At 42.7% G+C, this 144,179-nt stretch overlaps 1 protein-coding gene across 1 annotated transcript; it reads left to right on the forward strand.

Annotated features, from left to right (window-relative positions):
- Positions 1 to 15,298: 15,298 nt before the first annotated feature.
- LOC126418935 (cuticle protein 19-like) lies at positions 15,299 to 53,980 on the forward strand. The gene is made up of 4 exons (XM_050085970.1): positions 15,299 to 15,363; positions 23,812 to 23,892; positions 36,227 to 36,548; positions 53,054 to 53,980. Exons 1-4 carry the CDS (start codon positions 15,349 to 15,351, stop codon positions 53,161 to 53,163), a joined length of 528 nt encoding a protein of 175 aa, XP_049941927.1. The 5' UTR covers positions 15,299 to 15,348; the 3' UTR covers positions 53,164 to 53,980.
- Positions 53,981 to 144,179: the final 90,199 nt, after the last annotated feature.

Consider the following 144,179-nt stretch of genomic DNA (forward strand, 5'->3'; position numbering starts at 1 on the left):
CTTCCTTTGTACATATTTGCTCATTTTCTTTAATATCTAGTTTCTAGCTGCACTGAAGCATTGGTTATTATAAAATTTAATAGATGTACTAATATCACTATTTTCTGTCTACAGACCCAGTAAAGAATACGTCTATGATATACTTTCTTAGAAAAGAGAGCACAAATAGACATTTACCTTCACAGGAATTGCATAAATTATTTTTTAATGACTTGGTAACTTTCTTGCAGAGTAAGTTTTTGTGATGCATCACTCTAGTGTTAAGATGTGACATAGGTATTAAAAATGGCCATTTTTACTGTAATATTCTTTCTGCTTGAGCTTTGTCATGTTTAGATATAAGTTATTGCATTTGCTGCTGCTGTTTGCCAGGCATAGTGCTACTAAATGTCACTTTGTATTACTCTGTTAAGCCAGTTTTACTACTGATTTGTTTTTCTTGTTGCTGCTCATTGGCTCATATTAGTTGTAATGTTGCATTTGCTTGGTAATTTAGATTTACTGTAGCTTGCTTTGACAATTTCCATTTTTTCATTGTTTGTATTAATTGTTTTGTGCTGCTGCATTGCCTCGTCCCTTAGTTTAGCATCTGAGCTCAGTAGATTTAAGTTAGCTTAAGAGGGGGTAGAATATATAAGAGAATGAGTTGCGATGAATTGGAAGAAATGCATTGAGAATTTATACAAAAAAAGTACAGAAAGCAGGTATAGGTAGGATTTTCTTGGAAATAAATGATGAGGTAAGATAATGGAAAATAAATAACGAGGTAAGAAATGTGTGAACATATAAATACAGAAAGCATGCTTGGATAGGATTTTTTTTTGGTGGAAACAAGTGTTGAAATAAGACGAAAGATCTACGGAATGAAGCTTTGGGTTGGACTGCAGTACCAAATGTTTCACTGAGAACAAACCCTGTCCTTTCCTTTTGAGTTATCCCACTATGTGTTTGTGTACCCTTGTGTATTTGTTTTCTTCCTGTCTCTGTGTACTGTTTCATAGAATTTTTTCTCTTCTAATACTAAGCTACATTCACTATGATGAGGGATACTGTTATCCTCAAATATAATTTGCACTAATAATATGTTATTTACTTCATAAAGATGTTTAGACACTATTTATTCTGTTTTGTTTTAATGCTCATGTGTGAAGTTGATGTTCCAAAAGTTATTCTGATCTTTTATGTATTTACTTATGTCATAATTCTTGTAACACTGATGTATATGTTATTTCGGTTCTTTTGTAAAGCCCGTATTACTACAAATGTTATCTGTATTGTTATGCTCTTTAATGATGTATTTTGTACCTTTCTTATTGTATTCTTATGTTATAAAATTGTAATTGACACCAGTTCATCAAATTAAGTAACTTGTAAGTTACATTTCACTGCACACGTTTCTGTTGGTCATAGTATATGGACAATATGTGAGAAGTTGGGACTGTTTGTGCTTGCACGTGTGTTAATAAGTCAGCAAGGGACTGGTTAACAGCATTGCTGGTTCTAAGGACAATTCAAAAACTTTGTGAGTGCACAAGTGGTGGTTTATGGACTTGCTATATTCTCCGCAAGACTCTTTGATGGTGATTGTGCACCTGCACAGTCGCAACAGATGGCTGTTGGCCGTCTCTATAACGTCTACAGTGGGTCTGCACCTTTGATGACGGTCTGCACCTTTGATGACCCACCAATACCATTATTTCTACAAGGACTGCAGTGGGTCTGCACCTCTGGTTGCCCACCAATATCATAATCTCTACCAGGACTACAGTTGGTCTGCTCTGTGATGACCTACCTACCAGTATTCTTCAAAACTTCGAATGACTCTACTGTGGGTTTGCTCTGTTGTGGCCCATTACCTGTCTGCATGTCAAGAGTCAGCACTGTCTTTCCGTTAGAAGGAAAACACTAATTCTTCAAGACTGCATGGAAATCCACTACTTCCGTGTGTATTTTCTTTTACTGCTCAGACATTGAGAAAAACACTGCTATTTTACTGTGATGAACGATCAGGACTGTCTTTATGGACTGTGAGAAAATTTTACCTTTGACCAACATTGTATCAATAAGTGTGTACATTTGATATCTTTGTTATTGTAATTACGAAAAATTTCTTCAAATCTGTATTGGCCACTGCCCAAAACCATTTGTAAAACTTTTTGTGGGGAGCATGGGGGCTATGTAAGTAGGCTGTCTAGGTTTTTATATTGGTAACGTCACATAGCGCTCTGTATGAAAATCACTGGCTCTGCTGTGTGCAGTCTGTGGCTGGGTGGCATTGTTGTAATACTCGCTATTGTAGTGTTGGACTGTTGGCTGTTAACAGCGCATAGCGCTGCGCAGTTGGAGGTGAGCCGCCAGCAGTGGTGGATGTGGGGAGAGAAATGGCGAAGTTTTGAAATTTGTAAGACTGGATGGCATGAACTGCTATATATATTATGACTATTAAGTTAAATACATTGTTTGTTCTCTATCAAAATCTTTCATTTGCTAACTATGCCTATCAGTAGTTAGTGCCTTCAGTAGTTTGAATCTTTTATTTAGCTGGCAGTAGTGGCGCTCGCTGTATTGCAGTAGCTTGAGTAACGAAGATTTTTGTGAGGTAAGTGATTTGTGAAACGTATAGGTTAATGTTAGTCAGGGCCATTCTTTTGTAGGGTTTTGTGAAAGTCATATTGCGTTGCGCTAAAAATATTGTGTGTCAGTTTAAGCACAGTCATGTATAATTGTTCTAAGGGGACGTTTCAGGTGTTTTTTGATTCTGAAAGGAAAAGTTTTACATACCTGGTTAATTATAACATTTATGCTTAATTATTTCTCATAATTCTTTTGCGGTAGTATGCATCACATGTAAGGATGTTTATGGTGTAAAGTGTTTAAAAGGTAGGAAAATATTTTGTGATACGGTACGCATCGTAGCGGCTACCATGTTTGAGTGTGCGTTGATAGTAATCAGATTTCATTGCATTTAAGTTGTTTTGATAAAAAGTTTTGTGATCAATATTTTATTGCCTTTAGAGATCACAGGTGATATCTACGAGGTCGGCCAGTGTGGCCGAGCGGTTTTAGGCGATTCAGTCTGGAACCGCACCAACGCTACGGTCGCAGGTTCGAATCCTGCCTCAGACACGGATTTGTGTGATGTCCTTAGGTTAGTTAGGTTTAAGTAGTTCTAATTTCAAGGGGACTGATGACCTCAGATGTTAAGTCCCATAGTCCTCAGAGCCGTTTGAACGATATCTACGAAAATTTTGGTATTGCCATGTGGCATTAGAATCTTTTATTTAACCTTGCATTATGCAATTTGTATTTTTTTCTGTTGCTTAAACAGGTATTCTGAGTTTAAAGCGTTGTAAATTGATTCTGAGAGCTGTTCTTTGATCTGTTAAAATACTTCAGGAACTTCATTAACAAACTATATTGAGGATCTTGTTGTTCATGATAACGAATGTTCACTTACTATTTTGAAATTAAGTGAACAAAGTTGTAAAATTTTAAAGGTTAAACAAAGGCTTTTATTAGAGAAGCAGTGCCTGTCCGTACGCCCCACAACTTCCACATATTCAAAACATTGGCCTTCGGGCGTTGTCTGATGTTTTCCCCGGTATGTAGCCCAGCTAATGCCTGCGAGGCCCATCGTTCGAAACTGCGTGGTCACCAAGATCACCAGATTTGAACACGTGTGAGTCTGGCAATGTGTTACCTGAAGGACAGTGTTTATCAGTGGGACACTAACACGTTAGAGGCTGGAGGTGAGCATAGCAAGGGAGGTAGACAACATCCCATCTGAGACGTTTCGAGCAAGAGTAGAGCAAGCTCTAGTGCAGTTCCAGTCTGTCGTGGATGGAGATGGTTGTCATATTGAGCAGTTTTTGTAACCTGGAACGTAAGGAAGGTATTCAACTAACTAATGTTACCCTTTCATGTGGAAATTAAAATGTGTTCCCTTCAGTGGTTCATTAGTTATTCCTCTTCTGCATGTCCTTACAAATGTTTCCAAGAATTTTCATTGTCCTGTTACTATTACTCTTTCACAAAACGACACTTACTCACGCACTTCAACCTTATTCGTGTTCAGCCACACAACCACTCTCTCTCTCACGATTGAAGACAACGGACAAAGGGAGGGATTAAAGCACAAATAAAACGACAGAGGAGCTTAAACAACGTCACAGAGAAATGTGACTGGCTGACCACTTCCAAAGAAACATTGGTATGCCAGTCATCCTGCTAACACGTTAAGACTTTCTCCCTAGAAACAAACATTTTGGACAATTCACAAAACTTTAAAAATCTACCAACATTCGTTTAAAAATCATTTAAAAGGCATGCAGTTCCTCTCAAGAAGCGAAAGTTTAATTAAAAAAAACTCCTTCCGAATAGGCGATGAAGGCCCAACGGCACTGACCGGCCGCCGTGTCATCCTCAGATCATAGGCGTCACTGGATGCGGATATGGAGGCGCATGTGGTCAGCACACCATTCTCCCAGCCGTATGTCAGTTTCCGAGACCGGAGCCGCTACTTCTCTATCAAGTAGCTCCTCAGTTTGCCTCACAAGGGCTGAGTGCACCCCACTTGCCAACAGCGCTCGGCAGACCGGATGGTCACTCATCCAAGTGCTAGCCCAGCCCTACAGCGCCTAACTTCGTTGATCTGACTGGAACCGGTGTTACCCCTGCGGCAAGGCCGTCGGCCAAAAGTTTAATTATAACCAGTTTAATTATAACCACCTTATGGAACTCGCTTGAACGTAGAACTAGTGGACTTCGATGTGGAATACACCTCAGTCTTTCTCCAAGTGGGGAGTTCTTACACGCACTAACGAGGTACTACCATGGATGCTCTGTAGATTTCCCTGATTATCAGATGACGGCTCTGAGCACTATGGGACTTAACACCTGTGGTCATCAGTCCCCTAGAGCTTAGAACTACTGAAACCTAACTAACCTAAGGACAACACACACATCCATGCCTGAGGCAGGATTCGAACCTGCGACCGTAGCGGTCGCGCGTTCCAGACTGAAGCGCCTAGAACCGCTCAGCCACTCCGGCCGGCCCCTGATTATCGCCTCCTGATTCGTTTACCAGACGAATTGTCAATCACGATAAGATACACACGGCACTGAGAACACTGGAGTAGGTGAGAATTTTCTATCTACGGAATTTCTTACGTCCTTCGAGACCTTCGCTCCAGTAACAAAGTTGGCGTTTATTTACGCCAACCACTGCGTGTACATAGAAGAGAAAGCAGCCAAGACCTTTGTGCACATAAGCCGGGGAAGTAAGTTTCATTCTGCTTGGTACAAGGAAACATCGAAGTTCGGGGCAACGAAGCGGTGGGTGCTACAGGCAAGAAGGCCTGCACCATACTTACTGTGACACAAAGTTACGGGCCCTACACACTGTCTTTCATTCGTACATTCGTTCATCGTTTTCGTGGATTCCATCGAAATGAACAAACTTCAAGGACGTGGAAGCCAGGGCATACATTAACATAAGACAAAGATAGAAAATTAATCTGAATATTGCACCTATGCAAATTATAGAAATGGATGTAAGCATGTTTGTATGTAAGTTTCACATCTCCTATTAAACCACTGTACCGATTCCAACCAAACTTGGTTAACGTATCGTATACTGTCTGGAAGGAATCACTTTCGAGGTGAGAACCGCCCACCTATCGAAGGGGTGGGGGTGGGGGTGGGGGTGAGAAAGCAGTATAGCCCATGACGCGGAATTACCCATAGTTTAATTACCCAGTATTTGAGAACGAGAGAACAAAGAGACTTGCAACAAACTTTACACTCAATTTCAAACCTTTACGAAACTTTTTCTGGCTGACGACCACCACAAAATGATGAAAGAATAAATGTTTGTCGCTTACTACATTTTCGCTGTTCATGCAATAAATGTGCAGCATGAAGCATGACGTTTTAATTTATTACTTCTTTACTGCTAACCGCATTCGTGATTCATTTTTCAGACAGTATTCACATACTTCACTGAATGTACGAGAAAAAGTACATCATTGTACGGCACCTAGTTCAAGACATGCGTCAAATACTGAGATACGCGAAAAATTGCGATTTATTGTTGACTGTTAGATGGTTAGAAGGGATAACTAATGAAATGATACTGAATTGATTGGGAGAGAAAAGGTATGTCTGGTACAACTTGACTAAAAGAGGGGACCATTCATAGCCCTTCTGCTGATGGTTCAAGGAATCGTCGAACTGATGATGAATGGAAATACGGGAGTAAACAATTGTAAAAATGGTTGCTGACCAGCGTCGCTTGGAACCGGAGTAGTTGACTACTCGAGTTTACTGATCTGACCGTTGCCGAAAGGACCAAAAACATTGCTTACTGCAGGCTTCATTCGGCTTAGCATCACGCTTGATCACAGCAGTGGTGACCGAGTGTGATTAAAATTAAGGACAGCTCCACTTAAATGGGAGTGGAAAAAAATTATTCAAATGGCTCTAAGCACTATGGGACTTAACATCTGAGATCATCAGTCCCCTAGAACTTAGAACTACTTAAACCTAACTAATCTAAGGACATCACACACATCCATGCCCGAGGCAGGATTCGAACCTACGACCGTAGCGGTCGCGCGGTTCCAGACTGAAGCGCCTAGAACCACTCATCCACACCGACCGACATGGTCCCCAATTATAGGTGCATACTTGTGTTGATTCACTATGCCTTTCAGAATGACGAGATCACAGAGGGAATTCCCTTCGGTCTGGACCATTCCGACGATTGTTGCAGGGTGTTTGCTTTTAGGCATTTCACACCGTATATGCCAAAGTCCATGTCCAATGGGCCATGGATTCATACGAAAAGGATACGTGGCGCCACTCAGTGGACATCCAGTTGCGACATTGGTTTACAAATCCCGGCAGTTATCCCCGATGAACAGCAGTCAGCATGGGTACATCGAATAGGCACCTGCCGCTCAAAAACTGTACCTCCGTTCGGCCGTTCGCATACCCGCAGCCGTCCTCCACTCCTGTCCTCCATGGCCCCTGATGCACTACCGATTCTGGGTAGCGCAGCTTTGCGTTTCGGAAATGCTTCCACCCATGAGCCTAAAGGCAATGATAACGCCCTTTTGGACGTTATATAAGTCGCTCCGTTTCTGCATTACGACAACGCCTACACTGTTTCCCGCGTCCCTCTCCCCACTCCCCCCCCCCCCACCCCCACACGACTCGATTCATATATCCTTCACTGATAGTGCTGCCAACTGTCGTCTGTGAACGGTTATTGCCACGTTGACGTCGAACATAGGCGGTGGTAACATTGATGTGACAGGACTGTGTATTTCTCACAGCGACCCATGAGTTCATTCCAGCAGGCTCACGTATCTAACTATTCAGAAAACACTGAAATGAGTGGTAGAAGTGGTGTTATTAAAGATAACTGACGGTTAAGAGGCCGGCAGACAACACTCGGTGAATAAGAAAAAGACAACATACAGTGAATCATAGAATAATGAGAATGTGGAAACTGGGCCCTAAAATCTGATAGCAAGTTAGAGGAATTATGTTTAGTGATGAACGTCATTGGTCCGGAAGTTAACCTAAGTGTGAGTTGCTCTCGTAACTTCGACTTAGCAATGATCGTGGCTTGCGTACTACGAGACTGTATGCCGTTTTACTCTACAAAACCGACAGCTTCCCCTAAACTTTTGAACTTTAAATGGCTGGTTCAAATGGCTCTGAGCACTATGGGACTCAACTGCTGAGGTCATTAGTCCCCTAGAACTTAGAACTAGTTAAACCTAACTAACCTAAGGACATCACACACATCCGTGCCCGAGGTAGGATTCGAACCTGCGACCGTAGCGGTCTTGCGGTTCCAGACTGAAGCGCCTTTAACCGCACGGCCACTTCGGCCGGCTTTTGAACTTTAGGCATTCAGCTAAAGTAATGCTGTGGGTCCATGCCGAATGTAAGACGACAGTAGTAATCGTACAAAATTCGTGTTGCCTGTAGATCATCCACCACAGTAGAGTTGGATGCTTTTTAAAACCTCCGCACTTGCAGAAAACAGTTGATCGTCTAGAAGGGGACTATATTTTACAGCAATCCTAACTGAGCCTTTTTCAATGGTTGCGGAGACTGATTAGACTATCAGGCGTTAACGTCTTGTAAGTATTAAGCCACTTCACTGCCATTTCTACGCGAGAGGCACTGCTCAAGATTCTGCAAAGGGGTTCCCTTTAACGGGAAGCTTCATCATGCCGAAAACTGAAACACAATAACGATTAGCAGTTCCACATGCGTGTATCGGCAATACACTACAGAATACTACGTAGCTCTGAAGATGAAGCAGGGAGATCGAATAAAAAATAAAAGGAACTGAAAAATAAACGGTATGTTAAGATTGTTTTAAATATCAGTACAGTTGTCGGCTATAGAAAAGCTGGCAATTTTTACTAAGATGATATCGCCCGTTGAAAGTACAGGTTGACAGTTATTGAAATATATGAAAATAAATGTACAGGGTAATAAAAAAGTCAGTATAAATTTGAAAACTTAATAAACCACGGAATAATGTAGATAGAGAGGTAAAAATTGACACACATGCTTGGAATGACATGGGGTTTTATTAGAACCAAAAAAAAAAAAAACAAAGTTCACTAAATGTCCGACAGATGGCGCTGGACAGCAAAACTGCTACCGTGACGGGTGAGAGGTACGCCGATATGTTACAGAATCGTATCATCCCCAGCCTGGAAGATAAACACCTGCTGGAACGTACGATGTTTATGCAGGATGGCGCTCCACCCCATATTGCTAGACGCGTGAAAGATCTCTTGCGCGCGTCGTTTGGTGATGATCGTGTGCTCAGCCGCCACTTTCGTCATGCTTGGGCTCCCAGGTCCCCAGACCTCAGTCCGTGGGATTATCGGCTTTGGGGTTACCTAAAGTCGCAAGTGTATCGTGATCGACCGACATCTCTAGGGATGCTTAAAGACAACATCCGATGCCAATGCCTCACCATAACTACGGACATACTTTACAGTGCTGTTCACAACATTGTTCCTCGACTACAGCTATTGTTGACGAATGATGGTGGACATATTGAGCACTTCCTGTAAAGAACATCATCCTTGCTTTGTCTTACTTTGTTATGCTAATTATTGCTATTCTGATCAGATGAAGCGCCATCTGTCGGACATTTATTGAACTTTTGTATTTTTTTTTTTTTTTTTTTTGTTCTAGTAAAACCCCATATCATTCCAAGCATGTGTGTCAATTTGTACCTCTCTATCTACATTATTCCGTGATTTATACAGTTTTCAAATTTATACTGACTTTTTGATCAGCCGGTAGATTAGTTACAAACTACGGCGTGCACACACTTTACTCAACGTGTGAACGTCACTACACATAACCAGATTTAGCTTGTGACATGTTCGATATGTCTGCAATCATTGGGGATGATGTGGCGCAGACGAATAGCGAAATTCTCGAAATTCTGCATGACCCGCTCAAGTGTCGGAACATCGATGCTGTCGATGACCTCCTTAATGGCTGTTTTCAAGCAGCAATGGTTCTGAGGTTATTGTTGTACAAACCCACAAAAAGGAGTCGTATGTGTTCAGATACGGAGAATATGGCGGCCAATCGAAGACGTGACAGTGGCCTCTGGGTACCCCAGAGCCAGAATGCGGCCCCCAAAGTGTTCCTCCAGAACATCAACCTCCTACTTCGATGGGGTCGATCTCCGTCTTGTATGAACCAGATCTTGTCGAAATCAAGGTCACTTTGGATAATGGGGATCAAATCATCTTCGGAAACCTTCAAGCATCGTTCGGTAGTCACCGTGCCATCAAGAAATATCACAGCGACTGGACACTGCATGCCACACAGTCACCCGTTAAAGGTTAAGAGATTTCTCGATCGTGAAATGCGGATTCTCAGTTTCACAAATGCGACAATTTTGCTTATTGAAGAACGCCTCCAAATGAAATTTACCGACAGCAAGACGCGTGCTTATGCGCATATTATTACCCATCATGCCCTGCCGCCAACCCTGCAGTTTAAACTTCCTCATGTAAATGGTTCAGAAGTTATGACGATTTTATTTCATATAGCTCAATAACTGTCACCTTGTAAATCCATTATGGGAACGATGTCTCTCGCGTAGGTATGTCAGAAAATCAGCTTGGCAACTAGAGGATGTCTGTAGCTGGCAACCTAATCGCTCCCCACAATCTTCCCAAAAGACTCATTTAGGAGGGCTGCAAAATACAGTTCCTTTCTAGACGATCCTTTACGTGCAGAAGTTTTAAATAGTACCCAACGCTGGAGCTCACTATAAGTTCAGCGGATGATCTACAGGGATGGTCTAAAGACAACACGGGATTTTCGCGCTTAGTACAAACATCTTACACGCCACATGCACCTACAACTTGGGTGCCATGCTGTAGTACATTCCTTGAGTACCTAAGACCTCAGAAGTTTTGGGGAAGCTACTGGTTTTGTCGAATAAAATGGCTTACAGTCTCGTTGTTCGCAAGTCATGCCAATTACTGCATCGAAATTACGATCACTTCAGGACTACCGACAGCCAACACTAAACGCAATGTCTCTTGCTTGCCACTAATTTTTGACTGATTGAAGCCCGCACCTCGTGGTCGTGCGGTAGCGTTCTCGCTTCCCACGCCCGGGTTCCCGGGTTCGATTCCCGGCGGGGTCAGCGATTTTCTCTGCCTCGTGATGGCTGGGTGTTGTGTGATGTCCTTAGGTTAGTTAGGTTTAAGTAGTTCTAAGTTCTAGGGGACTGCTGACCTAAGATGTTAAGTCCCATAGTGCTCAGAGCCATTTGAACACTAATTTTTTGACATTCAGTTTCCACATTCGCATTATTCCATGATTCCTCATGTGTGGTCTTATTCTTATTGACCGAGTGTTGTCTGTCGGTTATCTTTAATAATACCATTTTTGCCACTCACGTCAGCCTCCTGGGAAATGTACTCACGGATCTCTGTATGTTATATAAATGAGTCTGTAGTCCATTCTCAGTTAAGTGGGGTTGTGCTATCACTTCCTGTTCTTAATATTAATCACTCTATACGCGACGCCAAGGTGAATTAAGCTTGCAATAAGAGGAGAGTTTGATGCTTTCGGTAACCGCCGTATCAGTGAGCTGGAATAGTCGACTACTGCGGTTCCAAACCATGCAGCAGCATGCCGTCCAGCAGATATTTTTATAAAATTTACCGCCATATTTCCGTTCACTACCAGTTCGATGATTCCTTGATCCCTCGTTGTGTGTCCTGTAAAATATACCTTCTTTTAGCCTTTCGAAAAATATCTTTTTTCCCCCAGTCAGTTCAGTATCATTTCATCAGCCACCCATTCTATTCATCTAGTCCTCAACATTCTAAGCCAGTCTGGTATCTCTTGCTAGCACCCTCTTGGTAACACCTTCCCAGGCGACCTGCTAGATAGTGGCGAAGACCTACGATGAGACTTTAAAGCGCTGTACGTGCATCGTGCGTGGTCTTGTCACCTCCAGTGATTGCAAGAGCGAGTGAGCCTTGTGGAAAAGTGGGGGAGCCGCTAGCTTATGGAGTTGCTGTCGCAGGGTTGACACTAGTGATACCTAGCATTTACTGTAGTTGTTTTCGACGTCTTCTGTGTCTGAAGTGCATTAGCAGTAGTTAAAATCACTAATATTAACCTATGGCCTATTCGTAAAATAAGATAGTTCTACTGACGAATAAATCCTTACGATTAAGATTTTTTATGTATAAATATTAACTTATTTATTGTTTAAGGGATAAGCTTTAAAGTTATTAACCTATAATTTGCTTTCGAGCTATATTTGGCGTTTAAACTGAGCAGTGACAGTGAGGTCTTAAAATTGCCGGCACGGCTAGTGCTCCGTCGAGATAACCAGTGTGTGCGTTTCAGTCGGCTACCTGTTTTAGTTGAAGGATACAAGGCGCAATTATTACGGCTTTTGTCATCTGATAATTTGGCCGAATGATACAGCTGATCAATTTTACTAATACCTTGTGTCGTATCATAGATGACACAAAAAAATTCTTGCACCCAGAAATTATTGAATGATTGTGTTTTCCTTCTCTTGCTGCCAAAGAAACTATTTAATTCTGAATTAGGAGACTTACCTATTTTACAGAATCTTATGGATACTGCAGTAATCATTTCAGTATTGTATCATAATTGTTTAGGAATTTAATGACGGAAATAGAATCATTTAGTACAAATATTTCCAGTCTCTTACTGCCTCAATCGTAATTGCTCTCTCATATCCTGCAGCACCCTTTTTTAGGAAACAGTGGGCAAACCTGAAACTTAACGTGCTCAAGTTTACTTGAATATTCAAACCAATTTCTGTTTAGTTCAATTATCCTTTCCTTACGTGAAGTGGCTTTTTTTATTTTCTCTTGGGGCTGTATGCTGACGAAATCAAGCGGGCTTCATATACACTATCCGGACAGTCACACGTAATGCCGAACTGACTGCAAGACGTCACAGGAGGCAGACCTCCAAGTATAAAAGAAGGCAGAGAGTATTGTGTTATCAATAGAGAAGCAATAATAGCAGAATGGATCGGTCAGGACAGCTCAGTGTGGGGTAGTCACTGGATGTACCCCGGTAGCAGATCGATCAGGGATATTTCAACCGTTTGAAAGCTGTGATTGTAAAGCGGAAACATGAAGGAACAACGACAGCTAAACCACTACGTAGCGGACCTCCTGTAAGTGACAGGGGCCGTCGAGTATTTAGTAGTGTGGTTGTAGAAAATGACATGAAATCAGCGGAAGGAATCACTCGTGAGTTCCACAACACTAACAGTCCAGCTACCACAACGACGGTGCGTATGGCGTTAAAACGAATAATGTACAGTGGTCGACCAGCTCCTAAAAATCCACATAATTATGTGGTCAGTGCTCAGCGACGCCTAAGGTGATGTAAAGTGCAGTAGATGGCTGGAAACGAGTGATTTGGAATGATGTGATGGAAGCGATTGGGTTTGACGAATTCCTGGTGAATGTTACCTGCCGTCATGTGTAGTGTCAATAGTGAAGTGGCAGGAGATGGCGTTACAATACGTGTGGTGGGGTGGGGGTGGGGGGAGGTTGCTCATGGATCAGTGCGGAAGGATGTATGTATTTGTGTGTGTGTGTGTGTGTGTGTCTGGTGTGTGTGTGTGTGTGTGTGTGTGTTCCACATCTCCTCCTAAACCACTGGACAGATTTCAGCTGAACTAAATACACCTCTACCTTACTGTCAGGCAACTATGTCTATGGGGGTAAGAACCAACTACCTATGAAAGAGGTGGGTACGCATATGACAAAGCAGCGTAGCTCACGATGTGTGAATTCTCAGATTTTATTCGCCCAGTTTTTGAGAATGACGGCACTTAGCGACTTGCATCAAATTTCACATGTAATTTCACACCTTTACAAATATTTTTATGCTAACAATTCCTTCAGCATGATGAAAGGAAAACAGTGCATCACTTACTAATTTCCCACTGTTCATGCAGTACAGGTACCGCTTGAGGCAAGACGCTATAATTTGTTACTTCTGTACTACTAGCTGTATTCGTGACATGTTTTGCAGACAGATGCACATGTAGCACCAAATGTAAATGCAAAATTATATCACTGTACGACACGTAGCTCAGCGGACATAAAGTTATAAACAGTGAGATGCGTGAAGAACTGCTGCATCGTGCATGAAGTTTAAATTTATTACTTCGTTGCTAATACTTCCATTCATACATATTTTGCAGACGGTATTTACATACGCCGCTAAATGTAACTGCAAAATTATATTATTGTACGACATGTAGCTCAGGAGATACTATGTCATGAACATTAAAGCCGACGCTGTGTGCTACGGGCTTGGACGCACAGCTGTAAATAAAAACCTGAAGATCGCCGAGTTTCTCTGCTAGTACGTCAAAAATCATTCTGTAGTCGAACGGTTCGGAGGCAATGATCGTTTGTGTCGGCATGACAGTACATCCTGATATAAAGCAGCATCTTTGAGGCTATGGTCTGTGGTTACTAACATTCTTAAAATTGACTAGCTGGTCCATAGTTCAGATCTGAACCCAGTGCAACAGCTTAAGGATGAGATAGTATTCGACTTCAAACGTAAGGTGCTAAATCTGTTGCTTCTCCGAGTGCTTGTGAAGAAACTTCAATGTGCTTTTGTATTCATAAAAGGCAAGTTATAATACGAAAATAACCAAAAATATGAATTTCAAAACAAAACAGTCTCTGTTGCGAAACCGACACAATTTTACTCTGAAACAGTTTCAAATCGGTATCTGTAACAGCCTGCCACGATCGAATGGCAAAATTTTTACAACAATACGAAAATTCTCTAACCGCCAATATGATGTTTGTAAAGTAATCGAGCCGGCCTTTGTGGCCGAGCGGTTCTAGGCGCTTCAGTCCGGAACGGCCATGCTGCTACGGTCGCAGGTTCGAATCCCGCCTCGGGCATGGATGTATGTGATATCCTTAGGTTAGTTAGGTATAAGTAGTTCTAAGTCTAGGGGACTCATGACCTCAGATGTTAAGTTCAAATCAAATGGCTCTGAGCACTATGCGACTTCACTTCTGAGGTCATCAGTCGCCTAGAACGTAGAACTAATTGAACCTAACTAACCTAAGGACAGCACACACATCCATGCCCGAGGCAGGATTTGAACCTGCATCCGTACCGTTCGCCCGGTTCCAGTCATAACTTCTAATATAAAACCCGATAAATATGGCCTTTTACTGGAAACTATGAAATTCAGTATGGCATCTACCAAGTTCTGCTTGCGACGTAAAGAGCATTTGTACCTCTTGTTAGTTAAACGTTTTGTTGCATGTTACCGAATTATCGTAGAACTTATTTCATGTTTCACGTGCGTCAATTTTTCCTCAGTGTGAAATAGCAGGAACTGACGTCACAGAACTCGAGCAGCCACGTCCACATCAGCTTTAATATCCCGCGTGATGACGGCTTCACGCAGTAGCGGACGTAGATGCAGCCCTTCGATGGCTCTCTCTTTACAAATATGATCCACCTCACACGGCTACATTCCAGTGACGGAGTAAACGGCGAGAGAAGTGGGCGGACGTCGGACGGCGAGCGCCGGCACCCGCCGGTGGCTGCGCCCCTGCAGCCGAGGTTAGGCCGGCGGAGGAAGCGGTGACCCCATCTCCGGCGTCTGGAGGGGGCAGCCGCATTGCACACACCGCGTCGCCCTCCCTCGCCTTGGCGCTGCCCGGCACACGCACCGGCCGCCCATATAAAAGTGCGGCCGCGCCGCCGCTGCGCAGGACCTCCTCCACCATGGGACCGATGCAGGTGAGTGCTCCGGTACAGTGGCGCGCGGCGCGGCGCAGCCGAGCGTCACCGGTCTCATACTTCTAGTGTATCTGCCAACACGATGTCCTTAATGATAGGCAGCAAAGTGTCTCAAATATAATCTCACTCGACTAAAAAATTAGTAACCCCTAGAGAAATCATTACATGCATCTTTAGAGACAGTGTAATTCCACCCATGGACTTGATAATCGCCTAGATTCAGTTAGGATGTGAGTCCACACGATTCTGCACATACAGGTTAATCCACTCGCTGAGAATTTGATCACGCAGTTTCGCCAACTTGCGGGGATGCTGAAGTCACCATTCTATTCGTTGTTTTGAATTCTCCCTCAGACTTTCTATGAAGTTCAATTCAGCTGATTTTGCAGCTCAGTCGAGGTGTAATATGGCGGGGGTTGTTCAGAAAACCAGACATATGTTCTTCCAGTCTGATGAACGTTGTTGTCTTTATGTGCGTACGTGAGCAATGGCCTCTTGCGTGGTGACGCACTCCAAATGCCCACCGCATGCTGTTCCCGCCACGGCGTTCCATTGCTGACAGGCTGTCGGGCTTGAAAGCGATGTTGGTTCGCCGGCCGTGGTGGCCGAGCAGTTCTAGGCGCTACAGTCCGGAACCGCGCGACTGCTACGGTCGCAGGTTCGAATCCTGCCTCGGGCATGGATGTGTGTGATGTCCTTAGGTTAGTTAGGTTTAAGTAATTCTAAGTTCTAGGGGACTGATGACCTCAGATGTTAAGTCCCATAGTGCTCAGAGCCATTTGAACCATTTTTTTTATGTTGATTCACAAGCCGTCAAACGCGTCTCTGGTATCTCTCAGTCAGAATCTTTTTACGACCGCAATTCTGACGTCTTGTTTCGTGGTCACGTGTGTTACACCACTGCTTGTAGACACGCTGAACAGTCGGCCGCGGAACGCCAACGAATGCAGCAGCTTCATAACACCGTATGGCCATGGTCACGGCTAAACATGTTTGTCCCTTTTGGCCACTCCGTCGCGACACTAAATTTACCCATGTTTACGTACAGTGTTTGCTTGAAGCATAAATGTGTCATGATCGCTGCTGCCTTGTGGCCACGCAGAGGCAGTGTGCGTGCGGTTGCGCACGTGATTCGATCGCTGCGCCTTTCTGTAAACGGTTAACGATTCGTCTGTGTGTGCGCACTGGAGTGACTAATGTACTCGTCTGCCCGGTATTTAAGTTTTATGATAGTTTTGTGTTTCACGGACGTACCTGTTTTTCTATGCCTACCATTTACAGGTACATAACGCGGAGGTAATCTCATAATGGTTATTTCCTATGGACTCCTTTTTTTTTTTTTTTTTTAGTTAATTCTCCTCTCCTTTTCCTGTCTTTCGCTCTGGAGCTCTATAGTAAACAATATGCTAATCGCTTTAAATGTTATCCGGAGCTACTACTTTTTTCGTCTAACATGCTTGAGCTTGACAATCGTTTGCTCCCAATAGGAGCCTACACTTACACTATTATATGTTGATTGTCATAAGATATGAGTTATTGCTTTGCTTCCCGTTGAAGACTATTGAACAAATGAGAAAAATTATAAGTCCCTTCATCATTAAAATCTCTCAGCGTAGCACTTAACACTAGTTCTGTGTGCACTGCATGATGCCCTTCTGTTGACTCTCAACTGGAAACAGTTCAAATGGTTCAAATGGCCCTGCGCACTATGGGACTTAACATCTGTGTTCATCAGTCCCCTAGAACTTAGAACTACTTAAACCTAACTAACCTAAGGACATCACACACATCCATTCCCGAGGCAGGATTCGAACCTGCGACCGTAGCAGTCGTGCGGTTCCGGACTGAGCGTCTAGAACCGCTAGACCACCGCGGCCGGCTGGAAACAGTTTCCACACTGGACAAGTCCTACATAATTCGGTCCTATTGTTACACCAGTCTTGTTAGAATTTGAATTCTACGGCAGACACGGACTACTGATTAATACGAAAGCTCCTGTCACTATTGTAGCATTATTTTAATGACGGGCAAGGAGCCCACGCACCATCAGTTCTATCGTGAAAGGCATACTGGCCGTTGATGATGGGACAGAATCAGATAGTGGAGTGGTTAAGACAGTGGATTTCAATTCTGGAGTAACGGTCTCGCGTCCCCATTCAACCATCATGACTATAGGTTATCGTGCTTTGGAACAATCGTTACCGTGGTACTCTCTGATGTTTCCCTTCACAATATCGTGTACGCAGTGACTTCAGAAAGTAAGTTACTTATGTCGTTCCACGATAAGACCATTTCAGAACAAGAGTGACGGATTATCAGAAGGGAATACACGAACGGTGATGCCTGCAGACACAGTTCTGCTACTAACAGATACATAGGAGTGTGGGAGTTAAATCACGCTGCAACCGGAGACGTACTCCAAAGTACACGGTACTGCAGAATTCTTATAGGCGAAACGTCTAAACCGCAAACGAATTGACAGTGAAATTCTAGCGCTTTATGTATCAATTAGTGCAATGTCACGTCCAGCAGTAGTGAAACTGTGTCGACAGTGTGATCAAGACAGCGCAGACGTGGCTGACCGGGAAGGATAGCGTCGACGTCGATCGCATACGACAATAATCAGGCAGTATTTCAGGGAAGCGGAAATAAGGTATGTAGCGAAAAAGATCTTCCAACGGTCAGTGAGTATCTTCGCACAGTGGTTCTCGAATGACTGCATGGCCCTGGAACTGAGTTCTGTCGTCGAGGATATGAACGATTGGTAGAACAAATAATCCTGCTGGAGGAACACTCGCAACTGAGCATTATAGCAGAGGTTGAAAATACTACTTCAGTTGTAAGTTTCTTTTTATTTTTGAGTAGTAAAACACGATCGGTTGCGGGATGTCTGCGCTCGCTGGTGATACATCGCGTCTTGTACTCGTCCATCGTGGCGCTCGGGTTCACAGTACAAAGTTAAAATACCTTATGATGGGCATGCAAGAACCAGAAACCGGTCGTGTTTTAACTGCTGAACAATAAAAAGAACCTTACAACTGAAGCAGTATTTTCAACCTCCGCGATTGCTAGAACGTTCCGACCTTCGTATACAGAAACATGGCGACTATGTTGGAAAATAGCATCCACTATCTGTCTTCGAAGTGCATTGCAGTAATCAGTAAAAGTTATTTGGCCTGCCATAGTAACGTGTAATGTACTTTTTGAAGGCTTTCAATTACCTCGACGTTGACTGGACTCCCTTCCTTGAACCCGTATACGTGAATAGGGAAGAGTAACGACGTGGAATAAAAACGTCCTTGAAGACTAAAGACACGATTCTTTCATCTTATTATGTGTACTCTCGGAGTTTTTGACTACTTCTAGCGCCGAATATGTGTCGGAACTCTGCATTAAGGTGGGCTCTTGCGCATTTCGTGTGGCTAGCCTTAAAGAAACAACTAGTAGGGGTACGCCCTTACAAGTTTCATATCACCTTCCTTCTGTGCGCAGAGTTTCAAATCTCCACCTGCTTCTCTAACTTTCAAGCGATTGTACGGTTTGCGCCCAGAGATAGTGAGCTAGTACCATTTTCCCGCCTTCCTTATCCAGTTCGTTTATGATATATTGGAGGAATGGCTATTGAAACGCTTCCAAGTGTCTTTTAAATTCTCTGATTTTATCGCCATGGTCATCACCCAACGTGTATGTGTGAGAAAGCAATACATTTCTTGGCTCGTTTGAGAACAGAATTTTAAGAGTAAGGATGTTTAAGGTAAGTCGCTTTGCTGCATCTTCTCCCACTGGAGAATGTTGATCATCTCTGTCACAATTTTCCACTGACGAAATTAGACCATGACGAATTGCGTAGATCCTCACCGATTTTTTTTTCCCTTCCTTTTTTTTTTTTTTTTTTTTTTACTTCGTAATCATTCCAGACTGACGAGCAGTGGCTTCCTTGATGATTTGGTGGAAATTTCTCTTTTAAAAAAATTTAACGCTTCACGTTTGAGCCCAATCAATGATTATTTACGATGCTGTCCGACTTTGTTACATTGCATTCAGAGTCGGATTCACAGACCTGCACCCCCAGCCACCTTTACAACTCTCGTGATACTCTTCGCCACTTTGCATGTCACCGGCACCGCCCTCCATTTCCTTGTATGCAAACTATGGAAGCTACATTCACCCTCACAAGCCTCCATCACTAATGCCTCCTCAGCATCACCGACAATAATATCATTATCATGCCTAACTGTACCACCACCCAAGCCACACATTTTTTCACTGTCAACTTCTTCTTTCTTGATTTCCCCAGCGTTTACTCCGTCATGTACCGAGTCTGCTGTTTCAGGACGTCGCAAATTTTGTTTTTTATCTTACTTTGAAGCCGGCTGGCCACCCTGACGCCACAGTTATCAAGGTAGCCTATGGGAAGGAAGTCGTTGTCGGGTTCGATTCCCGGTCGGTGTGCGGCGAGACTGGACAGTGGCAAGATTGGGAATTCGTATGTGTACTGATAACCGTGCAGATGAGCGCCCCACAAACCAAATATCATCATCATCATCATCATGATCATTATCATCAGAGAAGTCGTGTGCACCGTCTGTCAGTGAATCGTGTAAAGTGTATACTGTGTGTTATGGTATGTCAGCTGTTTGTCTATCGGATTTCCTGAAACGAAAGTTGGGGAGCAATCCAACGTTTTCCTTTACGAACGTGGCAAACCGCCTAAAAACCACACTCAGGCTGTCCGGTGTACCAGACCACCATCGTTAATTCACCGCGCAGATTCGATCCGGGCCTGGTCCAACTCCTCCTCCTCCCGCAACTTAGGGAGCTGCGCTTTAAACTATACGACCAGATATTTCATCATCGTCAGTGTTTTCATTAAATTGTGTTAAAAGTTCACGTTGACTGTTATTGTCACTACAACCACACGGACGGTCCTGCCTTCTCCTGTAAATGGGTCGTTTCCTGTTTTGTTTTCTATCCCACTCGGCTTAGGTAGAACACAGTCGGTGACGAAGAGAGTGGCTGAACAAACAGGTAGTCGATGACGTCGGAGAGCACGGCCAGTCAGAAGGAAAGTCCAGAGCGTAGCGAAAGTCCTCGTAAGGCTACGCAATCGAAAAACATAAACAGGGCAAGGAGCAGCGAGAAGGACGTGTGCCATCCGGGGAGTCAAAACATCGAACTGTCCTCACATCGATACTCGGGCTGGATGGGAAATCCGAATAACTGTCGGATACTAAAATTTGTGTGCCACCTAGCTTCATCATATTGCTCGTCGTGTTGCGTGATTGACTGGTTACTTAAAAAACGTAGCTGGTACTCGCAGTGATGACAACTGACAACCCAACCTAAGTCTATTAGTGCACGAACCGATGCGAGATACGACTATACAGCAGTTGTGACCATCGACATTAACAATCGCACTCCAACTGAACTTAACAATGATCCCAAACTCTACGATACAGACGGGCTGTAGGCTGCTGACTTGCCTTCCACGTCATCCAATTACACACAGTTCCTTTTTTATGTGAACACCTGTACAGAAAATACAAGTGCCGCTTGAAGTCTCTCTGCGCCTCCTTTTCTCTCGGCGCCCCATGCCCCAACAAAGAGTAAGACATTGGACTTGTGTTCCGGAGGATGACGGTTCAGATTCGACTTTTCATCTGGATTTAGGCTATTCTACACTTCTTGAGTCATCAGTCTTCTGGTTTTATGCGGCGTGCGCTAACCTCTTCATCTCAGAGTAGTACTTTTATTCTAAGTCCTCAATTATTTCTTGGATCACTGCGGCTGACATAAACGTCTTGAGAGATTCAGAAAATGTATTGATATTTAAGAGAATTCTCATTTATTGTTCCGTCTTAGTTGCACATTTTTGGTTATATTTCATGTTTCATGTTCCGGTCACTCTGGGTTATCTTCAGATATAAGTAGTTGCGTCAGCAACACGTCTACTCAAGGGCCTGTGCACTGCAGTGGAGTAGTACTCTGAGTAGAGTAGCACTCTGAGTAGAGTAGCATTCTGAGTAGAGGAGTCCTCTGATATATGATTCGGAGTAGAGAAGACATGTTGCTGACGCAACTACTTAGATCTCAAGAGGATTCAAAGTGATCGAAACATGTAATATAAAAGTGTGCAACTGAGGCGAAACAATAAACGAGAACTATCTTAAATATTTGTTGGAATTATTCAAATCCCCTGCAGCTTTTACGCTTTGCAGCTCCATTACCGTGGAGATTATTCCCTAGTGTCACAACACGTATCCTGTCATCTTGCCCCTTCTTCTAGACGGTGTTTCTACATATCCTTCTCCTCACCAATTCTCCGGAGAATCTCCTCATTCCTTAGTTTATCAGTCCACTCAATTTTCAACATTCGTCTGTAGCACCACATTTCAAACCGCTTCGATTTTCACCTGCTCTGATTTTTTCATTGTCTTTGATTCACCACCACAGAATGCTGCACTCCACGCGTACATCCTCAGAAATTTCTTCCTCAAATTAAGGCCTATGTTTGATAACTATAGACTTCTCTTGTCCAGGAAAGTCCTCTTTGCCTGTGCTAGTCCTTCATTACTTGCTTAGAAATGAAGGATGACACAGAGAAGGCCGAAATACTAAACGCATTTTTCCAAAACTGTTTCACAAGCCTCAAAACAACATATCGAAATAAGTGATCATGGGATCGAGAAGCAACTGAAATGGCTCAACGGGGAAGGCCATTGGACCTGACGAGACGCCAGCTCGATTCGCCACAGAATGTACAAAAGAACTAGCTCCTCTTTTTGCAACAGTCTGCCGTAGATATCTAGAGGAGCGAAGAGTTCCTACTGATTGGAAACAATCACAGTTCATTCGCGTTTTCAAGAAGGGTCGTCAATCAAATCCACAAAACTGCAGGCTTATATCGCTGACGACGGTCTGTTATAGAATTTCGGAAGAACTTTTATTCTCGTGTGTTATGACATTTCTAGAGAAGGAAATCTCCTCCTAAGATATGAATATTTGTTTCGAAAATAACGACTATGTGAAAGCCAGGTCGGATAGTGAAGTGGAAACGACAAGGGACACGTAAAGCACAAAAGCGTACAGGCCGACCTCATCTGTTGACTGACCGTCGACAGTTAAAGAGGGTTGTAATGTGTATTAGGCAGACATCTATCCAGACCATCACACAGGAATTCGAAACTGCATCATGATCCACTGCAAGTACTATGACAGTTAGGTGGGAGGTGCGAAAACTTGGGTTTCCTGGCCGAGCGGCTGCTTATAAGCCACACATCACGCCGGCAAATGCCAAAAGACTCCTCGCTTGGTGTAAGGAGCGTAAACGTTGGACGATTGAACAATGGAAAAACGTTGTGTGGATTGACGAATCATGGTACACAATGTGGCGATCCGATGGCAGGGTGTGGTTACAGAGAATGCCCGGTGAACGTCATCTGCCGGCGTGTGTAGTGCCAACAGTAAAATTCGGAGGTGGTGGTGTTATGGTGTGGTCATGTTTTTCATGGAGGGGCTTGCACCCGTTCTTGTTTTGCGTGGCACTATCACAGCACAGGCCTACAACGATGTTTTAAGCACCTTCTTTCTTGCCAATGTTGAAGAGCAATTCAGGGATGGTGATTGCATCTTTCAACACGATCGAGCATCTGTTCATATTGCATGGCCTATGGCGGAGTGGTTACACGACAATAACATCCCTGTAATGGACTGGCGTGCAGAGTGTCCTGACCTGAATCCTATAGAACACCTTTGGGATGTTTGGGATTGCCGACTTCGTGCCAGACCTCGCCAACTGACATCGATACCTCCCCTCAGTGCAACACTAAGTGAAGAATGGGCTGCCATTCCCCAAGAAACCCTCCAGCACCTGATTGAACGTATGCCTAAGAGAATGGAAGCTGTCATCAAGGCTAGGGGTGGGCCAACACCATACTGAATTCCAGCATTACCGATGGAGAGCGCCACGAAGTTCTAAGTCATTTTCAAAAAAAATCAAATGGCTCTGAGCACTATGGGGCTTAACTTCTGAGGTCATCAGTCCCCTAGATCTTAGAACTACTTAAACCTAACTAACCTAAGGACATCACACACATCGATGCCCCAGGCAGGATTCGAACCTGCGACCATAGCGGTCCCGCGGTTCCAGACTGAAGCGCCTATAAGTCATTTTCAGTTAGGTGTCCGGATACTTTTGATCACATAGTGTATCTGTCGTGCCATTTATGTCCCCGTATAGTGTTGACAGCTTTCCAGCGGTACGTCACATGTTATGGATGTTCAGTTGATACTAGCTTTTGCCCCAAGTGGATTTATGTTCCACCCGTTAAAGCCGGCTCTTTATAGTCCATCGTTTACTATTTGAGGTGACGACGTACCCAGCGGGCACACACCGCTTTCACACTTTCGTACTACTTGTCGCGTGTAGTAACGCCGTTGTTTGTGCAGGCGCTGCTGGCGGCGTTTGCTGTGTGGCGAGTCACGTCTGCGCTGCCGGGTTTCGTCAGGCCCGTCGCAATCGACTACTACGTAAGTAATGTCGTCTCAACGTAACACCTGCCTCAAGTTCCATTTCCAAGTGTGCATGCAAACACAGTCTAATAACTGAAGAGTGGACGTGTCAAACGTTCTAAGTGCCACATTTTCACCAGACATGTTTTCGACGCTGTTATGTTGTCGGTACTCTGTTGCATGCCCTTAATGTTCTTCCTGGTACCTAATCTTGAAGAACATGTTTTAGTCACTATTGGATGGTACATGGTGGAAGAAAGGTAAGCGCGGCTTTTGTTCAGCCAGATTTATGCAAGATTGTAAGATGCCCTGTAATTCCAATCCACATGAATGACTTCATTGATTTTAAAAACGCTACTGAAACATTATTTTCCATGCAAAATTGTAAAAGATCCAAACTCAGTATGATTAAGGTTTCTTAAACGCATTTATCTCAAGGAGATATTATATTTTTTCGCTCTAAAATCTCAGAATAGAAAAACGTTAGTGTCTTGAAAGAACATGATGTATGGAATGCCGTACTTCTTCTGAAATATCAGTCATGTTTATCAGTTGCAAAACAGAAAGACCTGTTGTCGATGTTACTATTTCTTTCTCTACAGCTCAGAGAGTTCTGCTGTAAACACTGCGACATCTGAGCCCGATAACGGAGTTGTGTAAGAAATAGAAGTTAGTACTGCAAGATTACATTTTCTTGAATTCAGTTTTGTTATTCTCCTGTAAACAGTTTAAAAGCATGTGAAATGATTTTTGTTGATTGCAGTTCTGTTAGTTGCAACATTACTGCTGTACATCTGTACATAAATTCTGAAAGAAAAACTTTGTTATTAGCGCTTGGAACCAGTCAGTTACCTAGTATGGCACTTAGAACGTTCTCAATAAACTACTTATTTTCTAATTTCTTTCTTTATTTTTTGCGGTGATGTGAGTAGCATAATTCTGTGGTGTCAGAATGCCTCCTCTGTTTTTTGGATACAAAAAAAGTTATGTACAAAAAATTGACTGTTTTTTTAGTCTCCTAACAAAAATGTTACTTTCAGCGTTTGAAGTTTCCACAGTGCTTTAATTATTCTATAGAGTTTAACGTTTAGCTGCTCATTTCAAATAGGAGTACGTTTCACGTAAACACGCTACGACTGATAAAGCCAATTACGATAGGCTATCAGTGCAGGAATGGTCAGTATTCAGAGATATGACAGGAATAATCATTCGAAGCAAAAAAACTATTAAACATGGGCTCTAAAATGCATACCTCAAAGGGCTATGAGCACCTTCCAAGCATAAAAAATGTGTCTCACCTCAGCAAGGATGAACAAGTACCCACAGCTCTTCAGGTATTCGCTTTAGAGCCCTTGTTTACCGGACTTTTTTTCTTGTTTCGACCATACCATCACCACTCAGTAAACGGAAAGCAAAGAGTACGCGTATGCAATAGAGTAGGTTTGTTTCACAGTATCGGAGATGAAGGTATCCATGGAAGGGCCCATGTTTACTATAATTTTATTGCTTCGAATGATCGTTCCTTTTATATCCCTAAATATTGATATTCTTGCTGGGACACCCTTCATAAAGAGATCACAATAAACAGCAAGTAAATTTGCAAATAACAAATTTCAGGAACTGAATATAAGATAAAATGGACAAATTATTTGTCAGCCCATGTATTAACGCGGATTGTGCAACATGTCTTCAAGGAATATTTTGCCGCAGTGGATACACCGGTTCCCGTGAGATCACCGAAGTTAAGCGCTGTCGGGTGTGGTCGGCACTTGGATGGGTGACCATCCAGGGCGCCATGCGCTGTTGACATTTTTCGGGGTGCACTCAGCCTCGTGATGCCAATTGAGGAGCTACTCGACCGAATAGTAGCGGCTTCGGTCAAGAATACCATCATAACGACTGGGAGAGCAGTGTGCTGACCCCACGCCCCTCCTATCCGCATCCTCCACTGGGGATGACACGGCGGTCGGATGGTCCCGGTAGGCCACTCGTGGCCTGAGGACGGAGTGCACAGACATGTGACAAGGTCTAAGAACAGTGGTCGTACAGAGATCCTAACCGACAGGAGACAACCGTAATCGGCTTCAAACCTGACAAGAATTGAAGGACCATCACAACCAGTTCCCAAGTGAACGTTGTGAATGGACGTTTGGTGTCGCGTTTCACGAGAAACGCCATTGCTCACAGACTCTGCTGGTACGTAGTTGTATAAAGGCGTTCATCGCGTGTTAATGTAGTTCGTTTCGTTGTTCTACATCTACATCTCGCTCTCATTCCAACCAACTTTGGATATCGACAGAATGAACGAGTATGAGAAAGTACTTTCTTTACTAGCCTTGGTGTCAAGTGATCGTCGACTGCATAACAATCGTTTACAGTTTACTCTGCTAGTTGAAATCATTGTATCAAACACTCTTCTCTTCTTGCGTGGAAAAGGCACAGAGCCGATTTACGGGTTCTCCAGTTTACCTCTGTAATCAAGAATCGGTCTAGAGCTACAAACGTGACTAGTTTACTATACCCTACTCTTAACAACGTTCCTCGTGTGAACATATGAAACTCGATAGTCTCATTTCAATTTTTTTAAACAATTTTGTCGTTTAAGAAAATAGGCTTACACGGTCGTTGCCGATAAGTTCAAAGTTTTTGGATCTTTATAATGTTTCATTCTTGCCAGAATCTTCCGATTTGCTGAGATCTTCTTTCGGGGACTGGAGGCACGCTATCCATTGCAAAAGTGAGATGATGCTGCCATAATACTAATAGTGTGTTTAAATAACATGATGGTCAACAGGCCATCCTCTCACTGGATCAAATTTTCACGTAATAGCCCTGTGTGGAAGTAGTTTGCACAGAGATATTTTTTGCCAAAAAGATAAGTGTGAATGTAAACATTACGAAGTTGATGCTATTTGCTACAAGTGAAGGTGGAAATACTGTAGGTTACCGAGAAATATGTCCGTCATTATCTGGTGACAGTAATGAGTAATAACAGTACACGTAAATTGTGTACACAACAGCGAAAGATCTCCTTATGCAAGAATCGTAGTTATTATCTCTTTCTGCAATTATTTCAACAGAAACAGGATCATTACCGGCACTTAGAATAACTTTTCCGCTTCTTTATTGACTCTTCCTTCCCGCAGGGATGATTACGTCGTTTGCAACTGAGGAACGACGTTATCCTAGTCTTCGCGCAAGGCTCCTCGTTTTTTCGCAGGTCACGTAGCTCATAACTTGCCAACAAACTGTTTCTATAGCGAGTGAAACGTCTACGTTCTTGAGTACTGTCTGAACATGAACTTATCTTTCCAGCGAGTGGGACAGTAACGAAATTTCTTTTAGATCCTTATTTGGAGTCTTCAAGAAAACTCTTGATTTTTTAAAAATATTATTTTGTCGTAGTTCTCTGTGGCAAAATAAGAAGAAAACGACAACATCGTAAATTACGGAGGTGTAGCAGAAATTACCGTCCATTGTGTCAGAGAGACCTATTCCAACTAAGGCGAATTACTGATTGCTCCAAGGCTAATTTCGTACTAATTTTTAGTTAAAATAGTAGATTTGTGAATAAAAAGGTAATTTGAAGATATGAAGGGTTTGTAATGAACATAACTATGTTCAGGGAATAACTGTGATCTTTATTGAATGGATACAGAATTCGAGATGAAGATATATATACAACCACAAATTCTGAAAAACATTTTGACGATATAGACTGGAAACCCATATTTGAAATCTCTTTCTAAAAAGCAGATTTTCGTCAAAGAAACATCTTAACATACTCAAAAACTCCAGGAAGACAATTACGTCGATGAGAAGGGTCTTGTACAGATGCGAAAGTAATAGTCACTGTATTTAATGAATAAGTAAAATAAACATGTACTTAATCATTGAAAAGAAAATAAATTTTAATTTCTCTTAACTAAGATGCGTTGCTAAGATGCGTTGCTTTAAACAGTATAAACGCAGATGAAAATTTTCGAAAAGTAATGATTAGCAGAAAAACTATTGGACTCGTTATACGACCTATAATATCTTTCCTCGCCAAATTAAGGACGCATTTCGAGTATACATCAACCTCTCACTCAATTCCCATGTTACGAGTATATCACGGTTCATATTGGAAACTTATGTGATGGTGTTAATTTGTTTTTATACTCAACTGCTTCCTCGGTAGATTAAAACATTCTCATGAATGATGTTCCTTATGCTTATGAACCATTTACAACTTCCAAATAAAGTTTAGAAAGACCCCTGTTTCTGTATTCGCATAAAAATTGGTAAAAGTTACACTCATCTTCAATCACGTTCTTTTTATTCAGATCTTAGTAATACTTAAGTAGAGAAATGTGGTCTTAGGTTTCGGAGCTGTGCCTCAAACTATTCATAAAATCAGGAAAAAGCATTATTAATCTACTGTGGATCTAGTAACAATAATTGGAAACCCGGTCAGCAGGAGATTTTACGTTGTGTTTTATACGTAAAAACAGCGACAAATAAATTTAAAGAAATTAATTCTTCTCCGAATGGGCTCTGTTTCACGATTACAAAGGTTGTGCACCCTATGGAGCGTTTTATGTAAAACCATCATTTCATTCGTATTAAAATACTCTTTCTAGTATTAGATTCAGATTTCAGGGAATTATTACATATCTTTCCTTTCTCTTCTTCTTTCCAAGTAATAGTACTTGTTTTGGGGTCTTCTAATGTCATTCGTGTCGGTGCTGAGAGAATGCGCAAAATCCTAGTATTAAGCAGCGCTCTATAAATTTCATATATTTTCCATCATCTACTGAAAGAAACAAGCAAAAAACAACTCCACCTCGTTAGTGTTACTCCACTTTATTGTTCCAGTATGCTCCGAACATTTCAGACGTCACACCTATTTCCAGTCACACTACCGGAAAAAGAACGCAAATTTATCTCAATGGTCAATCGAAGTTCTAGTATTCTTAATGCTTGTCATAATCAAAAATACAATCACGTAGGCAGGAATCATTCCTTTTTCAAAAACAGTATGCTGTTCGATATGTCAGGCAAATATTCGAAAGTTATGCATTGAATTAACGTTTCAAAATTTGTATATACGCTCTGGTTGCACATTTTGCTTGGTAGAGCTACGGTTTCATTACATTTTTTGTATGGTGCCACAGTAATATGGTTATAAACAACAACGGAATAATTCTGCCTCCCTCTATTATTCCAACATGCACCTCTGGTGTCACGCCCCAAGTAATACGCCGTATTTCCCATGATAATAAAATCATTACTCCTGGAAATTTTCTACGTTCAGTACTCAGTGACTGACTGCTTGTGTCGATTATTTGTAACAATGTCGTACGAAACCCATTCGTTTCGACAGTTGCAGTCTAATTCGCCATGTGTGTCACCTTTTTCTAGAATCTTCTGATACAGCAAGCACATCAGAGTAAACACTTACGTCACATTTCACATTCGTATCCAGAAAGTTTTTGTCAGCAGCGTTGCACTTCAGTTCTTTCTCATTCTTTCTCATAAAACAAAAGTGTTCAACGACCACAGATCCTTTGCTTCTGAATCGATGGGCATACTTATTTCATCATTCTTATTTCTTGTCTCCTCCCCCCCCCCCTCTCTCTCTCTCTCTCTCTCTCTCTCTGCCGCTTTCATATCACAATGGGTACTCAAAGATAATTCATTCAACCCGAACTACGGTTTTCGGACTGCTACGTATAGGGAATATGCGTATTACTCGCTAGTCTACAGTCTACAATTTTTCTAGCCTACAATTTTACCCCTCTATCAATCTCGAGTGGCATACACACTTGCCATATATTCGACACCTAGCATTATGAGTAGTCTATTCCTTGTATTTCAGTATCTGTCTTTCGTATTTCATTTTTTTCATTTCTTCTTCTACGGACTTAGTTAACACTGCACGATGTTCCTTTCGGTAAGCACGCCCTCCTCCAGATAGCCCATCAAATTATCTACTGAAGGAATGCAACCTCATGTCGCAACGTCCTAATTAACAGAGCCTCCTATAGACTCCTTTCACTACATGGCCCATCCAACAGCTCTTTTCTCTGCCTCCAATAGTAATTTACTTCTTTGGAAACTTTCCACTCTCAAAGTTTCAACTTCATGAAGAAGTGTGAAATCAAACGCACTATGCGATGAACATTTTTTATAATTTTAGGTCAACATTTGAAATCAGTATATTTCTGTTAAGTAAGAACGTAATTTTCACAGATTTCTTTTTTCAATATTTTCGTCCCAATTTTTGCGTGTTTTGTTTATTGTATTTAAAATAAAGTAGCAATTTTAGTACTTATTGGTCTTCCTTTCAGCTTCGATATCATTATATTCTTTGATCAACAATATGGCTATTCTTTGCTCTTAAGTAGTTATACCTGTTCTGATATTTTTTCAGGACCTTAATACCTTTTCAACGTATACTTCTAAGGCTGTTGTCATTTCAAACCAATATTCGTAGATGTAACGAATTTTCATTACCACATTAGTCACATCCAGCTATATAACTGCTGACGTCTTATTTCACTCAGAGCAGTACATTACAGTAATACTAGGAAAGTTACATTCAATTTTTTCCTAACGTTTGCTTTATTTTCAGAACTGGTTGTCTGTAGCTTTATATTGCTGTCTGTACTTTGCAATTCTTGCTTCTGTTTTCCCATGTAGTATTTTAGTCAGTTATTTGAAGCCGGAGATATCAGCCAAATTTCTTCTTTAGCAAAATGCGGTTAATGTTTTTCCGAGCATCTGATGAAATATCTCTTGTTTCTTAGATGCTAAAAACAAATTTAACTAATCTTCTTTGCACTAAATTCACCATTAATTTTAGTTACTTTGACGTGTTGTTACCGGTACCACATTAACAAGACAGCATTTATTCTCTTAGAGCATCCTCGTGAATAGTTTCGTTCTCTTACATCACATCACTGTATTTACGTTATGTTAATGTATTTCAGTGCACAGTTTCGACTCTTTGCTGCTCTCTCCGGATGTAATAACTCCCCCCACCCTCTTCCCCCAAACCACGTCTGCAAAGTTATATTTAATCTTTCTATTTCACTTATTAATTCTTTCAACGGTCTTTTTAGTTTCTAATATTTCCTTTTATATTTGAACTTTCTCATATTTTTTCAACTATCTGTTCTGCTACAGCTGCTATCAGTAATGGAAATAGAAGATATAAAATTCACAGATACCTTGAGGTATTTGTTAAACTAACCACGGTTTTTAAGGCAAGCATTTCATTGACCTATTGTTCCTTTTCTGACGTTAATTATTTTCCTCAGTTCCAACATGAATCATTCCTCATCTATTGAGGCTCTTTGAATCCTTTTACTTATTTCCGTAATCATATCATCTGAATGTTTCGAATTCATGGTGTAACATGTTGATTTCTTAGCGTGTAGCTCATCTTTTGGACGTTAGCCCATTCTCATTTCCGACTGGTCGTAGAATCTTTTTCTTACACCTCTGCAATACTTTGCGTACTTAAAAAACTACTAAGCTCGTGGTTCATATTTCCGTTTGAATACTACTTTATGTCAACCCTCACCCGTCTTCCCCATCGCTGTCCACATAACTGACTGGTTTAGTCAGTTCATGAGTCGTAGGTAGGCTGGAGTAAGTAGCCTCCAACATGATAAAGCACTCTTGTGTCCGATCTAAACATTACCCTTTGACTCCTTCGTAAGAGACTACAATGCAAGTAGTCTGAAATTTTGATTACATTTCTTCGGTGGTCTGTTTCAGAGTGACGTTTTCTTTTCTTACAATACGATATATAAAAAATCTTTTTTTTCTATCCTGCATCAGGCCTTGCGTGGCCTATTACAGTTACATTAGGTTCTTCCATCTTCTTGCTACTTATCCAACGCGTCTTTTATGTTACGGACTGTCTTGCCAAAAATGTAGTGGTAATCTTGACTTTTCAATTTGCAACAGATGGGATATCTGTTTTACATATTTCTTTAAATCTTATTTATATAAAATATTTTCAATTCATTGCTGTTATCTTTATGTCTATTATACTCTAACTTACTGTATCCTGCTATGCCCCTGAAGAATTTAATCTCGTTGGCCTGCAATCTTATTTTATCTTTTTCTTTGTCATTACCCATGATTCAATCACATGCAGCATTAACTTTACAAAAAAATTAACTTACGTTTCTGTTCTTACATTATTTAGGAAAGATCTTCTAGTTGTACCGTTTGTCTTATTGATCTAGGTGTCCTCTGTATCTTAGCATGTCCCCAAACATTGAGAATCTACTAGTTCTATAAACTTATTTCGTATTACTGTTTTTTTCGTCACTGGGTTTGTCCCATGGAACGCTACGGTTTTTGTTTTTATTGTTAACGACATGTTGTTCGTCTAACATATTTTGTGTAGTTCATAGGCAGCTCTGATAGTCCAACTTCAGTGTTCGAGGTTAAAACTTGATCTCTGAGAATTCTCACAAAACCTGTGACATCTATCAAGCGGTTCTTTTTTTTTTAGTCAGTGCTATGACTGATTTGATGCGGCCCGTCACGAATTCTTCTCCACTGTCAACCTCTTCATCTCAGAGCAGCACTTGCAACCTACGTCCTCAATTATTTGCTGGATGTAATCCAATCTCTGTCTTCCTCTACAGTTTTTGCCCTCTATAGCCCCCTCTAGTACCATGAAAGTCATTCCTTGATGTCTTAACAGATGTCCTGTCATCCTGTCATTTCCTTTTCCACATATTCCTTTCCTCTCTGATCTACCTTCAACATTCGTATGTAGCACCACATCTCAAACGCTCTTCTGTCCCTGTTTTCCCACAGTCCGTGTTTCACTGCCATACAATGTTCTGCTCCCAGCGTACATTCCGAGAAATTTCTTTCTCAAATTAAGGCCTGTGATTGATGCTAGTAGACTTCTCTTGGCCAGAAATGCCCTTTTTTGCCAGTGCTAGTCTGCTTTTGATGTCCTCTTTGTTCCGTCTGTCATTGGTTATTTTACTGCCCAGGTAGCAGAATTCCATAACTTCATTTACTTCGTGACCATAAATCCTGATATTAAGTCTCTCGCTCTTCTCATTTCTGCTGCTTCTCATTACTTTCGTCTTTCTTAGATTTATTCTGAATCCATATTCTGTATCCGTTAGATTGTTCATTCCGTTCAGCAGATCCTGTAATTGTTCTTCCCCTTCACTCAGGATAGCAATGTCATCAGCAAATCGTAACCGACATCGTTTCACCTTGAATTTTAGTCCTATTTCGGAACCTTTCGTTTACTTCAATCATTGCTTCTTCGATGTACAGATAGAATAGTAGTGGCGAAAGACTACATTCCTGTCATACACCCTTTTTAATCAGCGCAATTCGTTCTTGGTCGTCCACTCTTATTATTCCCTCTTGGCTCTTGTAGGTATCGTACATTACCCATCTCTCCCTATAGCTTACCCTTGTTTATCTGAAAATTCCGCACATCTTGAACCATTTTACGTTGACGAACGCTTTTTCCAGATCGACAAACCCTATGAACGTGTCTTGATTTTCCATAATTTCCAAGAAAGATTGCCTATCGAAGTCGCGTGGTCCAAACGATACATATCGAACGTGCGATCGTAAATCGATCATGCCACACTAGTGGCTGGCGTTGTGATCAGTTATTTGTGATCGTCATTTTAAACTGTTCCCCGTCGTTCACTTAATTGCTCTGAACTACATACTTCCGCGAATTATTTGTGAATTGCTAGCGTACCTCAGACGATTTATTTGTTTAGTGAGTGGGATGTCTGGTGTTCTTGACGTTTCTTCGGCGGATCTCTCACATGGAAAATCTAATTCCAAGTTTATCGAGCTTAGAAAATTGTTCGACTTGTTGTCCCAAGTATGGAGTACTACTGGACGGGGAAAGAAGGGACTGTGTAGACTGTGGCGGTGCAAAGTGTGTAAAACTTCGTAAGAACAGTTTAGATGTTGAAATACCGTTTACAATTTCATTGTGGACAGTTCGGAAAACGAACGAGTATCAGGAAGAATACATGGTTCGACTCTTCCAAATTATCCATCCAGACCACCGTAATGGACTTTAATATGACAACACCGACGACGAGTAAGGTAAGTCGTCTCCTTTGCAATTAAATGCATTTTTGTAACACTCTTCTTTTGTTGTTGCTGTAGCGACCACCGTAAAGATACTCGTAACGCCCACTACCAGAGTCGCATGATCGATTTACGATGTTGGTGTTTTGGTCTTCAGTCCAGAGACTGGTTTGATGCAGCTCTCCATGCTACTCTATCCTGTGCAAGTTTCTTCATCTCCCAGTACCTGCTGCAACCAACATCCTTCTGAATCTGTTTAGTGTATTCATCTCTTGGTCTCCCTCTACGATTTTTATCCTCCACGCTGCCCTCCAATACTAAATTGGTGATCCCTTGATGCCTCAGAACATGTCCTACCAACCGGTCCCTTCTTCTAGTCAAGTTGTGCCACAAACTCCTCTTCTCCCCAGTCCTATTCAATACCTCCTCATTTGTTACGTGACCTACCCATCTGATCTTCAGCATTCTTCTGTAGCTTCTATTCTCTTCTTGTCTAAACCATTTATCGTCCACGTTTCACTTCCATACATGGCTACACTCCATACAAATACTTTCAGAAACGACTTGCTGGGACTTAAATCTATACTCGATGTTAAAAAATTTCTTTTCTTCAGAAATGTTTTCCTTGCCATTGCCAGTCTACATTTTATATCTTCTCTAGCTCGACCATCGTGAGTTATTTTGCTCCCCAAATAGCAAAACCCATTTACTACTTTAAGCGTCTCATTTCCTAATCTAATTCCCGCAGCATCACCCGATTTAATTCGACTACATTCCATTATCCTCGTTTTACTTTTGTTGATGTTCATCTTATATCCTCCTTTCAGGACTCTTCTTATATCCTCCTTTCAAGACACTGTCCATTCCGTTCAGCTGCTCTTCCAAGTCCTTTGCTGTCTCTGACAGAATTACAATGTCATCGGCGAACCTGAAAGTTTTTATTTCTTCCCCATGGATTTTAATTCCTACTCCGAATTTTTCTTTTGTTTTCTTTACTGCTTGCTCAATATACAGATTGAATAACATCGGGGAGAGGCTACAACCCTGTCTCACTCCCTTCCCAACCACTGCTTCCCTTTCATGCCCCTCAACTCTTATAACTGCCATTTGGTTTCTATACAAATTGTAAATAGCCTTTCTCTCCCTATATTTTACCCCTGCCACCTTCAGAATTTGAAAGAGAGTATTGCAGTCAACATTGTCAGAAGCTTTCTCTAAGTCTACAAATGTTAGAAACCTAGGTTTGCCTTTCCTTAATCTAGCTTCTAAAATAAGTCGTAGGGTCAGTATTGCCTCACGTGTTCCAATATTTCTACGGAATCCAAACTGATCTTACCCTAGGTCGGCTTCTATCAGTTTTTCCAATCGTCTGTAAAGAATTCGCGTTAGTATTTTGCAGCTGTGACTTATTAAACTGATAGTTCGGTAATTTTCACATCTGTCAACACCTGCTTTCTTTGGGATTGGAATTATTATATTCTTCTTGAATTCTGAGGGTATTTTGGCTGTCTCATATATCTTGCTCACCAGATGGTAGAGTTTTGTCAGGACTGGCTCTTCTAAGGCTGTCAGTAGTTCTAATGGAATGTTGTCTACTCCCGGGGCCTTGTTTCGACTTAGGTCTTTCAGTGCTCTGTCAAACTCTTCACGCAGTATCATATCTCCCACTTCATCTTTTTCTATCTCCTCTTCCATTTCCATAATACTGTCCTTAAGAACATCGCCCTTGTATAGACCGTCTATATACTCCTTCCACCCATCGGCTGTCCCTTCTTTGCTTAGAACTGGGTTTCCATCTGAGCTATTTACGATAGCACGTTCGATATGTATAGTTTGGACCCCGCCACTTCGATAGGCAATCATTCTTGAAAATTACCTAATTTTCCATTATCAACTGCAAAATCAGAATTGCCTCTGATCCCTTCACTTTTCCTAAACCCAAACAGATAGTTAACTAACATATTCTCAATATTCTCGGGAGGTTATGCAGAGCTTAATACGGTGGACTTGTATTTGGGAGGAAATAGGTTCAAATTGTCACTTGTCCACCCAGTTTTAGATTTTCCGTCGTTTCTTTCGGGTGGGTGCCAGGATTGGTTTCAGTGACTGTAGTCCTCACTCGTTAAGCTCTCTCTCCTTCGTCCATGTAAGCATGTGGTCTACCTCCAATGACCGCTTAGCTGTCGAGTGTTGAAGTCTAGCTTGGGGTCTTTCCCGCATTACGGTACAGTAGCAACTAACGCTGTGCGCTGTCCTGCAGGCTCCCGCGCGTTACGCCTTCAAGTACGGCGTGACGGACCCCAACACGGGCGACATCAAGCAGCAGTCGGAGTCGCGCCACGGGGACGTGGTGAAGGGCCAGTACTCGCTGGTCGAGCCGGACGGCTCGGTGCGCACCGTCGACTACACGGCGGACCCGGTGAACGGCTTCAACGCGGTCGTCAGCAAGAGCGGGCCCGCCGTGCACCCGCCGCCCGCGCCCAAGCCCGTGGTCGTGGCCAAGCCCGTGGTCGTGGCCGCCCCGCCGGTCGTGCACCAGCCCGCCGCGCACGTCGTCGCCGTGCCGCAGGTCATCACGGCAGGTGTGTACTCTACCTGTGTTCACGATGGACGGTGTGAAGTTGTAAAAATATCAGGATAGCCTTTACACGTTCTTCTTTCACCTTCAGGAACTCTTCTCCACTTTCTCCCGTCAGGATGGTATCATCTGCATATCTAAGATTATCTATATTTATCCCAGCAATTTTAATTCTAATTTCTTCTCCATCTAACCCTGCATCCCTCGCAATGTGCTTTGCATTGACATTGAAGAAATAAGGTTGTGATATACAGCTTTACCGTAATCCTTTCTGAATTACGTCACTAGAGGAAGTGACAGAACTGCGTTGAGCTCTGAGCGGTTCTTGCTCCTTGCCAAAATAATTTTGTTTCCTTTAAACAAGTTCTGAATATTTATTTTCTCCTAATAATTAGCAAAATTTAAAAGACACTTTTTCCAAACTAAAATGTGAAAAATGGAAATGAGCGTTTTGTGTCATTGGCCGGGAGGCCCCTTGCGGGACAGGTCCGGCCGCCTTGGAGCAGGTCTTATTACATTCGACGCCACATTGGGCGACCTGCGTGCCGGATGGGGATGAAATGATCATGAAGACAACACAACACCCAATCCCTGATCGCAGAAAATCTCCGACTCAGCCGGGAATCGAACCCGGACCCTTAGGACGGCAATCCGTCACGCTGACCATTTTTTTCTTTCTTTTCTTTTATTGATCGTTGCGGACTTCACATGACATCCTTTCAAGTTCGTTGTTGATACCTTTCACTCAGTTTTTTATTACAGAGGCCAGCCAGCTCTCTGACCGAACACTCTGAGCTACCGTGCAGGCTCCATTCAGCTATCGGGGTGGACAACCAAAATATTACAATATCGGTAAACAAATCCACTTTGTAGCTACTCAACAAGAAGAATTTACTCAACACCAAAATGCTCACGTAGCAGTATGAAATTCCCCTACAGTGAAAACACATGAAGTATCAATACTGCTTCATAACAAGAAATTGATTTTAAATAAGTACATATTAAAGATTACACACAAAATCATTACCCAAGGGGCATATTCTACTTCCAATCAGTAAGAGAATTTTTTTACTAAAAATAAAATCCAAACACTCATCACCAGGCAACATGACGATTAAATGGGGAGAAAGTTACTTGCATACAACATAACGAAAAATCAAGTGAAATCAAATCCAGTGGCCAAAAGAGTACGCTTCAGAAAGAGTTAGAGAATCTAGAATTGGCAGATACCAAGCACAGGTAGAAGGCAAGTACTGGTTTCATAATTTGAGCTTTTCAGACTGACTTCACTCAGTACACGCAACAGCGCATACCACATAGCAACATCCGCTGACCTCCAACACAAGAGATGAGCCCTGTCTTGTGACGGCACAAGTTGCTCTTTATAGGATAATCACCCTTGCTTCCTGGTCGTAGTATAAATTCCTTATGGGCGAATAAGATGATCTTGTTCCCTCATGTTTCTGAGTACGTCCCATAATCCACTGCGGTCTAGGGAGTCGAAGAGTTTAGCGTAATCAATAAGCTAGAGATACACATCTCTCCATATTCTATGGGGTGTTGGCAGTTTGATGCCTGGTCCCTCCTCGTTTATGAAAATTGCTTCTTATTCAGGCACTCTGACTCCTTATATTGGCGGTCTATTTTGTAAGTTTTCAGCAGGATATTACGAATAAGAGCAGAAAACGGTATAACGGTAGTTGGATTAGTTATGAATAAGAATGTAGGACAGAGAGTGAGTTACTGTGAACTGTTCAGTGATAGGGTTGTTCTTTCTAATCAGAACCAACAGCAAGAAAACGCCGACAAGAATAGTTCAGGTATTTATACAGTAGTATAAGCATAAGATGAAGGCGAGGAGATATAGGAAGATTTCAGATTACATAATCGTCAGACAAAGATTCCGAAATCAGATAATGGGTTGCAATGCTTACCCACGGTCAGATATAGATTCAGATCACAATTTGGTAATGATGAAGAGTAGGCAATTAAAAGGGATACGAAAGTACTAAGGAAAGAAGGGATACGCTTGAAGTTCTCTTAGACTATATATACTTCGATAATGAATACTTCTGCAGGCAGTGCAGTTGAAGATGAACGGACATCTCTAACATGCGCAATCACAGAAGCTGGAGTGAAAAAACATAGGTACAAGAAAGGAACCTGCGAAGAAACCATGGATAACACAACCACTTCAGTTGATCAATAAAGGAAGGAAACACAAAAATGTTCGTGGAAATTCAGGAATACAGAAATACAAGCCACTCAGGAATGAAATAAACAGGAAGTGCAGGGAAGCAAAGGCGAAATGGCTATATGAAAAATGTGAAGAAATTGAAAGAGAAATGATGGTCGGAAGGACTGCCTCAGCATACAGAAAAGTCAAAACGACCATCGGTGACTTTTGCGAACATGTCTCTGTGTTGTATAGGTTTATTTATTATTTAAAATTCAATATAAACAGTCACAACCGCAACAATTTTTTTTTGTATACAAGGTCATCAGTTTTGATCTGTTTTAGACCATCTTAACGAGCAGGTGCTGCACCTCTACGAACGCCCCATTCACTGTCACCATCTACCACCATGGTATGGGTCTGAAGATGGTCTAAAACAGAGAGAAACCGGAAACCTATTATAAAAAAGAAATGTTTATTGCGGCTGTGACTGTTTATATTCAGTTTTAAACGTTCAGTCAAATTAAAAGCATGGGTGGTAACTTTAAGAGTGCAGTGGGAATTCACTGTTAACGCAGAGCGGATAGGTGGAAAGAGTACATTGGAGGGCTCTGTGAGGGGGACGACTTATCTGATGACATGACAGAACATGAAACAGAAGTCGATGGGGAAGAGATAGGGGATCGAGTTTTAAAATCAGTTAAAAGAGCAGAAGGGGTAATTTAGCATTCCATTGGAATTACTAAAATAGTTGGCATAGGTGGCAGCGAGACGAGTATTCATGTTGCTGTGTAGAATTTGTGAGGCTGGCGATATATCATCAGACATTCGGAAAAACATCATCCACACCATCCACACAATTTCCAAAATTGTAAGAGCCGACAAGTGCGAGAATTATTGCTCAATCAACTTAACACCTCGTTCATCCAAGTTATTGACAAGAATAATATACATACGAATGGAAAATAAAATTGAGGATCTCTTAGATGACGACCAGTTTGCCTTCAGGAAACGTAAAGGCACCAGACAGTCAGTTCTGAAGTTGTGGCTTATAATGGATGCAAGGCTGAAGAAAAGTCAAGACACGTTCTTGAATTTGTCAACCTGGAAAAAGAGTTTGACAGCATCAAATGGAGCAAAATTTTTGAAATCTTGAGAAAAATAGGGGTAAGTTATGGGGAAAGACGGGTAATATACAATATGTAGAACAACTAAGAGAGAATTATAATAGTCAAAGAACGAGGTGCACGGATTAAACAGGTTTTAAGTTAGAGATGTAGTCTTTCTCCCCTGCTGTTCAATCTATACGTCGAAATAATACGCGGAAATAAAAGAAATGTTCAAGAATGGGATAAAACTGTTAAGATTCGGTGATGAAGAAAAATCACAGGGCTTTTTGAAAGGAATGAACAGTTTAATGAGCACAGAATAGTGACTGAGAATAAGTATAAGTAAGACGACATTAACGAGAAATAGCAGAAATGAAGACAGCGAGAAACTTAACATCATAATTGGCGATCACGAAGTAGATGAAGTTAAGTAATTCAGCTACCTAGCTTCAGAATAACCAATTACGGTGCAAGGAGGAGATAAAAAGCAGACTAGTACTGGCAAAAAGATCCCTGGCCAAGAGAAGTCTACTAGTATCAAACGTCGGTCTTAATTTGAGGAAGAAATTTCTGAGAATGTACTTACGGAGCACAGCATTGTATAGTAGTGAAATATGGACTAGAAGAAAATAGAAGTATTTGAGATGTGGCGCTACAAAAGAATGTTGAAAATTATGTGGACTGATAAAGTAAGGAATGAAGAGGTTCTCCGCAGAATCGCTGAGGAAAGGAATATATTGAAAACACTGACAAGAGAAAGGAATGGAATGATAGGACATCTGTTAAGATATCAGGAAATAACTTCTATGGCACTAGAGGAAGCCGGAGAGGATTAAAAGTTTAGAAAAAGACAATGATTAGAATACATGCAGCAAATAATTGAGGACGTAGGTTGTAAGTGCTACTCTGAGATGGAAAGATTGGCACAGGAGAGGCATTTGTGGAGAGCCGCACCAGTCAAAACACTGGTGACTGGAATTGTTTGGTAATTCTAAAACTCTTAGGGAGTACCCTTCTTTGGAATCGGGACGAATGCTGAACTTTTCTATTCTTTTGACCACTGTTTGAGTCTCCATAATTGCTGACATACTGAATGCAACAGTTTCACCGGTTTCTCCAATGACTGACAACAATTCTGCTGGAATTCGATTATGCCCACTAGCCTTGTTTTCGCAATATTTTCTAGGGATCATTTCATTTGACTTTACTCTCCGAAATAACCTTTTTCTGGTTCTAAAACCTCATTAACTCTATTTTCGCCAGTACGCAGTTCTTTCATATATAGGTATCCTACACATTCTGTCCATTTTCCGTTAAAGTTGTGTTACATCTTTACTATTTCTATCCTTTTTCATACCAGTCTTCGCTGTGAATTTTCCTTTTATGTAACTAACTAATGAGGAAACTTTCTACCTCAAAACCGCCTGGTAGTGATACTACCAGGAAGGAAATCACTGGGTGTGTGTCAGGAGCATACGGGGAGGGCAGGGGCTGGGACGGAGGGTTGAACTTCAGGAAAATTTTGCCAGTCCGAACAATCAGAAAGTATAACACTTGATTTTTGAAAGCTTCCTTCCTCCTCTTTCCTCATAATACTACACTATATTTTACTTGGAAGCAATATTTTCAAAAGAAACAGTTTACAAAAGGATTACACCCGGAAAAGCGATGAAACCGTGTGCCTACTGCCCGTCACGTGCTTGTAATTAACTGCTACAGAAAATTAATAACTAGTAACGATTAGGAGCCTTTGCAGTAAAAGATAATGTCCACTGACTTAGTTTATTAATCTTCAAACGTTACAATACGGCTAACTACGTCCTCATTCACACTACTATAACACACAAATCAAAGTCCATATATTTCGAAAAAGACACAGATCGTCTATGTTGGTTTAGCACGAATCTGATCATATCGTCAGATCGGCTGTAAGTTAGAGGCATTCATACGAAGTATAGGGAAGGGTCCTACAGTACCGACCACCTTAACCTTTTCACTTGAAAAATATGAAGTATTTAAAACTTTAGGAATTTAATACGGTATTATAGTACTTAAACTAGTGCCTTAGGATGTACATGTATGACTTCCCTGAAATTTTACAAAAATTGACAGCTCAAATAGAAGTAAAAACATGTGGCTTTTCAGTCCATACAGTAATTGTCTTCCAATTCGGACCATTGCCCCTATAGGAATATTTTCAGCTTTTATTTATGAATAACATTACACAAGCAATGAAAACCAATAAACACTTTCTTATATAAACAAAAGTCCATAATTTCAAGAAGAATTCTTCAGTTATTGCAATAATCACAAACAAAATGCAAGATACATTCTGGTCTACACAACCAATGCGTGCCCACTCTTTACATTTAGTGCATTGTACCCATGCTTCTTCAAAAGGTTCACGGTATATTACAAATATTGTGCTCTCGTCTGTTATTTCAGAATCTCCACCAGATTACACCTTATACTGACGCTTACTGTTTGTTGCATTACTATTTCAACTATTTACTTGTTTGGTTCTGTTGTATCCATCTGACGTTTCTCTCTATTGAGTGCTTGTCCTGAATTCCAGTCTCTGTCTGACTTTCTTTTCTCTACACTTTGTCTTTTCTTCTATCACCTAAGTACTCCTCAGGATATGAAAAGACTCAGCTGCCTGCGTTACTATCATTTTCCCTTCTATTACTTCACTTATTGCCATCCTCATGTTCTCTTCAGTCTTTTTCCTTTCGTTTCCTCCTCATTCTCAGCCATTTCACTCTGAAAAATGAAGGGAAAGAGGAGCTATTATTATTTTACCCTTAACATTCTGACTGGTCAGTAGTGAAAAGCCGGTGCTGTACGACGATCATGCAATAAAATCGGTACCGATTACATAGTGTTAATACACGATGTCTTGAAAATTTTACGGCTACAGTATCCTTAAACAACGTAGTTAAAATAAATGTAAAAATAAATTCAGTTACTTACCTCACAATCCCCCCCATGAACCATAGACCTTGCCGTTGGTGGGGGGGCTTTCGTGCCTCAGCGATACAGATAGCCGTACCGTAGGTGCAACCACAACGGAGGGGTATCTGTTGAGAGGCCAGACAAACGTGTGGTTCTTGAAGAGGGGCAGCAGCCTTTTTAGTAGTTGCAGGGACAACAGTCTGGATGATTGACTGATCTGGCCTTGTAACACTAACCAAAACGGCCCTGCTGTGCTGGTACTGCGAACGGCTGAAAGCAAGGGGAAACTACAGCCGTAATTTTTCCCGAGGGCATGCAGCTTTACTGTATGAATAAATAATGATGTCGTCCTCTTGGGTAAAATATTCCGGAGGTAAAATAGTCCCCCATTCGGATCTCCAGGCGGGGACTACTCAGGAGGACGTCATTATCAGGAGAAAGAAAACTAGAGTTCTATGGATCGGAGCGTGGAATGTCAGATTCCTTAATCGGGCAGGTAGGTTAGAAAATTTAAAAAGGGAAATGGATTGGTTAAAGTTGGATATAGTGGGAATTAGTGAAGTTCGGTGGCAGGAGAAACTTTTATCAGGTGAATACAGGGTTATAAATACAAAATCAAATAGGGGTAATGCAGGAATAGGTTTCATAATGAATAAAAAAAATAGGAATGCGGGTAAGCTACTACAAACAGCACAGCAAACGCATTGTTGTGGCCAAGATAGACATGAAGCCCACGCCTACGACAGTAGTACAAGTCTATATGCCAACTAGCTCTGCAGATGACGAAGAAATTGAAGAAATGTATGATGAAATAAAAGAAATTATTCAGATAGTGAAGGGAGACGAAAATTTAATAGCCATGGGTGACTGGAATTTGAGAGTAGGAAAAGGGAAAGAAGGAAATATAGTAGGTGAATATGGATTGGGGGTAAGAAATGAAACAGGAAGCCGTCTGGTAGATTTTTGCACAGAGCATAACTTATTCATAGCTAACACTTGGTTCAAGAATCATAAAAGAAGTCTGTGTACATAGAAGAACCCTGGAGATACTAGAAGGTATTAGATAGATTATATAAAGATAAGACAGAGATTTAGGAACCAGGTTTTAAATTGTAAGATATTTCCAGGGGCAGATGTAGACATTGACCTCAATCTATTGGTTATGAACTGTAACTTAAACTGAAGAAACTGCAAGAAGGTGGGAATTTAAGGAGATGGGACCTCGATAAACTGACTAAACCAGCAGTTGTGCAGAATTTCAAGGAGAGAATAAGGCAACAATTGACAGGAATGGGGGAAAGAAATACAGTAGAAGAAGAATGGGTAGCTCTGAGGGATGAAGTAGTGAAGGCAGCAGAGGATCAAGTAGATAAAAAGGCGAGGGCTAGGAGAAATCCTTGGGTAACAGAAGAAATATTGAATTGACGAAAGGAGAAAATATAATAATGCAGCAAATGAAGCAGGCAAAAAGGAATACAAACGTCTCAAAAATGAGATCGACAGGAAGTGCAAAATTGCTAAGCAGAAATGGCTAGAGGACAAATGTAAGGATATAGAGGCTTATCTCAACACAGGTAAGATAGATACAGCTTACAGGAAAATTAAAGAGACTGTTGGAGAAAAGAGAACCACTTGTATGAATATCAAGAGCTCAGATGGAAACCCAGTTCTAAGCAAAGAAGGGAAAGCAGAAAGGTGTAAAGAGTATATAGAGGGTCTATACAAGGGCGATGTACTTGAGGACAATATTATGGAAATGGAACAGGATGTAGATGAAGATGAAATGGGAAATATGACACTGCGTGAAGAGTTTGACAGAGCACTGAAAGACCTGAGTCGAAACAAGGCCCCGGGAGTAGACAACATTTCATTAGAACTACTGACGGCCTTGGGAGAGCCAGTCCTGACAAAACTCTACCGTCCGGTGAGCAAAATGTATGAGACAGGCGAAATACCCTCAGACTTCAAGAACAATATAATAATTCCAATCCCAAAGAAAGCAGGCGTTGACAGATGTGAAAATTACCGAACAATCAGTTTAGTAAGTCACGGCTGCAAAATACTAACGCGAATTCTTTACAGACGAATGGAAAAACTAGTAGAAGCCAACCTTGGAGAAGATCAGTTTGGATTCCGTAGAAATATGGCGACACGTGAGGCGATACTGACCCTACGACTTATTTTAGAAGCTGGATTAAGAAAAGGCAAACCTACGTTTCTTGCATTTGTAGACTTAGAGAAAGCTTTTGACAATGTTGACTGGAATACTCTCTTTCAAATTCTGAAGGTGGCAGGGGTAAAATACAGGGAGCGAAAGACTATTTACAATTTGTACAGAAACCAGATGGCAGTTACAAGAGTCGAGGGAAATGAAAGGGAAGCAGTGGTTGGGAAGGGAGTGAGACAGGGTTGTAGTCTCTCCCCGATGTTATTCAATCTGTATATTGAGCAAGCAGTGAAGGTAACAAAAGAAAAATTCGGAGTAGGTTCAAATGGTTCAAATGGCTCTGAGCACAATGCGACTTAACTTCTGAGGTCATCAGTCGCCTAGAACTTAGAACTAATTAAATCTAACTAACCTAAGGACATCACACACATACATGCCCGAGGCAGGATTCGAACCTGCGACCGTAGCGGTCACGCGGTTCCAGACTGAAGCGCCTTTAACCGCACGGCCACACCGGCCGGCTCGGAGTAGGTATTAAAATCCAGGGAGAAGAAATAAAAACGTTGAGGTTCGCCGATGACATTGTAATTCTGTCAGAGACAGCAAAGGACTTGGAAGAGCAGTTGAACGGAATGGACAGTGTCTTGAAAGGAGGATATAAGATGAACATCAACAAAAGCAAAACGAGAGTAATGGAATGTAGCCGAATTAAGTCGGGTGATGCTGAGGGAATTAGATTAGGAAATGAGACACTTAAAGCAGTAAAGGAGTTTTGCTATTTGAGGAGCAAAGTAACTGATGATGGTCGAAGTAGAGAGGATATAAAGTGTAGATTGGCAATGGCAAGGAAAGCGTTTCTGAAGAAGAGAAATTTGTCAGGAAGTCGTTTCTGAAAGTATATATATGGAGTGTAGCCATGTATGGAAGTGAAACATGGACGATAAATAGTTTGGACAAGAAGAGAATAGAAGCTTTCGAAATGTGGTGCTACAGAAGAATGCTGAAGATTAGATGGGTACATCACATAACGAATGAGGAGGTACTGAATAGGATTGGGGAGAAGAGGAGTTTGTGGCACAACTTGACTATAAGAAGGGATCGGTTGGTAGGACATGTTCTGAGGCATCAAGGGATCGCAAATTTAGTATTGGAGGGCAGCGTAGAGGGTAAAAATCATAGAGGGAGACCAAAAGATGAATACACTAAGCAGATTCAGAAGTATGTAGGTTGCAGTAGGTACTGGGAGATGAAGAAGCTTGCGCAGGATAGAGTAGCGTGGAGAGCTGCATCAAACCAGTCTCAGGACTGAAGACCACAACAACAACAACAACCCCTCACAATCGCGTACCACGGTACTGAAACTAACTTCTTACGCGCTCCTCTCACATAAACAACATTAAACGCTCACAAGTTGTCCAACTGAACGTAGTACAAAATGCCTGACTGTCAAGAGTGGGGAATGCTGTGTTAATAAATAATTACACTAAACATTATACTAGTCAAATTTTTGTGTCAATCAAACACACAGGCACAGAGAGAGACAGAGAGAGAAAGAGAGGGGGGGGGGGGGGGGAGGGAGGTGCTGGGGGAGGGCTGGAAACCTTTAACTGCTGTTAAAAAAGACGTGATTGGTTGTTCGGCCTATAGCCTTGGGGTCGATTAAATAGTTATTAGTCGGTCACATGGCAAATGCTGCGCTGTACAGTGCACTAGTGAATCTATAAGTGCGTGTACTGTGTGTATAAAGACGGGTGAGTGCAAAAAGAATCTGCAGCTTCCAAAAGGCAATCAACAAAGACCTTGTACTGCCGAAGAAATAAATGTATTTTACCACCTGAAGACAGATAGAGGCCTCTTTGCATAAGAAGTACCTGCCTGTTGTATTTCTTTAAGTAACTCAGTCAACAGCCACAGAACTCAACCAAAAAACGGCCACAGAGCTGAACGACCATTACCGTGGGTAAGTTAATAGTGAGGTGTAGCCGGCATCCTCTTCTCAACCATAACTGCATCAAGGGGTTCCAGTCACGTCATTACGATGTGTACGCATATCCTTCGACAGTCGCTGTAAAAGTGAGGCATATCACAACTTTCCGGAATCTTCTAGAACATATGCATTTCTCGTTTCAGAAGCTAGCAACGCGAGATTTGTTTCGGCAACACCTTTACACGATCGGGAATAATGGCATTAGACACAGACATCTAGCATCCATTTGGTCCTAAACTCACGGTGACGTTTCATGGCGAAAAGCGTTTTGGAACCACTCTGATTCCTGGATCGCCCGCAACTCACTCAAAAATTGATCGGAGCTGGATATAGGAAGCGAGACATTTCGATCACTGGTGTACTAGACGTGCTTAATAGAATTGAAGTCAGAAGATCTTGAGTACCACACAACCACCCTTGAGTCCGTGTAGAGTTATTGGAACAATTTTGGCAAAATTGGGAGTGCGATGGGATGATGCATTGTCTTGCTGAAGTTTCAAGTCACCTGTGGGATGCTGAAGGTGGACAACTATTGCACATGAAGTGGCACTAGGTTTTTCACTATTTGTTCGTGTAAATGTTAGCAGACGTGCCCCTTTCACTTTATATTGACATCCCGCGAACTAGAAAAGAGAGATACTGATGTTCATATCTTCGTAACGAACAAAGTTACAAGAAAGCAATCTTACTGCTTAATGCCTCCCTAATATCTAAACATCTACATCTAGACACATTCTCCACAAGCCACAATAAGGTACGAGGCTGAGGGTACCCTTTACCACCACTAGTTGTTTCCATTCCTGTTCCACTCGTAGCTAGAACAAGAGAAAAATGGCTATCTAGATGCCTCCGTATGAGCCCTAATTTCTCGTTCCTTGTAATCCTTACGCAAAATATACGTTGGCAGCAGTAGGATCATTATCATGTTGGCTTCAAATGCTGGTTCTCTCAATTTCTCAGTTGCACTCCTCGAAGAGATCGTCACCTTTCCTCTACTGATTCTCATTTGAGTTCCCGAAACATCTGTGTAACACTTGCGTGTTGTTCGAATCCAGCGGTAACAAGTCTAGAAGCTCGCTTCAATACCATCCTTTAATCTGAGCTTGTCTCATCCTACCGCCATCTTCGACACCTTCCCTTCACTGCAACATCACAGCATCGTCAGCAAACAACCACAGCTTGCTGCACACCCTGTCCGCCAGATTATTTATGTATGCAGAAGATAACAGCGGCCCTATCAAATCTGCCTCGGTCACTTCTGACGATACCCTTGTCCCTAATGAACACTCTCTGCCGAGGACAATGCACTGGGTTCTATCATTATGAATTGTTCGCACTACTCACATATCTGTGAACCTATTCCGTATGCTCGTACCTTCTTTAACAGTTTGCAAACGGGTAACAGGTTAAATGCTTTTCGGAAGTTTAAGAGTATGGGATCTGGCGACTGCCCCTCATCCGCAGTTCGCAGCACATCATGTGAGAAAATGGCAAGCTGAGTTTCTGAAACCGTGTTGATTTGTGGACATTTACTTTCCGGCCTCTAGGAAATTTATTATACTAGAACTCAGAATTCGTTCTAAACTCTCATCATTTGCTTAAGAATTTTTTTTCTGGACAAAAAGTTATTTGTTGTGGTTAAGATAAACGGGACACTGTACAGAGTCCCGTCCATCATTATAAATGTCTTTTGTTCCAAGAATGATGAAATTGCTCGTAACCTGTACACTATGGGGATGTATTCCTAGGTATGAGATTTAGTTGCAGATTTATAATTTCGTATTTCACTAGTACATTAGTACGCCATCTCTTCCGATAGTTCAATGTTAAGACAGGTGAGTCATACATCCAAAAGCTCAGTTGTCACAATCGGAAACATAAATTTCTTTTCATTGCGACAACTGCTGTCTCAGTGAAAACAGCGTTACACAGCTTGTGTTTGAAATGCCGTAATATTTTGTACGTACTTACGCGATTGGGAAACCTGTTAGTTCAGAACTGTTGTTTCCTAGAAGCAACTTTCTCCCGTCATAATGCCGTCCGCAAAGCCAGTGTTGGTCAGCTCTTCCTCAATAGCAGCCACATACCGTTATCCGCTTGAGATAATAATGAAGGACAGAAACGAGACTCGACAGCCTTCAATTAACTCCTTCCCCCGAGATGTAGTCAGTAGTTACCTCCAATCCTCTGTGGCCTGCTGGAAGCTATCAGATAAGACCGGCGAGGGATTCGTTTCAAGGAAACGGAACTTCCTGTCCATTGTTGCACTCGTATCGAGACCCACATCATGCAGTGTCTGCCACCCACGCTGAGTTACGCAAGACTACACGGCACACGAGGAACTTTGCCGCCCACTACTTCTTCTCTCCGTCCCAGAATATGTTATGACTGGACACCAACACAGTACGTCTGTTCAAAAGTTAGAGGTCATTCGATACACACAACAACCTCCTTTTAACAGTAGAAAGACTTACAAAGATTACTCTACACATGAATGTGTAATGAAAGATCTAGCTTACTTCCTGAGCTTACGGCATCTATATGTAAATCTTGAGTCAAGTGGACCACCAATTATTGTCTACATGAATATTATCTCTTATGCACAGCTGATGAAATATAAACTGCTACTAAGAAGACAGTCTCAGGATGGCATGACATAACGGTTATCTGAAACAAGTCTGACGTTCGTGCTCTTTAAGTGAACACTACGCGGCCTTTCGACAGTGTTCAACCTTTCTGGGACATCAGTGGAATTTTGAAGAACATCCCAGCAGAATGATCGAAACGTCATGCAGACAAAGAGTATGATAAGGAATATGATGCGGCCTAAATATTCACATTAATGAAAGCCTGCAGACTTATATGCCTCACCTTATCGACACTGTCTGTAAAGCGCGTATTAGTGACAGTGATGTCATCATAGCGGCGATTGTCATTAAAGTTAATAAATCCATCAATAAGCCGACGAGAGAGCAGATAAGCAATGTTTAGCACCTTAGGTAGACAATGAATGGCAAACCAAGAAGAATGTGACGAAGTTGTGTATTTTAAGGACATACGCGTACTAGACTGGCAAAGTAACATTTACGGAAGGAAAATCCGCGAACCTTCGTGACTACCCGCCCATCTCAGAAAGTAAACACCCAGCCACGGCGAGCGAGGAAAAAAATTAACAGCTACCAGGAGACAATCTAGACTGCACAGCGACAAAAATATTTTGGATTCCCCTTCTCTGTTAGTATTTACACAACGACGACAGTTCACTAGTAGCAGCCAGAAGATTATTAACCAGTAAATTCTTTCTTCGAAGGAGGACGGGGAACTAGCCTTTCGTCTGTGAACGATGGTTTCGTTCACTTAGGCCCCTTATACGCGCCCAGACAACTCGCTGTGTTTTCGCCATTCAAGTTTATTCCAGCTTTCGATGTCAAGTATAATCAAGCACGATAGCTTTTCTGGTAAGGAATAAATTCAGAAACATTGTGACAAATGCTTCATTTATTTGTTCTGAATAACTTGATGTTTGAAGTATCTTTACATTCTGATTTCACTCTCTGCGTGTCACCAGGCGAAATTTCAGCAGAGGACTCAAAACCACCTCCTAGCGTAAAACAAAAGAAGAAACATATGCACTGCACTGTTTACTCTGCTACCTGAGTAGCTGCTTCCTCTGTGTAACACATCCCTGATCTGTAGGGAAATCCTACAATTCTCTACACTGGAACCAGTTCAGAGATCTGCAGCCAAGACCATCATAGAAATGACGGAGTTTCTCGTCGAGACTTACCACTCAGGTCCAAATTGAAGAACGCAGACCAATTATAGATACGAAACTACAAATTGTAGTAGGCCAGCAGTCAGTCTTCGGTATAAATTGAAATCAAACGGCAGGCGTCATTGTTGCCGAAGTGGGCCACAACTTACCGATGACTGCACCCTGCACCACCGATAGCTGCAGATTGGACCTCCTCCAGTTCTCGTATGGACCCTCCTAGCACACATGCCGAGCACACATTGGCTTCTTCCCAGCTCTGAGTGCTATTTCTTTGGGGGCTCCATAACACCTTAACATTGGAGCTCCCGATAACTACCAAACCTCTCTCCCCGCGTATCTGCTAAAATCCTGCTGAAGGAGAAGCCATTTGTCCACTTGTAGAGGTAATGTGCAAGGCCCTCGGTCGGTAGCCAACATTCGCTCTCTGCTTCGAGCGATTTCAGTGGGTTGTAAGCTACCACTCACACAGCAGCGAGCGCTGCTCTCCCAAGTCGAGTACTTTGGAAGGTACCCCACTAGCGGAGGCCATGAGCGAAACGAGCGACATTTGAGTTGCCTCATAGGCCGCACCAGTTTCCCCGCTATCGCTGCATCTTGGGGCGGCAGCAGCTAACAGACAGCCGATCGTGGCGAAAAGTGTCTTTTGCTGTTCGCAATCTGTGACCATCTCCTCCTGTGTGCACAGACAGTATGCACATACCTTCTCCATCCTTTCTGTTATCTTTTAGACAAAGGTATGCATAACCAAACTTGTTGACAGCACAGGTGAAGCTACTACTGTGAGGCTTACACCATTCCATTGCTCTTTCATTCCATCATCCAGCATGGGTGAGATGGGCTGAAACTATTGAAAAACGATAAAACATTTACATTTAAAAGTTATTGAAATAACGATTATTCATTGATGGTGTTAAAAATATTTGTTTTTAAAGAAATATTGAAAAATTGATAATGCATTTAACTGCATTAAAGTTACAACGAACTACATAATGAGGGGATTATTTAGGAGAGGACAGGCTGAGTGGTTCTGGTGAAGTAAGACGTGGGATATCAGTTGATCAAGAGGGTTGGTTTTTGGCAGTTGGTGTAATGTGGGAGGGTGGACGGTGGGGAAATATGGGATTTGTGAAAGGTGTAACTAAAATGAAGGACAATACATAGTTATGAAGAGGAATGGGCACAAGAGGACGAGGAGAGAATACAGAGTCCTGATAAGGGTGGTATAGATCCGGCAGGAAGGATAAATATCAGGGCGAATTTCTTTGTCTGAGAGAGGAGTCTGCAACGGCCTTGCCGCAGTGGATACACCAGTTCCCGTGAGATCATAGAAGTTAAACGCTGTCGGGCGTGGTCGGCACTTGGATGGGTGACCATCCAGGCCGCCATGCGCTGTTGCCATTTTTCAGGGTGCACTCAGCCTCGTGATGCCAATTGAGGAGCTACTCGACCGAATAGCAGCGGCTTCGGTCAAGAATACCATGTTACGACCGGGAGAGCGGTGGGCTGACCCCAAGCCCCTCCTATCAGCATGCTCCACCGAGGATGACACGGCGGTCGGATGGTCCCGGTAGGCCACTCCCGGCCTGAAGAAGGAATGAGAGAGGAGTCTGTTAAAATATATAGAGGATATAGAGAGTGTTTAGGTATGGATGTAGGCTGTCTCAATATAGGTGCGGCAGCATATCAGAGCTGGAAATTAGAGGGAGTTGTTGTGCAGACGTGTAAGATATACGGAAGTGTTCAATGTGTGTCAGGAGGGAGAGGTAAGGGGTGAGCTGGTAACGGATTTGTGTAGGAAAAGTTAAACGGATGCAGAAAGCAAAGTGGGATGTCTGGCGTTCAGTGGTACGGACACTGTGATGGAACTTTGGTCGGTCAGATATTCAGTCTACATCGACGCGCCTGAGGATGGTATGGAACAAAGCATTGTAGGCGTGGAATTTGATGGAGGAATGCAGTCCTCGTGTTTACTAAGTAAGTAGTTTTAGTCTGATGTGGAATTTTCTTTTAACTGGATAGGATGGTCATAAACGGCCATGAAAAACTCATAGTAAAGATGGAAGCCATGGGAAGTTTAAAGAGCCGCTAGGAGGTGAACTGGCTGAGATGGGGCTGGAAGGGCCGCTGATATTCCCGGAGGGTTAGGCAAAGGGCTAGGAAGGAGATGCGCATTGTACACATTTCAGTTCCAACTATGTCTTTTATCTTATTGCAAAGGGTCAAAAAAATGATAAAATAATTTTGTATTCTGAGTAGCGACGCTATGGCTGCTGTCACCTCAGCATCTTGATGGGGAATGAAGTAACCAGTCAAGTACAGAAAACCTGTTTTTGTTGACAGAAGTGGTGAAACCGCATTACGTGACGCAGCACGAGTATGACCTGTACGACGGAGCAGCGGGCTACGTGGTGGACAACGCCGCGCACTACCCCCACTACAGCTACTACTGAGGCGGCCAGGGGTGGCGGTCGGGGGCTGCACGCGAGTGGGCCTCCCCGCTCAAGCCACGCCACCGCGGCACATGCGTTACCTCATACAAGAGTCTAGACGGTGCTCGCTGTCCTAGGCCAGTAATTACTCGCGTTCTTACTATGTACCTCTTACATGTAAATACATATTTACATATATATTGTAACCAATATATTAAACAGCAAGAGCAAAGCTATAACAGCTGTGAGGTTACAGTACGTCTAGCACATTCTGCGTCGGGGCAATAGATAAACTTTTCACGTCGCACGTGTTTCTGTCATAACTACAAAAATACAATGCTCTAACGCCAGTCAAAATTTATGAAAAATGAAGTCCGTAACATAGTTTACAGGGTACAACATTTATTTAATTTCATAAGTGTGTAAAAACGTATGACTATAAATAAAAGTATCTCCTAAATATTTATAGATGGTAGTTTCCAGAACTACTGTGTAAGAAAAATTTATCCTTAAATTCTTCGCAATTATGTCATTGTAACAGCAATGTGTATACAGATCTTCTAAATACTGCTTTAAAGAAATATTTTTATTTTATTACAAATTTGTTGATAATTTCTGCCAGTAGTATACTTTTTGTGCAAATATGAATACTACGATAAGCATTATTTTTCTCTATTAGACTTTGTCTGTGTGTCCTTCAGCATCGCTAGTACGCACATGGTTCGATTCTCGGTGGCGGTAAGAACTTTTAATCTTTATTGAAAAACTGGCATGGCTTCCATTCAGCTATATAACGACAATTCAGGAAATACTGGACGTAGAGCAAGGGATTCTCTTTTAAAACCAGAAATCGGAGATCACAAGAGATTTCCGTCGACCACCATCCACCCAGAAACTGATGTCCAATGACAACTTAAGTGGAAAATAAATCAGTTATCGACTGGCAGCCCACGCCTGTACTAGTTCAGTTCAAAAGTCTGTTAATCAGTAAGTTTAATTAGATGAACCACCAAAGGAAGCTGCGTTATCCTTTTACTTGTTTATATTTCTATTTTGCTTTCTTGCAGTTATCATTATCTAAGTAACACAATTTTTTTTCTTCTTGTATTGCTTCTCGCACTGTTATTATTTTAATCAGCGGCAGAAATAAACTCATAGAACAGTACTCACACTCACCCAAATACACGATAATGACATGTGTAAATTTACATAACAGGAATCGTAGAGCAAGTCAATTAGTTGACTTTAGGATTATTTAAATATTTATGTCGTATGTTGAGGAGTTGTTTATTATTTGGTTGCATGGTAACGAAGTTTACAGAGTGGCTGTTCACAGTCTCTGAAAATAAATTTATTACTCCCACACGTCATTAAACATATACCCTCCATTTAGTAAGCTTATTGTTAGTTATTTAAAACTGATTGTCTGCTTATAGCCCACAAAGAGATCTAATAATATCGTAGTTTATAGGTTACATTGCCCTTTAAACAAGTAAGTAAAAAAGGATCAAGAAAATGTCAGAAAAAGTCGTTTAATTTCGCCTGAAAGAGCATTTATAGATACACCTTGTCACACAAAACAAAGTTTTTATACTAAAATTTCGACTCGTAATACATTTTATTTTGTTTTTTTTATTTTTTTTTATTTATTTATTGTTCCGTGGGGCCAAATTAAGGAGAAGTCTCCATGATCATGGAACGAGTCAATACATGAAATTCTAACACGATATTAGAAACAGATAAAATGAAATACAAAAAAAAACATATTCAGGTGACAAGTCGTAAGTTTAAATGAAGAAAATCAACAATGTAACACTGGAATTTGCTTAATTTTTTAGCTCTTCCAGAAGCCCCTCGAAAGAATAGAAGGAGTGAGCCATGAGGAAACTCTTCAGTTTAGACTTAAAAGAGTTTGGGCTACTGCTAAGATTTTTGAGTTCTTGTGGTAGCTTATTGAAAATGGATGCAGCAGAATACTGCACTCCTTTCTGCACAAGAGTCAAGGAAGTGCATTCTACATGCAGATTTGATTTCTGCCTAGTATTAACTGAGTGAAAGCTGCTAACTCTTGGGAATAGGCTAATATTGCTAACAACAAACGACATTAAAGAAAATATATACTGTGAGGGCAATGTAAGAATTCCCAGATTTTTGAATAGGAGTCGACAAGAGGTTCTCGAACTTACACCACATATAGCTCGAACAGCCCGTTTTTGAGCCATAAATACCCTTTTTGAATCAGAAGAATTACCCCAAAAAATAATACCATACGACATAAGCATATGAAAATATGCGAAGTAGACTACTTTTCGTGTTGAAGTGTCACTTATTTCGGATACTGTTCTAATGGTAAATAAAGCAGCATTTAGCTTCTGAACAAGGTCCTGGACATGGGCTTTCCACAACAGCTTACTGTCTATCCGAACGCCTAGGAATTTGAACTGTTCCGTCTCGCTTATAATATGCCCATTCTGTCTGATCAAAATATCGGTTCTTGTTGAATTGTGAGTTAGAAACTGTAAAAACTAAGTCTTACTGTGATTTAGCATCAAATTATTTTCCACAAGCCACGAAGAAATTATTCAGATTGTGAAGGGAGACGAAAATTTAATAGTCATGGGTGACTGGAATTCGAGTGTAGGAAAAGGGAGAGAAGGAAACATAGTAGGTGAATATGGATTGGGGGACAGAAATGAAAGAGGAAGCCGCCTGGTCGAATTTTGCACAGAGCACAACATAATCATAACTAACACTTGGTTTAAGAATCATGAAAGAAGGTTGTATACATGGAAAAACCCTGGAGATACTAAAAGGTATCAGATAGATTATATAATGGTAAGACAGAGATTTAGGAACCAGGTTTTAAATTGTAAGACATTTCCAGGGGCAGATGTGGACTCTGACCACAATCTATTGGTTATGACCTGTAGATTAAAACTGAAGAAACTGCAAAAAGGTGGGAATTTAAGGAGATGGGACCTGGATAAACTAAAAGGACCAGAGGTTGTACAGAGATTCAGGGAGAGCATAAGGGAGCAATTGACAGGAATGGGGGAAATAAATACAGTAGAAGAAGAATGGGTAGCTTTGAGGGATGAAGTAGTGAAGGCAGCAGAGGATCAAGTAGGTAAAAAGACGAGGGCTAGTAGAAATCCTTGGGTAACAGAAGAAATATTGAATTTAATTGATGAAAGGAGGAAATATAAAAATGCAGTAAGTGAAACAGGCAAAAAGGAATACAAACGTCTCAAAAATGAGATCGACAGGAAGTGCAAAATGGCTAAGCAGGGATGGCTAGAGGACAAATGTAAGGATGTAGAGGCCTATCTCACTAGGGGTAAGATAGATACCGCCTACAGGAAAATTAAAGAGACCTTTGGAGATAAGAGAACGACTTGTATGAATATCAAGAGCTCAGATGGAAACCCAGTTCTAAGCAAAGAAGGGAAAGCAGAAAGATGGAAGGAGTATATAGAGGGTCTATACAAGGGCGATGTACTTGAGGACAATATTATGGAAATGGAAGAGGATGTAGATGAAGATGAAATGGGAGATATGATACGGCGTGAAGAGTTTGACAGAGCACTGAAGGACCTGAGTCGAAACAAGGCCCCCGGAGTAGACAATATTCCATTGGAACTACTGACGGCCGTGGGAGAGCCAGTCCTGACAAAACTCTACCATCTGGTGAGCAAGATGTATGAAACAGGCGAAATACCCTCAGACTTCAAGAAGAATATAATAATTCCAATCCCAAAGAAAGCAGGTGTTGACAGATGTGAAAATTACCGAACTATCAGCTTAATAAGTCACAGCTGCAAAATACTAACACGAATTCTTTGCAGACGAATGGAAAAACTAGTAGAAGCCAACCTCGGGGAAGATCAGTTTGGATTCCGTAGAAACACTGGAACACGTGAGGCAATACTGACCTTACGACTTATCTTAGAAGAAAGATTAAGGAAAGGCAAACCTACGTTTCTAGCATTTGTAGACTTAGAGAAAGCTTTTGACAATGTTGACTGGAATACTCTCTTTCAAATTCTAAAGGTGGCAGGGGTAAAATACAGGGAGCGAAAGGCTATTTACAATTTGTACAGAAACCAGATGGCAGTTATAAGAGTCGAGGGACATGAAAGGGAAGCAGTGGTTGGGAAGGGAGTAAGACAGGGTTGTAGCCTCTCCCCGATGTTGTTCAATCTGTATATTGAGCAAGCAGTAAAGGAAAAAAAAGAAAAATTCGGAGTAGGTATTAAAATTCATGGAGAAGAAATAAAAACTTTGAGGTTCGCCGATGACATTGTAATTCTATCAGAGACAGCAAAGGACTTGGAAGAGCAGTTGAATGGAATGGACAGTGTCTTGAAAGGAGGATATAAGATGAACATCAACAAAAGCAAAACAAGGATAATGGAATGTAGTCTAATTAAGTCGGGTGATGCTGAGGGAATTAGATTAGGAAATGAGGCACTTAAAGTAGTAAAGGAGTTTTGCTATTTGGGGAGCAAAATAACTGATGATGGTCGAAGTAGAGAGGATATAAAATGTAGGCTGGCAATGGCAAGGAAAGCGTTTCTGAAGAAGAGAAATTTGTTAACATCCAGTATTGATTTAAGTGTCAGGAAGTCATTTCTGAAAGTATTCGTATGGAGTGTAGCCATGTATGGAAGTGAAACATGGACGATAAATAGTTTGGACAAGAAGAGAATAGAAGCTTTCGAAATGTGGTGCTACAGAAGAATGCTGAAGATTAGATGGGTAGATCACATAACTAATGAGGAAGTATTGAATAGGATTGGGGAGAAGAGAAGTTTGTGGCACAACTTGACCAGAAGAAGGGATCGGTTGGTAGGACATGTTCTGAGGCATCAAGGGATCACCAATTTAGTATTGGAGGGCAGCGTGGAGGGTAAAAATCGTAGAGGGAGACCAAGAGATAAATACACTAAGCAGATTCAGAAGGATGTAGGTTGCAGTAGGTACTGGGAGATGAAAAAGCTTGCACAGGATAGAGTAGCATGGAGAGCTGCATCAAACCAGTCTCAGGACTGAAGACCACAACAACAAACAACAAGCCACGAACTTATTTCATGAACTACATTATTTGTTACTGTTTCAATATTACACACAAGATCCTTCACTATCAAGCTGGTGTCATCAGCAAACAGAAATATTTTTGAATCACCTGTAATACTAGAAGGCATATCATTTATATAAATAAAAAACAGCAGTGGCCCCAGCACCGACCCTTGGGGAACGCCCCACTTAACAGTGCCCCATTGGGACTGAACATCACTACCACTCTCAATATTGCGGAGAATTACCCTCTGCTTTCTGTTCTTAAAGTAAGAGGCGAACCAATTGTAAGCTACTCCCCTTACTCCATAATGGTCCAACTTCTGCAGTAATATTTTGTGGTCAACACAGTCAAAAGCCTTCGTTAAATCAAAGAAAACACCTAGCGTTCGCAACCTTTTTTTAATCTGTCCAAAACCTCACAGAGAAAAGAGAATACAGCATTTTCAGTTGTTAAACCATTTCTAAAACCAAACTGAACATTTGACAGCAAATTATGTGAATATAAATTCTCCAGTAACCTTGTATATACAACCTTCTCGATAACTTTAGCAAACACCGATGGCACAGAAATAGGTCTAAAATTGTCAACATTATCAATGTCTCCCTTTTTATAATGTGGCTTCACTAGGTGTTTACGAAGATATTCGGGCGAAGAAGATGTAGGTGCGGAACGACGATTGGATATGGCGGCTGATACGACGTCTGCCTTCACTGCAGCTGTAAGAGAAAGAGTAAAAGCCTCCGTGTGCCTGTAATTAGCGTAAATTTCTTTGTGGTCTCTACGAGAGCGATACAGAGGGGTGTAACTATAACGTCTACTAGAATGGGGAATGTACTACGTACCACTACTTCCCTATGAGACAGGAAGTTACCCTCACCAGCTAATCTTCTGCCCCTGGACCTCAACGGCGTCAAGCTTCTTCTCCTTGAAGTGTTTCGGCGTCTAATTGATAGTTTAGTTAAATAAAAAGGCACAGTTGTAAAGCTACAGGTTAATGATACCCAGTAAACGCAGTTAATCTTGAATATGTTGCAGAAAAAGACACAAATGTGAGGTTGTCCTGTCACAAGCAGTGACTTGACAAGCTGCCAACTTGCTGCAGGACGAGGAATGAAACAGGAAGCATATAGGGACACAATGAAAACTAAATGAGAATACGTCCAGTCCCTAGGAAGACGAGGAAAGTTTAAGCAAGATTAATCCAGATACTGATAGACGCTAGCCATGAGTTCCGAAATACGAATACACAGACAGGGTCCGAATGAAAAGGCTTACCACATCCTGACCTAACAGAACCGGACAGTCTTAAGAAAAGGCTGTCCCCATTATAACGGAAGGCAACACTTGCGTATCAAAAGGTTCCCGTGGCCGACATGGCAGGGTGTGGAGGCGGTGTAGTTGTTGCAGCCCTGGTCCGGCGGGGCGGCACGGTCTCTTGGCGCTCAGCCTGGGCGCCAGTTCTGTGAATGAGGGAGGAATGAGTATGCCTCCTTGATGGCTTGGCTTCAACTTAAATTCGAAAGTCATGGACCAAAACGTCAAAGATGTTCGCCATCTTGTGCGCATTCTAAATCATTTAAACGGTGAATGCGGAAATTATTTTCAAATGGTTCAAATGGCTCTGAGCACTATGGGACTTAATATCTGAGGTCATCAGTTCTCTTGAACTTAGATCTACTTAAACCTAACTAAGGACATCACATACATCCATGCCCGACGCAGGATTCGAATCTGCGACCGTAGCGGTAGCGCGGTTCCAGACTGAAGCGCCTAGAACCACTCGGCCACACCGTCCGGCTGGAAATTACTTTACGCCCTGTAATTGATGGTACTCCATGGAGGCAAGCCATCCGTAGTATCTGTCGGCTGGGAAAGATTTATCTAACTACGTAAATTTATTGATTTAGTTTTATGAGTTATTAAATAATGGTCTATCTGGTCTGTAATTACTATCAGTTAACTCGGAATTTTTCAGACATCCCGCATCTATGATCTAAATTAGGGAATTAATCTTAGTCAGCTCTTTTCCTTTGTTATAGGGACTGGTCTGCACAAGTGTTGTGGCCACGCCACATATGTTGTAACGCCTTCAAAAAGTCTCTGTGCTGTATAACATTACTGGTACGATTCTGTCTCTGTTCGCTGGATGCCCTATATAAAGTTCCTAGTGCCTATCAAGATTACACGCAGCTTCTATCATCCCTCAATGCGTCCTTCGTCGATGGCAGTAATTCAGTTGTTCTCCACCAGCTGCTGCATCAAACACTACGGCAATCTACGTTATTCACGCAAACTGAAGTCTGTCTCGTGGTTCCGTGAACTGTTGTGACTTTCAAACTACATAGGAGAAAAACTTTGAATGATTAAGTGGATCTTGTACCATGGTGCCCACACTTGTTTGTATATTATAAAAAAAATGGTTCAAATGGCACTGAGCACTATGCGACTCAACTGCTGAGGTCATCAGTCGCCTAGAACTTAGAACTAATTAAACCTAACTAACCTAAGGACAGCACACAACACTCAGCCATCACGAGGCAGAGAAAATCCCTGACCCCGCCGGGAATCGAACCCGGGAACCCGGGCGTGGGAAGCGAGAACACTACCGCACGACCACGAGATCCGGGCTTGTATATTATACTTTTATTCACCATTGCATCTAGATCTGAAGGCATTTCAGTATTGACGGACAGCCACAAGGTTCCTGGAATCGACATTATTACGACACCAAAAAGCCACACAGTATAAGACACACAGTATTGTTTGCCTCACATTATTGACCCACATACCAGAAGATGAAAACTTCAGTTAATAGTATCGATACTTGCAGAGAGCCAAACGTGACTGCATTACATCCTATGCCTGATAGGTCGGCGGGTCTCCTCACCCCAGCCCTAAGATTAATATCTTTGTAACTTCGCATTTAACTTCATGCATATCCATACAGTCTTGCTGATGATCAGTTTCACAGTACGAGCCCAACTTATTATTATTAAATTGTATTTATTACAAATCTCTATTATCATTGCTGTCTTTTTGTGATAACTTGGGTTTCACTTTTATGTTTCAAATCGTGAACGTTTCTAAATACGATTATTTTCACAACTTTAGTTGTTCAGCAGCTGAGGCTACGGCATACCCTACAGCCAGCGCTCGCTGCTTTCAACGTACGTTTCCGTACCTGTTAACCCACCCAATGCTGGCCACCACTACACTGACAGCTCGTAGCAGTCCCGTGCGCTACTTCTTCTCGCGGAAAGTGTCCTGACTCAATGTAATAACTTTTAATACAAACTGATCGAAAAGGAACATGCCCTTTCTAACGGAAACATCACGCGGGTTGCAATATACGACTAGACTAGCTGACAGACCCGGAATTGCTCGGGCATTCAGTTTGACAATTTTCTGTTAGAAACGAAAGCAAGAAATGAACTATGTTTGCTGTGTAATAGCCAAAAAACTCATTTCCATGTAATACTGAAAATGCTTAAACGCTTCTGAAATTATTTAGTAGATTCTGTATGAGATGACCCTGGACAGTTTCTATAAGCTGGGCGCAGTTGCTTCGCGTGCCTATAACGCTGTTTTGTAAATGTCTCTATGGCAACGCCTCTTCATAGCTCTAAGTCCGCCTCGATAGCTGAATGGTAGTTGGCCTTTGGCTGTGCTGCGGTGAGGACGCGCTGTTTGTGTTCCTGCCGCGGAGCGAGCGCTCGTGTTGTTTACATAGTACTCGGCAGTTTCGCGCGTGCCGTACTCAGCATATAGATCACTATGGCGCACCAATACAGAAAATCGACGCTCAAATTTACGTTCCGCAACGAATTTGCACGGCCCAAAGCACTCGAAGTCGAACGATTTCTACGAGAAGAAGTTAAAATCCCAGCGAGCGACATTCTCGGCATTCACTTGTCCATTGTGAGCAGTATCGTATATGTGAAGATCATCAACGACGCAACATGTGAACGGATCCTTCGGGACACGAAACAGGGCCTCCGTTTCTGCCATGCTGATGGCAATGTGGGGACTGTGCACGTCGATTATTCTGGCATGGGACTTCGCACGATCAGAATTTTCGAACTTCCTTTCGAACTACCGGCGGAGGACGTCGTGACAGCGCTGCGCCCCTACGGCACGGTCCATGATCATATTGCGGAAAAATGGACGCAATTCCAGACATATCCTGTGCTGAACGGCGTCCGCCAGGTCCGAATCGAACTTAAACGACATGTCCCTTCATATCTGACTATCGGTGGCTGCCGTGCCATCGTCATCTACGATGGGCAACCGAAGACCTGCTCTGGTTGTGGGAAGGAGGGACACCTCAGATCAGAATGTATGCAACGTCGCATCACTCAACTGCCGCCGGCTGAAGCGGACCCGCCATCGCAGCCGACGCTGCTTCCTGTGACTTATGCAGCAGCCCTCACGACAGCTACCACTTCACCACGACAGCCGACATCCACTGCTATGTCGCGGCTCCATGCTCCAATACAGGGCGATGATGCCACACCCGTTCCACAAGCTACGGATTCAACTCCGATGCCGCCGCCTCCGTCGACGGATAACAACATACAGGAAGATAGCATGGCCGTCGATTCGCTTATTGTGCCTACGGCTGCCTTTGTGCCGGAACGTCGTGAATCTTTGCCATCGTCTGACGCAGAAGAACACACCAGGAAGCAACGCTCTCCGAAGCGACGGAAGCGGAGGCGTAGAGCAACTTCCGAACGGGATGCGACACCGCCTCCAGAGGATGACGATTCCACCTTCAATGACGACGCTACCACAGAGGCAGCCGCCATTTGCTGCAGTGTGGCACCATCGAACGATACTGAGGACCAACCACATATATCTACAGTGGCACAATCGGATGCCGAGATGCAGGACAGATGCTGCCCACCACCTTCTGGAGTGCAAGCACCAATGCCGTGTCCTAAGGACGCTAGGGAAGCCGATCTTGCTTTCAGTTCCCCGACGTGGGCGGATGACCACGACGACGAAGGAACCATGCAAGCTACGCCAACAGGGCCCACGGCGTTGGCGCCGGCTCTCTAGAACAGCCTGCAGGTGAGGTTTGGGGGGATGCGGAGGTGTCAATACAGTCAGAAGCGTCATAGGTAATTCCAGTCTTAATGAATAACTTAACACCTGCGGTTCGTCAACAAGCTTATCGTATCGCCACGCTTAACCTCAACACGATACGAACGGCAGTGAAGATCCAGTTGCTGCGTGAGATGCTTCGTTCTTCGGATGTTGACATTGCCCTGTTGCAAGAAGTATATATAGCGGCCCTCCCCGTTTTCTACGGTTATGTGACATATGTGTCACCGGCGGACCGGAATGGCAGCGGTACGGCAATACTAGTGCGCGACGGCATTGCCATCGAAGAAGTGACTTACCTTCCGTCAGGAAGAGGGCTGGCGATCACAGCACTGGGCACGCGCATCATTAACATTTACGCTCCATCAGGAACTGACCAACGCCGCGAACGATCGCTGTTCTACTCGGAGGATATCGCCCCCCTCTTCATCAGCCGCGTCGATCAATATATCTTCGGCGGCGACTTTAACTGTGTGCTTCACCCCAAAGACCAAGTCCCACATTTCTCGACTTGTCAAGAACTTCGGCTCCTGGTTCGAGACCTGCTTCTTACCGACACGTGGGAGACAGTGCACGGTGACCGTCCCGGGCCGACATACCTTACTAGTCACTCAGCCAGTCGCCTAGACCGCATTTATGTCTCACGAGCTCTAGCGCCGGGAGTATTGGACGCCGAACGTTGGCCGCTTGCCTTCTCCGATCATAGCGCTTTCATATGCACACTCACTCTACAACAGCAGCGGATATGGCGCAGCCGAGGACCCTGGAAGCTGAATGTGGCACATCTTCAAGCCCCGGAATGCCGTCAGATTATCGCCAACACTTGGCTGGATTGCGAACGTCGTCTTCCCCGATACCCATCGACTCTAGCATGGTGGGTGGACTGTGCAAAACCAGCTTTTCGGCGTGTGCTGACACAATTCGGAAAAGATACCGCAGCTTGGCATCGTCACACATTGGACTTTTATTACACGATGCTTCGCGAACTCGACAGCCAACCACCATCTCCAAACCGACAAATGGAAAGCCGCCGAATTAAAGGTAAAATATTGTGTCTTACGAGGAAACGTTTGGAGGGGGTCGTAGTGCGATCGCGACGTCAAGACCGAGTGGAAGGAGAAAACCCGTCTATGCATCACATCGTGCTCGACAGCCGCCGACGCCGACAGCAGCTGATCACGGACCTCGTATTGCCGGGTGGTAGGGTCGTAACAACTCAGGCGGCGGTTACAGAAGCCTTCGCAGATCACTATCGCCGGTTTTACGACGATGTGAATACAGAGGACGAGGGAGCGGACGATCACGACATACTGCAGCACGTGTCGCACACCCTCGACAATGCAGCAGCGGCGACGCTTTTAGGTGGAATTACACGAGACGACATCGAGGACGCGCTTAACAAGGGAGCACTCAACAAATCTCCCGCGCCAGACGGACTGCCGCTCGAGTTTTATCGTACTTTCCGCGATCTCATGATGCCCCGGTGGATCATCATGTACCAAGAACTGATGACCCCTGGTTCCCACGTGCCACCTGCATTCGTGGAAGGTCTCCTTATACCGATACACAAGCCTTCCAGAGGTCGGACGGTCGAGGACTACAGGCCCATTACAATGCTTAACTCGGACTATAAAATCTTCGCCCGATTACTCGCCAACCGCATAAAGAAGGTTCTGCCCCTGCTCCTCTCAATGGAGCAAACGACACAGGGCGGAGTGACCAACATGCAAACGGCAACCAGTGAATGCAGGGATTTAATAGCCATCGCCACATCCTGTCGCCTTCGAGCTGCTCTGATCTCTATTGATTTCGACCACGCCTTCGACAGAGTTCACCACAAGTTCCTTCTGTCCGTAATGGCCCGCATGGGCTTCCCGCCTGACTTTATCGACATCTTTCAGCGCCTTTTCCGTGGAGCTGCATCCCGTGTACTGGTGAATGGACGGATTGCGGGTCCCTTTCCGATCCGACGGTCAGTTCGCCAAGGATGCCCACTCTCCATGATTCTTTACGCGATCGCACTCGAACCACATGTCGGAGGGTTGAAAAACAGGCTCTCGGGCATTTCATTGAGGGATCATACCTTTCAGTGCCGAATATATGCTGATGACCTTCTATTACTTGTCCGATCTGATGACGAGGTACGCTCGGTGATACAATGGGTCAATCGCTATGGTTTGGCAGCGGGCAGCCTCATGAATGTGGCCAAGTCGGCAGCGATGCCGATTGGGAGAGGTCTACAGGAGGACGCTTTAGCCCCACTCCCACTAGTTAACAAGATCCGGTTCTTGGGCATAACATTTACACAGGATGTGCGCCGCACGGCTGCCATGAACTATGCACGATTACTACAGGCAATACGCACAGAAGTTCGCCGGAACTTACTTCGACGGATGGACCTCCTACAGCGTGTGGAATACCTCAACCTTCACGTGGCGACTAAGATGATCCACATGGCCCAGGTCCTACCGATATCGACAGCGATGGCACACAGACTGCAAGCAGCGTTTGGATATTACCTTACCGCCGGACACCTATTCAAAGTCCGCTACGAAACACTCACCCTCCCTCCGCTTGATGGCGGACTGGGACTTATAAATGTACGAGCGAGGGCTACAGCATTATACTTGTGCACAATGATGAAATTGTGGACCTACCAAGATGCTTCCCTTACGGGTCGTTTGTTAGAGGAATTGCTGCCGGCGTCTCTTATGCCACCTGTCACGGTTGCACACATTACACCCTCACTCTCGCACCTCTCGGCATTTATTCTTGAGTATAGTTACGTGCACCCAGACCTTCCCAACACTCGCACTCCCAAGGCGAGAGACTTTTACAGACTGCTGCTAAGGTCCACACCTCGCATTACAGACTGCTGCTAAGGTCCACACCTCGCAATGTGATTGAGAGGAAGAGCCCTACGACCCTATGGCCTGCAGTGTGGAGAGCGGTCCAGAAGTCGTTCCTCCCCACGCGGGTACGAGCCGCGTGAGACCAGGTGGTGAACGGGAAGATTGTAACACGACAAAGGCTGCACGCTATTGGGATGGCGGATTCCCCCCTTTGCCCACGTTGCCACCTCGTGGATACTGACGAACACCGTTTAACATGTGGATCGGCGTTAGAGGTATGGCTGCTAGTGCAGAAGATCCTCGCCTGCTACCTCCGTATCGCGCCTCGCACAATTGAGCCACGGCTCCTCCTTTGTCCAGAGGATACCTATTTCCCACCTGCGAAGACTCACGCTCTCACATGGTTTAAAGGCATGTCCATATACTACCTCTTTCGAGATGATGAGAAGATGGTGCTTGATTACTGGCAATTTCTCCAGGACAGTCATAGCACACTTGAGTGTACACCCCGATACCGACAACTATTTGCGAACTATTTGCGCAGTGTCTTCGATAACCCCCCTCACAGTTGGGGAGTACCGGGCAGAGGATGACCGCCTTCATGGGGCTCCACACGCTGCGAAATGTTGTACCAATTTGGAACATGGAATCTGTACGCAGACGGGCCATGCACATGGAATGGCGTGCGGGATTTGGTTACTTTTTTCTTTCTTTATTATCTATCATCACAGTCTTGGTTTCAAATTCTATTTCATAGTATAGAAGGAACTCTTGTTCTGTTGTTGCTACGGAAGTACATTCTAATTTTGTTTGTCAGAAAAAGTCGGTAGAGCACTTGCCTGCGAAAGGCAAAATAAAATAAAAATTAGGTAGCGTTCAAGCCCCGTAATCACTGGATCGCAAAAAAATAAAAAAAAATAAAAATGGTCAGCGTGACGGACTGCTGTCCTAAGGGGCTCGGGTTCGATTCTCGGCTGGGTCGGGGATTTTCTCCGCTCGGGGACTGGGTATTGTGTTGTCTTCATCATCATTTCATCCCCATCCGGCGCGCCAGTCGCCCAATGTGGCGTTAAATGTAATAAGACCTGCACCAAGGCGGCGGGACCTGCCCCATAAGGAGCCTCCTGGCGAATGACGCCAAACGCTCATTTCCGTTTCATTTCATTTCTCTATAGGCAGCTACAGGAGTATTTTACTAATGAAGAATAAATGCGTTTAATACTGGATGCATGATGCGGCATTTTTTTCCATAAGACTCGGTCTTTATGACGTGATATCTGTCGCCGTAAGTACTCGGAACACAACTGAGACCTGATTTAGGACACTGACTACAACCATCAATTCTGCCTCAAAGTACGTCGAAATTGGGCCTTATTCTGAATTTGAGCAGAATAAATGTGTGTTTCGCCTGTGGCCTAAGCTAGCTGAAAACGGAGAACTTCTATGGTGGAAGTAATAATTTACGATAACGATGTCTCTGGCGATGTATGTCTCAAGTACTGCATTTGCAACGACTTATTTGAAACGTTGAAAAGTTCTTACGGAAAAAATTGCAAGATCTGCTTATGTATAGATCGTAGCTCAAAATAGATCTGAGCACTATGGGACTTAACATCTGAGGTCATCAGTTCCCTAGAATTTAGAACTGCGAACCTAAGGACATCAAACACATCCATGCCCGAGGCAGGATCCGAACCTGCGACCGTAACAATCGAGCGATTCCGGACTGAAGCGCCTAGAACCGCTCGGCCACCGCGGCTGGCTATCGATCGTAGCCCCTGATGAAAATACGTAAATTGAGCACGTTTCGTATGAAGCAAATGTTAAGGTTCAAGCTTGGAGGTAATACACAGCTGATGGAATTAGTGACCAATAAAAAAAGATGTAAAACAATAAATTCGCAAAGAACTAACTTACGGTAAGTCCAGTACGATGTACAACTAAACAAGACATAGAAAATTAACCGTCATGTATGGATGCAAACATCTGAGTAGAGCGTTTAACGTAGCCTCCGAATATCGTCACCCACAATTCATTGTAATACATTTACAGGCTTTTGAAAAATAGCGTTGTGAGTTTTAGAATCTGTTTGTAAGTCCCCTCAATTTCCGGATGGTTAACTCAGGAATGGGTACCGATCACTATGGGTTCCGCTGAGATCGAATGAAGAACAAAGATGTATCATTTTCACGGCATGTCCGAATGAAAAATGCAACGCGAAAAGGACTCGATTTTACATATTCCCAAAACACTCACGTTCGTGTGAATACAACACGAATGCTCGCAGCTTGCTGCAATCCATTAAACTGAAAGTTGCTAATCGAATGCACCTATATCAAATACACAAGGGTTTAATTCAGTTCTGCTCGATGTGTTGGTCGGGCAGAGAGAGCTTTCTGCTTAAACCGCCTGAGGCCTACAACCGAGAAATATATGTGCATTGCTCTGACTGGCCGGCAACCGTCAAATTTTTAGCTTCTTCATAAGAAATACGTGCTCGTTCCTGTTACAAAGATGGTCGCTCCGCAGATATAGTCGGCTAGTGATGGAATATCTATTAACTGACTTACACATGGCGCGCGGTGCACGATTTATGAAAGACGCTCACTTCACAGCGACCGCCTTTCAACGCAAATATACAGGCGATTTAACTTCAGTAAGAGTATCGCTGGCAACTTTTACACCTTCAAACGATACTAATTAACTAATCATGATGCAAGTCAGGTATTCGGCTTGGCGCCAATAGTAGCTTCCATGTAACATCCCTTAAAATAAGTTCAGTAGTGGAACGTAAGGAGACAAGACGATCATTTTCTTCACGTAGTGACACAGTGGAACTGTACTGAACACTGACCAGAATTTAGGCACATGAGATCCGTGCTGACCACCAGGGCAGTACCGGGACAATACATATAGTTAGAAAATTATCCTAGTGCTCAATTTAAAAAAAAAAAACACTATAAAATGTGTGAAACACAGGCTTTAAGTCTGATACCACACGCGGCCAAGGATTTAGTGACGAACAGAAGAATTTACAAAAATATGTTTTCAGAGGAGGAGTAGGCACAAGTTTCTACGAATCTCAGGAGAGAAGTGCATTGAAACGAATGGGACGGTTATGCTGTTTTCATAGGTTTGGAGGAATATTGGTTGGTTGATCTGGGGGAGGGGACCAAACAGCGAGGTCATCGGTCCCGTCGGATTAGGGAAGACATGAGAGGAGGACGGCCGTGGTCTTTCAAAGGCATCATCCCGGCACTTGCCTGAAGCGACTTAGGGAAATTACGAAAAATCAGGATGGCCGGACGGGGGGTTTGAACCGTCGTCCTCCCGAATGCGAGTCCACTAGTCCACTATGGTAACCACTGCGCTACGTCGCTCGGTGGAAGGTTAACTGACATCAGTAACAAATTTTAACTAGCAACAGAGAACAGTCTGTACAAGAATCGCAGGAGGATGAGATACACTTGTAAGAGACCTGGAGACACCGGAAGATTCCAGTTAGATCACACCATGATCGGAAAGAGATTCCGAAATCACAAATTGGATTGTAAGGCGCCCCCAAGGGCAGATATAGGCTCAGATCACAATTTAGTAGTGATGAAGCGTAGATATAAGTTCAAGATAATCATACGGAAGAATCAGTATAGCAGTAAGTGAATACTGACGTACTGTGGAATAATGAGACGTATTTGAATTTCGCTAAATGTACTGTAAGGGAAAAAAAATACTCTCCAAGAAGGACGCATCACTACGGGAAAGAAATCGGTAGATATGATGTACATGTACAGACAAACGAATTATTACAGCCTGTAATCTTACCCTCCCACACATCACTATTAAATTTCTATGTCTCTAAAAGTTTCGAAAGCTCCAAGAGGCGTAAGGTACATAAAAGAAAAACTCTTCATTTTCTCTTCTTGTTGTTGGCTCCAGTTCTCGAATCTAGGGTACATTCTTGCGGCTGAAATTTTGACTTACTGGGTTCCAGACGACTAAATAACTGATGAAGTACTATCTGTTGCCATGCTTTTCTTTTGTTTTGTCCAATTCTTGTATATCACGCAGACTTTACAATTTTCACTTCAAAACACAAATTACATTGTTGTTGACAGGATTAGAAAAATACGTACGTTTCCATCAGAGGCATACCCATTACTACTTACATTCTACAGTACTCACAATATTCCAAAGAGTTTATAAAGCAAAATAGTTAACAAACTTTCTTGAAAAAATAAGAATCATCGCTGAAATATATCATTATTTTGTAAATGATCCAGAAATAAATTTTATAATTATTGTCAGATTGTGCAAAGGAATTTTAAGTATGCCAGATATTTCGTAATTTCAGATATTTCTAAAAGAAGAATAGTTTTAACTGTACGTACAGAGTACTAACAAATTTATTTCTTTTTACACATTTTAGCCCGAAACATAACACAACGTATCCAAAATCAAATGAAGTTCATTCAGTTAAACAGCTGATATAATGTTCACATACACAAGGATCGATAGTGTATATGGTATTGGTTATTTCTATATAAGAAAAGGGAATGTTAGAGTAGGGTATCCCATTACAAGCTTCAGAAAAACTGGACGATTTATTCAAGAGAAAGAGCTTTACAAATAGAGCAAGTCAATAACACGTTGACCCACCTTTGGCGCTTAAGCAAGCAGTTATTCGGCTGGCCAAAGACTGGCAGAGTTATTGATTGTCCACCTGAGAGATATCGTGCCCAGTTTTGTGCAACTGACGCGTTAAATCGTCAAAATCCCGAGATGGTTGGAGTGCAGCGCCCATAGTGCTATATACGTTCTCAATTGGGGAGAGATCTAGCATCTGTCTCTGGCTAATGTAGGGTCTGGCAACCACGAAGAGAAACAGCACAATCCCTCACCGTTTGCGGACGGGCGTTATCTTGGTGACATATATGTCTAGGATGGCTTGCCATTAACGGCAACAAAACAGGGCGTAGAATGTCGTCCAAATAATGCTATGTTGTTGGGTGCGGCGGATAACAACCAAGAGTGTTGTGCTATGAAAAGAAATGGCACCCCGGAGCATCACTCCTGATTGTCACGGCCTATGGAGGGCGACAATTGGATTGCTATTTCACCGCTGTTTACAAAAACGTCTTCGGCCTGGAATCCCACTGACTGGAATAGAATTCAGTGATGAGTCTCTAGAAAGTGCATTCACAGATCTTAGAAAGACAAACATAGGTACAAGGAAGGTAACTGCGAAGAAGTCTTGGTAACAGAGGAAATACTTCAGTTGGTAGAGGAAAAAGAAAGTACAAAAATATTCTGGAAAATATAAAACAGTAATGAAGCAAACAGGAAGTGGAGGGAAGCGAAGGTGAAATGGATGCAAGAAAGGGTGAAGAAAACGAGAAAGAAACGAAACGAACTTCGGAATGGCTGACACAGCATACAGAAACCTCAGTACAACCTGCGGTGAAATACGAGGTGCATTCTAGTTCTAAGGCCTCAGATTTTTTTTCTAATTAACTACTCACCCGAAATCGATGAAACTAGCGTTACTTCTCAACGTAATCGACCTGCAGACGTACACATTTTTCACAACGCTGACGCCATGATTCCATGGCAGCGGCGAAGGCTTCTTTAGGAGTCTGTTTTGACCACGGGAAAATCGCTGAGGCAATAGCAGCACGGCTGGTGAATGTGCGGCCACGGAAAGTGTCTTTCATTGTTGGAAAAAGCCAAAAGTCACTAGGAGCCGGGTCAGGTGAGTAGGGAGCATGAGGAATCACTTCAAAGTTGTTATCACGAAGAAACTGTTGCGTAATGTTAGCTCGATGTGCGGGTGCGTTGTCTTGGTGAAACAGCACACGCGCAGCCCTTCCCGGACGTTTTTGTTGCAGTGCAGGAAGGAATTTGTTCTTCAAAACATTTTCGTAGGATGCACCTGTTATGTAGTGCCCTTTGGAATGCAATGGGTAAGGATTACGCCCTCGCTGTCCCAGAACATGAACACCATCATTTTTTCAGCACTGGCGGTTACCCGAAATTTTTTTGGTGGCGGTGAATCTGTGTGCTTCCATTGAGCTGACTGGCGCTTTGTTTCTGGATTGAAAAATGGCATCCACGTCTCATCCATTGTCACAACCGACGAAAAGAAAGTCCCATTCATGCTGTCGTTGCGCATCAACATTGCTTGGCAGCATGCCACACGGGCAACCATGTGGTCATCTGTCAGCATTTTCAGGTCGTCATGCAGGATAGTGTGCACAGAACCCACAGAAATGCCGACTCTGGAGGCGATCTGTTCAACAGTCATTCGGCGATCCCCCAAAACAATTCTCTCCACTTTCTCGATCATGTCGTCAGACTGGCTTGTGCGAGCCCGAGGTTGTTCCGGGTTGTTGTCACACAATGTTCTGCCTTCATTAAACTGTCGCACCCACGAACGCACTTTCGACACATCTATAACTCCATCACCACATGTCTCCTTCAACTGTCGATGAATTTCAATTGGTTTCACACCACGCAAATTCATAAAACGAATGATTGCACGCTGTTCAAGTAAGGAAAACGTCGCCATTTTAAGTATTTAAAACAGTTCTCATTCTCGCCGCTAGCGGTAAAATTCCATTCTCCGTACGGTGCCGCCATCTCTGAGACGTATTGACAATGAACGCGGCCTTATTTTAAAACAATGCGCATGTTTCTATCTCTTTCCAGTCCGGAGAAAAAAAGTCGGAGGCCTTAGAACTTGAATGCACCTCGTAAAAGCAAGAGTAGAAACACTAGAAGTGCAATGGCAATTCCACTTTTAACGGCGGAAGAGAAGGCGGACTGGTGGAAAGAGTAAACTGAAGGCTTATACGAGAGGGAGAGATTGTCTGATGTGACAGAAGGAGAAACTGGAGTTGACGTGGAAGACATAGACGATCCAGTACTAGTCAGAATTTAAATGAATACAAAGATTTGAGATCAAATAAGGCACAAGGGATTCATAATTATTTCATCGGAATTCCTAAAATAAAACGTCTATTCGGTTTGCTGTTTAGAAACTATGAGACTGGCAAGATACCATCAGACTTCCGGAACAGTATCGTCCACACAGTTCCGAAGATATCAAGAGCCGACAAGTGCGAGATTTACCGCTGAATCAGCTTAACAACTCATGCATCCAAGCTGCTGACAGTGATAACATACAGAATACATGATTGGAAAAGAAAACTGAGGATCTGTCAGATGATGAGCAGCTTGGAGTTCGGAAATATAAAGGTACAAGAGAGGCAATCCTGACGTCGCCGTTAATAATGGAAGCAAGAGTGAAGAAAACTCAAGACACGTTCATTGGATTTGCCGACCTGGAAAAAATATTCTACAATCCAAAATGGTGCAGGATGTTCGAAATTCTGTGAAAATAGTTAGCTATTGAGAAAGACGGGTAATGAGCAAAATGCAGTCCCCTGCTGACATGCAGGGTCCATGTATTCATGAGGTTGTCTCCATCTGCTCGATACAATTTGAAACGAGACTCGTCCGACCAGGCAACATATTTACAGTCATCAACAGTCCAATGACGGTGTTGACGGGCCCAGGCGAGGCGTAAAGCTTCGTGTCGTGCAGTCATCAAGGGTACACGAGTGAGCCTTCGGCTGTGAAAGCCCATATCGTGAACGTTTCGTTGAATGGTTCGCACGCTGACACTTGCTGATGGCCCAGCATTGAAATCTCCAGCAATTTTTGCGAAAGGGTTGCACTTCTGACACGTTGAACGATTCTCTTCAGTCGTCGTTGGTCCCGTTCTTGAAGGATCATCTTCCGGCAGCAGCGATGTCCGAAATTTGATGTTTACCGGATTCCTGATATTCACGGTACACTCGTGAAATGTTCGTAAGGGAAAATCGCCACTTCATCGCTACTTCGGAGATGCTGTGTCTCATCGCTTGTGTGCCGGCTATAACGTCACGTTCAAATTCACTTAATTCCTGGTAACCTGCCATTGTAGCAGCAGTAATCGATCTAATAACTACGGCAGACACTAGTTGCCTTACATAGGCGTTGCCGACCGTAGCGCCGTTCTCTGCCTCTGTACTTGAATAAGCATGCCTACAGCAGTTTCTTTGGCGCTTTAGTGAACAAGATTCTAAGACTTAGAACAAAGGGCTCGGATTAAAATGAGTGCAAGACGGGGATGTAGAACATGTATTGAGAGTAAACTGAAGAAAGGCGAAACTAATTAGAGAAAGCTGAAACGAGAATAGTGAGAAGCTTAACATCAAAATTGATTATCACGAAGTAGATCAAGGCAAGGAATTTTGTTACCTTGGAAGCAAAGTAATCCATGACGAACGAAACAAGGAGGACATAAAAAACAGATTAGCACAAGCAAAAGGTGTCTACCAGTACGAAATATAGGCCTCCATTTGGGGAACAAATTACTAAGAATGTAAGTTCAAAGCGCGGCGTTGTACGGTACTGAAACGTAGAAAAAATGGCAAGGCAGTATTCATGAGAATACTGTGCTCAATCCAGTAAGGAACTGAGCATAAAGGGAAAGCGGTAACTACATGCAAAAAATTGGTTCAAATGGCTCTGAGCACTATGGGACTAAACTTCTGAGGTCATCAGTCCCCTAGAACTTAGAACTACTTAAACCTAACTGACCTAAGGACATCACACACATCCATGCCCGAGGCAGGATTCTAACCTGAGACCGTACCGGTCGCGCGGTTCCAGACTGTAGCGCCAAGAACCGCTCGGCCACCCAGGCCGGCACTACATTCCATTACCCTCGCTTTGCTTTTGTTGATGTTCATCTCATATCCTCCTTTCAAGACACTGTCCATTCCGTTCAACTGCTCTTCCAAGTCCTTTGCTGTCTCTGACAGAATTACAATGTCATCAGTGAACCCCTAAAGTTTTCATTTCTTCTCCGTGGATTTTAATACCTACTCCGAATTTTTCTTTTGTTTCCTTTACTGCTTGCTCAATATACAGATTGAATAACATCGGGGAGAGGCTACAACCCTGTCTCACTCCCTTCCCAACCACTGCTTCCCAATCGCGTCCCTCGACTCTTATAACTGCCATCTGGTTTCTGTACAAATTGTAAATAGCCTTTCGCTCCCAGTATTTTACCTCTGCCACCTTTAGAATTTGAAAGAGAGTATTCCAGTCAACATTGTCAAAAGATTTCTGTAAGTCTACAAATGCTAGAGACGTAGGTTTGCCTTTCCTTAATCTTTATTCTAAGATAAGTCGTAAGGTCAGCATTGCCTCACGTGTTCCAATATTTCTATGAAATACAAACTGATCATCCCCGATGTCGGTTTCTACCAGTTTTTCCATTCGTCTGTAAAGAATTCGTGTTAGTATTTTGCAGCCGTGATTTATTAAACTGGTAGTTCGGTAATTTTCACATCTGTCAACACCTGCTTTCTTTGGTATTAGAATTATTATATTCTTCTTGAAGTCTAGGGTATTTAGCCTGTCTCATACATCTTGCTCACCAGATGGTAGAATTTTGTCAGGACTGGTTCTCCCAAGGCTGTCAGTAGTTCTAATGGAATGTTGTCTGCTCCTGGAGCCTTGTTTCGACTCAGGTCTTTCAGTGCTCTGTCAAACTCTTCACGCAGTATCGTATCTCCCATTTCATCTTCATCTACATCCTCTTCCATTTCCATAATATTTTCCTCAAGTACATCGCCCTTGTATAGACCCTCTATATACTTCTTCCACCTTTCTACTTTCCCTTCTTTCCTTAGAACTGGGTTTCCATCTGAGCTCTTGATATTCATAGAAGTGGTTCTCTTTTCTCCAACGGTCTCTTTAATTTTCCTGTAGGCAGTATCTATCTTACCCCTAGTGAGATAGGCCTCTACATCCTTACATTTGTCCTCTAGCCATTCCTGCTCAGCCATTTTGCACTTCCTGTCGATCTCATTATTGAGACGTTTGTGTAACTTTTTGCCTGTTTCATTTACTGCATTTTTATATTTTCTCCTTTCATCAATTAAATTCAATATTTCTTCTGTTACCCAGGGATTTCTACAAGCCCTCTTCTTTTTACCTACTTGATCCTCTGCTGCCTTCACTACTTCATCCCTCAGAGCAAACCATTCTTTTTCTACTGTATTTCTTTCCACCAGTCCTGTCAATTGTTCCCTTATGCTCTCCCTGAAACGTGTACAACTTCTGGTTTAGTCAGTTTATCCAGGTCCTATATCCTTAAATTCCCACCTTTTTGCAGTTTCTTCGGTTTTAATTTAGAGTTGATAACCAATAGATTGTGGTCAGAGTCCACATCCGCCCCTGGAAATGTCTTACAATTTAAAACCTGGTTCCTAAATCTCTGTCTTACCATTATATAATCCATCTGATACCTTCTAGTATTTCCAGTATTCTTCCATGTATACAACCTTCTTTTATGATTCTTGAACCAAGTGTTAGCTATGATTAAGTTATGCTCCGTGCAAAATTCCACCAGACGGCTTCCTCTTTCATTTCTGACCCCCAATCCATATTCACCTGCTATGTTTCCTTCTCTCCCTTTTCCTACTCTCGAATTCCAGTCACCCATGACTATTAAATTTCCGTCTCCCTTCACTATCTGAATAATTTCTTTTATCTCATCATACATGTCATTAATTTCTTCATCATCTGCAGAGCTAGTTGGCATATAAACTTGTACTACTGTCGTAGACGTGGGCTTCGTGTCTATCTTGGCCACAATAATGAGTTCACTATGCTGTTTGTAGTAGCTTACACGCACTCCTATTTTTTTATTCATTATTAAACCTACTCCTGCATTACCCCTATTTGATTTTGTATTTATTCCTTGCATTCACCTGACCAAAAGTCTTGTTCCTCCTGCCACCGAACTTCACTAATTCCCACTATATCTAACTTCAACCTATCCATTTCCCTTTTTAAATTTTCTATTCTACCTGCCCGATTAAGGGATCTGACATTCCACGCTCCGATCCGTAGAACGCCAGTTTTCTTCCTCCTGATAATGACGTCCTCCTGAGTAGTCCCCGCCAGGAGATCCGAATGGGGGACTATTTTACCTCCGGAATATTCTACCCAAGAGGACGCCATCATCATTTAACCATACAGTAAAGCTGCATGCCCTCGGGAAAAATTACGGCTGTAGTTTCCCCTTGCTTTCAGCCGTTCGCAGTACCAGCACATCAAGGCTGTTTTGGTTAGTGTTACAAGGCCAGATCAGTCAATCATCCAGACTGTTGCCCCTGCAACTACTGAAAAGGCTGCTGCCCCTCTTCAGGAACCACACGTTTGTCTGGCCTCTCAACAGATACCCCTCCGTTGTGGTTGCACCTACGGTACGGCCATCTGTATCGCTGAGGCATGCAAGCCTCCCCACCAACGGCAAGGTCCATGGTTCATGGGGGGGATCTTATAGTAGGAGCATATAATAAACGTACTGTAACAAAAGAACGGTTCAGTCATAAATATGAGCGCACCATGCATTCGAGTTGAGGCTGTTCCACATTTTACAAAAGCAAGACGACTCTCGTAAAAAACATATCTATTGAGTTTATTCACATTAACAGCCAGAAAGACAGTTGTCTGATTACCAAAAACACGACGCTAAATGAGTTGCTCGCCTACAGCCATCCTGGTTTGCACATTTCATGCAAATCTAACAGACTTTGGACTGTCATCTGGCGTGATTTGTTTTGAACGTTACATGCACCATCTTTTATAGTTTCTGCACAGAACTTACGCACAGTTGACTTCTGAAAGGGTAGTGTCCAATAAGCTCGCTAGAAATGCTTTTATGTCTTTGTTTAAACGTAAGTGATATAACTTTATTTCTGTGATTGATAAGTGCGATGGACGTGATTCCTTTTGATGTCATACTTTAAACTGGATTAAAGTTGCCTTTTGAAGAACCATTTCTCATAGTCATCTAGCTTCTGTAGGGCTGGCAAGTTTCTGCTTGGTCAGTGACAAAATCAGTCTTTAAACTGCTCCCTAAGTGATAACACTCAACCAACATCTTTACTTTGGTTTCTAAATGTACTGTGAATATTTTAAAGAGGGTTTTTTTTTTCAAAAACGACAATTTGTTGTTAATTTTGAAATTAGACCCTACTTTGATTGATAAGAAAACGCTGAAAAATACTTCAGTTGTCGTAATTTTAGGAGCAGAGATAGGTCACCTGTTTCTGCCACTGTTGTTAATGTCAGCGTAAACCAAGGCAGCAGCCTTCTTACAACTATGAAGAGCTCTTCAGTTAACGTAAATGAAAAAACATGTGGAAAATGAGCTTCGATAGTAACAAACTGACATGGAAGTAAGCGTGGTATGGGATGTGGAATTTGCTGGACACATTCTGGACAAATAACTCAAGAGGTCCTGTACAATATTTAAATAGCAAAAGCTAACAAGGTCACATAATAACGATACTATTAGTCGCAGTCAAAACTCGAGGCCCATACGAAATGGATCTCCATGACATACTTATCAGTTACATATTCAATGTTCGTCAGGACATACACACATTTTTAAACTTCTGTTATTCTGAAATGAGGGAAACTTGTTTTTTCTTAAAACAACAAAATTAATGAAAAAATTAATTCTTAACTGGAATAGTATATGGCGCAAACAGTGGTTTACTGCTTTGACACAATTGTGAATAATTTTATAAGGCCACTTTCCATAAATCAAAGATTAATAAGATCTTAATGTTACTTGACAGTACTCAGAACGTTTTTTACTAATGTTTGTATACCATTAAGACCAAAATTTAAAAACCTTAAATCCTGACTGAGGCACGTATGAAGTACTGCACATAAAAACATTGTGCATTGTAATCTTAAAGTCATTTAACACAATAAATTATTGTGACCTTATAGTCATTTGATACAGTAAGGTCATTTAAGAGAATAAAAGCGTTCCGACATTTCTAGAGCATAAGGATCGGTTATGATATTCTATTGGGATTTCCAGTTAGTGACATACATACTGTAGTGGGTTGCCTTCTACGCATGTATGCGTATCTTCTGTGTTCCTCAGTCACTGATTATGTCTTGTGCTTCTGTGCTTGTGCTGTCTTCTTTTGTGTCTTGATGTTACCTTGGTTGCGTTGCTCTTTGTTGCCTTTTTCCTATATACTCTTCATGAGGGGACCTTCAGATCCTGTGAGCTATGACGTTTAGTTCTTGCCATTTCTCTGGATCACGAAGTAATACGTTAAGTCGTCGTATGGTGGCTGCAGTTGTCGTGGTATGTCTATGTTTCATGTGGGAACGACGTGCTCTGCTGAAGCAGTTTTCTCCTGGGCCTGTGTTGGTGCGGTTAAAATGTGTGGCGTATGGGCCGTGGCCTATGAGGAAGTGAATTATCTCTCTTACTGTATCTGTGTGTTTCACCCTTAAGCGTTCTTTGATGTGCGGTAAGAATGAACAGAAACGCCTTCTCTTTGCTGGGAAGCTAAGACGAAATGGCTGCATGAAAAACGTGAAGAAATCATAAAAGAAATGATTGTCGGAAGGACAGACTCAGCATACAGGGGTCAAAACAATCTTCGGTGACATTAAAAGCGAGGGTGGTAACCTTAAGAGTGCAACAGGAATTCCACTGTTAAATGCAGAGGAGAGAGCGTATAGGTGGAAAGAATACATTGAAAGCCTCTATGAAGGGGAATATGTGTCTGATGTAACAGAAGAAGAAACAGAACTCGATTTAGCAGAGGTAGGGTACCCAGTTTTAGAATCAGAATTTAAAAGAGTTTTGGAGGACTTAATATCAAATAACGGAGAAGGGATGGATAACATTCCATCAGAATTTCTGAAATCATTGGGGGAAGTGTCAACAAAACGTTGGTGTGTAGAATGTATGTGTCCAGCGACATAACATCTGACTTTCGGAAAAATACCATTTTCACCAATCGGAAGACTGCGGGGGCTGGAAAGTACGAGAATTACCTCACAAACAGTTTAACAGCTCATACAAATTGCTGACAAGAACAATATACAGAAGAATGGAAAAGAAAATTGAGCATGTGCTAGATGACAATTAGTGTGACTTTAGAAAAGATAAAGGCACCCGAGAAGCAATTCTGACGTTGCGGTTGACAATGGAAGCAAGATTAAAGAAAAATCAAGATACGTTCATAGGATCTGTCGACCTCTAAAAAGGGTTCGACACTGTAAAATGGTGTAAGATGTTCTAAATTCTGAGAAAAATAGGCGTAAGCTATAGGGAAAGTTGGGTACTATACAAAATGTACAAGGGCCGACCAAGAACGAAGTGCTCGAATTAAAAAGGGTGTAAGGTTTAAATGGCTCTGAGCACTATGGGACTTAACATCTATGGTCATCAGTCCCCTAGAACTTAGAACTACTTAAACCTAACTAACCTAAGGACAGCACACAACACCCAGCCATCACGAGGCAGAGAAAATCCCTGACCCCGCCGGGAATCGAACCCGGGAACCCGGGCGTGGGAAGCGAGAACGCTACCGCACGACCACGAGATGAGGGCTAAAAAGGGTGTAAGACAGGGAATTAGCCTTTCGCCCCTACTGTTCAATCTTTACATCGAAGAAGCAATGATGGAAGTAAAAGAAAGATTTAGAAGCGGAATTAAAATTCAAGGTGAAAAGATGTCAGTGATACGATCGCTGATGACATTGCTCTGCTGTGCGAGTGAATAAGAATTATGTGATCTGCTGAATGGAATGAACACTCTAATGAGTACAGAATATGGATTGATAGTAAATCGAAGAAATACGAAAGTAATGAGAAGCAGCAGAAATGAGAATAGCGAGAAACTTAACAGCAGGATTGATGGTCACGAAGTAGATGAAGTTAAGGATTTCTGATACCTAGGCAGCAAAATAACCAATGACGGGCGGAATAAGGATATCAAACGCAGACTAGCACTAGAAAAAAGAGCATTCCTGGACAAGACAAGTCTGTTAGTATTAAACATAGGAAGAAATTTCTGAGAATGTACGTCTGGAGTACGGCATTGTATGGTAGCGATACATGGACTGTGGGGAAACCGGAAGAGAAGAGAATCGAAGGGTTTGAGATGTGGTGCTACAGACGAATGTTGAAAATTAGGTGGGCTGATAAGGTAAGGCATGAAGAGGTTCTGCGCAATATCGGAGAGGAAAGAAATATGTGGAAAACACGGGTAAGGAGAAGGGACAGGATGATAGGACATCTGTTACGACATGAGGGAATTACTTCCATGCTACTAGAGGGAGCTGTAGAGGGAAAAAACTTCAAGTGTACCTCGTCATTTCTTAATATCTCCGTACTCCAGTTCTTTCTGTACTGGTTCTTCCTGAATAATCTCTTAAACTTCAGCCAATTCTCCATAACTACTACATTGTGATCTGAGTCCTGGGTACGCCATACAATCCAGCATCTGATTTCGGAATCTCGGTCGGGCCATGCTGTAATCTAACTGAAACCTTCCCGTAGCACCCGGCCTTTTCCAAGTATACCTCCTCCGCTTGTCGTTCTTCAACAGAGTATTCGCTATTACTAGCTCAAATTTATTACAGACCTCAATTAGTCTTTCTCTTCTTCTCATTCCCTGTCCAAAGCCCATATTCTCCTGTAACCTTTTCTTCTACTCCTTCTGAAACGCCTGGTTAAATCCGCAGGACAGAACACGTAGTTGGAATTGTGGAAAGGGGCCAAAAATTAGCGGCTGTTAGTTACACTCGAACATATATAACTTTATTTAGTTGCTCAAACATTACAGCGCAAATTTACGAGCTTAATTATCAACGAATATGTCACACAATCTTATGGCTTAAGGGCACAACCTCTTTAATTTTTAAAACGGCTGAAGGCCCATGATTTGAAACACAACTACAATAAATTTTCAAAAGGCAAGAAGCGCAAGGTTTCATCCTTAAATAATATTTCAAATGAGGCTGAAGGCCCAAACAGTCTGAGACTTGACAAGTAAGGAATTTTAAACACAACTACAATAAATTTTCAAAATCAGAAGGCCCAAAGCTTTATCCTTAAATAGTTTTTAAAAAAAAGGAGGCTGAAGGCTCAAACAAACTAAGACTTAACAATAAGGAATTTTACTTTTCAAAGGGGCTGAAGACCCATGATTCAAAACACAACTACAAAAAATTTTTACAAGGCAGAAGGCCCAAGGCTTTATCCTTAAATATATTTTTTTAAATGAGGCTGAAGGCCCAAACAATCTAAGATTTAACAAGTAAGGAATTCCAATTTTAAGACGGCTGAAAGCCCATGATTGAAAAGCACAACTACAATGAATTTCAAAAGGCAGAAGGCCCAAAGCTTTATCCAAAAAAAATATTTTAAATGAGGCTGAAGGCCCAAACAATGCAAGACTTGACAAGTAAGGAACTTTCAATTTTAAAGCGGCTGAAGGCCCATTATTTAAAACCCACCTAAAAGCATACAAATTCAAACCATCGGCTATGAGCCATTAAAATAAACAATAAAATCCCAATAAGAAAAGGCAGTACAGCCAGCGGCAGTCAGAAGTTTCCGGGGGTCGGTATGTACTTGAAATATTAACGTCCGCTTAGGGGAGACAGGTAGTCGGCCCAACTATATCCGATCCGCCGGCAACCCAACCAAGAGACAACCAATGGACCCACCGACAAGACGATTTGCTTTCCACCCGATCAGTACACAAGGAACTCCAAAGCCCAAACGTAAAAGGTGTAGCCGCCCACAACCAGGTATGCATAAGCTGTCAAAACTACACACATGCGTTGATCAGCGACAGCACGGTGAGGGAGGGACACTGCCTAAATTTTACGTCAGCGGCCAGGGCAGGTAACTGGAACGCTAGCGGCCACAAGACAGAAAATTCCGCTGGTGCACTTGGACTTCAAATAACCAAAATACAGTTAAACTCCACCGGATGGTTGCCAAACTTTCGCCAACTCGAACACTCGCTGTTGCTCACGGGAATACCCCCAACAGCCAACCACGAAAACCAACGGCACAATCTGAACAGACTGGCCTCGGTAATTCTATCACCACTCAACTTCAATGTCCTGGGTAGGTGAGCCATGAACCTCGTAGCAATCGGAACAGCTCCCACACACTCCGACACTGCGTACATACCGCCAGCGGGCCCGGCCCACTGCACCGCGCGGAGATTTCCTGGCTGATCCAAACCAACCGACCGACTGCCGCACACCGGCTAGCCGGAAACTATAAGCACCAGACCAAAGATAGTACAAGGTGCGAATATCGATACACATCGATGCTGCCACACATAGAAAGAGGAAGAACCACGGCATAACCGCAATAACCGAGGGAAACCGAACTCAGAGTAACAGTCGGGGTTTAAACCAACACATAAGCCAAGGCCAGCAAGGCTCACCTTCCCCTACAACCGCATTCCAGTCCTCCATGGCCATTAAATTGACATCTCCCTTCACATACCGTATTACCCTTTCAATATCCTCATATACTTTCACTATCTCTTTATTTTCAGATTGTGACGTCGGCATGTATACCTGAACCATTGTTGATGACGGTTTGCTGTCGATTCTGGTAAGAACAACCCTATTACTGAACTGTTCACAGTAACACACCGTTTGACCTACCATCATATTGATAACAAATCCTGCTCCCGTTATGCCATTTTCTGCTGCTGTTGATATTACCCTATACTCATTTGACCAGAAATCCTTGTCTTCTTTCCATTTCACTTCACTCACCCCTACTATATCTAGGTTGAGCCTTTGCAGTTCTCTTTTCAGATTTTCTAGCTTCTCTACCACGTTCAAGATGATGTCATTCCACGCCCCGATTCGTAGAACGCTTACCTTTCTTTGGTTAGCAGTCCCCTCCCGGAGATACGACAGGGGCACTATTATTGAAAATTTAAAAAGCAAATATTCTGCAGTGCTTCTCCATCCTTTCGTCATGCTTCTGTTTTCTTATTTTAATGTTGATAAATTCCTGAGGGATTTGATTTTTTCAGTTACGAGTTTGTAAGGTGTGACTCAAATATTACCGACCAATTGTTTTCTAACGTAATTGTGCCAGTTCAATTGTCATGTGTGACGTAGCTTTTCCTTACATTAGCTTTTGTGTTTCTGTATTCTGTTAGTCTGATTTCCTTTCCTTACGCGGTCACCGCCCTTTTGAAAAGTCTGTGTTTTTTTTCTCGAGTCCTGGCGTAGTACTGTCAGTACATGGGTCCAAACTATCCGTGTTTCCGATCTGTTTCTGAATGTAGGAGTAGCTTTACTTTGTGCCTTGGATAGTAACTGTGCGAGAACGTGAACGTTATAATCTGTACAGCCTTGTTCCAATTCCACGTCAGCCGTTTCTGCTATCTGCCTTAGTTTAGCCTCGTCCGGTTTTTGTAGATTGAACTGATTTTCGTTGTAATTGTGCCTTTCATAGGTTCCTTGCAGTTCTGTTATCACAGCATTGTGGTCACTGTGTCCTAAGTGTGGTTTTACCCCCCATTCGCAGCAGTCAGGGAGTGCTTTGTTATTGACTATTGTGATGTCTACCTCGCCCTGCGTTCTGTTGTTATCAAACGTCGGCGGGTGTCCTTCTTTGTTTAGCACAAATAGGTTGTGCTCGACAGGGTTTTTGTTGATGATGGTTCCTCTGTCGCCTGTGGTATTTGCATGCCATAATGAAGATTTCGCGTTTATGTAGGCTGCGAACAAAATTTTCTTCCCTCTTGCTGAATTAATTAGCTGCCGTTTTGATTCATTCTGCGTACGGCTCGATATCGTGGGAATATTGTGCGTAGAGTGAGCTCACTATCTAGAACTCGTTTCCTCTTCTGAGTTCAACACTACTGCGTGACTGTTGCACAGCTGAGTTAGGATGATAGTAGTAATGTTGTTGGTTCGACGGTCACAGCTGCCAGCGGTAGAATTTCGCCAGTCAGGTTTCTGCCTATTTTTGGAACGCGTATTAGCTTGTTTGTACTCGAGTATGGTTCATGTAAGCATACTATATCTGTCCTTTCATCGTTCATAATCTTCGGAAGTTCTTTAGTTGCTGATGTACTGTTCATCACGTTCAGTTGTAGTATCCCAATCCTTTTCTGTTTTCTGTATTACTCGTATTGAGTTTTGGCATTAATATTCCGTGTGACATTTTCATGGTTGAGCAGTCTGGTCCTCCGCCTCTGTTACCAACTCGCTTTCTCTGTTTGCACGGAATATAGCTCAGTGGAGGATCCCGTGAAGTGCATGCTCCTCGTTTATGCTATTTCTTGCCTCGCTTAGCACAAGTTATTTGTTTCTCTCTACAGTGTTATTAGAGTGTCCTAGCCCACAGGATCTGAAGCATTTAGGTACGTCACCGTTGTCCTCTATGGCCACAGCTTGAAAGCTTGTAAATGCTCCATTTTGGTTCAGGAGAGCTGTGCTTATCCAACACTATACTTGTCGTACTTAATCATTTTTGACCTCTTTTGAACTTTATTCACTTCTTCCGAGAATTTTTCCATTGCAAGGGTGTCCTCCAAGTCCAGTTTGTGTAGCTGTGATAAGAATTCCTTTTCGGTTACTGTGGTTGGTACCCCTTTATTGTGAGTAGTATTCACTTTTTGGTCTCCTCACACCTTATGTTTTGGATGGTCCCAGCTTTTGCGAGAAGTCTTTTGCAAGCTTCCTGTGTAGCCATTTCAGCGATTACCACAGTCGGTGTTGTTCTTAAAGCTCTGATTTTCAGTTTCTCTTGTTCGGGGTCAGTTTCCCTTGTTAGCGGGTCTCTGACTTCCTTTGTCTTCTGATTGTTCGTCGGCCTGATACAAAGAGTGTTCTGGCGTGCTTCTCATTTTCTTGTTCTATTTTTGTAGCTATTTTGCTTTGTTTTGGCCAGTTGCGACAACGGGTGCAAAAGATTGTATGGGGCTTCTGTTGTATCGAAGTTAACTATTTTTATTAATACTTTCAGCATTCCGTACTCCAGGTGTTTTATTTTGTCTTTCACGTTCGGTACATATCCGCGGAGAAGTACTTCCACTTGTTACCATAGCCTTTCATTTTCATCTTAATGTATATCTGACTTTCTAATCTTGCATGGTGTAGAACTTCATGGGATTAAGACACCTCGATTATCCAAGTTGAGATTCGCGCTGTTATTTTTGTGTAAGTCTGGTATTTTCTGTGCTCAGTACTACCATTACACCGTCTAATTTGATTGTGCCGGTACTAGTGCCCATACTTGGTTTTTCGCGGGTAGGGAGGCGGTTTCTGAGACCTTTCTATCTTTCAGTTCACCCGAAAAGTTGCCTAGTATTTCTTCCGCAGTAGCTACCATTTGGGCTTTCGATGTTGGTTTTGGGACATAGAAATTCGCCATTTGGTGCCCAATTCCAGCTTTGCCCTTATTTACCACTCGTGGTAATGTACTGCATTTCCTCACATATTGTGTCTCCAGCTACGATAGGGAGCCGCTCCGCTGGTGCTTACGTGCTTTCACTGCGCTTTTTTTTTTACGTAGAGACTGAATGCCTGCACCTGGCTCTTATTTCCCCCTAAAATCGGTGTTTCCCAGCCAGTTGTCTGCGAGTCAGGCAATAGGAACACTTTCTGCTAAGATAGGTCTGTCAGCTAGTAAAAGATTCCTGGCTAGTCGACGTAGCTGTGAAATGGGAAAATCAAATGGTCGTTGAAAGTCGTCCAATAAAATTTTTCCTCCACAAATGTCAGAGCGATTACCGCAAATCACCTAACTGCGGAGTGTTAGCCAACATGCGTCTATCCCTCCATGAAGACGTAATGATAAGTACAGCAAATCACCAGACGGAAGGGAGCTGGCCAATCAAGTTCATTCCCGCCAAAATGACGTCCCCTCAAAAACAAACAATTGTCGGGCGTCAATTTCCGCCAAAAAAATTATCGTCGGTATATTTCTACTTTAACACCCATTTTAGCACACATATAGCACAAGTTATAGCCACTGAGCATTTAAATGTATTTTAACTGAAATACTACACACGAACTGCTAAAATCGCTCTTAAAACTGTTCCAGCCACACAAACACTCTGTACCCGAAGGATTGAGAAAAAATGCCGGCCGGTGTGGCCGAGCGGTTCTAGGCGCTTCAGTTTGGAACCGCGCGACTGCTACGGTCGCAGGTTCGAATCCTGCCTTCGGCATGAATGTGTGTGATGTCCATAGGTTAGTTAGGTTTAAGTAGTTCTAAGTTCTAGGGGACTGATGATGTCAGATGTTAAATCCCATAGTGCTCAGAGCCATTTGAACCATTTTTGATTGAGAAAATGCTTCTGGATCCGAATCTGAGCAGTTGTAATCAAAATTTTTATGCACAGCACAGTACCTTTTGTATCTGATCATACAGAACTCTATCATAGTGAATGCAAAAGAAACCATCACTAAAAATCGATTAAAAATCGAAAGCACTTCACCGGTGATTTCTACCTGGTGGTCATTTTGGGTAGAGCAGCAGGAATCCGGCAAATATACAAATGTTCCAAATGATGGTAAGTTTCAGTTAATAATACTTTAATGAGCAGTATTATATTTTTACTGTATCAATAATTTATAGACGTTAGTATAAGATTTTGAAATGGCTTTAAAATTTTAATGCTAATGTTTCAATAGAAGGTTTTATTTAGAAAAATAGGATTGCACTTTATACGCAGTACACTGTTAATATTTAAATTTTAAGATATGTTTTTAAAAACTTTTAATTTCCCTTACAGCAGCAAAATGTGTACATCTGACATCTAACTTTTGAGTACAAATGGAACTAAAACTGGAACAATGTCTCAAAATTGTAAAGATCTAAACACATCTAAACAGTGTGAGCGAATGAGCCCAATGTACAGACAATAATCATTGAAGAAATTGGCTGGGCAGAAAGTCCATTTCTACGCTTATCTTTTAAAGAATTAAATCAACTGACAAGCTCAGAAATTAGAGATCTGAAAAAACATTAAAACCTAAGCTAAAGGAAGGACTCACTGTTGTAAAGTCAAGACTGAAGTTGAAAAGATATTTGTGAATATATTTTGATTATGGGAATCAACTCACTATTAATTCTTATCTGACTAATCTATTAAATAATCTAATATAACACATTTAATTTGTGTTTTCACTTATCTTTTTGGTGTTACTTCCACCAATAAGTCAACAAAGCTGCTACAAAACACAGGTCTCACTGATTCATCTCCACATGGAGGAACACGGACATCCGGAGAAAATCACACTTGGTGGCCGCTAAGAGACCGGCCCCTATATAAGATTAAGACCCGTCTTATACACTACTGGCCATTAAAATTCCTACACCACTAAGATGAGGTGCTACAGACGAGAAATTTAACCGACAGGAAGAAGATATTGTGATATGCAAATGATTAGCTTTTCAGAGCATTCACACAAGGTTGGCCCCGGTGGCGACACCTACAACGTGCTGACATGAGGAAAGTTTCCAACCGATTTCTCATACACAAACAGCAGTTGACTGGCGTTGCCTGGTGAAGCGTTGTTGTGATGCCTCGTGTAAGGAGGATAAATGCGTACCATAACGTTTCCGACTTTGATAAAGGTCGGATTGTAGCCTATCGCGATTTTGGTTTACCCTATCGCGACATTGCTGCTCGCGTTGGTCGAGATCCAATGACTGTGAGCAGAATATGGAATCGGTGGGTTCAGGAGGGTAATACGGAACGCCGTGCTGGATCCCAACGGCCTCGTATCACTAGCAGTCGAGATGACAGGCATCTTATCCGCATGGCGGTAACGGATCGTGCAGCCACGTCTCGATCTCTGAGTCAACAGAGGGGGACGTTTGCAAGACAACAACCATCTGCACGAACAGTTCGACGACGTTTGCAGCAGCATGCACTATCAGCTCGGAGACCATGGCTGCGGTTACCCTTGACGCTGCATCACAGACAGGAGCGCCTGCGATGGTGTACGCAACGACGAACCTGGGTGCACGAATGGCAAAACGTCAGTTTTTCGGATGAATCCAGGTTCCGTTTACAGCATCATGATGGTCGCACCAGTGTTTGGCGACATCGCGGTGAACGCACATTGGAGGCGTGTATTCGGGGGTGCCATTGGTTACACGTCTCGGTCACCTCTTGTTCGCATTGACGGCACTTTGAATAGTGCACGTTACATTTCAGATGTGTTACGATCCATGGCTCTACCCTTCATTCTATCCCTGGGAAACCCTACATTTCAGCAGGATAATGCACGACCGCATGTTGCGGGTCCTGTACCGGCCTTTCTGGATACAGAAAATGTTCGACTGCTGCCCTGACCAGCACATTCTCCAGATCTCTCACCAATTGAAAACGTCTGGTCAATGGTGGCCGAGCAACTGGCTCACCACAATACGCCAGTCACTACTCTTGATGAACTGTGGTATCGTGTTGAAGCTGCAAGGGCAGCTGTACCTGTACACGCCACCCAAGCTGTGTTTGACTCAATGTCCAGGCGTATCAAAGCCGTTATGACGGCCAGAGGTGGTTGTTATGGGTACTGATTTCTCACGATCTATGCACCCAAATTGCCTGAAAATGTAATCAAATGTCAGTTCTAGTATAATATATTTGTCCAATGAATACCCGTTTATCATCTGCATTTCTTCTTGGTGTAGCAATTTTATTGGTCAGTAGTGTATATAAAGATGGCGGGTCATAATATGCGTAGCAGCAGTGGAAAAAAGTGAGTACTCGGAACAATGCAGAGCCTGTTATTCTTAGCCAATTAGAGAAGCAATGAACTTATACTAAACATAAATTCAATCAAAATAAAAACAGACACCGTGATATTTTATTCTAGGAGACAGTTCAAATGGTACAAATGGCTCTGAGCACTACGAGACTTAACATCTGAGGTCATCAGTCCCCTAGAGCTTAGAACTACTTAAACCTAAATAATCTAAGGACATCACACACACCCATGCCCGAGGCAGGATTCGAACCTGCGACCGTAGCGATCGCGCGGTTCCAGACTGAAGCGCCTAGAACCGCTCGGCCATCACGGCCGGCTAGGAGACAGTCTCCTGTCACAGGTACCAAAATTTATACAGGAAACGCCATTCAAAAAATGCTTCAACGTAGCCAAGAGAACCATCTTAAATGGCCTTCACTGAGATTTGGAGTGACAGAGCCGTTCACTCACGAGAAGCTTATTGCCGGCCTCTGCAAGCGGCTACGTCTTCTTAAACCAGCTGCCACCCCAGCTAGCTTGTAACGGTCACTTTCAAGTGGACCCTTACCGGAAGCCACCGACGTAGCTCACGGCACTGCGACGTGTTTAGTAAACAGTTCCAGAGTGAGAGAGAGTGAGGACGCGTGGAAAGTTGGCGGGGGGGGGGGGGGGGGGGGGGAGCAACCAGTGGTGTATGAGCGGCACACGATAACTGTCCGTATTCACGCTCTGCCGTCTTGCTTTCCTGATGTTGGTTCCTCCCTCTCCGTCCTCCGTCCTCCATCTCGCTGCGCATGTCTTACCTACAATTACCCTCTACTGAAAGAGGCTGCTTGTCTTTTCCGGAGATAGCCGAAAGTGCTCTCTGAGATGGAGAGCTGTAGTCGTCGTAATTACGTCGCAAAAATTACAAATGGTTCTCTAGCGAGGGAAAAGTTATTCCAAATAATATAGTGACAAAAGCTACAGCGTGACTACGGCACAACAAAAAAGACTCATTTTTTTCTGTGCACTGAATTCAAATGCCAGATTTTTTTTTTAATGGATGCGAAGGAGTGCATCAATAATTTAATATCCCTTTTACTGCCTCTTTTCTTTTTGTTAACGGTCACGTGCCTAACTTATGAACAGGTTTAGTAGTTGTTCAGTAGTCTATCCCTCTATGCTGAAAAAATATAACTGTCGCTCACTGACATATATAGCTACAATTGGCGGTTAACGTTACCATATGTCTTCTAGCTTCGATTCGTCACCAAATGTTGACACCTTTGTCTTTTCCCTTTGCCGTTTGAAAAACAATTGGTAGACGAAGCCTGCCACAGTGTTTTATTATCACAGTACTAGGAGAAGCATCTCTTACCCTCAGCTGGGCAGCTCGTACATGTCGGTGTGCATAACATGGCCGAGGCACCTGTTCATCATGAGGTTCACAATTTCTAATTAATTTGCTCATCTCTTCCATGCTTTGCACTTTGAAATGTTTTCGTTCCCAATAGGGGTTACAATTTTTAATTATTTTCCAATTTTCTTCCATACTTTGCGTTTCGGAATGTTTTCATGCTTTGAGTTTCCAGAGGTTCGTCATTATACCCACAAGACAAAAAAAATCAATTTCTTTCTTTTGCCCTCTTTAATCTCTATGATTTTACCACTAACATACAAACTGAGTGATTGTAATTACAAAGCTAAGTTTTGTCTGAGTGTTTATTTCAGAACTGTATAAGACTGATCTGGGATTGCAAACACAGCACGTATTATTATTGCACCAATTTTGTACGTGCATTCAGGATATTTTTATGCATGTTTCGATATTTCGACTGAGTCACTTACAAGTTTTTAAATCATTTTACACACTGTGGAGTAAACACGCTTGTGTCGGATATAACACAATTGGAACAAGATCGTCAGTCTTACATTAATCTTGGGGTAACAATCATTTCACAAGACTTTCAGAAAAAGTGACGTCATTTTATGTCATTCGCAATACTGACAACCGCAGAAGCTGCTATCGACTTCCATAGCGTTCGATACAGGCCTCTCACAAGACTTCATGCATGCATGTCGGAAATTTTCAGAATACTTCGTTCTTGGGACGACTTATTATAATTATTGTTATAATTAAACTTTAAGTAATGATAAATCGACGACCATGTTCTTTTAGTCCACAGTTCGTAAAGTGATTTAAAAATTTTCGAGTGACTCACCATGGCTGATAGTTTTTCAGCCGAAATAGCGGAACGCGAATTAAAACTGTTGCGGATATACGACCGAAAAATGATGCAATATTCGATCCGAAGGGAAAACTTCAAGAAACACACCACGTACTCATTCAAAACTGAATTTAGTTTATGTTGAAATCGTTCAAACTATGTCCCTAAATAACCCCAAATCGTTTATTCGTCTTTCAGTAAAGAAAACGCGGTCGAAAATAGGCGGCGTTGAGTGCTGTCCTGCACGGATACAATAATTAATTTTGTCTTTCTTGCAATTACATTAAACCCTATGATTTGCAGACCCCTTATTCTATTTCATAGTTCTGAAAGCTCTTCTAGCAAAATCGACATGGGCGATACTGAGATATTCACATTTGCCAGGAATCACTATATCATATGCTAATTATGTACAAACTGGTATTTTTGGCAGTCACAATCGTAAAAGTCCGCAAGTAGCTACTAAATACTGTAACTGAAGTGATCACCCTGAGTTACAAGAATAAAAGTTGCAAAAATGAAATCTTAATCATTTCTCGTCTTATTTTACAGTGGTAAATGATATTCCCGAAATAAGTCACTGTTTCTAAATTACTCGAAGTGCAAATTTTATAAGATGACGCTTAACATTCAGTTAAGAGGTGGCAGAATCATCATCTTCCAACTTTCGAGTCAAATACCGCAGCTCAGCATACACCACAGCAATATTGTCGAACTTCTCTAGTTTTGTAATTTTTTTGTGAGATGCGACTGTAGCAATACATGACAGTGCATCCTTCGGTTTGTTAACCTACAGCAATGAGCTGAAATATTCAAATTTTTCTCAGTTCTGTATATCATTCTTAAACTTCACAAGTATATCACAGGAAACCAAAAAACGTGGGTTCTACAGTTTCCAGAGTCTAGGGTTTGCAGCCGAGAAGTCTAGAGCCCTCACATGGATACTACACTGCTGTTGTTGTGTTCATCAGTCCAGAGATGCAGCTTTACATGTTACTCTATCCTGTGCAAGGTTCTTCATCTCCCAGTACTTACTGCAACCTACATCCTTATGAATCTGCTTAGTGTATTCATCTCTTGCTCTCCCTCTACGATGTTTTACCCTCCACGCTGCCCTCGTGCTAAATTTGTGATCCCTTGATGCCTCAGAATATGCCGTACCAATGATCCATTCTTCTAGTCAAGTTGTGCCACAAACTCCTCTTCCCCCCAATTCTATTCAATAGCTCCTCATTAGTTATGTGATCAACCCATCTAATCTTCAGCATTCTTCTGTAGCACCACATTTCGAAAGCTTCTATTCTCTTCCTGTCCAAACTATTTATCGTTCATGTTTCACTTTCATACATGGCTGCACTCCATACAAATAGTTTCAGAAACGACTTCCTGACACTTAAATCTACACTCGATGTTAACAAATTTCTCTTCTTCAGAAACGCTTTCCTTGCCATAGCCAGTCTACATTTTATATCCTCCCTACTTCGACCATTATCAGTTATTTTGCTGCCCAAATAGCAAAACTACTTTACTGCTTTAAGTGTCTCATTTCCTAATCTAATTCCCTCAGCATTATCCGACTTAATTCGACTACATTCCAAAGAATGGTTCAAATGGCTCTGAGCACTATGGGACTAAACTTCTGATGTCATCAGTCCCCTAGAACTTAGAACTACTTAAACCTAACTAACCTAAGGACATCACACACATCCATGCCCGACGCAGGATTCGAACCTGAGACCGTACCGGTCACGCGGTTCCATACTGTAGCGCCAAGAACCGCTCGGCCACCCAGGCCGGCACTACATTCCATTACCCTCGTTTTGCTTTTGTTGATGTTCATCTTATATCCTCCTTTCGAGACACTGTCCATTCCGTTCAACTGCTCTTCCAAGTCCTTTGATGTCTCTGACAGAATTACAATGTCATCGGAGAACCTCAAAGATTTTATTTCTTCTCCATGGATTTTAATACCTACTCCGAATTTTTCTTTTGTTTCCTTTACTGCTTGCTCAATATACAGATTGAATAACATCGGGGAGAGGCTATAACCATGTCTCACTCCCTTTCCAACCACTGCTCCCCTTTCATGCCCCTCGACTCATAACTGCCACCTGGTTTCTGTAAAAGATGTAAATAGCCTTTCCATCCCCGTATTTTACCCCTGCCACCTTCAGAATTTGAAAGAGAATATTCCAATCAACAATGTCAAAAGCTTTCTCTAAGTCTACAAATCCTAGAAACGTAGGCTTGCCTTTCTTTAATCTATTCTCTAAGATAAGTCGTAGGGTCAGTATTGCCTCACGTGTTCCAGCATTTCTACGGAATCCAAACTTATCTTCCCCGAGGTCGGCTTCTACCAGTTTTTCCATTCGTCTCTAAAGAATTCGTGTTAGTATTTTGCAGCTGTGACTTATATTAAACAGATAGTTCGGTATTTTTCACATCTGTCAACACCTGCTTTCTTTGGGATTGGTATTATTATATTGTTCTTGAAGTCTGAGGGTATTTCGCCTGTCTCGTACATCTTGCTCATCAAATGGTACAGCTTTGGCAGGACTGGCTCTCCCAAGGCCGTCAGTAGTTCTAATGGAATGTTCTCTACTCCCGGGGTCTTGTTTCGCCTTAGGTCTTTCAGTGCTCTGTCAAACTCTTCACGCAGTATCGTATCTCCCATTTCATCTTCATCTACATCCTCTTCCATTTCCATAATATTGTCCTCAAGTACATCGCCCTTGTATAGACCCTCTATATACTCATTCCATCTGTCCGCAGCTCGTGGTCGTGCGTAGCGTTCTCGCTCCCCGCGCCCGGGTTCCCGGGTTCGATTCCCGGCGGGGTCAGGGATTTTCTCTGCCTCGTGATGACTGGGTGTTGTGTGATGTCCTTAGGTTAGTTAGATTTAAGTAGTTCTAAGTTCTAGGGGACTGATGACCATAGATGTTAAGTCCCATAGTGCTCAGAGCCATTTGAACGAACTCCTTCCATCTTTCTGCTTTCCCTTCTTTGGTTGGAACTGGGTTTCCATCTGAGCTCTTGATATTCATACAAGTGACTCTCTTTTCTCCAAAGGTCTCTTTAATTTTCCTGTAGGCAGTATCTATCTTACCCCTATTGAGATAAGCCTCTACATCCTTACATTTGTCCTGCCGGCCGTGGTGGTCTCGCGGTTCTAGGCGCTCAGTCCGGAACCGCGCGACTGCTACGGTCGCAGGTTCGAATCCTGCCTCGGGCATGGATGTGTGTGATGTCCTTAGGTAAGTTAGGTTTAATTAGTTCTAAGTTCTAGGGGACTGATGACCACAGATGTTAAGTCCCATAGTGATCAGAGCCATTTGAACCATTTTGAACATTTGTCCTCAAGCCATCCCTGCTTAGCCATTCTGCACTTCCCGTCGATCTCATTTTTGAGACGTTTGTATTCCTTTTTGCCTGCTTCATTTGCTGCATTATTATATTTTCTCCTTTCGTCAATTCAATATTTCTTCTGTTACCCAAGGATTTCTCCTAGCCCTCGTCTTTTTATCTGCTTGATCCTCTGTTGCCTTCACTACTTCATCCCTCAGAGCTACCCATTCTTCTTCTACTGTATTTCTTTCCCCCATTCCTGTCAATTGTTGCTTTATTCTCTCCTTGAAACTCTGCACAACTGCTGGTTTAGTCAGTTTATCCAAGTCCCATCTCCTTAAATTCCCACCTTTTTGCAGTTTCTTCAGTTTAAATTACGGTTCATAACCAATAGATTGAGGTCAGTGTCTACATCTGCCCCTGGAAATGTCTTACAATTTAAAACCTGGTTCCTAAATCTCTGTCTTACCTTTATATAATCTATCCAATACCTTCTAGTATCTCCAGGATTCTTCCATGTACACAGACTTCTTTTATGATTCTTGAACCAAGTGTTAGCTATGAATAAGTTATGGTCTGTGCAAAAATCTACCAGACGGCTTCCTGTTTCATTTCTTACCCCCAATCCATATTCACCTACTACATTCCCTTCTTTTCGTTTTCCTACTCTCGAATTCCAGTCACACTACAATACTGGCCATTAAAATTGCTACACAAAGAAGAAATGCAGATGATAAACGGGTATTCATTGGACAAATATATTATACTAGAACTGACATGTGATTACATTTTCAGGCAATTTGGGTGCATAGATCGTGAGAAATCAGTACCCATAACAACCACCTCTGGCCGTAATAACGGCTTTGATACGCCTGGGCATTGAGTCAAACACAGCTTGGATGGCGTGTACAGGTACAGCTGTCCTTGCAGCTTCAACACGATACCACAGTTCATCAAGAGTAGTGACTGGCGTATTGTGACGAGCCAGTTGCTCGGCCACCATTGACCAGACGTTTTCAATTGGTGAGAGGTCTGGAGAATGTGCTGGCCAGGGCAGCAGTCGAACATTTTCTGTATCCAGAAAGGCCGGTACAGAACCCGCAAAATGCGGTCGTGCATTATCCTGCTGAAATGTAGGGTTTCGCAGGGATCGAATGAAGGGTAGAGCCACGGGTCGTAACACATCTGAAATGTAACGTCCACTGTTCAAAGTGCCGCCAATACCAACAAGAGGTGACCGAGACGTGTAACCAATGGCACCCCATACCATCACGCCGGATGATACGCCAGTATGGCGATGACGAATACACGCTTCCAATGTCTCCGAGCTGATAGTCCATGCTGCTGCAAACGTCGTCGAACTGTTCGTGCAGATGGTTGTTGTCTTGCAAACGTGCCCATCTGTTGACTCAGGGATTGAGACGTGGCTGCACGATCCGTTACCGCCATGCGGATGCCTGTTATCTCAACTGCTAGTGATACGAGGCCGTTGGGATCCAGCACGGCGTTCCGTATTACCCTCCTGAACCCACCTATTCTATATTCTGCTAACAGTCATTGGATCTCGACCAACGCGAGCAGCAATGTCACGATACGATAAACCGCAATCGCGATAGGCTTAAATTCGACCTTTATCAAAGTCCGAAACGTGATGGTACGTATTTCTCCTCCTTACACGAGGCTTCACTACAACGTTTCACCAGACAACGCCGGTCAACTGTTGCTTGTGTATGAGAAATCGGTTGGAAACTTTCCTCATGTCAGCACGTTGTAGGTGTCACCATCGGCCCCAACCCTGTGTGAATGCTCTGAAAATTTGATCATTTGCATATCACAGCATCTTCTTCCTGTCGCTTAAATTTCTCGTCTGTAGCACGTCATCTTCGTGGTGTAGCAATTTTAATGTCCAGCAGTGTATTATCTTGATACAGAAATTTATCTTTACGAAAGACACAACTAATATATTTTTATTGCGTCCACACATATTTCACCACTCTTTATGTGCTATTTTCAGTTCATTACTACACTCTCCAGTCACATGAATGGGACCACCCGACAAAAGCTTGAATAAGCACTTTTTGCAGCGCAGACCGTTGCAACACTTGCAATAAGAGTCAGTAGTCAGTGAGGTTCTAGAAGATACCGACACGTATGTGGAGCCATGCCAACTACAGCGCCGTGGCCAGCTACGTTAGATCCCTCGGCTGTTGATCCGGAGAGCAATCAGCCCATTCCAGGTCGTCCCACAGATTCTCGGTTGGGTTCAAATCCGGGGAGTTTGTTGGTGAAGGAAGTGCAGTAAAGTCATCCTGGTGCCCTTCGAATCACACACGGACACTGTGAGCTACAGTGACCAGCCAGCACACATGACCACCTACCTAACAGCCGGTACGTTCACCTTTGGCATGGCTAACAGCGGCGACGCGTCGTGGCATGCAAGCAGTGAGGCCTTGGTAGGTCGCTGGAAGGAGATGGCACCACATCTGCTCACACAAGTCATCTAATTCCCGTAAATTCCGGGAAGGGAAACTATGAGCTCTGACGCCACGTTCAGTCATAACCCAAATGTGTTCGATCGGGTTCAGATCTGGCGAGCTGAGAGGCTAGTATATCAACTAGACCTCGCCGCTGTGTTCCTCGGACCAATCCGTCACACTACAAGGCGCATTATCTTGTTGAAAAACGCGGTTGTTCTCGGCAAATATGGTCGTCATGAAGAAAGGGTTGTACGTGGTCTGCAACCAATGTACGATACTCCTTGGCGGTCATGGTGCCTTGCACGAACTCCATAGGGCACGTGGATGCCCACGTGTACGTTCCCCAGTGCACAATAGAGCCGTCGCCAGCTTGTTTCTGTCCCGCAGTACGGGCGTCAAGCAGCTGTTCCCCTGGAAGACGACAGATTCACGCCCTCCCATCAGCATGATGAAGAAGGTATCGGTTTTCATCTGAGCACGCAACGCTCTGCACTGCGTCAACGTACAGTACCGATGGTGGCATGTTCATTTCAGTCACAGTTGCCGATGTCGTGGCGTTAACGGTGACACGTGCACGGATCGTCGACTGTAAAGGTCCATCACTAGGAGTTTTCGGTGCACTGTGTGTTCAGACATTGTACTCTGGCCAGCATTACAGTCTGATGTTAGTTCCGCTACAGATAGGCGCCTGTCCTGTTTTACCAGTCTGCTCATCCTACTACGTCCGACATCTGTGGCCGTCCAACCCCACGACGTCTGGACGTGGTTTCACCACGTCTTGAAGACGCTTACCACAGCACTCCTCAAACACCCGACTAGTCGTGCAGTTTCGCAAATGCTCGTACTGAGCCTCGAGGCCATCACAATCTACCCTTGGTCAAACTCAGATAGATCGCGCGCCTTCCCCATTCTACAGACAGACAGCACCGTGGTACAACATGCATCGTGCGTGTATCTGACTAGCAGTCACTCCGCACCAGGTGACTATCGCCTTGACGGGTTTATACAGATAGTAGGTCGGTGCTCATAATGTTCTGGTTGGTACGTGACACATTGCACTGTGTTACTTGTAGATGTTTCGGTGCTGAGGAAAACGAACTGCATGTAGGGCGTTAAAATGTTGTTTCTTATGCTTTAGAATGAATAGTATAGTTTCTACTAATCAGATGAATTTAATTTGTTTTCCCAAGGCACTTACAGTAATAACATGTGCGTATGGCGTTTTTGACCGCGAGTCCCCTTCTGGGGTGGCCAGCCGCGTGGTGCGTGTCTTTTTATTTGACGCCACTTCGACGGCTAGCGCGTCGGTGATGGTGACAAGACACTCGCACACACATCCCGAGTGGAGAAAATCCTGACACGGCCGGGAATCGATCCCATGGTCCCGTTATAAAGGGTTAGTAACGCCAACTTCAGATCCACGAACTGCGAGACTGCACTTACAGAGTTCGGAACACTTCTTACACATCTATATAGCTTTAAAAATTATATTACGAATAAAAGTCAACGACACTTAATGAAGTCTGTACTTTTTAAAATTTTTGTGGTGTTTATAAAGTGCTCCTCATCTTTGTGTACACATTACGAAAAATACGATGTATGGTTCAGATTACGCTAACCGATATATTCAGGTTCCGGACCCTACTTACGCATCAGTACCTATTTAGAAAGCATGTTACTGGTAAAAGTTATCAGCAATTAACGAAATTTCATTTTTAATTTTTTTTTGGTGAGCGTAAAGTAAACCTCACCCTCCCGTCCCCCTCTTCACCTGCCTTGGTAGTATGCATTATGGAAAGTGCATTCGTACGACTAGGACTAATACATGAGCTACGCAGTTCCTCCAAAACTGCATATGCTATTCCTGATACTGATGTAAGGTTCTTATTTCACGTTTCTGTTAGCGCCTAGCATGTATTTACAGTTCTTCTCGACTAGGAGAGTATGGAGGATATAAACGTGAATAAGAATTCGCCCATCAGAGACGGCATTGCTGATGAGATATAACTATAAAGGGAAGGCAAAGATAAGGCCTTAAGGCATCTCTCCAGAAAATGACGCGCCACAGAGCCTAGCCAAGTGCCACTGTAGTTATGGGAAAGAATCATAGTTGTTCTCTATAAGATCATCTATAGTAGACAACAGAACATTCAGAGCGATACAAGGACCAGAAAATTTACAATCATGTGAATTTACAGATTCTGAGAAATGTATTGGCAAAATAAACATTACTGTCAAAAACTTTTAGAGGAACAATTTTTTTTGTAAATGATTTATGCTTAACATGGTTAAACAGGGCGTTACTAACGGGCAGCAGAAGATGCCAAGAGAGGACTCGTATGGTCCGACGAAAAAAAAAAACTATTAATGAAATGTATGGATGCACCATACAAAATTATTTCACAAAGCCATGGGAGAAAAGACAATATGAGACCAAGTTACTGAATACTTTTGTATGACATTAAGTATCTGCTGGAAGATCACTCAAAGATTTGATCATGAGCGTAAGTGATGGCGATCAGTCCGGGTATTTGCTGTAATGTACTTGTTGCAACCACATTCACTCACAGTCTTCATGCAAGCTGTGTCTCTTGGCAGAAATGCTGCTAGACCTATCTCTCTCTCTCTCTCTCTCTCTCTCTCTCTCTCTCACACACACACACACACACACACACACACACACACACACACACACACACACACACACTGTAATATTCCTGGGTGTGGCCGTCAGTATTTTATTTTAATAGAAGCTCGCCTTGATGCAGCTTGATACATGTGAAGTAGCTTCTGGTACAAAAGAGGAGTGAGGTACAAGCGACAGATGTACCAGTCCCCTGGGAGAGTCCGCCAATTGTACTGAAGTGGCTTGTGATTGCTCGGCACATAGGCTAGGCGCCAAAACGCCTAACTTCTCTTATACTTTTCATTGTATTTATCCCAGTTTTCAGTTTGACAGTATCTCGTGGTTACCCTACGAGTCTATCGTCTTTGTTTATTAAATTTCACTAGTTTGAGAAACATGAGTTTAACGATATTGCAACTGAAGTGCTTCGGACACTTTCGGGTCGGTTTGGCGCGCCGGGAAGACGAAGTACTTCGGCTACACTAGTCACTCTATTTCGGGAGTTCTAGAGGGACGGACGTGTAACTTCTGTTGCGGCGCATTCTGGAGGGACGGACACGTCTCCCTGTCAGTCGTTCTTCAGAGCCGGACGCGTAACTCTGTTTCGGAGGTTCTTCAGACCCGGACATGTATCTCTATCTCGGGCGGACATGTCGTACTCTATCACAGGTTCAAGTTAAAAGCGTAACAGCATCCTCCGAAGAAGATCCCACGACCGCCGAGCTGTCTTCTGAACTGGCGACACAACTTTAGAAAATGACAAATCACAGGTTGCTGGAAAGATCTGATAGAGACTCTTATTCAATCTCTCCAGATCTCTCCAGCCTCCAAATCTGACTTCCAACGGACATATATTATGGAGGCAACAGCTCATCCAACGCCAATGCGCCAGCTACACAGTACCTGTAATTATTAAATGTGCTCACTTAACTGAGTAATAGTCCTATCAACGTTACGCTTATCATTAATAACGAAACCCCAGAAAATACCCTAGAATAGCTATTAATATAAACGGTATCTTATTCTTATTGTTTTAAAACTTTAGTGATGGAAAGATATTAGTTGTATTGTTTTCAACACTTCCCAGTAAGGTATCAAATAATATTGTGAAAAGAAACTACCATCAATGTGGTTCTTGTCTAAATTTGTAATTCATTTGGAAATAAAATCAATTGTGATGCATTCCAAGTACAGGGTGATTATAATTAAAGCTAAACTTTCAAAACGCTGTATAAATAACACCACTGGTCGAATTGCGGCGGAATATTATCGGAGAAGGGTGAAAAAGTATGGCAGAAGAAAAAGATAGTGTGAAAATTGATCAATAGATGGCGCTGTATGTGTCAGAATACATAAATGAAAACACCTATCATGCGCACGACTCATTGAAGTTGGTATAAACATGCCGGGTGCACGGCTTTTCCTCCTTTCGCGTCTGCGACGTTCGCCATGACTGTCTCAATGCAGTACCGCGCTCTGCTCATAAAGCTGTATTACAAGAATGATGACTGTGCGCACGTCGCTGTGCAGAAGTTCTTAACACTGAATGGTTTGAAAAAAGGCGTTGGTGCGATGACTGCTGTGGGTCTGGAGAAAATGATTCGGACATTCGAAAAGACGGGTTCTTTTGGTGTGCAACCGGGGAGAGGGAGGGAACGAATTGATTCGGCGTCAGTGGAAGCAGTGGCCACAGCAATGCAGGAAGAGACGATTGGTTATTTGCAAACGTGTGGTACACAGAGAATTGGCCGAACACTGGGCATACCCGTGAGCACGGTGCGTAAAACCCTACTAAACATTTTTCTTTGCTTTCCATTCAAAATTACCCATGTGGACGAGTAGCTTCCTGTTGACCTGCCAGCAAGAGAGACCTTTGCTTTAGAATTTCTTACTCGCATGGAAGCGCACAATGATTGGTTCAAATGGCTCTAAGCACAATGGAACTTAACATCTGAGGTCATCAGTCCCCTAGACTTAGAACTAATTAAACCTAACTGATCTAAGGACATCACACACATCCATGCCCGAGGCAGGATTCGAACCTGCGACCGTAGCAGTAGCGCGAATCCAGACTGAAGCGCCTAGAACCGCTCGGTCACAACGGCCGGCGCACAATGATTGGCCGTGGTAGATTTTTTGGACAGACGAAGCCCACTTCCATCTGAAAGGATATATCAATACACAGAATTGTCGAATATGGGCAACGGAAAATCCACACGCAAATCAGCCAGTACCACTTCGCCCTGAAATGGTCACTATGTGGTACGGGTTTACCTCATCATTTATCAAAGGGCCATATTTTTTCGTAGAGACAGGTGCTTCTGGTCCTGTTACCTGCACCATCACTGGTAAGCGCTATGAGTGTCTTTTGCGCAACCATGTCATTCCAGCTCTCCAACAGTGTGGATGTATGGATAGGATGATTTTTATGCAAGATGGTGCACCACCGCACATTCCAAATCCAGTTAAGCAGCTGCTGAAGCTCCACTTCGGAGATGCTAGAATTATCAGTCGCCATTTCCCTAGAGCCTGGTTGCCCCGATCACCTGATCTTAATCCGTGTGACTTCTGGCTGTGGGGCTAACTGAAAGATGTTGTGTCCAGTGTTCCGACTGCAAACTTCAGCTGCACTGAAGGCACGCATTGCGAAACAACTGTTTCTCGATTTCAATTTGTTGCAGAAAACGGTGGACAGCATATTGAACATGTTTTGCGCCAGTCACAGGGAAATTAATAATCCGATCTGATTCTGATATAATTTTTATGCGAGTTTTGGCCTCAGGACAATTAAGACCCGATGTGATTGATGCTTTTTACACGGTTTGTGGCCTCAGGACAGTTAAAAACCGATGTAATTGATGAATTTTATGCGGTTTTTGGCCTCAGGACAATCAAAAACCGATTTTTCCCATCCGATGTGATTTGACCTTGCTGTGGTGGATGGACTTACGTAACTAGCAGTATCACACCTGTACACCCATGAACACTGAGTGTACAGTTTGTTTAGCGTCAAACGTACACCTTAGGCAATGTTGTATGATTCATTTGCCGTTTATGATGCTTACAGCACCATCTATACCTACATTTTGTAGCTATTTATTTTGCTTCTAACTTACTTTTCCCCCTTCTCCGATAATATTCCGTTGCAATTTGACGTCATTCCGACCAATGGTGTTATTTTTTATAACGGTTTGAAGGTTTAACTTTATTTATAATCACCCTATATTTTCCTTCAGTGTCGCAAGTAATCAGTTAATTTTATTGACCGCAGATACCAGATTAAAGTGCAAACCTGAAGCCTGTGGGACTTCAGTGGTCATTTGTAAGTTCATTGTTCGTAATTAACAACTGTAATTAACGTAAATTAGCTCCACTAGTTCGATAGCATAATACATAATACAGCTCATTAATTTTCTGCAAAGTCAGTCTAACAAAGCACTCTGCAGTAGATGTCAGAAGTTAAATATGTGCGACGACCAGAACTCGAAAGAGCAACTGAATACCTCCACTTATTATAGCGATATACATTTAAGTCATATATGAAAATTAATGACAGAACATGGACTCTAATCTGGATTTTCTGCCTTGCCATCTCATATCGTGTGTACATTCCTGGAGAAAGACGAAAGTAATGAGGAGCAGCAGGAATGAGACTAATGATAAAGTTAACACTAAAATTTGGGGTCACAGAAGGTAGCACATTTTTACGTTGGAAGCAAAGTGACGTATGGTGGAAGGAGTCGTTGAAAATAACCAATTTGCTGCCTTGGAAGCAAAGTAACATATGATGCACAAAGCAAGAAGCAGGCTAGTGCAAGCGAGGAAGGCATTCCTGAGCGAAGAGGTCCGATAGTATCAAACATTAGCTTTAATCCGGGGAAGAAATTTCTGAGAATGTGCGTTTGGAGCACAACATTGTATGGAAGTGATTCATGGACTGAGTGGAAATTTGAAAAGAAGAGAATTAATCTAGTGTAGATGTAGTGCTAGAGAATGTTGCTGAAAATTACATGGACTCAGCTCGCCTGGCAGTACCTAAAAGCGCAAGTTGAAATACCTTACCGAAAATGTACAAGATGTTGGTGTTGTACATAGTGTAAATAAGGTTTACACTTTGTTTGGTAAGTGCAAACTTTCAGAATTGCCTTTGTCTGTTGCTAAATGTAAATACTGTAATAGCGAAGAATCCCTTACGTCGAGTGAGAATATAAATAAGGGAAGAGGCCTATCCAGCAAAACCGTAGAGGAATGTCAAGTGCGTAAAGTAACCAAATGACATCACCTGCAACATGCACAAAATATGGTGAAGTGCGTTTTCTTCTTGCTAATGCTGTGAGGTGTACTGGGAAGAGAAGAGAAGCAGCCTAGATATTCTGTGTTGTAATGGATCTCCGCCACCACCTGTCAAATCTGAGAGTTATTAAACGTTTGCATAATGCCCTGACAGAAGTCAGTGAAGCATATCTCAAAGGAGAGCAAAAAAAAAACTGTAGATTTTGTTGCTGCACTCGACAGTTCTAGGCAGAAGAAAGCCCTGTATCGCTGAAGGGAGTTGACACAGCTACTTCTACTGATTACACAAGATGCTGGACTATGAATATCTAACAAAACACTGCCATTATTGTGCTAATGAAGTAAATGGATATAAATGTGACAAAACTTTAAAAGTTTTAGTGATGGTATGGAAAGCAAGGGGCAGTCTATTTTTAGTAGGTCAGTTGCTAGACGTGGTGTGTCGAACACTTATTACCTTGTTGATGCTGACTCTAAAGGCTTCAACAGTGTTGTGACTGCGAAACCATATAGTGAAAGTGACATTCAAAAAATGAATGTATAGGACACGTGCATGAGCCAATGGGGGCAAGGCTTGAGTAAACTCTGCAAGGAAAAAAATCTCTGATGGCAAAGTTACTGGTCGACAGGGTAGACTCACCAAATCAGAAATAGAAAACCTCACAGAATATTACGGTCTAGCCACCACAAGAAACAGCAAAAATATCAGTGAGAGAAGCAGTTTGAGGAACTCTGTTCCACTCCACTTACGAGAATCCACAGCAGGACCTCTGACCAAGAGAAAACACTTCATGGCGCAAGTATAATACATGGTGGCGAAAAAGTCAGGGTACATAGGGAATTCTAGTAAATAATAACAAAGGACATTTTAGTCACTTAAAACGTTAATAAATAATATTTTCAACGTGATCTCCGTGATTTCCAATTCATGATTGGATGTACTTTGCAATATTAATGTGAACTCGATGGACCAGGTCTGAATTGCCGTCGATTTTAGCACACTGACTGGTAATGCGTTCTGTCAGTTGGTTTAAATTTGTAATCTTCAGCGAGTAAACTTTCTCTTTCAGCATATCCCAAAAAATAAATCAAGGGGAGAAAGGTCTGGTGAACGAGAGGATGATACCACATGACCTCTTCTCCCAGTCCAGTAAGGAAAATTGTCATTCAAACAAGCTGTAACAGCTGCAGCAAAATGGTCACAGGCCCAACCCCACTGAAACCAGTGTGGAAGTCGCTCACCCAAACGCATCAACTTGTCTCTCAGCATGTTCCGGTAAGTCTCACCCGATACAATATATTCATCAAAGGGGAAAGGTCCCAGCATATGAGCTTTCCGCAAACCACATTACACCATCATCTTTTGACAGCCCTGCTGTTTGGATGGACTCATCCAATACGGATTGCCTTGGGATCACTATCGAAGATTTTGTCTGTTCACTTCATCCCTGAACAACATTCACTCTTTAATGAAATGAATATTTTCATCCCATTTATCCGCAAACCATTCACAAATCTGCAAACCATTCACACCTCTGCATTCGTCTATTGGGGTCGCCCTCATTTAAGTGATGCATTATCGGTAACTTGTACGGATGAAACCTCTTCTCTGCTAGGATTTCGTGAATGGTTGACCTTGCAACACCCAACTCCGCTGATGTCCGCCGAAGTGATTTCTTTGGGCCAGCATAAACCTAGTCCAAGACAGCCTCTTTCGTTTCGTCTGAAATCTTTGGTCGTCTGGAACGGGTTTTGTCCAACACACTGCCTGTTTCTTTAAACTTAGTGATTAATTTCCCGACAGCAGTAAAACAAATACGTTGATGATGAGAATGTCGAAGGTTAAATTCTTCCGCAATTTTGCGATACGACCATTCTTCTCGTCCACTTAAGAGTACCAGCTCCTCTCATTCTTCTTTAAACAGATCCACCATTCAATCTGAAAAAAAAATTATGAGAGTTATTAGAATTTATTTTATTGCCATTTATTTATTATTAGTTACAGAATATAGAATATTCTAGAAGGAGCTGTAGAGGATAACAACTGTAGAGAAATACGGAGATAGAAATAGATCAAGCAAATAATTAAGACTGTAGGTTGCAAGAGCTACACTGTACGCACACACATACTCCTGCAAAACACTAATATATTGTCGCTCTTCGCGCGCATTTGTACCCAGACTGGTAGAACTAAAGCCAATGTATAGATATCTTACAGATCCTAAATTCCTGGAAAAAATGTTTACATGGCATAACAGAGAAACTAAATAAAAACTTCAGTAGTTACACTTGGGAACGCCTGCCAAAACCTGTTTTTGTTGGCATGTTATCTTCTCACATTGGCGTGATGGATGTCGTAATATGTTTTAATGGCGGAGTAACGAGCAGATTAAGTACCATGGGCACACTAGGCATCAAAACTGGGGACGTCATGGAAAGTGAGGTGCTCCGAGTGGAAAGGCAACGTCTCGTTGAAGCTGAAAAAAACTGCAGAAAGCATGACAGAGGAGGCCAGAATAACGCAGAAAAGAAAGATTACTAAAGATGAATAGGACACACAAAATTGCTGTGCGGGATAGCCGCTCGATCTAGGGCGTCTTGCCACGGTTCGTGCATTTCCCCTGTCGGAGGTTCGAGTCCTCCCTCTGGCATGCGTGTGTGTGTTGTCTTTAGCATAAGGTAGAATTAGATTAAGTATTGTGTAAGCCTAGGGACCGATGACCTCAGCAGTTTGGTCCCATAGGAACTTACTACGACTACCAACAAGATTATCGAGCAAAAATGTTTTGATATGTTATCATCGAGAAGTAAATGATATGCAAATCTATAGTTTCATCTTCCCGTAATCAACGTTTTTGTGTACTTAGATATCTTTGTCTCGTCCAATATTAAAGCTACAAAAACAAAATTTTGTATGATTTGTAATATAGTGCTTGCGTTCACAGTGAACCACATTATTCAACAATGTATTAAATATTTTAAGCTGCAATTTTTTTACGATCTTAAAGTCTTGGGAAAAAATTGACTTCGCATAACATTTTCTTTTTAAAAATACACAAAACAAAACATAGGCAAATATTAGTGATTTACTATTTCAACATTTTAATACCTAAAAGAATAAAATTTGTTTTGATCTTTTATTTTGAACAGTGCGGAACTACTGGATACTTAAAATAAAAAATACACATAATTCAGTAGGTAAGATAAAAATCAATATTCATTCCATTATGTATTTCACAGTTTTTAAAGTTTTTTCACATAGTGGTCACAATATACTAATTATATCCAATAGCTATCTAAGTTTTTGAGTTATTAAATTTGAGAATACTAGTAAAACCTACAGGCCATGACGTCCGGGTCTCTTTAAGTCAATTAGAAAATCCAGATTCGAGTGGTTGTGGAAACACAAATTGTCACTAATAACACTAAATGTAGAGTATTACGAGGGGCGTTCAGAAAGTAAGCTCCGATCGGTCGCGAAATGGAAACGACTATGAAAATCCGATAAAGCTTTGCACAGATGTGTTGGGTAGTGTCTCTAGTATAACCCCAGTTAGCATCACGTCGCTCTTCTCGTTTCTGAGCTCGCAGTGGGTGCGTAAAGATGTCTAGAAAATAGTGTCTGCCGCCAAGTACGAGGGCCTGGTGAGAAATTTCGCCTGAAGCTATGCAGCTAACATTACATAACTGTCGTGCTGTTTCGTCTTCACGACAATTCTCAGCCGCATTCTGCAGGGGCAATGAAGATGCTCCAGCATCGTTTTCAAATGGAAATGTTAGGTTACCCACAATACAGTCCGCAATTGTCTCCCCCTGAGTTTCATCTCTGGTCACATGAACCGCTGTCTTTGAAGACAACATTTTGACACAGACAAAGAGGTGTAGGCCAGCGTGGAGAATTGGCGGAAAGCACTGGCGGCTGCCTTCTATGATGAGGCTATTGAAAAGTTGGTACAACGCTATGACAAAAGTCTAAGTCAGAACGGCGACTACGTAGAGAAGTAGCTGAAAGGTGTAGCTAATTGTTACAAGTAAAACATTTCTGATGTTCACTGTGGTTTCAATTTGGCAATCAATCGGAGCTTACTTTCTGAACAGGCCTCGTAGATTATATGTGTGTGTGTGTGTGTGTGTGTTTGTGTGTGTGTGTGTGTGTATGTGTGTGGTTTTTTCAATTGTTATTTATCCACGCAAAAATGTTTCTGGATTGCGGACCACATCATTCGTTTATAAACATTGTTTGTGAATGTACACACACACACACACACACACACACACACACACACACACACACACACACACACACTCCTGCAAAATACTAATAGCTTGTCGCTCTTCGCGTGCTTATACGTGTGTGTGTGTGTGTGTGTGTGTGTGTGTGTGTGTGTGTCTGTGTGTGTGTGTGTGTGTGTGTGTGTGTGTGTGTGTGTGTATGTGTGCGTGCATGCACGTGTGTGTGTGCGTGCGTGCGTACGTATGAGAGTGATTGGAAAACGTTTGGGTAGGGAGGAAAGTGTTGGGAACAGGAAGTTCAGAATAGGCGACGAAATGAATATATGCAAAACACTGTAAAAAAGAAGGGACAGGATGAAAGAAGATCTGTTAAGACATGAGGGAATAACTTCCACGGTACTAGAAGGAGCTGTAGAGAATAACAACTGTAGAGAAATACGAATATAGGAATAGATACAGCAAATAATTGAGAATGTAGGTTGCAAGCGCTAGTCTGAGATGAAAAGGTTGGCGCAGAAGAGGAATTCGTAGCGGGTCGCATCAGACAAGTCAGATGATTGATGACGAAAAAACCGTCATTGACAAATGTACGAGGGTGTGCTGAAAAGTAATGCTTGGATTCACTGTCATCGATCGTCCTCCCCACAGTCGCGACTTGGCCATATCCGATATTCATCTGTTTTCAAAACTTAAAGAACACCTTCGAGGATATCACTTTGATAGTGATAAAGCGGTGCAAGCAGAGGTGAGGTTGTGGCACCATTAACAAACATGCTATAGCGACGGTATCAACAAATTGGTCTCTTGTTTGGAGATTTGCTTTTGTCGACAGGGTGACTATGCCTAGAAATAAATATGTAGACATAAAGAATAAAGACGTAGAATGTTACTACGCTTTGTTTTACTTAAAAAGCATTGCGAGTTCTCGCATTCGAAAATCGGAAGCATTACTTTTCAGTACTCCCTCGTTGAAGACTGCACAGATTCAGCAACTCTGTTATGACCGCCGATGACCTTTTGTTACCTCAAGCTAATTTACTGTGTGTACCAAGAATCTAGAGGTCAATCCTGAAGACATAAGGAAGAGCTTGTTTATTAATTCTCAAATTCTCGAAATCATTATCACTTAATTACGGCACAGTTTCTACAAATGTAAATCGGTCTTGAGAAAGTCTTTTGAAGGTCGTAATAAACACACAGAGGCAGAAAATAACGTGACAGTGCCCCACTCTTCGCGATCTCGCACGCGTAACGAAGAAGCGTGTCAGGAAGCGACGACGGCCAGCACTGCGAACCGCTGGTGCGAACACTTTCTACACGCGTGCCGCAGGATAGTTCCGCCTGCCTGACAATGCAAGAAGGGGAAATCTGCGTGTGAACGAGACACCGTCCCTGTTGCGATACTCCCAGCGTATCCTTTCTGTTCTCACCGTAAACCATTCAACCTGGTGTATCAATATTTCTCAAATGTTGTGTGTCACTGTCAGAGGTCCAGTGTAGGCCGAATGACATCATTATTTCTCGACTTGCCCTTAATACGGATGGCTGACCACATGAAGAAAATAGACATACGATATGAATATTAAATGGTTACCAGAATAAACGCAGAAAGAAGTTTTTCGGGAGGAGATACAAAACAACTGTCCGCCTCCGTACCTGTGGCAGCCTAGATGGCTCCAATGCGGAGGACGTGGTTTCGATTCCCGGTACCGCCAAGGTCTGATACGGAATACACTTACCTTCGTGATGCCTGCTCAGGAACTAGTCGCCCGAGACGTAGCGGCTCCACGGTCTGGAACGTCTGCTAAACGGCCAGGAGAGCGATGTGCTGACCACAAGCCTCTCCATACCGCATCCATCTGCATGGCGCCGCATGGCAGAGGATGACACGGTGGCCGGTAGACATCCCTTGGGCCTCCACGAACTGGCGACGGGCTCGTAAGTGCGCCATAATTTGTAAGTCTTTATTGGAAGTCGTATTCACCCACCAACAGACATTATCAATTAATTTATGCAGCCAGTTACTGCAGTAAGAATTCTTACAAACGAATTTATTTGTCAGCTTCCAAGGGAACCTCCCCATCGTAAACCCCTCAGATTTAGTGATAAGATGTCCCATAGGATAGCCCGCCGAAAACTGACGACAGATCAAGGCCGAAAACAGGGGTGCGCGGGATAGCCGCGCGTTCTTAGTAGCCTTGTACGGTTCGTGCGGATCCCCACGTCGGAGATTCGAGTCCTCCTTCGGGCATGTGTGTGTGTGTGTGTGTGTGTGTGTGTGTGTGTGTGTGTGTGTGTGTGTGTGTGTGTGTGTGTGTGTGGCCGGCCGGGATGGCCGAGCAGTTCTAGGCGCTACAGTATGGAACCACGCGATCGCTCCGGCGCAGGTTCGAATCCTGCCTCGGGCATGGATGTGTGTGATGTGCTTAGGTTAGTTAGGTTTAAGTAGTTCTAAGTTCTAGGGGACTTATGACCTTAGAAGTTGAGTCCCATAGTGCTCAGAGCAATTTGAACCATTTGTGTGTGTGTGTGTGTGTGTGTGTGTCCTTAGCGTAAGTTAGTTTAAGTTAGGTTAAGTAGTGTGTAAGCCTAGGGACCGATGACCTCAGCAGTTTAGTCCCATAGTGGGGATTTTCCCCTACGACTATTTGGAGGGTATACCGTGAAAATCAGGAATCCGGTAAAACATCAAATCTCCGACATCGCTGTGGCTGGAAAAAGATCCTGCAAGAACGGAGCCAACGACGATTGAAGAGAATCGTTTAATGTGACAGAAGTGCAACCCTTCCGCTAATTGCTGCAGATTTCAGTACTGGGCCATAAACAAGTGTCAGCGTGCGAACCATTCAACGAAGCATTATCGATATGGGCTTTCGGAGCCGAAGGCTCACTAGTGTACCCTTAACGAATGCACGACTCAACGCTTTACGCCTAGCCTGGGCCCGTCAACATCGACGTTGGACTATTGATGCCTGGAAACATGTAGCCTGATTGCATTAGTCCCGTTTCAAATTGTATCGAGAGGATGGACGCATGCGGCTATTGAGACAGCGTCATAAATCCATGGAACCTGCATGTTAGCAGGGAACTGTTCAAGCTGGTGGAGACTCTGCAGTGGTGTGGGGCGTGTGCAGGTGGAGTTATAAGAGACCCCTTATACGTCTAGATGCGATTGTGAAAGGTGACAGGTACGCAAGCATCCTGTCTCATCACCTGCATCCATTCATCTCCATTATCCTTTCCAACGGACATGCGCAATTCCATTAGCACAATGCGACACCCCCAAAAGTCTAGAATTGCTACAGAGTGGTTCCAGGAATACTTTTCTGAGTTTAAACACTTCCGCTGGCCACCAAACCCCGCAGAGATGAGCATTATTGAGCATATCTAGGATGCCTTGCAACGTGCTGTTCAGAAGTGATCTCCACCCCCTCGTACTCTTACGGATTTATGAACAGTCCTGCAGGATTCATGGTGTCAATTCCCTACAGCACTACACACATTAGTTGAGTCCACACCACGTCGTTTTGCGGCACTTCTGCGTGCTCGCGGGAGCACTACACGATAATAGGCAAGTGTACCAGTTTCTTTGGCTCTTCAGTGTATTCCTGTGGTATGTTGTCATGTGGTCACGGTACGGGACTGCAAAACGTGAGATTCAGGTTCAAATCTCTCTCACGCCCAACTTTTTTCCCCACAAAATTATCAACTGTCCGTCCGGTCACTGACGTGTCTGTTCGCTGTATTCAAATTTGTGTCTGTATCGTGGTGTAGCGCCCGTCAGCAGCAGCGACCTGTTACAAAGGGACCTCCAGACATATGTACCTCCTATTTGTTCTGCACAAGTACCAAACGTTATGCCTCAGCCGGCTGCTGTGGCCGAAAAGCTCTAGGCGCTTCAGCCCGGAACCGCGCTGCTGCTACGGTCGCAAGGTTCGAATCCTGCCTTGGGCATGGATGATTGTGATGTTCTTAGGTTAGTTAGGTTTAAGTAGTTCTAAGTCTAAGGGACTGATGACCTCAGATGTTAAGTCCCATAGTGCTTAGAGCCATTTGAACCATTTTGTTATGCCTCTTGCGTTCGTGTTGTAAGTTTTAACTCTTAAATTCCTTCATAGTAGCACGGTGCACACACGTTTATTTGTTGTTTTCATTTCTGTGAGAAGTCTATGAGGCGTCTCACCTTTTTTCATTATTCATCACGTTTACTTGCGACGGTAATATATCCTTAACTCGTGATTCATACATAGTATGTATAGTATGAAAATTGCCAAGATGGCAGAAGGAGAACAGACAAGTCAGTGAGCAGATGCAGTCAAACACCATGACCACACAGCTATGACATCATGGTTCTTGCAAGTTGCTCGATGTTGCACATCTTGAACTTGGACCGTTTTCTCTATCTCTCTTTTTTTTTTTTTTTTTTTTTTTACAAAAAATGGTTCAAATGGCTCTGAGCGCTACAGGACTTAACATCTGAATTCATCAGTCCCCTAGAACTTAGAACTACTTAAGCCTAACTAACCTAAGGACATCACACAAATCCATGCCCGAGGCAGGATTCGAACCTGCGACCGTAGCGGTGGCGCGGTTCCATACTGAAGCGCCTAGAGCCGCTCGGCCACAACTGCCGGCTCTTTTTTCACAGTACAATACACCTTCTTCTTGCTATCATGTTTTACCTGTGCTCAGTTTTTGATGGGCTATTCACTGGGCCACTTTATCAGTAAATCTGAGAGGGGTGCGATGAGAAGTTTCCGTTGTTAGCATTTGTGCATGTTTGCAAACATAGCGTAGAAAATAGCGGATACAAGATAGAATAACCCGTTGATAATATCATAACCTGAAGTAATCACCCTTGAATAGTCTTACCTCACAAATGTATTCTTCACGGGTATAATAAGTGTGTCGTCAGGATTGACGAAGTAAACACTGCGTCTGAACCTTAGCACATTTTTTTTGGCTAATCAGTCATCTGACTTGTTTGATGCGGCCCGCCACGACTTCCCCTCCTATGCCAACCTCTTCATCTAAGAGCAACACTTACACCCAACGAGATCAATCAATTGTTTCACATATTCCAGTCTCTGTACAGTCTCTCTAGTACCACGGAAGCTATCCCCTGACCTCTTAACATATGTTCTGTCATCCTGCCCCAACTTCGTGTTAGTGTTATCCACAAATTTCTGTCCTTGCCGATTCTCCCAGAATCTTCTCATTTCTTATCAGTCACCTAATTTTCAGGATCCTTCTATAGCATCACATGTCAAACACAGCGTTTCTCAGCTTCCCCGACAGTGAGTGGTGGATTTCCACACAACGTTGTGCTCTTGATTTACATTCTCTGACATTTCTTCTCTAAAGAAAGTCCAATGATTGATACTAGTAGACTTTTCTTGGACAGGAATGTCTTCTTTGCTGCACTTGTCTGTTTGTTATGTCCTCCTTTCTTCTTGCGCCATGGGTTATTTTGCTTCCACGGTAGCAGAATTGCTTAACTTCGTCTACTTCGTTGTCTCCAATTTTGATATTAATTTTATCATGTCACTTCCGCTACTCCTCAACACTTTCATCTTTCAGACTGTTCATTTCCTTCAGTATGTCCTGTAATCCTTTCTGTGAACATTAGAGCTCATATTCTTTCCCCCTGAATTGTAATCTCACTCCTGATCCTGTCTTCTGTTTCTATAATCACTTCTTCGATGAACAGAGTGAACAGTGGGGCGAAAGACGGCAACCCTCTCTTACACCCTTCTTAATCCGAGCACTAGTTGTTGGTTTTCCAGTCTTATTGTTCCGTCTTGTACATATTGTATATTAGCCGTCTTTCATCATAGATTACACTTGTTTTTTCTGATAATTACGAGAATCTTGCACCACTTCACGTATGTCGAACGTTTTTTCTAGGTCAACATATCCTTTGAATGTGTCTTGATTTTTTGTAACGCTTTTTTCCATTATCAAGTGCGACGTCATTACTATCTCTTTGTTGTCTTTACCTTTCCTAAAACCAAAATGGTCGTCACCTATCAGACTGTCACTTTCTTTGTTCTTGTCAGTAAGTTTCACGCATAATTTTTTAAGACACTTACCTGCCTTTGATATCTGCTGGATTGTATGGTGACATTTTTCCGAAAGTTGGACAATATATCCCCAATCTGATACATTCTACACACCAACTTGAATAGTCGTTTGGCTGCCACCTCTTCCAATTATTTCAGAAATTTCGAAGGTGCGTTATTTATGCCTTTCGTCTTATTTGAACGCAAGACTTTCTAAGCTTTGTTGAAGTCTGTGTATAACCTTGGATCATCTATGTCATCATATCGACTGCCAGTTATTCTAGTATCATATCATCAGGCAGTTCATCTCTCTTCTAAAGGCCATCAAGTGTACTCTTTACACTCTTCTCTGCGCTCCGCTAATATGGATTCTTATTGTTTATTAGTCCTACATCGACCAAAAGCCCATATGCCTACTAATAATCTGTTAAGGCTGTATTGGATACAAAAAAATTATTGGTTGGATAAGGCTCTATATCTGTATAAAATGAGGACTGACAAGCAGTAGAGACTAAATGCTATAAACGAGCTGTTATACCATGTATGCAGAACGTAGATCTTAAATTACAGCTGCAGCGCGGTTGTTGTAGTATTAGTAACACGTAAGACTCTGTAAAAGCATGTTTTAGTAGAAACACCCAGTTACGAGTTAACACAATTAGAAATGCATTTCGCCTTCTGAGCTGAACGGGTGAGCGAGCTCAGGCCTATCCTCGTGACCTACGCGCCGCGGTTTGTCTTTCTCGTAGGCCTTGTGCAACGTTTGTCGCCCACTTTTGAGGTATTTCTCGACATTTGCGATCCCATGTGTCTTATATTAAATTACGTCGCTCTGTGGGTTTTTCGACGTTAATAAGAATCACCCTGTATAAGGTATTTCCGCCAGGTACGTCAGAGTTGCTTCAGATAGCGCTGAGATGGCAAGCGAGTGGGTTTAGCATTTATTGAGTTTGGTTCATGTTATTCTTTGATGGATTATGTTCTTTGTATGGTTCAAGCAAGCTGCACTACGTATATTTGAAAAATTGTTAAATGTGTGATGGTAAATTCTGTTTCAAGAACATGCAAAGAGAAGAAAAAGATTAAAAGCAACGTAACTTTCCAAGGACTTGTCATTTAAAGACCCTGGACAAAATCTTTTCAATAGGTTCTGCAGAAACAAAGGAACCAGCCCTGACATTGAAGCCAACTTCACTAGATAAGTACTCTTTATCTGCAAATATACTGAGTTTGCTCATACTACATATTTTAACGTTGTTTAACCTATCAGATTGTTATTTAGGGCGACCAGCTCTCCCATATCGCACGGGTTCTCTCATATTTTAGTACTTTTTTTAAATTCTCTCGTCTCTCTGATTGTCCGCCTGTTTCTCTCGTATATTTCGTTTAGTGATCGCTGTTATAAGCCGTGAGGTACTATCGATAGTTGAAATCATCTTATCGAGATATCTCGAAAACCTGTCTTGCAATAATCGATACTTTTCTCGATTACTGTTCGTTTCAGCAATCGAAGCAGATGAACGTTAGCGCCAAATGTTTCGATTTGTGCTACTTCTTGGTTTTTCCGTAATACCGACTGTGAAGTATTCGTGTATACAGTATTTTCATTTGGTTTTTAAGCGAATGAGTGTTCATTATGTGCTCTCGCCGTGAAAATGGAGGTGTGAAAACTGTACGAAGCAAGATGATGAAGTACTTGTGTGTTTACTTGAAGATATGGGAGGAACAATATTCGTGGTTAAAGCCCATGGCCAACAACGTAAATCGAGCTTACTGTGTGCTACGTAAGCGTGACTTAAGAATCGCTCATGGTCGTAAAGTTGACTGCGGCCAACTTTCTTCTACAGAACTACACAGTCGGAACGAAAGAGGCGTAAAGGCGAATTCAAAATTAATTATTATTTTAGCAACACCAGCAAGGACATGAAAAACGTTGCAGGTGAGCTAGCAACAATTTTTCATACAGTAAAGCATAATATCAGCTGCAGAAGTATGGATTGTGCAAATAAATTATCGAAGGACATTTTTCATGACTCTAATTTGGTCAAACTGATGTCATGTGGTCGAACTAAGGCAGAAGCAATTGTGAAAAACGTTTTGTTACCGAGAAGTATTCAGAGATTCAGTGATGTGTTAAGAGATCCAGCTAAATCAAGTCACTTTTTTTCTAGTGTAACTGATGCTTCGAACCACAAAAGCAGAAAGATGTTTCCTATTGTTGTAAGATATTTTGAGGCTGAAAACGGATTAAAAAATAGACTTCTGGACTTCACTGAACAGTCTAATGAGACAGCTAATACTGTTCACAGTCTGATCAATTCTTCATTGAGTTTAGATGTAAAGAACGTGACTGCATACTGTGCCTATAATGCAAATGTTAATTATGGGAAGCACAATTCTGTATTTAAACTGCTTAGAGAAAACAACAGGCATTTGGTGAAAGCAAATTGCTCAAATCACTTGCTACATAATGCCACAAAACGTCCTTGTGATGCTTTAGATGTAGATATTGAAATGCTTGTTATGAAAATATATGGCCATTTCTCTGTATCTGCAAAGAGAAGAGAATAGTTGCAAACATTCTCAATTTTGTTGATGCTGAGTGGCTAGAAATTGTTCGTCATGTTCCTACCCATCGGCTTTCGTTAACATCTGCTGTGGACAGACTAATCCAGAACTGGTTATCAATTAAGAGTTATTTCAAGAGTGTGGATGACTGTCCAAAAATATTAACAAAGTTTTTTTGTGAAGAAGATCCAGAAAAGGAATGTATTGCTGAGGCACATCGAAATTTTTTCCCAGCATAGGTGCTTTACTTGTTCAGTCTTGAAAAATCCTTGAAACTTAAAATTTCTGAATCATGGAGTGCTATGAAGTGATGAAAGACGTGTGTAATAAGATTCAGCAAAGGATTAAAGACAGTTTTTTGGTACTACCACTGCACAATTATTGAACAGTTTAAGTCCATCCATGGAAAAATGTATCAGAGATGATATTATTAACTCTACCATTGCTTAAATAATTACATAAGAAAATATTTTGATGTATCACATGCAAATCCAGTTCACTGTCTTTAACCATTAAAGTTGGAAACTGATCTTTCTTTCAGAGAGTTACAAGCCACAGTTAAAGAATTTGCTCTTGATTTTGTAAATGATGATGGTCTGTATGAGGAGCTTTCTACTGTAAAAAGTGCTGTCAGTATGGTGAAAACAATGATGTCCCAAACCTTTTTAGTAAAATAATAGGCTTTGTATTACGCATTCCAGGATCAAATGCTCACACAGAAAGAGTTTCTTCTCTAATGAACAATAAGTGGACAGATCAAAGAAACAGCTGCAGCTTAGAACTTATTAAGGCAGAGCTTAAGATTGAAATTAATTTTGATTATAACTGCAAAGAGTTTTTAAATTTGCTCAGGAAGATAAAAAACTGCTGCTTCTGTAAATAAGTATTTGTAAATTTGTTACATTTTATTGTGATTATGTTTTATCATTTTATGCCATGAAAAAAATAAATTGATTTTTTTAAATTCCTTTTTGATTCCATAGACCAAAAAATGAGTGGATCCTTGTAGGTGTGAAACAACAGAAAACACAACAAACATGCTTAGAATACATCTATGTAACACATATTTCAGTGTACTTTTATAATTTTGAGTTTACTCCACAAATGAATCTTATTAATTTAATTGCACTCTTAAGAACCTGCCCTCAGCTTGAAGAGCTCCCCCAAAATATGATATGTGAATAAAAGTAAGCAAAGTATGTCTTACTATTTTATGTTTACATCCCCATTATCATCCAATTCAAGGAAATGCGAATGATTGTGTAACTGAAATTTGCTATGACTAAATCTCCCTTATTCTCCCTTATAATCATGGTCAGATTTTGGTCATCTCCCTTAAACCCGTGATGGAAAGTTGGTCGCCCTACTGTTATTACAACATAATCAGTGTGCTTCGTAATATATGGACTGCAAGTAAGGTTCTGCCAACAGCCGAAGAGGCCGCGCACCATATGCCGCCTTGGTCTGCCACAAGCTGGGTAGGCCGCTCACCTCTTACCTCACGGGTCACCTTCGCATCGGTGTACGATGCGGTCGCGTCCCCATTCCTCATTAGCAATTCTGCACAGTCCTTCAGACCAGATTCTGTACAAAACTTATCCCACTACAGTATTAAACACAATGCATAAATACCTCTCCATGATAGCATTACATGTACAAATTTATGCACGGAATAATTTGATCACATACAAAATAAAATGTTCCTAAATATCATAATGGATATAAGTGCCTCTTCTCTGAATTGATTATTACTAGAATCGACGTATGTACTTTTACCTACTATACTTGTAATGTAATTGATCGTCAGTTCCTCTTATAGAAACACCATCTTATTTTGTGAATGTTTGTTCTATACGTGATGTGATTAGTACAAGGTTAGTGAAGCTGTTAACTGATTAGTATTAATCTCCATCTTCTGTTCGTGTCATAACTCAAGACCTATCAACCTTGAGTAGTTATGGACCCACCATATCCAGTTAGTAACATATACAATGAAAGTAATACTGTGAAATTAAGGAGGTCAACGTCTATGATTACTATGTACAAGCTGAGGTGTGCCCTTGAGCCAACGTATTTTGTCTGTGGGTGACATAACTGTCTACTCCTCCTTCCCATTCTGTTCCATTTTTTCAAATTCGTTCCAGCCGCATGCCTTATCTGCGACCTAAAATCTCACAACACATAACAAACGTCTTACAACACACATTAAATCAGTCAACTGTCCATCGGTATTAGAAGCTTAGCTGAAGTCGCTCAGAGTTGCTCACTATGTTATTCTGTATACCAAGTTATATACGTACGTCTCTAAAAGTGTACTCACTTTTTTTACTCAACTTATTCTTATTATTTGATAATCCAGCGTGTCCAATAGTTTACGTCTTTCATCCCTCTTTTTCTCATAATTTGTCATCTGCTGTACCTTCTTATTCTGTTGAATGCTGTTGAACAACAAAATACCTATAATTCAATCGTCATTTACTATCTCACGTAATACCTATGTAGATTATCTGATTACACGCTCGCATACTCTTGGAATGGCGCACTTATCCAACGAAGAACTGGCTACTGCACTGGACATTGCATCCTACAGAGATGTGCTCAGTGCCAACGTCCATGTCGAAGTCTCTTTCTTGTCTGCCAGAATCGAACAGCATGCTCTTTCCTTCCCCTCCAAGTCAACTTGACCACCAATCTTCTTTCAAGAACTCTCTGTCCATCAACGGAGTACTTGCTTCTTTAGCAGAAATGACCCGAAGAAAACGCATCACCTAAAAGAATCCAGTGATTTCTTCCACCTGCCCTCTTCTCTAAAAATTTTACCACTGTGTGATGTAGCCTCATAACAATACTTGTATTTTTACCAAACGGCGTTTTTCGCTCCCAACATCTAGTCTTGCTTCCCAGGTTCTGGGAAAGTTAGAAACCCTGCCTGAGGCTCGTTGCTAACTCTGCATCCTCTTCATGATTTTTCAGAATGCTGGAGAATATCTGCTGAAAGCAATGTTCTGAACAAGCCAGAGTGCTTGTCGTCTGCTGATACAAGTTTTTTCTCCCACCCACAACTCTGTCTCCAGGCCGATGTGGAAAAATGCTACGTACCCAAAGCAGCGATAAGCTTGGTGTCGCCTGGCGATGAAGCTTTCACTCTGACAAGACGCTTCCTAATGAATACGTTGGAGCTACCGAATATTATTTAGAGCATGCTATGACATTATAAGATACAAGGCCGAGCTGAAAAGTAGTGCCTTCGAATTTATGGGAAAGCTTTATAAATAAAACAAACATTAACATTCAACATCCTTATCTTTCATGTATACATAATTACAGCCTTCTGCTGCTAGAAAGCTCCTAATTGTAGGGTGCAACATGGCAGTGTGTTATGTAACTAAATCGGTCAGTGGTGAGAAGCAGTGAGCTGTAATCAAATTTCGTATTTGAAGAGTTCGTCCACACATGGAGCACCGTCTCCTACAGCATGACAATACCAGCCGCGACATCGGCAACAATCCAGTGCCTTGGGTTCACTGTCCTCAATCATCCTTCATACGGTCGCGATATGGCGCCATCAGAATTTCATCTGTTTGCAGAACTTGAAGAATATCTTTCAGGACTTCACTTTGATAATAATGAAGCTGTGCAACCAGAGGTGAAGTAACGGCAATGTCAACAAAGTTAAAAATTCTATTGGGACTGTTTCAATGAGTTGGTCTCTCATTGGGAGTAATATGCTCATCTTCAGAGTGACTATGTTGAGGAATAAATACACACATTAAAAGAAGGTTTTGCATCACCTCCGTTCCGACAGTTACGGAACGTGTACAGAAAATTGGAATAAGGATCAACATAAACATCATTTCCTTGCCCATGAAAACCATAATGGCGTGTTGTACCACCACACATCTAGACCTTCAGAGGTGGTGATCCAGATTGCTGCACACACCGGTACCTCTAATACTCAGTAGCACGATCCCTTGCGTTGATTCATGCCTGTATTCGTCGTGACATACTATCCACAAATTCATCAAGGCTCTTTTGGTCCAGATTGTTCCCATCCTCAACGGCGATTCGGCGTAAATCCCTCAGAGTGATTGGTGGGTCACGTCGTCCATAAACAGCCCCTTTCAATCTATCCCATGCATGATCGATAGGGTTCTTGTCTGGAGAACATGCTGGCCAGTCCCAGTCGAGCGATGTCGTTATCCTGAAGGAAGTGTGTTCAAATGTGTGTGAAATTTTATGGGACTTAACTGCTAAGGTCATCAGTCCCTAAGCTTACACACTACTTAACCTAAATTATCCTAAGGACAAACACACACACCCATGCCCGAGGGAGGACTCGAACCTCCGCCGGGACCAGCCGCACAGTCCCTGACTCCAGCGCCTAATACCGCTCGGCTAATCCCGCGAGGCCCTGAAAGATGTGCACGACAGGGGCGCGAATTGTCATCGATGAAGGCGAATGCGTCGCCAATATGCTGCCGATCTGGTTGCACTATCGGTCAGAGGATGGCATTCATGTATCGTACAGCCGTTACGGTGCCTTTCATAACTACTAGCGGCTTAAGACCGCCCCACATAATGCCACCCCAAAACAGCAGAGAACTTCCACCTTGCTGCACTCGCTGGACAGTGCCTCTAAGGCGTTCAGCCTGACCGGGTTGTCTCCAAACACGTCTCCGACGATTGTCTAGTTGAAGGCATATGCGACACTCATCGGTGAAGAGAGTGCGACGCCAATTCTCAGCCGCCCATTCGGCATGTTGTTGAGCCCCTCTGTACAACGGTGCATGGTTGTCGTGGTTACAATCATGGGCCTCACCATGGACGTCGGGAGTAGAGTTGTGCATGAAGCAGCCTATTGCGCACAGCTTGAGTCGTAACACGACGTCCTGTGGCTGCACAAAAAACGTTATTCAACATCGTGGCGTTGTTGTCACGGTTCCTCCGAGCCATAATCCATAGGTAGCGGTCATTCACTGCAGCAGTAGCCCTTGGGCGGCCTGAGCGAGGCATGTCTCTCTCTACTTCTCCATGTCCGAACAACATCGCTTTGGTTCACTCCGAGGCGCCTGGACATTTCCCTTGTTGAAAGCCCTTCCTGGCACAAAGTAACAAAGCGGACGCGATCGAACCTCGGTACTGACCGTCAAGGCATGGTTGAACTACAGACAGCACGAGCCGCGTACCTCCTTCCTTGTGGAACGACTGGAACTGATCGACTGTCAGATCCCCCTCCGTCTAATAGGTGCTGCCCATGCATAGTAGTTTACGTCTTTGGGCGGGTTTAGTGACATCTCTGAATAGTCAAAGGGACTGTGTCTGTGATACAATATCCACAGTCAACGTCTGTCTTCAAGAGTTCTGGGAACTAGGGTGATGCAAAACTTTTCTTGGTGTGTGTGCATGTAGACATAAAGAATAAAAATGTAGAATGTTAATAACGTTTGTCTTATTTAAAAAGCTTTATGATTTTTCATGTAAAAATTCAGAGGAATTACTTTTCAGTAAGCCCTGAGAATAGTAATTCAACCACACACTGTAAAGTCCATCAATATTTACCGCCACTTTTGCGGAATATAATATGACATCATTAATTTACACACACACACACACACACACACACACACACACACACACACACACACACACACACACACACACACTTATTCACACACCGCAAAGTCGAAGCGTCTTATCTTGTATATTACTATAATTCCTACTGATTACATGTCCTCATCCAGTAATTCTGATACATGCTGTGGCAACCACAATAGTTTTTTTATGCAACATAATGCAGATTGTCCCACGTAGATGCCAACGTATACTGTGTGACTATCTAGCAACAGAGAAGATGTTTGACCCTTGAACATTACACATATGACTGAGAAATACGGAAGTAATACACGCCATTCGTTGTGTGAAAACCTTACATACATTATACAGGATAAAATCACCCTAATAGGTCATACTCGCTATGGTTGCACTCTATCAAGTGGTGCTGATGATGGTGGTGGTGGAAACTCAATGCCTGGGAACAGTTACTGCACATCATACAGCCCACTACTGTGCCAATACTCGTGGGGTCCATACGCTGACTGTATTTCCTAACCATATAACTGAGGTATCTGCTGTGGCTGTGGTGGTACTGAAATACTCTGATAAATCTTAAAGACCATCTGTGGACTGCTGTTGCTGTGATGACATAGACCGTTGTACTCTTATGCCACAGGAGTGATCTAGTCCAGCGTTTCAGCTACTACTAGGTCAGGCACCTGTTGAGCTGCTGGAAAAAAGAACGTAGGTAATATGCCCTGCTTAACCGGCAGGACAGGACAGATAGAATAAATTGTGGAAGGGGGCCAAAATAAGGCGCCGTCAGTTACACTCGAACATACAACTTTATTATTTGATCAAACATTACAAGAGCCCCAAAAAAACATTTAACACACAGCTTTAATCTTTGAGACTTAATTACCGGCTGAAAGCCACTTCAATTTAAAAACGGCTGAAGGCTAATAACTTAAAACGCAAGCATAATCAGAAATTTAAAAGGAAAGCCTTATCTTAAAACAGTTCTTTAGTTAGGCTGAAGTAAACAAGTTAAATTCAAATCGGCTTAAGGCCGAAGATTTAAAAATTCATTTTTTTTTAAATACCAATGGGATTGCGTGAAACAGTACTTTAAACTAGGCTGAAGGCCTTAAGAGTAAAGCAACTCTAATTTAAAACAGAAAACCTGCTAGAAGCCATACAAAAACCTACAGCAAGAAAAAATTTTAAAAAAATTGGGCAATCCACTCAAGGGCGCCCAGATGTTCGAGAGTCGGCCTGTAATTCAAACACTAACGCTCGCTTAGGTGAGACAGGCAGTCGGGCCTACAATTCACGATCCGACGACAACCCAACCGACTGACAGTCAGGGGACCCACCGACAAGATCACTTCCACTTCACCAGACCAGGGCACAACAGGGAGTCAAACGGAACAATGTAGAAGATATTGGAGCCCACAACCAATCATACACGGAGCAGTCAAACTACACACCGTTATGGACAGAAACAACACGATGATGAAACTACACTGCCCGAAATTTACGTCAATGATCAGGGCAGGTAACCGGAACGTTAACGGCCATAAGGCAGAAGATTCCGCTGGTGCATTTCGATTCAAATAACCAAATTCAGTGAAACTCCACCGGAGGGTGGCTAGAATTTTCCAACTTGAAAACCATGTTGTTGCTCGCGGGAATATCCCAACAGCCGACAACGAACTCCAAACGACACAATGTGAACAGTTTTGACTTACTGGTAGGTTAAATCAGAACTCAACTTTCGTGTCCAGGGTCGGTGAGCCACGGACCTCGTAGCAATGGGAACAGCGCCACACACTCCGGCACCGCGTAGAGACCGCCAGCGGGCCCCGGCCAAACTACGCCCCGCCGAGAATTCCCCACTGCTCTACGCCAACCGACCGACTCCTCACACAGAGCACCGATATAGGACTAAAATAACTGAGCAGTTGTGGTGTGCGTACTGTAAGACCTTCGGTACACACACCATCAGAATATTTGACTTGTCGCTCTAACGAAGTAGGTGAGTGTCAGCAATATGCCTCGTGGTCTTATCGTGGCGTGTTTATCTTCTGCCGTTACATCAGACGATAGAAATGCCACTTGCACGCTTAGAGTAGCAGAGTGACGGTGACCAACTTTAAACAGAACTTGATTAATTTTCACACACATTTATTAAAATAATAAAACGCATAGACATTACGTAACTTGATTCTGGATGCTGTTTACAATTGCCTATCTGAAGTTCCTTTGGTCTTGGTACGTTAATCTTATTCTCAAATATCTCTGATACTTGACAAAGTGTCTATACATTTATCTTCATGGCTATGTACAGGAATATGATAATCTTCTTAGGTGCAGACTGAAACTTGACTATAGACTGGTACAGACAAATGCAGACTGGTACAGACTGGTGCAGACAAATGCAGACTGACTAATTGGAGGTCTGTACACTCGTTATAATACCTCGCGCGTTCAGGTATCACTGCACGAGTGTGATCCGCAAGGAGAAAAGGTTCTACGTTAGCAGCAATCTCATTGGCTGCGTTACGTATTAATACGTGGATCGGCGGAAGAAGAATTTTCCCCCCCTTCCGTCCTGTTTTTCTCCCCACTAAACCTCTCCCTACCTCCCTTCTCCCCCCCCCCCAGTCCTTTTGTATTCCCCTCCTCTGCCTACCCCACTCCCTGTCGCGTCTGCCCCCCACCCCTCTTATGGGTCCTCATCCTCCTTCAGCTCCTTTCCCGGCTCCCCCCTTCGCTTTTACTCTCCTTTCCCCCCCTTTTTTGTTTTCCCATCTTCTGTCCAGTTTCCCCCCACCTGCTCTCGACTGTGGTGTCACATTTGCCAACTTTTTAGTGCAGTGTTCCAGTGACTATTCAGTGTTGTTTGTCTTTCTCGTGTTGCGAACAGAAACCATGCTGTCGCTCGGTGTGAATTTTATGTCCTTTGCGAACAGAATCCAGACTGTCGCCGTGTTTTTTTTAATTGTCTATTGTTTTCCCTGTCTGCTTCGTATGTATTTTTATTAGCGTCATCATCCCTGTGTTGTTGTTTTAAGTTCCACGATTTCTTTTCGCCTCGTTACTCTCTAAGTCTCCGATTTTATCGCCTGTTTTTATTATTAGTTGTCTTGATCTTTGTCACAAAATCTGTCGGCTGAAGAGCGGCGTACTAAGCTGCTGCCAGCCCGCCCCCTTCGGGGGGAATTGAAATTCAATAAATGAAAAAAATGAAAAAAAAAAGAAGAAGAATTTGGTCCGTCTCTAAGGCAGCGCTATCTCGTAGTGCGGAGACGGACGAGCGCTGCGCCTGCGCTGTTGTGCTTAGCGGGGCGCGCTCTAGTGGGAAGTTGTGTACGTGCTGACTACGCGGAAGTATGTACACAACAACAGTCGACATCACAAGCTACACACAGTTTCACGAACACTTGCACGAAGGACTAAACAATACTAACGGCAGCGACTGTGCAATTACAAGGACGAATCACGAGTCGGCACACGCAGGAATCCCATAAGCGATCGCCGGCCAACATACACGTCGTCTGACAAGACGACCGACCGGCAACCAACCAAGGTGGTTCGCGGTCAAGTGATGTGTATCGGCAACCGTCGTGCGATTCATGGCTGTCCGGTCCTTACTGCAGCCGCGCCCCGACTGAACTGCCACGTCGTAAGTCAAACACTGCCAGGTCCGAACTGCACTGCTAACGCCTCCCAACTCACTGGCAGATGCGAACTAACTCGGAACACACGACAACCTGGAAGTAATAGCAGACAGCAAAGATAATACGCCAGGACTTATATCGATAAGCGCCGCTGCTGCCGCCCACGGGCAGGCAAGGCGGCAACTCAGTGACACCAGTAATTGAAACTAACATAACGAGGTGGTAGTACAGTAAAAACAGGATATCAAATGAGATATGGCACGAACACGAGCCATGCACGGCTCAGTAGGTATAATCGAATATATCAATAAATTAATAACGCTAATAATAATAATAATAACATGCGTAAATATCTAAGGACAGCCTTCTCCTGCTTTTTGTAGGCAGTGGCCGATCTCTGCCGATGGCACTTCCTGACAATCCTTTCGCCACAGGGTATAGACCTCGAGTGATCCCTATTGTGGGAGAGCAGAGTGATAGAACAACTCCCGCACCCCTGCCCTCCCAATCTCTCTCCTCCCCACTGCTCCTTGCCCTCTCCCTCTCCTTGTAACGTTACGTATATCTAGGTGACGTAATCTGCCGCCTAGAACTGCTACTAGGTAAGGTGTATTTGATGTATGGGTGAACGCTAGTGGGCCTGGAGCTCGAGTCAGGCCCCAGCGGATGCTCCGGGTCAGCAGGGGGTGAGACAAGGAGCACGTGACCGGAAACAGGGAAAATCCCTAAACTGGTAATTTAGGTGGCTGTTACTCGAATGGCCTTTATGCAGGAGATGCTCCAAGAAAGAGTGGAGTGTCAGACTATCTTAAACATGGTTAAGTTACAGCTCTCTGTGATTCAACAATAACTCACATCAAATATTAATGCAAATCTGAATACATCTGCGATCTCAGAAAAGTGAGGCGCATCCAGTAACACAACAACATCTCAATACCTTTGAAAATACAGAAGTAAAGATCTCACAGCGAACAAACATTTTCGCAGTGACCCTCTGAATTAACTTTTAATCAGTTCTTGTGATTTCAACAAACGTTCTCTCCGATGATAGCACTGAACGACTGTTATCAGCTCTGAAAGCTACTTATTTGTACCTATTTTATTTATTGACTTACGATGTCTTTTGTCAGAATGTTGTATTCTCCATATTTACTCAGAAAATGAACACAGCATCAATACCTCACATTTTTTCGTACCTGTATTCTTATTCAATGAACAGTATACTATTTTACCAGTAACTTTATTCAGATGGTAATTGCAAATGCTATTAGCGGACATCACGATTTAAAAGAGATCCAAAAGACGCTTTGTAGTGGGACGCGAAATTGAAGCGCCACCCCTCCACCAGTGTCAGCCCAGTTTGCAGGTGAATATAAGTTTAATTTAGTGTTTGGTTTATGTATTTTGTAATATTTGTAATGTTTGTGAATTATCTAAAGTTTTGTATTTATTTTTATGCTTCATGTACAGAGAGGGCGGCGCAACGAACGGAGACAGCATCTTCACTGCCGGGACCAGAGAGAAAATTGCTGGCCATTATACGTCGCGGGTCGACAGCCAAAGAGCAACAGAAGATCCTGAAACCAAGTTGTTGTGTCGTGCTTCTAAAAACCGAAAAAATAAGAATTTGTAATGTTTCCACAACAATGACGTCATAGAAATTTTAATCATGTTGTAAATGTTCAGTCCTATCTTGTCAAGGCTCAGGTTCACGTCTATATGTAGTATATAGGAAGATAATAAACTAGTGTATACTGCAATAGTTTAATAAGTGTTCCGAGAATTTATTTATGAAGAATTATATTAAAGAAGAAGAATGACTGATTTATTTGACAAGATTATTAATTTTTGACAACATTCATCGCGAGTTTGAGTCTTAAAAATTTATTCAGTGTGGTTTTAATATTTATTTAAGCAGATAACTTGCATTAATATAATTTCTGAGAAGAAACAAACGACATCTAAATTGAAAAAAGTTTGCGCAAACCAATTGGACTGAGTGACGTAATTCTACGCATACGACTCAAATGTTGATGTTTTAATTACAGTTTCGTTCAAGAACCATTCAGAGACAACTTTAAAAAGAATTTAAATATCTTTGAAGTGTTTTGTAACTGACGTAGGTGACGGAGTCTGCACACGGTCATATGTCAAAAGAAAATCATTTATACAAAACTTACGTCGTTACACTACAGTTTCTTTAGCGATGATTTGTAACCATTTAATGTGAGGGCACTTGCTCAAGAATACTGACTTATTTATTTATGATCCAACTATTACTTACGTTTATTGTAAATGATCTGAATCTAACCGAATGTTTATAACATTTCTTTTGTTTAAATATTGTTATAATATATTAGTTTAGTGCGGGAAAGTGATAAAGAAGAGCCATATCACGTATGTAGTACCTGCGAATGATGTCTTTTTGGTGGGGACGACTTTCAGTTAACGAGAGTTGGACTGTTGAGGAACATAGTTGGTTGGTTGATTTGGGGGAGGGGACCAAACTGCGAGGTCATAGGTCCTATTGGATTAGGGAAGGATGGGGAACGAAATCGGCCATGCCCTTTCAAAGGAACCATCCCAGCATTTGCCTGAAGACATTTAGGGAAATCACGGTGAGCTGTGGCTGGCTCGTGCTACGCGCTGGATTAAACCTTCGTTGCGATTCTGTGTTTAGTCTCCCACGGTTATCACGCTTATGCTGTTATCCTCTCCTTCCGCGGGTGGCAGCAGAGGTGTGTATCGATAATCGTACCTTGGTCTATCTTTGACCTGGCGCTTATAGTTTCCGGCTGTGCGGTGTGCGACCAGTCGGTCGGTTGGCGTGGAGCAGCGAGGAATTCTCAGCAGGACGTGGTTCGGCTGGGGCCGCTAGCGGTCTCTATGCAGTGTCAGATTGTGTGGGGCTGTTCCCATTGCTACGAGATCCCTGGTCACGAAAGTTGAGTTTTGATTTAATCTACCAGCAGTTCAAAACTGTTCACATTGTGTCGTTTGGAGTTCGTTGTCGGCTGTTGGGATATTCCCGCGAGCAACAACGTGGTTTTCGAGTTGGAAAATTCTAACTACCCTCCGGCGGAGTTTCACTGGTTATTTGAATTGAAGTACACCAGTGGAATCTTCTGCCTTGTGGCCGTTAACGTCCCGGTTATCTGCCCTGGCCGTTGACGTAAATTCAGGCAGTGTAGTTTCTTCACCGTGTTGTTTCTGTCCAGCACGGTGTGTAGTTTGACAGCTCCATGTATGATTGGTTGTGGGCGCCAATATCTTCTACCTTTCCGTTAGCTCCCTGCTGTGCCCTGGTCGAGTGAAGTAGAAGTTATCTTGTCGGTGGGTCCATTGACTGTCAGTCGGTTGGGTTGTCGTCAGATCGTGAATGGTTGGCCCGACTGCCTGTCTCACCTAAGCGATCGTTAGTGTTTGAATTCCAGGCCGACCCTCGAACATCTCAGCGCCCTTGGGAATACTGCCTTTTTTATTTGTTCTTGTTGTTTGTACTTGTATGGCTTCTAGCCAATTTTTTTAAATTAAGGTTGTTTTGTCCTTAAGGCGTAAGATTCTTTAGGCCTTCAGCTTAATTCAAAGAACTGTTTCACGTAAGACCTTTGGCATTTAAAGGTTTTAATGTTGTTGAATTTTAAGTGTTGGGCCTTCAGCTGATTTTGAGTTTGAGTTGTTTTGCTCTTGAGGTCCTTAGCCTAAATTAAAGAACTGTTTCACGTAGGGCCTTTGGCATTTAAAAAAAGTTAATTTTATGGAGTTTCAAGTGTTAGACCTTCAGCGGATTTGAATTTAACTTGTTTGATCTTGAAGTGTGTGATTCTTTGGGCCTTCAGCCTAACTAAAGAACTGTTTTAAGATAAGACTTTGCCTTTTAAATTTCTGTTTTCGTTGAGTTTAGCCTAATGAAGAACTGTTTTACGTAAGACCTTAGTTTTCTTTAAATTAATATTGTTTAGTCTTAAGTGTTAGGCTTTCAGCCGATTTTGAATTCAAATTGTTTGCTCTTAAAAGCTCTGATTCTTTAGGCCTTCAGCCTAAATAAAGAACTGATGTAAGATAAGGCTTGCCTTTTAAATTTCTGTTTATGTTTGCTTTTTAAGTTATTGGCCTTCAACCGTTTTTAAATTAAAGTGGCTTTCAGCCGGTAATTAAGTCCCAAAGATTAAATCTGTGTGTTAAAAAAAAGGTTTTTTGAGTTCTTGTAATGTTTGATCAAATAATAAAACTGTAAGTTCGAGTGTAACTGACAGCCCCTTATTTTGGCCCCTTTCCACAATTTAAACTACCTGTCCTGTCCTGCGGGTTTAGCAGGGCGTTTCACAAGGAAAACATGAATCAGGATGGCTGGACGCGGGTTTGAATCGTTGTTCTCCCGAATGCGAGTCCAGTGTGCTAATCGGTGCTTAAGTCAAGTGGGGACCGGGACTTCTCTAGTGAAGGGCTAAAGAGAGCGATTGTGGACACTTTTACGCACGTTCCCGAAGAAGGCAGACCTGCATGTGGTAACGAGTAGTATTCTGGGCGCTACACGGCCGCTATCATCAGGGACTTTACATTTCGAGAAGCCTAAATGTGCTGCAGAGTAGGACTGTATTTCCGCTTCACTTACGGAACTGAGAAAAGGCAGAGTACGAGTTACTATTCTTTGCTTGGCATGTGTTAATTTGTGAACCACCGTGTTGAACTCTGAACTTTTTGAACTGGTGAATGTTCGTGTATTCTGATTACGAAATGGAGTTAGTTTTCATGTATCTTTGATGACTATTTAGTCTGGAGATTCCGCTAGCTTTTTCGTAACGCTTGCAACGTAGCATTACTGCTACTGGTTGGTTGTTTTGGTGGAGGAGACCAGACAGCGAGGTCATCGGTCTCATCGGATCAGGGAAGGACGGGGAAGGAAGTCGGCCGTGCCCTTTGAAAGGAACCATCCCGGCATTTGCCTGGAACGATTTAGGAAAATCATGGAAAACCTAAATCAGGATGGCCGGACGCGGGATTGAACCGTCGTCCTCCCGAATGCTCGGTTTTGATAAGAGTATTTCCTGTCAGTATTTTAACCGACTAGCATAGGACGGCTTACCATTTATTTGAATATCCTTTCTTGAATAAACATTATTTAACAAAATTCTCTGTCAGCCGCATGAATTGCAGACATTAGAGTAGAACCCTTGTTATTAAATCAACCATTAATCTTTCATTTTGCTGGCAGCTGTGGCCGTGCGGTTCTAGGCGCTTCAGTCCGGAACCACGCTGCTGCTACAGTCGCAGGTTCGAATCCTGCCTCGGACATGGATGGGTGTGAAGTCCTTAGGTTAGTTAGGTTTAAGTAGTTCTACGTCTAGGGGACTGGTGATCTCAGATGTTAAGTCCCATAGTGCTTAGAGCCATTTGAACCATCTCTCATTTTGTATTTCTGTGTAATTTATTAACTCGCAATTCTAGCCAATGCATAGACTATTTGACTACCGGATCACAGCCACAGGCTACTATCTGCAGCGAGTTAGCTGCGGGGCCCGGAAGCAGACGTGTGCGGCTGGACCCTATGACAACAAGAAAAGGAGCTACTGTTTTTCAAGCAGAGCCACGCACAGCCTAAGACCTAACGTGTGAGCAATAGCAATATCACCCAAACTCGCAACTGATTCACTCGTGTGGGATGCTGTTTAGGAGAGCAACTACACCTACAGTAGCCGTTAGGTATCGTCACATCCTTGGGCGTGACCTTGAATATCACATCCACAATTGCACCATGGGTAATACGCCATTGGGAAAAAGTGCTGACTGATGCAGAGTCAGCGTTTTTGGCCAGAACCAACAGTGCTTTTTCAGCAGCTTGTTCGCCGTAAGTCGTCTACGATATCGGGACAAATTACCGAAAACGGTGCGTCATTCTTCATTTTGATGTTGTAATCTGTCGCACACCACCACAAACAAGTGATATTCCGATAGACAAAAGCTTCAGATCCATGTCTAATTGTCCATATTGACAGTTTATCGCCAAAGTTTTTTCATTCCCTTATGCCGAATAAATACTATGTGCACAGCTATTTCATCACCTGAGGAAGCCGTTGCATCTTTCCAAAACCATGTTTTTAGAATATTCCGATAATTGTTTCGAGCGCAGAATTCTTAAAAACCAATATTCTTAGAAACAAAAAAAACGAATTGCTCCCAAAAATGTTTTGCTGCCGTTGTTTTTGTAACAACTTAAATGGCGATCTTGTAACATTACATTAAGTACGGAAATTGGTATACTCTGGTGCCCTTATACCAAAGTTGTCTTAACACCAGTAGTAGTGAATCGGTGATCATCGTTGGTGATTGAAGTATCAGTTTCAGTCCCTGTTCTTCTGGATATGGTGTTGGAGGAAGACCTGTGGCACGCTTAGGGGAAGGCGAACAACATTCACAATTGCGCAACTGAGTTACTTGAGATACTAATTGTTATTGAGACACACGTAGGCAGAAAGCAGTTTGAGAGCAATGAAGAGGACACAGTTTATCCCTACAGCAGATGAAACATGCTACAGCTTCCACGCTGTATGGGGTTCCTCAACGCAATGAATATTCCTGAATCTGAGGGCTTTTGAATAGAAAATAATAATACTATTTTGGATTACGTGGGCGTAATTATGCAACATTATCAAATATTGACCGATTAATATAAACATATATATGTGTGTGTATTGTGTAAAGTCCGAAGAATAATTTGACGTAATTCTATTTTATGACACCACATTGCATAGTGTGTTAACTTTTAAGTAGTGAGGTAGAGGTCAGAAAAATCGGACGGTAGGCGTTTTTTTTATTTTTATTTTTTCATTTTTTTTTTCATCAAATCAGCCAACCTTACAGCTGGCAATACTCAGTGAGTATGGGGTCGCCGCTGTTGTCTGCTGTGTTATTTGTTGTACTATTCTTTTTATTTCCTTTTCTTGTGATCAGTATACTTAATTGTTGCAGTCAGGGTCTTTCTTACACATGTCAGTACAGTATTTAAGCGATGTTTATCTTCAAGCGAGGCTCCTGCGTCCACAGAAGCATGACGCACAGGTTAAGGTGCCCGTCTTCAGAGGCAGACAGGGTTTACTCCCGTCCCCATTCCGCCCCACAATCAACTAACCATCGTCACCCTGTGGCGATTTTGTGGAGGCCGGGTTTACTTTGTGCGCTCCCCGTAACCCACCTCTGCCAGATTACCAATTTGCAGTTAGCACACTGTACAATTCAGTTTTGTGTAGAAGTTCGTATCCGTTATAATCTGCTGTACATTGTTACTCGTTTCGTCATTATATTATCGATAAAGATTACTTACTTTACATCGTGACACACTTCGCCTAGAGATCGTTGGCTGACATACCTTCAGATCAGAAGACGTAGGTCGATCAGCAAAACAGTCGAACAACCTGAATACCCCCAAATTCCAATAGCTGTTTGTTTGAATGAAGGTTATTATCTAGATGAGACAGTGCTAATTTTGCGATCGTGCTTAACATTCCTTTCATGCATCATTGAATGTTTGATCTAACCAGATACACCAGTGTTCATATCCTTGTTCACCAAAATGTTTCAGTGCTAAGTTTCCAGATACCACCACTAATCACAACTTAGACTGGACTTTCACAAGCACTGTGTCGCGACGTTTTACTGTTTCGCACAGAACTATGAAGTACAAATGTAACGTACTGCGCACACATAGGTGGAAACAATAATTATTGTATGATCACACAATTCCAGAATAATTACTGGAAGACCGTTTGCGAAAGTTTGTTCAACACAGTGTTGTAAACTTTTCAATTATATAATTCGATGCCTTTTACTTTTTAATGTGTTGTAAAATAATTTCAATCGATTTAGAAACAGTCCGCAGAACTCAATACCTGTGTTCGCTCTGTAACTAACTGGTAGTACTGCAGTTCGAGCTGTAGAGTACAGTTACATAGAATATGATGACAGCTTGTAACGTTTTATGTGGATTCATTCCTGATGTAATTGTGGAATATGAAGTCTGCTTTATCTGTTTAAAGTAAAATAACCTGATAATTGCAATATACACTCCTGGAAATTGAAATAAGAACACCGTGAATTCATTGTCCCAGGAAGGGGAAACTTTATTGACACATTCCTGGGGTCAGATACATCACATGATCACACTGACAGAACCACAGGCACATAGACACAGGCAACAGAGCATGCACAATGTCGGCAGTAGTACAGTGTATATCCACCTTTCGCAGCAATGCAGGCTGCTATTCTCCCATGGAGACGATCGTAGAGATGCTGGATGTAGTCCTGTGGAACGGCTTGCCATGCCATTTCCACCTGGCGCCTCAGTTGGACTAGCGTTCGTGCTGGACGTGCAGACCGCGTGAGACGACGCTTTATCCAGTCCCAAACATGCTCAATGGGGGACAGATCCGGAGATCTTGCTGGCCAGGGTAGTTGACTTACACCTTCTAGAGCACGTTGGGTGGCACGGGATACATGCGGACGTGCATTGTCCTGTTGGAACAGCAAGTTCCCTTGCCGGTCTAGGAATGGTAGAACGATGGGTTCGATGACGGTTTGGATGTACCGTGCACTATTCAGTGTCCCCTCGACGATCACCAGTGGTGTACGGCCAGTGTAGGAGATCGCTCCCCACACCATGATGCCGGGTGTTGGCCCTGTGTGCCTCGGTCGTATGCAGTCCTGATTGTGGCGCTCACCTGCACGGCGCCAAACACGCATACGACCATCATTGGCACCAAGGCAGAAGCTACTCTCATCGCTGAAGACGACACGTCTCCATTCGTCCCTCCATTCACGCCTGTCGCGACACCACTGGAGGCGGGCTGCACGATGTTGGGGCGTGAACGGAAGACGGCCTAACGGTGTGCGGGACCGTAGCCCAGCTTCATGGAGACGTTTGCGAATGGTCCTCGCCGATACCCCAGGAGCAACAGTGTCCCTAATTTGCTGGGAAGTGGCGGTGCGGTCCCCTACGGCACTGCGTAGGATCCTACGGTCTTGGCGTGCATCCGTGCGTCCCTGCGGTCCGGTCCCAGGTCGACGGGCACGTGCACCTTCCGCCGACCACTGGCGACAACATCGATGTACTGTGGAGACCTCACGCCCCACGTGTTGAGCAATTCGGCGTTACGTCCACCCTGCCTCCCGCATGTCCACTATACGCCCTCGCTCAAAGTCCGTCAACTGCACATACGGTTCACGTCCACGCTGTCGTGGCATGCTACCAGTGTTAAAGACTGCGATGGAGCTCCGTATGCCACGGCAAACTGGCTGACACTGACGGCGGCGGTGCACAAATGCTGCGCAGCTAGCGCCATTCGACGGCGAACACCGCGGTTCCTGGTGTGTCCGCTGTGCCGTGCGTGTGATCATTGCTTGTACAGCCCTCTAGCATTGTCCGGATCAAGTATGGTGGGTCTGACACACCGGTGTCAATGTGTTCTTTTTTCCATTTCCAGGAGTGTATAATATCAAACAGGTGCTTGTGGAAATCAGGTAATCACATGATTTACTTTTACTTCGCAGCTTACTATGGTTGATGTTATCTTTTGTAAGAAGACAGTATGTCATTCATTTTGGGGAGATATCATCAAGCGTGCTTCGGGTGTGTCCCAAGAGTTCTGATACCTCTGCCAGTACACACCATCTACTGCAAATTCTTTGCTTTTATTATTCTGGAAGAAGATAGTACTGCCTAAAACAAGGAAAACTGTCTAGTAAACATGGGCTTTAAAATGCATAGCTCAGGAGCTATGTGCACTAGAAGAGTTTCACAGTAGAACAGAAGAGGTGTGTTTCACAGTACCGAAGACGAACAAGTGCTCGCAGCTATTAAGGTAAGCATTTTAGAGCCCATGGTTACTGACAATTATTCTAACCGTCTCCCAAATATAGAAGGCAAAGAATGTGCAGTAGAAGAGATATCAAAACGATTTTAGCTTATAGCTTGCAACTTGACCGTCTCCGGGCCAGGGTCACTTACGTCAATGGATACATTTACCCCTCTCCATCGTTGGTGAAAGTTTATAACACCGTCGTGGAACCACCCTGTGTATAAATAATTTACTAGATAACCTCGGAAATTCCACGGGGCTGTTCGCGGGATGCTATGCACCAAAAAAGTCGCAACGCTGGAAAATTGTAGCGAAAAGGAGGAAGCTTTGCAGAGAGTCGACGCATAGTGCAGAGACCGGTCGTTGCCCTCAACACAAACAAGCGTAACGTACTGTGCATAAACACAGGTAGACCGAAATACTCACTGTTGTATGGTTATGTGTAAGGAGCGTTTCTAAGGGCAACGATTTCATAAAAATCCACACAAGTGGGGCAGTTCGACGGATTCTTGAATATTGCTCTTCAGTCTGCGATCCGCGTAAGGCAGAAATGACAAAGGAAATAAAGAAAATCCAAAGAAGAGCCGCGCGTTTCATCTCACGTACGTTTACCAAGCGCGGATTTGTTTCGAAGATGCGCACTACATATCAATAACAAATGATTACGTGTAATATAAAGTTAATACAAAATCGTTTAATTTGCTTTTTTTTCTGGATACCTCGCTCATCAGTTGCATCTCAAAAGAGTAAAAAGTCACGAGAAATATTTTACTCAATTTACATTATTTCCAGTTTTACAAAGTTTTGAAAGTTATTTTGAATTCTTTTCTTTTAGCCCATTTTTTGCCACTCCAATACGATTTTGAGCATGTTTGTACAGGCTTGAAGTGCCCATCATACAGAAAGAGCACGTCATGAAAATTTGTTGGTAAAAAAATGATGACTAGAGACGTAGGTTGGGTGACCTCGCAACCATTTAATGATCCTAGAACCCTAGGTACGGTATGTATTTCCTATGTCGGTTAAAATTACATGTACGCCTGAGACCAGATATTACGCATATATTTCACGTGCATAAGTAAGGTAACTTTGAACCTCTGGATCTCGGTAACGGATAACGATATCGAAAAAAGTTTCAAGACTGGCCGAGAACAGCGTCTTAAGAACACACGGTAAAAGCTTCGACGTTTGCCATGAACAGAAATCATAGATGTGGTCAACCCCACAAATGGTACTTTTAGTAATAAAAAGTCATAGTTTTTCGGGGTTTTCTCAGGAACCACCTACGACGAAACTGTGCTTTTAAAATCCGCCGAAGAGTCACCCCAGGTCTCATCTAATGTAAAAGAACCAACTGATTTGCTCAGTTTACCTGGACTGGAGGAATTGTGCAATGTTTAAATTTTGACCATGTGCTATAGGATAGTTACAGTATGTACATTCTTCCAATTGATATAGAAATGGTCTCTTGTTCAAAATAACTCGAGTTATGACCCCCTAAAAAATCGCATTTTCGGGCGTGGCTTTTTGGAATAGTAGTGGTATCGTCCACTGTTGTACACGGACCGATAAGTTGAACTATGTTCCGACGTTCTGATCAGTACGTATCGCCTTTCGTTTACGGCTGCCAGCAAATTCTGCTATCTAGTACTATGGCGATGTCTAGTGTTATGCGTGTCAATAGTGTTTGAATATAAGCGTTTGCAAAACGTGCTTTCAGGAAATCTTTTTTTATTTCATGTCGTAATTTATGTAATAGCTACTGATTAACTGTACGCGTGGGTAAAGGTTGACAGCCTTCCGAGCCGATACCAGAATATCCTTACCCTCAAATCCTCTTTGCCCGTGGCGCTGAAAATCTTTTCCTTTTTCCCTACCTTGGAAACATAGGTCGACGCTCAACTTTGGAAAATCGAAACCTCATTCTTATGGCTGAGAGTGGGAAGGGGGGAAACTGTATGGCTGAACAGGTGTGTTGCGGCACCTAAAATTAAGCAATGTTCCAGCAAAAGTGCAGGCACAGTGGAGACAAAAGCTTATGGGGGAAAAACATTAAACAAAGACGGATTAAGATCTTACTCTCTTCTGCCTACAAGAATAAACCTTTCCCTTGAATCGTGACTGTAAACACACTCCGTTTGTCACACAATCTTCGACGGTGTTATTTCGCCCAAGCACTTTCATAAATAAACGACTACTGCCGAACAGACGTCTATCGCTAACACGGTGTATGTGACAGCAGTTCAAAAATGGTTCAAATGGCTCGAAGCACTATGGAACTTAACATCTGAGGTCATCAGTCCCCTAGACTTAGAACTACTTAAACCCAACTAACCTAAGGACATCACACACATCCATGCCCAAGGCAGGATTCTAATCTGCGACCGTAGCAGCAGAGCAGTTCCGGACTGCGGAGCCTAGAACCGCTCGGCCACAGCGGCCGGCTGTCACAGCAGTCCATTTGGTCCATCTCATCTGCCACCCACATAACTCGATCATGTCGGAGCTCTTGCTGCTTCTTTGTTATAGGATTGTAGAGTCTCAAAGGTCGGTGAGCCAGTGCTGAAGCAATTAATATCCTGTTTGACCGAATGCTTCCGATTTTTGCCGAGTGAGGAGTGGAGCGACTCTGTTGAGAAAGTTGAGAGGGTTGAAGGGTATGTCAATTCACTTGTACCTTCAACCAGTACTTTAGCTTCTTCCGAGTTCCACATGATACGATCTGCTGTGTAAATAAAAAAATAATTCAAGACTATGTCTGATGTGGTTGTGCCACTATAGACAGCTATACTCTCATAACCTAAGTTGAATCCTCGTGTAAACAAACGTATGCTCTGTCACTGGCGAGTGGCTGCATTGCTCAACCATCTGGACCGCTGGAAGTAAAACTCACCTGCGTGTTAGATTTGAGTAAACAGGCAGCTTGGTTGCTGTGTTTAATTTTTTAATTATTTTTTATGAAGCGTTACACTTTTATTTAGGCGTCTTCATTAGAAAATCTTCGGGTTGGCCAAATAAATCTTCGGATTGGCTGATATCTGGTAGATAGGTACATGGTAAATGCCCCTTATCAAGGCTTTAAAAAAACTGGGCGGTGTCATTATGACATGCGGTGCAGTCCAATGTAAACGATCAGGGATCAGGCCTACAGTAAAGCTTTACATCATGAAAATGCTTGAAGTGTCGTGCATATTCTGAAGGCACTACACCACCTACATGTTTATGATACAAAGCTTTACCGTAGATCTGATCCATTTTTAAAACCTTGACAAGGGGCATTTACCTGTTGGGATATGTTACGCGCGGTATCCCATGAACCCATCGCATCCAAATTGTTGGTGCTCGTATGGCACCTGCTTCCGTAACCAAAGGAAACGCAAATTTATACCGCATACAGGGAAAACGGAAGAAGATCATCTGCTAAGTCAAAACACGGACAAAAGTGTGTGTTGAGTGATGGTGACAAACGGTCATTGAAGAGATATGTGAGAAAAATAAGAGGACGAGAGCTGTAAAATTCACTGCAAAAGTGAATGTAGGAGCTCTATAAGCCGGGAATTGCAAGGGAAAGTAGGAATTCCAAAACCACACATCGGTGATGCAAATTCCCGTAACGAGAAAACATGGTCCCAACACCTGGACTACGGAGCAGTGGAACAAAGTCATTTGGTCGCATGAGTCTTGTTTCAATCTGTTTCCAGCTTCTGGCCGAGATCACGTCCCCAGAGTGAAACACAGCGGTGGTTCGATGACAATTTGACAAGTCTTATCGTTGTGGTATTCCATGGGCCCCATTGTTACTCTGCAGGGTTTCATTACTGCCAAGTATTATGTGATCATTTTGGCTGACCAAATCTGTCCCATGGTACAATATTTATTCCCCAATAGTGATGCTGTGTTCCAAGACGACAGGGTCCCTGTAACGCAGTTCGCGTCGTTCAGGACTGGTTTTGTGACCACGAGAATGAATTATCGCATCTCCCCTACCCACCTCAGTCACCGTCCGCCCCGACAGATGAGTGGTCAGCTTGAGGGATTACCGTCCTATGGGCCCGGATTCGATTCCCGGCTGGGTCGTGGATTTTCTCTGCTCAGGGACTGGGTGTTGCGCTTTCATCATTTCATCCCCATCCGGTGCTCAAGTCGCCCAATGTGGATTCGAATGTAATAAGGTCTTCCTGCACCAAGGCGGCCGGACCTGCTCCGCAAGGGGCCTCGCGGCCAATGACGGCAAAAGCTCATTTCCATTTTTACCTTAGTCACCAGGTCTCAGTATTCTTGAGTCTTTGTGGTCTGCCTTTGAGTGAAGGCTGAGTGATCGCTATCCGTCTACCTGAACGAGAAACTGTTTTGCAGGAAGAATATTCCATTGAAAACCATACAGAACCTGTATTTATTCATTCCAAAGCGACTGGAAGCTGTTTCGAATGCCAGCGCGTTTCCTACACCGTATTAGGGATGGTAACGTGTTGTGGTATTTCCGTGTTTTTGTTGGCCTTCTGTAATGTAAGCGACTGTACACGAGAAGGAGAAAATGTTTGAATTAGAGTGGTTCAACTATTTTACAGAACAGGTAATACTGAATACGGAATACAAATAATTGCACCACTTCATTTGAGTTTAATTTCTTATCAGAAAACACTTTAAATAAAATCTCTGCTCTCCTCTTGAAAAATGTTCAGTTGGTTTTGATACGATATTTGACAGAGGAGCAGTTTTCAAGTTCCAAGTGAACGTGCCGATGAAGAGCATTGCGGTGATTCGCATTTAGATATTTGGAAGATTTTGGTTTTCAAAGTATGGGCTAACAGGTGCTTAGCCAAACTTCAAAACAGCTGGCTTGCGTTGGCTTTGCGTAGTCATAAGTTACTGCGTTTTTGAGATTTATTCATGTGGGACACTAGGTAACTGTATTTCGTGAAAGCACTGCTTATTTGTTCAGTTTTACCATTTGGTTGGAACGCATGGATGTTAATGTGAATATATGATTATTTTTTCTGTATTTTGTAAGTGTATGGCCATGTAAGGTTACGTGGTCTGTTGAAGGGCTCTTGCATATAATGCATCAGATTTTGTATCAGTATCTGCAGAATGTTTATTCAGTATTCATATAATTTGCGACTCTTACGACGTTATTTTTCACATCTCTGATTTTTCTTCAAATCTTCACATCTGCCAAATTAAGAATTTCGTTCACAATTAAATTACGTCCGGTCTCATTATATCCAAAGACGAAAGATAACCAACTATCTTTAGTAGAGAGAATACTCTCTTACTTCTGAGGCATATTTCTGCAGCGTCAAAAACGTCGCTATTTAGTTAACTTTTTTTTTCGAGTCAACGGTCTTCTAACTGGTATGATGCGGCCCGTCGTGAATTCCTCTCCTGTGCCAACCTCTTCATCTCAGATTAGCACATGCAACCTGCGTCCTCAATTATTTGCTGGATGTATTCCAGTCTCTCTCTTCTTCTGCAACTTTTACCCTCTACAGCTTCCTCTAGTACCTTGGTAGTCATTTCCGGATGTCTTAACAGATTTTCTATCATACTGTCCCTTCTCCTTGTCAGTGTCATTCACATATTCCTTTTCTCTCCCATTCTGCGGAGAATGGTTCAAATGGCTCTGAGCTCTAAGGGACTTAACTTCTCAGGTCATCAGTCCCTAGAACTGAGAGCTACCTAAACCTAACTAACCTAAGGACATCACACACATCCATGCCCGAGGCAGGATTCGAAGCTGCGACCGTAACGGTCGCGCGATTCCAGACTATACCGCCTAGAACAGCTCGGCCACCATGGCCGGCTTCTGCGGAGAACCTCATCATTCGTTGCCTTATCAGTCTACCTAATTTTCAACATTCGTCTGTAGCATCACATCTCAAATACTTCGGATCTCTTCTGTTAAGGTTTTCACACTGCTCATGTTTCACTACTGTGCTCCAAATGTACATTCTCAAAAATTGTTTCTTCAAGTTAAGACCTGTGTTTGATACTAGTAGACTTCTGTTGGCCAGGAATGCCCTTTCTGCCAGTTCTAGTCTGCTTTTGATGTCCTTCCTCCGTCCGTCATTGGTTATATTGCTGCCTAGGTAGCAGAATTCCTTAACTTCATCTACTCCGTGACCATCAATCCTGATGTTAAGTTTCTCGCTGTTCTCATTTCTGCTACTTCTCATTACTTTCGTCATTCTTCGGTTTACTCTCAGTCCATACTGTGTACTCATTAGACTGTTCACTCCATTTAGCAGAGCACGTTATTAATCTTTACTTTCAATCATGATAGCAATGTCATCAGCGAATAGTTTCATTGATATCCTTTCATCATGAATTTTATTCCACTCTTGAAACTTTCTTTTTGTTTCTTTCATTTCTTCTTCGATGTACAGATTGAACAGTACTTCCCTGTCTTGCACCCTTATTAATCCGAGCATTTCATTCTTGAGCGTCCTCTCTTATTATTCACTCTTGGCTCTTGTACATATTATGTATTACCCGTCTCTCCCTACAGCTTACCCCAATTTTTCTCATCATTCCGAACATCTTGCACCATTTCACATTGTCGACCGTTTTTTCCAAGTCGAAAAATCTTATGAACGTGTCTTGATTTTTCTTTAGAATGGAGTGGATGTTATTTTTCCGAAAGTCAGATGGTATGTCGCCCTACTCTTACAATCTACACATCAACGTGCATAGTCGTTTTGTTGCCACTTCTCCCAATGATTTTAAAAATTCAGATAGAATGTTATCTATCCCATCCGCCTTGTTTGATCTTAAGTTCTGTAAAGCTCTCTTAAATTCGGAGTGTATCGGAGAGCACCGAATTACGTAGGGATCCAAAGGGAACGGTGATGGACCTTAGGTACAGAAGGGACTGGAACAGCACATTACGTCCACATGCTAACACCTTTTTATTGGTCTTTTTCACTGACGCACATGTACATTACCATGAGGGGTGAGGTACACGTACACAAGTGGTTTCCGTTTTCAATTACGGAGTGGAATAGAATGTGTCGAGAGATGTCAGGCCAATAGATGTTCAATGTGGTGGCCATCATTTGCTGCACACAATTGCAATCTCTGGCGTAATGAATGTCATACACGGCGTAGTACATCTGGTGTAATGTCGCCGCAGGCTGCCACAATACGTTGTTTCATATACTCTGGGGATGTAGGCACATCATGGTACACATTCTCCTTTAACGTACCCCACAGAAAGAAGTCCAGAGGTGTAAGATCAGGAGAACGGGCTGGACAATTTATGCGTCCTCCACGTCCTATGAAACGCCCGTCGAACATCCAGTCAAGGGTCAGCCTAGTGTTAATTGCGGAAGGTGCAGGTGCACCAACATGCTGATACCACATACGTTGACGCGTTTCCAGTGGGACACTTGCGAGCAACGTTGGCAGATCATTCTGTAGAAACGCGATGTATGTTGCAGTGCTCTCCGATACACACGAT

Source organism: Schistocerca serialis, chromosome 9 (assembly GCF_023864345.2).
Source record: "Schistocerca serialis cubense isolate TAMUIC-IGC-003099 chromosome 9, iqSchSeri2.2, whole genome shotgun sequence".
NCBI classification, from domain to species: Eukaryota; Metazoa; Arthropoda; class Insecta; order Orthoptera; family Acrididae; genus Schistocerca; species Schistocerca serialis.

Excerpts from the sequence above, each read along its gene's own strand:
- LOC126418935 (XM_050085970.1), top strand. Across the intron at positions 23,893-36,226 it reads CCGTCGCAATCGACTACTAC|GCTCCCGCGCGTTACGCCTT; the intron begins GTAAGTAATGTC and ends GCTGTCCTGCAG. Across the intron at positions 36,549-53,053 it reads GCCGCAGGTCATCACGGCAG|AAGTGGTGAAACCGCATTAC; the intron begins GTGTGTACTCTA and ends TTTTGTTGACAG.